At 40.6% G+C, this 116,160-nt stretch overlaps 5 protein-coding genes, 1 long non-coding RNA gene and 1 other non-coding gene across 14 annotated transcripts; 4 read left to right on the plus strand and 3 right to left on the minus strand.

Moving 5' to 3' along the window:
* The first annotated feature begins 3,232 nt into the window (after window positions 1-3,232).
* On the plus strand, window positions 3,233-5,473 carry LOC137224892 (uncharacterized). Its single transcript, XR_010943558.1, has 2 exons — window positions 3,233-3,494; window positions 4,508-5,473. It is a non-coding gene; the product is annotated as an uncharacterized lncRNA (long non-coding RNA).
* A 2,143-nt stretch (window positions 5,474-7,616) lies between these two features.
* On the minus strand, window positions 7,617-9,315 carry ACTRT3 (actin related protein T3). The gene is made up of 2 exons (XM_067737228.1): window positions 9,116-9,315; window positions 7,617-8,535 (listed from the first exon to the last, which is right to left on the minus strand). Exons 1-2 carry the CDS (start codon window positions 9,313-9,315, stop codon window positions 7,617-7,619), a joined length of 1,119 nt encoding a protein of 372 aa, XP_067593329.1.
* A 1,497-nt stretch (window positions 9,316-10,812) lies between these two features.
* TRNAV-AAC (transfer RNA valine (anticodon AAC)) lies at window positions 10,813-10,885 on the plus strand. The gene has a single exon. It is a non-coding gene; the product is annotated as a tRNA-Val (tRNA).
* Window positions 10,886-13,436: 2,551 nt separating this feature from the next.
* Window positions 13,437-31,543, plus strand: MYNN (myoneurin). Of its 5 annotated transcripts, XR_010943559.1 has the most exons (10): window positions 13,479-13,582; window positions 13,974-14,142; window positions 15,034-15,330; window positions 20,354-21,144; window positions 21,869-22,028; window positions 23,861-24,039; window positions 24,928-25,011; window positions 26,074-26,160; window positions 27,929-28,249; window positions 29,883-31,543. XR_010943559.1 is itself a non-coding variant. In XM_067737986.1 (9 exons), the coding sequence occupies exons 3-9, from the start codon at window positions 15,065-15,067 to the stop codon at window positions 28,189-28,191; spliced, it is 1,830 nt and encodes a 609-aa protein (XP_067594087.1). In that variant the 5' UTR covers window positions 13,455-13,582; window positions 13,922-14,142; window positions 15,034-15,064; the 3' UTR covers window positions 28,192-28,290. The 5 variants fall into 5 exon arrangements, 4 of the variants coding, with proteins under 4 accessions (XP_067594086.1, XP_067594087.1, XP_067594084.1 ...); XM_067737986.1 differs by lacking the exon at window positions 29,883-31,543 and having other exon boundaries at window positions 13,455-13,582; window positions 13,922-14,142; window positions 27,929-28,290; XM_067737983.1 differs by lacking the exon at window positions 29,883-31,543 and having other exon boundaries at window positions 27,929-28,290.
* A 4,746-nt stretch (window positions 31,544-36,289) lies between these two features.
* LRRC34 (leucine rich repeat containing 34) lies at window positions 36,290-55,831 on the minus strand. Of its 3 annotated transcripts, none has more exons than XM_067737989.1 (11): window positions 55,572-55,830; window positions 51,354-51,477; window positions 50,532-50,650; window positions 50,369-50,433; window positions 49,276-49,359; window positions 45,311-45,436; window positions 42,978-43,073; window positions 39,715-39,869; window positions 39,174-39,329; window positions 38,421-38,547; window positions 36,290-36,631 (listed from the first exon to the last, which is right to left on the minus strand). In XM_067737989.1, exons 1-11 carry the CDS (start codon window positions 55,669-55,671, stop codon window positions 36,428-36,430), a joined length of 1,356 nt encoding a protein of 451 aa, XP_067594090.1. In that variant the 5' UTR covers window positions 55,672-55,830; the 3' UTR covers window positions 36,290-36,427. The 3 variants fall into 3 exon arrangements, with proteins under 3 accessions (XP_067594090.1, XP_067594088.1, XP_067594091.1); XM_067737987.1 differs by having other exon boundaries at window positions 45,311-45,439; window positions 55,572-55,826; XM_067737990.1 differs by lacking the exon at window positions 39,174-39,329 and having other exon boundaries at window positions 45,311-45,439; window positions 55,572-55,831.
* Window positions 55,832-58,898: 3,067 nt separating this feature from the next.
* On the plus strand, window positions 58,899-72,834 carry LRRIQ4 (leucine rich repeats and IQ motif containing 4). The gene is made up of 5 exons (XM_067737144.1): window positions 58,899-59,918; window positions 64,526-64,699; window positions 66,151-66,289; window positions 68,828-69,024; window positions 72,682-72,834. Exons 1-5 carry the CDS (start codon window positions 58,899-58,901, stop codon window positions 72,832-72,834), a joined length of 1,683 nt encoding a protein of 560 aa, XP_067593245.1.
* A 2,013-nt stretch (window positions 72,835-74,847) lies between these two features.
* On the minus strand, window positions 74,848-100,761 carry LRRC31 (leucine rich repeat containing 31). 2 transcript variants are annotated; one of them, XM_067737229.1, is made up of 10 exons: window positions 100,578-100,761; window positions 94,509-94,609; window positions 92,591-92,762; window positions 89,747-89,911; window positions 89,360-89,527; window positions 88,412-88,576; window positions 87,795-87,800; window positions 85,365-85,526; window positions 80,255-80,422; window positions 74,848-75,256 (listed from the first exon to the last, which is right to left on the minus strand). In XM_067737229.1, the coding sequence occupies exons 1-10, from the start codon at window positions 100,759-100,761 to the stop codon at window positions 74,901-74,903; spliced, it is 1,647 nt and encodes a 548-aa protein (XP_067593330.1). In that variant the 3' UTR covers window positions 74,848-74,900. The 2 variants fall into 2 exon arrangements, with proteins under 2 accessions (XP_067593330.1, XP_067593331.1); XM_067737230.1 differs by lacking the exon at window positions 92,591-92,762 and having other exon boundaries at window positions 94,505-94,609.
* Between the last annotated feature and the right edge of the window lie 15,399 nt (window positions 100,762-116,160).

The raw sequence follows: 116,160 nt of genomic DNA on the forward strand, positions 1-116,160 counted from the left end.
CTTAAAAGAATAAATGGGGAAGGAATGACAATTACCTTTTGTCATTTCATTCTCACCTTAGTTTAATTTAAAACTACTTTTCCTCTACACTTTGTGTGAGTGAGGGTGCAGGTGTCTTCTATTTGTCTCTTATGTCTTGAGCCAGGCCAACATGGAATTTTTGACCGCAGAACCAGGACAAACTAAATTAAAACTCACATCATCCTCAGAATCAAAAACTACAGCCAACCCAGGACCTTGGAAAAGAAGCCTCTCTTTCTAAAGACAAAACAAAACCCATGTTTCTCAATATTTTTAAAGCTGTAATTTCCTTCACAAGCATTAAATTCTCCCATTCTCCTTTATTATTTGAAATTCATCATAAGTAACTAAAAATAAATAAATGAGACAAATAGTTATTTTCAAATTTCATTTACCCCTTCCCCCATTAAAACCCTTTGCAAATCACTGTTTAAATAATCTTAAAGGCATGAAATAAGCCCCAAGTACTTCAGGGGCCATGTGGATACATGCAGTCTCTCTCAGGTACAGGGGTTGCACAGACCTTGAAGTATAGGCAATCCTCAATATTTGCAGATTCCATATTTGTAAATCCACCTACTAAAATTTATTTGTAACCCCAAAATCAATAGCTAAAGCGTTTTTACAGTCATTCATGGACACATGCTGAGCAGTGAAAAATTTGAGTCACTTGACACAAAGTTTCCCTACTGAGGTCCAACAAGGTGACACGCTGCCTACTTATTCCAAAAAGAACACTGTAAACAAGTGCCCTTTTTATGATCTATTTAGTGGAACTTTTTTTTTTTTCATTTTTGTGCTTATTGATGATTTTGCTGTTTAAAATGACCCCAGGTATAGTGCTGAAGTGCTGTCTGGTGTTCCTAAGTGAAAGAAGGCTGTGATATGCCTACAGAAAATATATGTGTAGATAAGCTCATATACAGGCAAGAGCTATATATAGAGTCGTTGAATATGAGTTCAATGATAATGAATCAATAGTATATATTAAATAAGGTGTCTTTAAATAGAAACACACATAAAACAAGATTATTCATTGATCAGTTGATGAAAATGATGTGACTAGAGGCTCTCAGGAACCTAATCTTGTATTTCCCCTAGGAGAAATGGTTTCGTATTCACTAATTCAGTGTTACGGTGACTTTATAGAACGAACTACCACAAATAACAAGAATAAACTGTACTTGTAAACTAGTGAAACACACAATGGACTTTCCAGCACAAAATCCTATCAAAGAAGGTTGTGGAGGGAAGAGAGCAGGGGATGAAAACTAAGCTCACAGGCAAGTAACCTTTAAAGATGTTATTTTATTTTAAACCAGAAAATGGTGGTGGAGCTAACACTAATCATCTTTCCCAGACAAGCCAATGCAGCATTAAGGTGCCACATAGTAAATAGAACACTGGACTTTAAAGTTCAGGGGGCTAATTGCTGGTTCCAACTCCGCAAAAAATTAACTTAGCCAAGGGAGTTTCTTCATCTGGTAGAGGGACTCAAATCTTGTAGCAATAAGAAGTCACATTTGCCATAATTATTATCTCCAAAATGTTATCATGTAAATTATCTCATTGGTTGAACTCTATGGCCCCTTCTTGCTCCAAAATTATATAATTTAAGGAAGAGAATCATTCTGCCAAAACAGAAAAAAATATATCAGATGTTCATAATACTGAGAATTTTCCTTTGGAATGTTTATAAGACATTTGTCAAGGAGAGGATTTCAAGTATAAGAACTAGAAAACGGCTGTGGTCTTTTAAATTGTATTTATTAAATCACTACTTTCTTTTTTAAAAATGAGAGAGAGAGGGACTTCCCCGGCAGTCCAGTGGTTAAGACTCTGGGCTTCCACTGCAGGGGGCATGTGTTTGGGAAACCCTGCAGGCCTCAGGAGGCCGAAAGAAAAAAAGAAAAAAAAAAAAAGAGCCTTGTCCCCAGTAGGTGGCCATCCTTGCCTCAGGGCAGACTCCATCACAAATTTTGTACATGTGGAGAAGCAAAAGTACCACTAGATGGAGCAGGAACAAAAGACATCTATTTATTTCTAGTTCAAGGAACCCTGGCAGTCTTCAAAAGCGATCTTAAAAGGTCACTTTCTGAGTAAATGGAAGCTTAGTGAAGCTAGCTGAGTTACCTGAAAAACCAAGAAAAATCTTTGGCAAAATCAGAACGAGAACGTCATTCACTAACTTACCCCATGTTCTTTCCACAAAACCATGCTGATGGGAAAACTTTTTCCTTCTTAGAGAACATTACCAGAAACAGTGCAGTCCAGGTTTTTCACATTTCTTAACTGAAAGCTAAGAATTGTATTAGACGACACTGAGGGACCTACTTCAGGCAACAGGATGAAATGCTAGACATGTTCATGTAGATACTGACATGGTCCTGATTTTTCTTTTCCATTGTCGGGTCCAGCTCCAGGCTGGATATCACACTGATAATTTGCCTTTACAATTCAGGCTGCAGGGTACTCTCTGTCCCAGCAATTGCCGCCAGAAGAGCTGTCTCAAGGAAGTGAAGGCACTGACTTCAATTCCCACATAAACCTGGAAGTTAGATTTCGGAGACGAATGGGCAGAATGACCTGTTGATTGTTTCCTAATGGGCCTTTTTCTTCCCCCCACCCCTTGGCAAAGAAACCTCACCCAATTCTTGGGGTGGGGGTGGGGGTGGGATATGTATTTCTTCGTACACTTTTCCGTCACCACTTAATACTTTGCACCCAAAGACGGAGACAAAGATGAAAAGCAACGACCATTAAGGAACAGAATTTCCACTGTTTTAAGAACAGACTAGCTCTTCCAGTTAACAAATATTAAGTGTTTAATAATCTCACAAAAAAACACTTCTCTTCCATACCCGATTGTCGGGACTGATCGGGATATACTTTGGAAGAGGCAAAAACCTCGACAAAATCCGCAGAGCAGGAACTGCGTTGTGATACTATGATAAAGGGCAACAAAACCAGAGGAGAGGGAGGACAAAAAAGCCCTACACAGGAACGGCCAGCTGGCTATTCGTCTCACTGCCCATTCACTGGGACCAATTTTGGAGGTGCCTCCACGTGTCCTTCTGACAGTTGATTTGCACGCACTGTGGTCCAATCTCCAAGTTTGGAGGCCCACAGGCCCACCACTGACGGCGAGGGAAGACGGACGCGCACCAACGGAGTCCCTCCCAGGGAGAAAACAGACTGCCCGCGCCCCACCCCCGCAGCTCCTCCGGCTGCAAGTGTCTGAGCCGAGTCCCGGGTGCACGTCCCACAGCTCAGGGAAGCGCACCGCGCGCGGGGACCGGCTCCGTTCCTTTCCCTGCGGTAAGAGCCTCGCCTCGGCCCCCCAAGCGACCCGCGGCTGACAGAGCCCAACTCTTCGCGGCGGCAGTGGGCGCCTCCGGAGAAGCCCCGGCCGACCGCGGCCTCAGGCGGGGCGCGGGGCCTTGGCGGGCGAGCCACGCAGGTTCCCGGGAGAGGTGAGCGAGCCAGCGGCTGACATTTTTTGTTTGCTTCGGTCTGGATTGTGGATAGCGGTAGGCCGAGGCTTTTCCGCCCGCTGAAAGTCAGCGAGAAAAACAGCGCGCGGGGAGCAAAAGCGCAGCGCCTACGCCAGTCTCAGTTAGGGTTAGACACGAAATGGCAGCCACCACTCCCGGGCCCACCCTCCGCAACCCACAGCGCCTCCTCCAGCGTCTCCTTATAAAGGGAGTGGCCGCCGCCTGCGCGGATTGGCTGGGGCCAGCCCGCCGCGGCTCTCGCGAGAACCGGTCTCACAAATTTTTTTTTTTTTCAAAAGTTCTGTTTCCCGCCATGAGGACAATCGCCGCCCCACCCACATGTTCCTTACGGGAAGATTGGATCTTTTCTTCAGACGTATTAACTTGTAATTTGAAAACTAACTTGAATGCTTTTTAGCGCTGTTTTCCATCTCTTACAGACCAGGCGAGGTGCACGTTACTATCTTAAAGAAATGGAGTTCATACAAAAATTGTAGGGCCAAATTCTCAGTTCGGATCATCACGTTTGTTAGAGAACTTTACCAAAATAGATTCCCGAACAGAATCTTGGCTTGGCTCATTGGGCTGCCTCCGCGATCCTGACCTGTTCCCTTCCTGAGCAGAGGTTGTTTTATTACGTATAACTACTCTCTTCTCGATCTCAACATTGAGGACTGAATCTCCCTTTTATTAGGAAATAAAGGCTTTTCAGTCATTGACTTTGCTTTAATGTTGTGTCGTGATAGTGTTAAAAAAGAACAATGCACCATAAATTGTAGCAGGTTTTTATATTGGCCGGTACATGCTGTTTTTCATATAACTGGCTAATCTTAAAAGTTGAACTCTTCAATTGGGTGAACTTCATGGAGTTGTCGCTAGCGGCACCGCGATCTGAAAGAAAAGTAAAATGTTAAGGGGATTGGTTCGATATGGTTTAAGATAGGGGAAAATATAACTAAACGCAAATTTCACATTTTATTTCCTTTCCCTAGATTACCTGAAAAGGATCATCCATGACCCCAATGAAGAGGCTAGAGTCTGTACAGAATATTCCAGGCTAGTTGTTGGGTTAACTGCCTAAGAAACCACAGTTAAGGACCATGCCCCTGCCTAATCTAGCAAGCTACTTTGGAGAACACTTTAAATTTACATCTCTTACCCTCTTTACATCTCAACTTCTTAATTTGTAAATGGAAATACTATTTGTCTTGCCCATCTCTCTGGGATGTTGAAGTTTAAATTAGATAAATGTATCTAAACAGGTTAGCCGAAACTTCTTTTAGGAAAAAAGCACTTTAAGAATTCTAAAGTGAGGGGGTTGGGATCATTCTGTTAGGGGAACCACTGACTGAAACCGCCTGCCCTGGCCAGGTACCATAGTAACCACTTGCAAGAGCTATCTTAAGCAGGAGGTCCTGGTAAGGAATGCGGAACTAATAAGCTACCACCAACCGGAAGAATTTGGGGAAGATCAAAAGGAGAGAGGAGGGCTTCCTTGGTGGCGCAGTGGCTGAGAGTCCGCCTGCCGATGCAGGGGACGCGGGTTCGTGTCCCGGTCCGCGAAGATCCAACATGCCGCGGAGCGACTGGGCCCGTGAGCTATGGCCGCTGAGCCTGCGCGTCCGGAGCCTGTGCTCCGCAACGGGAGAGGCCACAACAGTGAGAGGCCCGCGAACCACCCGCCCCCCCAAAAAAAGGAGAGAGGAGACTCCAGTCCATGTGTTGTACCAACTTCCCAGAATCCTTCTCGCTAGAATCCATCTTGGCTGAGTGATGCATGTGCCACCAGGAAGGATCCTGAGTCAGAGTGAGTGGCCAGAGACAACACAGAAATCAACCCAATTACCATAAAACCCGAGACTGCGAGCCACGTGGCAGCGCAGTTCTCCTGTGTTCCCTTACCCTGCTGCTCTCTGCCCCGCCGCCCCTTCCCAATAAAGCCTCTTGCTTTGTCAGCATGTGTGTCTCCTCGGACTATTCATTTCCGAGTGTTAGACAAGAGCCCACTCTCGGGCCCTGGAAGAAGGGGTCCCCCTTCCTGCAACAATTCTCTCTACAGTGCTTGTGACTCTAGTGAGTACGGCATCGACTATTCAAACTGCTCTCAGATAATCATTTTCTACACCTTATCCAATCTAGTAGTTTTGCTTACAATCACTAAAATGATAAACACATGTCAAAAAATGAAATGCACCTCTTCACAAATGCTTCAGGCCAAACTGAATTACTTCCTGCTGCTTGTACATGCCCATGATTTTTACACCTTGGAGGCTTTGCCCTCATGTTCCCTCTGCCATCAGTGTGCTTCTGGTCAATTCTATATAACTGCATATCTACTGGGAGTGCACCACAGAAGTCATCAGGGAAGGGGACAGAGATGAAAAGAGAAAGCCCACAATCCCTGTCCTCTAAGAACATATCTAGTAAGGGAGAAAGACAAGCAAACCAAAAGATAAGGCTGCATAAATTAAATGGTCAATAAAAGTACAAGTAATATAATGTGCTGAAGGATACAAATAATCGATTTTGACTATGGAGGAAGTAGCATGAGCTGGACCTATAAATAGTCTAATTCTATAAGCAAAAAATAACATTGTGAAAGTTCCCATAGAGACATTATCTCATTTGTATTTCATAAGGACCCTGTGAGACAGATAGGGATTAGGATTAGCAACCCCACTTATCAGGTCTCTCCCATTGCGAAGCACGGGCTCCGCGGCCATGGCTCACAGGCCCAGCCGCTCCGCGGCATGTGGGATTCTCCTGGACCGGGTCAACGAACCCATGTCCCCTGCATCGGCAGGCGGACTCTCAACCACTGCGCCACCAGGGAAGTCCTGTAAGGACCATTTTATATTTCTCTTAGAACACTAAATCACTTTCCACCTTATATTATTGCAATTAAAGTATGAATTTCACCTCTCACACTGGACTGCTGGCTTCTTAAGGACACAGTCTGACTCCTGATTTAGCACTTACTGCACTTAGCACAGTGCTTTCCATAGAGCAGATACTACATACTTTGAGTTATGTCAACATTGCCATCATTCTCTCAGCTACCTTCGTCATTTCAGACCCTTCTTTCCCCTTCATAACTAATTAGGCACCAAGACTTGTCAGTTTTTCATAATTTCTTCTTTTTAATTCCTATTGCTTATAATCTTGAGTATAAGACTTGACTACTTTATATCTACACTAACAACTTTCTAATTGATCACTGAATCTCCAGGGCCTTTCCCAGTCCAATTTAGCCTCCAAACTACTACCACATTCATCTTAATTTCCTTATGTCTCCTCTTTTCAAATCTTTAAAGGCTCCTTTTTGCCTATAGGACATTTAAAACAAAGCCTTCCAGTCTCTGGCCTTAATTTACCTTCCTAGTCATTGCTCTTAGTCTGCTCGATATGAGCTCTTCATTTTTAACAAAACCAGTGTATTAAACATGCCTTGAGTATGCTTTGTTCATCCTATCTAGCTTCTTGCTCATTTCCACTATGCTCTTCTGAATATCTGCCCTCTTTTATTATGCTCCCACACCCATCCTAATACCACCCTATTCATGATGGCATACCTCTGCTATGAAATCTTCCCTTATAGCAAACTTGCTTCCATAAACTTCAACAACCTTCAATCTGTATCACTCATTTGGCACATATCATGTTGTACCACAAATTGCTCTCTCCCTCCAAAGGAAGTGTAAGATCTCCAAGGTAAAGAATAACATCTTCTCAGGACTTCTCTGGTGGTGCAGTTGTTAAGACTCCATGCTCCCATGTTAGGTGGCCCGGCTTCCATCCCTGGTCAGGGAGCTAGATCCCAGATGCATGCTGCAACTAAGGAGCCCACCTGCTACAACTAAGACCCGGCACAGCCAAAGAAATAAAATTAAAAGAGTAATGTCTCCTCTAGCATTTAATTTGGTTCTACTCAATAAATATGTTATTTGACTGCTTCATCATTATTTTCCCCCATTATAGAAATGCAACAGAGACATGGACCTTCCAATAACTGAAATATTTTGTTCTCCCAGAAACATATAATATCCAAAGTTTTCTGTCACATGTACTCAAAACATTTTCTTCTAACCATTTTATCTGTATTCAGAAGCATCTTTGGTGTACTATGTTGGGTCCGACTTCTTTAAATTCTGCAGCGGTGATCCACATGTGCTGGAAGGCAGAGAGGGATGCAAGAATAGAGCCTCCCACCCACACTGATATTTTCCTTTCTGGGGGAGCAATAACCTGCACAGGGGTGTTGGCAGGCACCACCTTTGCTATATCTTTAACTAGCCGCTTATCTAAACCAGGGAAAGAGGTTGATCCCCCAGCAAGGATAATATTGGAGAAAAAGGAATTCCTCAGATCTGTATCACATTTCATTATGCTGCTGAAGCACATCTTATCAATGCCAGGGGTCTCAAGATGCAGGAGACTTGGAGAGAAGAGGGCCTCTGGACAATGAAAGAGCTGGTCATGGAGTTTGATTGTCTTCCCATCAGGTAGTTGGTAAACCTTCTCTATACAATCAGCTTTCTTGGCCTTTTCCTCTTCAAAGTTCATTGCCACATAACAATAGGTTTCCTTAATGTCTGTGACAATCTTCCTGTCTGAAGCACTAAGCAGCATGATGCCGTGCTCCTTCAACAGCATCATGAGGTAGTTGGTAAGGTCAAGACCTGCCAGATCTAGCTGCTGGACACTATGAGGCAGACAGTAACCCTCAAAGATGGGTACACACTGGGTAACCCCAGCACCTGAATTCAGCACAAAGCCAGTTGTGAGGCCAGTAGCAAAGAGAGCTAGCACCCCCTGGATGGACATATAGAAGGCAGGAACCTCCAGATGCTCAAAAAACACTTCAGTGACCCGTTGCCGGTTGGCCAGTGAGTTCAGTGCTGACTCTGTAATCAAGACTGGGCCATCACAGGGCTTTAGCTTCAGGTTATCGTCGTAGATATGCTTCCACATGATCTCCATGTCCCCCCAGCAAGTAATGAGACCACGCTCCACTGGGTAGCTGTAGGAAAAGCAATAAGATAAATGGCAGCTTTAAATTTTTCCAGTGTCTACTCTCTTCAAACATGGGTTAATCCCCGTATTTATTACCAGTAGCACTTTATGGGCAGTGCCCGCCAGAGCCTCTCAGAGATGGTAACTGCCAGCAAAAGATAGCCCAGCTACCTTCCTCTGCAATTTTTGTTGCTTTCCATCTTCCCTGCCTCTTTGGAATACCCCTTTTGACTTTAAATATATATACAGGGAAATCTTCACAGTTTTAATATCAGTTAGTTGAAAACAAATAGCCCGGAAGACAAAGGTACCTTGAATTAACATTCCTAAATGAACTTGTATTTTATGAACGATAACTGTGTTTGTACGTTTGAATACATTTGAATAGATACAGCGAGCAAGCAATGTTCACTCTTCAGGTATGTGGTACCCTCAGAGATTTGCGGCTCGAGCGTTTGCAATAATGATAGCTGGCAGAGACTTTCCTGTTCCTCACTTCTTATCCTTTCTCTCAGTGTTGGGCCTCTCCTCTGGGATCCCCCTACTTTGCCTCCACGCGGGTCCTGCCCGCCGGGAGAAGGCGGTACCTGATGGAAAGTGCGCTTCTCCGCTGCTGCGCTTGGTCTCCCACGCACACTTCCTGCGCGCCCTCTGCCCCCCAGGTCTGGCCTTTGGCGCGGCCTATAAAGTTCGGGTAGACAAACTGGGGCTCCCGGGACCCAGCCAGGCCCGCCTTGATCACTCCTGAGCCGTTGTCGATCACCACCGGTAGCTGGTAGTAGCTCATGACGCCGCCGCCTCCTGTCGCCCGGCCGCTCGGGCTGCCCTGGCTGCGGGCTAGGCGGGGAGCGCGGAAAGTGATGTGCCGGTCAGACGACCTGGAACGCCGCGTCATAGAGACCCCGGCACGGCCCCGCGGGGCCTGAGCCGGGCTGGAGGGAGCCGGGGGCTGGCGGGGAGGCGGGGGGGGAGTCCCAGGCCGGGGACTCGATGGATGCAAGGTGCACTCTAAAGTGCCACCCACGATTGCGTCTCACCCGGGTTGGGCCACTCCTCACCCCCTTGGAATCCGGGAATACCAATATCAGGAAAACCTGACTTTCTTCCCAGAAAACTAGATACAAATCTAACCCTTCACAAGAGGCTTTCTCTAATACCTCGATGAGCCATAAAAACAGTTTTATTTCTCAACGTCATTACATTCTGGTTAGTAGATGTCTGTCCAAGGGCCTGCGGGAAGCTCTGAAATGCGCCCTCGAAACTGGAAAAAGGTGGAGAGATTTGACAGGGTAAAGTGTCGTAGCGGGGGAGGTACGGTTCATGCTTCTGAACTTCTAAAAAGAGAATTTCGTCAACTTGTAAAAAGAGAAAGGGAAAAAGTGCTAGGACTTAAAGTGGGTTTTAAATACTTTTATTATTATTTCTATATATTCTGGGCAGTACTTTGTTGTGTTTCTTTCCCCGTGTTTTCTAAGCAAAATGTACTCAAAACCAAAAAAGTATAATCTCACTTTTAAATTTTTTAAGCAATCCCATCAGGTTACCCACCCCACGCCCCTGCCCCCGGTGTAATATGGAAGCTCATTCTCATTCCCTAAAAATTCTTGATTTTTAGGCATAAGGATGTGTCTGTCTCTTTGCAGGAAAAACGATATTCCTTAGGTCATATGAAGCTCAGGCTTAGAAAAATTTATTCATGTTGCGTGCCAAAAAGGTGCATCTCGATGTCTGATTTTCTTTTTTAACCTCTTCAATTTTGCACACCCTGTAGAAGATTTTAAAACAAGTGCCGTCTAAAACAAGTACAGAGCAGAGGAAATTCAAAAGTCCCTCCACCAGAGGCTGAAAGGATCGCTTTCTCGCTAGCTAAGTAACAGCTAGGGAGTTTGGTGCTGCACGGAGCTGCGCCCCGCTGCGGGAGCCGGGACTCCGGGATTCGCGTGCGGCCAGCCCTTCCTAGCCCGCCAAAGCCCTGAAACTCATCCGGTACTCTCAACAGAGTAACGCAAAATATAACACTTCTTTTCCGTAGAAGAAAGTAAACCGCAAAAAAGTGCAACCAACGGGTGCCCGATTTCTAACTAGGGGCTTTGCAAAAAGTGTATGCAAATTCCAACTTTTGAAATGGTAATACTGTTCAACTGGACATACGGTTATTTTTCCTTTTTTTTTGGTTTCATTTTTCTTTCTATTAAAAGTTACGCTAACCCTACCTTTAAGCGCTCGTGAATTGCACGTTATAACAGCGATATCAAGGACTTTCTCAGCCACTGCTGACAGGCGGGTTTCCGTAGTGTAGTGGTTATCACGTTCGCCTAACACGCGAAAGGTCCCCGGTTCGAAACCGGGCGGAAACAGTGTTCTTATTTTTCCCCTGTTTACGTCCACTTACTTAACAGAGTCTTATGATGCTCCTTATGTTTGCCCACTTACTTAACAGGGTCTTGTGATGATCCTTACGTTTGCTTTTTATTTTATTTGATCCTTACGTTTGCTTTTTATTTTATTTTTGTTTACTCCTTTTCCCCCTGTTCACGTCCACTTAAACAGGGTCTTGTGGTATTCCTTATGTTTGCTTTTTATTTTTTTTAACATCTTTATTGGAGTATAGTTGCTTCACAATGTTGTGTTAGTTTCTGCTGTGTAACAAAGTGAATTGGCTATATGTATACATATATCCCCATATCCCCTCCCTCTTGCGTCTCCCTCCCACCCTCCCTATCCCACCCCTCTAGGTGGTCACAAAGCACTGAGCTGATCTCCCTGTGCTATGCAGCTGCTTCCCACTTGCTATCTACTTTACTTTTGGGAGTGTGTATATGTCATATGTATATGTCTCTCAATTCGTCCCAGCTTACCCTTCCCCCATCCCGTGTCCTCAAGTCCATTCTCTATGTCTGCGTGTTTATTTCTGTGCTGCCCCTAGGTTCATCAGACCTTTTTTTTTTTTTTTAGATTCCATATATGTGTTAGCATACGGTATTTGTTTTTCTTTCTGACTTACTTCACTCTGTATGACAGACTCTAGGTCCATCCACGTCACTGCAAACAACTCAATTTTGTTTCTTTTTATGGCCGAATAATATTCCATTGTATATATGTGCCACATCTTCTTTATCCATTCATCTGTCAATGAACACCTAGGTTGCTTCCATGTCCTGGCTATTGTAAGTAGTGCTGCAATGAACATTGTGGTACATGACTCTTTTTGAATTACGGTTTTCTCAGGGTATATGCCCAGTAGTGGGATTGCTCGGTCATATGGTAGTTCTATTTTTAGTTTTTTAAGGAACCTCCATATTGTTCTCTATAGTGGCTGTATCAATTTACATTCCCACCAACAGTGAAAGAGGGTTCCCTTTTGTCCATACCCTCTACAGCATTTGTAGATTTTTTGATGATGGCCATTCTGACTTGTGTGAGGTGATACCTAATTGTAGTTTTGATTTGCATTTCTCTAATGATTAGTGATGTTGATGAGCATCCTTTCATGTGTTTGTTGGCAATCTGTATATCTTCTTTGGAGAAATGTCTGTTTAGGTCTTCTGCCCATTTTTGGATTGGGTTATGTTGGCTTTTTAAAAAACATAATCCTGATAGTAATTTGCACTACCTTGGGAATTTGAACTTTCAACTTGGATGTTATTTTGCTTGTTCACCAAATTTTTTTTATTAACGGCTTGCACATGGAAGAAGTGTTTCAGACTTTAAAAAAGTTTTTAAAACTCACAACCTGATACTGAAAAAATAATATAATGTACATCCTAATAAGAGTAATCAAACACCGCGTAAAAAATAAGCTCTGTTGCCCCCAGCACTCTTTGTATTACAAGTCATTTGGTTTTCCATTAGTTTTCCCCCTGAGATTGCTGATTTCTCTAAACGCCAGAGACCATGTTTTATGCTTTTTCCATATTCTTAGTATCTGACACCTAGTAGAGACAAATATTTCTGAATTAATAAATTACTGAAAAGGATTCTGACAAAAATAAAGTGGAATCAGAAAAAAATTATATTCATAAAAATGAAATCAAGAAAGAACCAGCCTCATTTTTTTTTTCTTATAAACCTAACGGTTGTGGGTTTTTTCACAAACATGATTCTTACCGGGAAGAAAGAATTTACAAAGAGAGCAAACAGAATCTAGTTGTAAAAAATCTCAAGAGAGAAGAAAAGAATAAATTCAAGTTGAGACTGTCCTTTAATATAAAATCACGAGTAAATTTCCTGTGGTCCTGACACAACTTTTTTTTTTAGTTGGAGTATAGTTGCTTTACAATGCTTTGTTAGTTTCTGCAGTACAGCGAAGTGAATCAGCTACATGAATCAGGATATATACATATATTCCCCCCTCCCTTGGACCTCCCTCCCACCCCACCCCCCAATCCCACCCATCTAGGTCATCACAGAGCACCAAGCTGAGCTCCCTGTGCTACAACTTTTTTTTTTTTACATCTTTATTGGAGTATAATTGCTTTACAATGGTGTGTTAGTTTCCGCTCCATAACAAAGTGAATCAGCTATACACATACACACGTTCCCACATCTCCTTCCTCTTGCGTCTCCCTCCCTCCCACCCTCCCTATCCCACCCCCCCAGGCGGTCACAAAGCACCGAGCTGATGTCCCTGTGCCATGCAGCTGCCTCCCACCAGCTATCTATTTTGTGCTAAAACTTTTAACAAGAAAAAATGTTGACGTTTTGGTTTTCTTAGATTATGTTGTCCGCCGGTAGTACGAAAGAATTCACCCTAACATATCAGCACGACTTATCTTACCGTTTCTGCGTCTTTTTATATTACGCAGATAACTGGCACCCCTTTCCCTCACTGTACAAAATCTGTAAATAATTGTATTAAAAATTTTCTAGTCCAGACGCAAAAGAACGCTTTCCGGTACAAAGCCCACCTTTCCCCATGCGCATGCCCAGTGTACCCTACTGCTTTGCTCCGCTTTCATGCAGCTCAGACTTCAATCACCACGTAAGGGTATCCTGGAAACTGGGCTCCAGTTGGCTGATGCAAACAAGACTCGTGGGTTCCCAAGAGCTTTCGGGTACGTAAACTAAAAAGGGGTGATCAGTTTCAGCTCAAAAATTCCCATGGCCCAGAGCCCGAGTACACGCAGCAGCTGTTCCTACTCGTGGGGCCACAAGGAAGGGGAGGATGATGGGAGAAGACGAGCAACTAACTACAAGCCCCAGCATGCAATGCGCTATTTGGCTCCTGGAAAGAGGCCCGCGGTGCAGCGCGGTTCAGCCTCGGCCCAGAACGCGGGCGGAGCGCAAGATGCCGACTGTCCTCCAACCAGAATGCTCAGAATGAGGAAGACAGGTGTGGCGCTGTGAGCGAGCCCTTAGATCTCGTATCCAAGACTCTCCCTGTTTCTCCCTAGCTCCTGGCATGCTAGGTAGCGGTGTCTCTGTACGCCAGACTATTCCCCACAGGCCGGCATCGGCCCTCCGATGTTGCGTACGGTGTTGCCACGGAACGCCCGGAGCCGGATGTGACGTCGCCGTGGAGGAAGAAGGGAGAGGTGGAGCGTGGCGCGGTGACGTCCTTCCAACATGGCGGAGAGAGAGTGAAGAAACTGTGTTCCCCTTTGGGTTACTATAGGTGAGTTCTGTCTTCGCCCTCAGCCTGCTGTCCCCGCTCTCTCCAGACCCAGGGGCACTGGAGGGCAGGCTCCTTGGAGTTCGCGCTCAGGTCGGAGTGAAGGTGTTAGTGTGGAAAGCTTGGGCGAAGCAGCCCCCGTGTTGGCCTTGGCCACAACCTCTGCTGTGGGAATTCGCGGGAGTGGGAGCTCGGCGAAGGGCAGGGAGGCGGAAGCCAGGAGAGACCGGCTTTCGCAGTCACTCTCCGATGCCACCTCGAGTGGAGGCGGGGTAGGGAGGGGTGTGGCCTCCTGGGGCGAGTGACCTAACCTTTGACAACTCTTGGCCCTGCTGGTTCTCCGCCCCCTGGGCGCCCACCTTGCGTTTGAAGCCACTATGCTCCGAGGAAGCTAACAGGTTTCAGTGATTTGAGAGTTTTACATTTGATTTTAGCCAAAAGGCCGAGAAGCGATTGAGAGCAATTTTAAAGAACTCATACCGTGTCCTTTCCCCCTTTGTCCCAAGAAATCATTTCTTAGTGGTTTATTAATTTTTTCGTAATATACGTGTGCCTGCTGATCTTGAAAGTCTGAAGGTTCAACTGATGCAAAAGCGTGAAATTTTGCGGTGCTTTTTTTTTTCCCACTTTGTGGAAAATGTTTTCGCACATCGCCATTTATTGACGTGTCCAAAGGATTGTGTTAGTTTACCAAGCTGAAATAAAAGCTAGAAAGGCATTTATCCCTTCGGCAGTTTTATCCATATCTGTTTGATAAGAATTTTCTGGGGATATAAAATGAGAACAGACTTTATTCTAGTTCATGTTCTGTGTCTCTTCACTCACCAATTGCTTGGGTGAAAAGTTTGATGAAAACTTAGGGTTACTGATTTACTATTTCTTTTTGTTTTTTAGAGCAAGGGTAAAATTCGATTCTGATATCAAAATGCAGTATTCGCACCACTGTGAGCACCTTTTAGAGAGACTGAACAAACAACGGGAAGCAGGTTTTCTTTGTGACTGCACCATAGTAATTGGGGAATTCCAGTTTAAAGCTCATAGGAATGTGCTTGCCTCGTTTAGTGAGTATTTTGGTGCGATCTACAGAAGCACTTCAGAGAACAATGTCTTTCTTGATCAGAGTCAGGTGAAGGCTGATGGATTTCAGAAACTGTTGGAATTTATATACACAGGAACTTTAAATCTTGACAGGTAAGGTACACATTTTATTTCCACTTATAAAAGCTGGTCAATAGTCTTTAGAGCTAAAGCAGATTAGTTTTTTTCCATTTAGTCCCTGAACTCTGAGTCTTCAAACATTGATGTGCACAGTATTGTTTTTAATAAAGAAGTCAGTGTCTCTGATTTGAGATAAACAGACCACATTTCATAAGCACAAAAAGTATAGATGTTAATACGATTAAAGTATGGTTTTTGATACATTTGATTTATCTACTGAAACAAAGCTTGTGATTTCAGTTATGTAAAGTTAAAGATCAAAATATGATGAATTTTAATTGAATTCCAATTTCCCCTTGCTTTTTGGTCTTTATGTTCCTCTGGTCTTCTCTCTCACTCTCTATCCCCTACCTCTTAAGGTGTTAGGGTTGGGGAGGTATAGGTGGAGAAAGAAGGAAGAATCTCTGTTCATTTAATAGTGCTCCCATTTCCAGCTGTAAATAGCAACCTGCAGGACCTCTTCCTGATCTTGATTTAGGAAAATAACTTCATTGGTGTGTTAATGGCCATGACTCCTGTTGCCTGGTAGAGCTATCAGTGCTAATGCTTAAGTCTGGTCTAAGATGCTAGGATGCTTCTCTGAGATGCTTAATGCTGTCACTGCACTGACAAGAAGTAGGTTCTGAGGAATCTGATAATGCAGGCATTTTGTGTCTTTCATACGTGATGAACTGTATAATTAGATTAATACTAATATGTTTACTCGTTGTTGAGGGAAAGGTGGTGGGGATAAAAGGAAAGAGAAACCAATCAACTTACTCCTGTCTTCTTTTCTCCATCTTTTATGAAAGTGTAAACATGAATAGATCATCATCTGACATAGAAAGATTATGGGCTTTAGAATTAGATCTTGCCTGTCAAGTCACCATGTCTCTGAGCAAGCTATAGCCTCTCTGGGCCTCAGTTTCTCCATTTGTAAAAATGAGATGATAACTACATTGGTTGTTACTGTGAAGATTTAGGATTTACTACCTCCCAATGAACATTACTTTCCTTCCTTTATTTCCTCTTCTCTATCCTACTCTACAAGCCCATTAATTCTGCATTTATTGGAGAAAAATTAGGGAAAAAACAAAAAAGGAAACACCTGAAATTCTGCCACCCACTGATAACCACTCTTAACACTTCGGTAAATATTCTTTCCTTGTTTTCCAGATGATCTCTATAGATATATGCATGTACACATTAAGCAAAGTTCTTCCCTCTCTTTACACTGCAGCTGATCGTGGAAATATACTTATTGAAAAGCTGGAATTAGGATGTTCCTTAATCCTATTGAAAAGGAACCATTCATGCTGTTTGGAATTGCTTTTAAATTTTGATGTAATGAAATTTTTGAGTCAGTTCCGTGTAAGTTGATTAAAGGAATAAAGCAGTGTCATAGATAAATGTCATATGATGTTATTTAAATTTACTGAATATTTGGCTATACAAGTGCCTCTGATCTAAAAATTTAGAATACATAATATAAAATAATCACAAAACCAGTGAATTTTGGTTGATCTTCAATTTAGTGGTTTCCCTTTTTCAAATAACTTTACCAAAAATCTTTTTTTTTTTTTTTTTGCGGTACGTGGGCCTCTCACTGCTGTGGTCTCTCCCGTTGCGGAGCACAAGGCTCCGGACGCACAGGCTCAGCGGCCATGGCTCACGGGCCCAGCCGCTCTGCGGCATGTGGGATGTGGGATCTTCCCAGACCGGGGCACGAACCCGTGTCCCCTGCATCGGCAGGCGGACTCTCAACCACTGCGCCACCAGGGAAGCCCCAAAAATCTTGAACTAATTGGAACACAATGAAGAGCGCCTTACTTTAACCCTTCATGCAAAAAACCAATGTGAAGAAGAGCCAGATGTTTGGCTCAATCTTCTTTTTTTTGATGTGGACCATTTTTAATGTCTTTATTGAATTTGTTACAACATTGCTTCTTTTTATGTTTTGTTTTTTTGGCCCCAAGGCATGTGGGATCTTAGCTCCCTGACCAGGAAATAAACCCGCACACCCTGCATGAGAAGGTGAAGTCTTAACCACTGGACTGCCAGGGAAGTCCCTGGCTCAGTCTTTTTTTGATACATGTCTTTCCTGGGGAGCTGGGGAGCTAATTGTTTGAGCTCAGACACAAATGCAAGAGAAGACATATACCAAAAATAGAAAGTCTGTACAATTTAGTGATTAAGAAAACAGTAATAAAAAAAAAAAAAGAAAACAGTAATAAAGAATTAAGTGGACTCAGGAGCTAGATTACCTTGGTCAAATCTTAGTTCTAACACTCTGTGATCTTGGACAAGTTACTTAACTTCTTTGGACCTCTGATCCTTCATTTGTATGTAAAATGGGGATTATAATTGCTCATATAAAGCAGTTAGCCATATACCTGGCAATATGTAATTAAATGACTTTCAGTGACTATTCAAAAAGTGAAAGCAAGTTTGCAGGCACTTTAACTTCATGCTTATAAACAAAAGCAGATCAGTTATTGACATAAACAAATGCTGATTCTCTTAACTGTAACTGAGATTATAGGCTATCTGTGAAATAGATAAATAATTTGTATGAATTACTGTTTCAGTACTGAACAGTTAGTGTGTAACTCAATACTAGTTTGTATTGGTCTTAAAGGCTATCTCACCTTGTTGGTGATTCATTTTATGAAGCACTAAGCACAATTATAATTTGAGACCTAAGTATAATAAGTGATGGAGTAAATTTGGTTTTCATTCTAATAGTTTCTCTCATTTATTTTAACTTAATAATAGACTGTGTAACAGAATCAATAAAAATGCTTAAGAAACGTAATGTTTTTAGAGAGTGACAGTGCTATATACATGCAAAAAACATTTTGTATGGAAGATGAATAAGATTGTATTTATGTTTGGGGCATTCATGCTATATCTTTGCAAACAGGGAGTTAACTTGATTACAAAGATCATTCGTTATTTGCTCCAGAATTATAGCCAAAGGCCATAAGAAAAGACTATTGTAAGTAATGTTTTCTTAGCTAAGGGAGTCAGTTTACAAACAGATTGTTTTCCAAAAGTTTATTTGTAGTATGTTTAGGAACTTGGGATGGATTTTCCCAGAGAATAAAATGTTCACTAAAAGTGGTGATTAGGTTTCCAAACTAGCCTATAAATCTACTTAATTTTTCTGAAGAATTAAATAATATCTGGGGAAAATGACAAGTAGGAAGGTTACTTGAGGGTGTGTGTGTGTGTATATATGTGTATGTTTATGTATGTATCCATTGTCAGATAATTAAAAGGGCATATTTTTAGTGTTAATACCAACTCAGCTCTCTGACTTTACAGCTAAGAAAATTGAAGCACCCAAAGATGCTGATTTATTCTAATTAATTCAGCTAGTGATCCAGAGCCATTGCTAGTGTAACTGAACAGCCAGCCTTTCACTACATTGTAAACTTCTGGAGGGCAGAGACTATTTGATATTTCTTAATTTCGCTCTCAGTACCACACATGGTAAATGCTCAGTAAATTTTTTTTTCTTTTTCTTTTCTTTTTTTTTCATATTTTATTCAATACATATAAAAATACATATTAAAAGATTTAACAGTAAGGAGATTTTTAATTTTTTGCTTTTATAAATTGCTTTTCTTTTTAAAAAATTTTTTTAAAAAGTAAGCTGCAGGCTTTGGCTTTGGCTTGGAAAATACCAGGGGAGTGGGGGGCATAAACCTGAGGCTGCTGCCCCTTATCTGCCTTCACAGTACTGTCCCCTTCTCCCAGCTCCTCCCTGACTGTGTGAGCCAGGCCTCAGACCTTCCAGCTAACCACTTCCCATGAGCCACTACTCTGATGTCAGCCTATAGCCAAAGGAGCTGGGTGTCTGGGCCTGGTGACCAACGCTTTGCCACCCACTCAGTCAGGGTGCTCCCCACCTGCAGGCAGGCGGCAACACCCTATCTGCTACCATCAGCCCCTTCCACAGCCCACTGCCCCACCCCTCCCTGTCTAGCCCAGCCACATGTAGCTCTGCCCCATCCAGGGATGCTCTCCTCAGAGATGGGCCAGCAGGGCCGCCACAGCCCCTCTGGTAGGCAAAGACTCTGGAAACTTCTGGGGTCCTGTGTTCGGCCATGTGATCCCAGGGGTGCACATGGGCCCCTTGGGTATCTGAACAGAAGGGCAGGGGAAGGAGGGCCGCACCCCTGCAGTCCTGCTCTGCTGGTCTAATGGGCAGCTGCCCACCCTACCCCACCCCGCACTGCAGGCTCCTGAGTTGGCAGATTAAGCATTTTATAAAGTGAAATGCTCAGTAAATATTGATTCGAATGTTGAACATTAATTTTTTCTATATAACTCTAATATGACAAACTCTCTAGCTAATTTGGATTGGGGATCATACACAAAAAAAGCTGGGAAGGTTGCTAGAGAGAGCTTAATGCATTCTAAAACCTTGTTCTTCCAAACGTGATCCATGGACCAGCAGCATTGGCATCACCAGGGCGTATGTTAGAAATGCAGATGCTCAGGCCCAAAGCAGACCTGCTGAATCAGAATCTACATTTAACAAATCCCTGGGTGACTCACATGCACAGGAAAGTTTGAGAAGTGCAGTTGAAGTTCTTCACAGGGGAGCAGAGGAAGATAATAATTTCTTTAGACTCTTCTTGTTGCCAGTCCAGAAAAGTTGGTTGGTATCTGAAGAGGCCTCAGGAGAAATGGGAGGAGGCAGTAAATTGCTAACAGCCACTTTCGTGTTCCAGCTGTTTTCTTAACAAGTAGAAATTTTAACATTTTGTTTTTCCATGGTTGTACATATGAATAATCCATTACTTTTCATCTTTTCAAGTTCTGTAAAACTGGAGATTTTTGCCTAAACATTCTGAGTGAATAAATTTTTTATAAATTTGTTCTCTTAGGCCTTTTGTATCATTCTACTTCATTAGGTCTTTAAAAGACAGAAATATTTGTGTAGCTCTGTTTCAAAAACGTTTTTTCTTTGATCAGAACATTGTCATTTAGCCTTGTTTCCTTACAGTTGGAATGTTAAAGAAATCCATCAGGCTGCTGACTATCTCAAAGTGGAAGAGGTGGTCACTAAATGTAAAATAAAGATGGAAGATTTTGCTTTTATTGCTAATCCCTCTTCTACAGAGATATCTAGTATTACCGGAAACATTGAATTGAATCAACAGACTTGTCTCCTTACTCTACGAGATTATAACAGTCGGGAGAAATCAGAAGGGTCTACAGATTTAGTTCAGGCAAATCCTAAACAAGGGGCTTTAGCAAAGAAGTCATCTCAAAGTAAAAAGAAGAAGAAGGCCTTCAACTCCCAGAAAACAGGGCAGAATAAAACAGTGCAATATCCCAGTGACATTTTAGAGAATGCATCAGTTGAAGTATATCTAGATGCAAATAAATTGTCCACACCTGTAATAGAACAAGTTGCACAAAGAAATAATTCAGAACTTGAGTTGACATCAGTTGTGGAAAATACTTTTCCAGCACAAGATATTGTGCAAACTGTCACAGTGAAACGGAAACGTGGAAAATCACAGCCAAACTGTGCTCTGAAAGAGCACTCTATGTCTAATATAGCCAGTGTCAAGAACTCTTACGAGCTGGAGAGCTCCGGGGAAGAGCTGGATCAGAGGTATTCCAAGGCCAAACCAATGTGTAACACGTGTGGGAAAGTGTTTTCAGAAGCCAGCAGCTTGCGAAGGCACATGAGAATACATAAAGGAGTCAAACCTTATGTCTGCCACTTGTGTGGAAAGGCATTTACCCAATGTAACCAGCTGAAAACGCATGTAAGAACTCATACAGGTAAGACTGGTTTGTGGAAAGTATAATTGTTTTTATATTGTGACCGAAATAATATTTTTATAAACATATTAACATACAGTGTTGACTGTGATCAAAATTTGGTATATACTTGTATTCATAAAAGTATTGAGCATGTTAGACTTGAAAATGTCTTTGTAATTGTGACCAAGTATTTAATGGCTATTTGTTTTGTTGTAACTGATACTCTGAAGTCCCAGTGTGTGAATTCTTTAAACCATTTTCCCTCACAATTAAAATAAGCATAAATTTAGTTCTACCTTGCTAAATATTTAACAGACAATATATTAAAACTGATAAAAAGTAATTACAACTCAGGCTGATTCTCAGATTTTACCAACACATCTCACCACCTGTTTCTTTGTCGAACTTCTGAACATAAATTATATATACATTCCTTCCTCAGCCTCTATATTTACCTTTATTGGTACACTTAGATTTGTGCTTTTTAAGATGCATTATGTATTTCTCTGATTGATAACTTTTCACTATTATGGACTAAGAAACACTAATTTCTTTTAACTCTACTGGTGGTTTCAGTAATCAATCTGGAAAAATATCCTATTTGCTTTTTTACTTCTAGAGTTAATATTTTCTGAATACTGAAACTAGTACTGGTTGATGAACTCTTTTGAAAGCTTGTATGGCTTAAGCAACTAAAACAATATTTCCTTCTAAATATAAATTTTATTTACTTTTCTTTTAGGTGAGAAGCCATACAAATGTGAATTGTGTGATAAAGGATTTGCTCAGAAATGCCAGCTAGTCTTCCATAGTCGCATGCATCATGGTGAGGAAAAACCCTATAAATGTGATGTGTGCAATTTACAATTTGCAACTTCTAGCAATCTCAAGATTCATGCAAGGTAAAAATAAAAACAAAAAAACAGATGTTTGATCTTTGAGTCTGTCATTCACTATAGCCTTAAATAGACTATTGTATGAGAATTCAGGACAGTAGAGTTCTAATTGTGGTACCACCACACAGTATTCTTAGTACAGTGAAGGAACCGCAAGGGAGCCATGGTGCCTGGAGGGGAATAGTGAGGGAGGGAAATAAGATCAGAATGGTGTTAGGGTGTCCAGATGGTGAAGGTTTTGTAGGTCATTATAAAGCTTTTACTCTTGAGAATGAGAAGTAAGTGATGTAATCTTGCTTGCATTGTAAGAGGATCACTATGGATGCTATGTTAAGCAAAAGATTGTAGGATTGCAAGAGTGAAAGCAAAGTTACCAGTTAGGAAGCTATAGATAAAACCCAAGTGAGAGTGACAGTGGTTCAGGTCCGAGAGATAGCAGTGGAAGAGATAAGTGGTAGTCAGATTCTGGATGTATTTTAAAGGTACAACAAACAGAATTTGCTGCACATTGGATGTGGGGTATGAAAGAAAAAAAGAAGAGTAGAATTAAAAATGATTCTCAGGTTTTGAGCCTGAGCATCTGAAAAGATAGAATTACCATTAACTGAAGTGGAGATTTGTGGACAAAGCAGTTGAAGTAGGAGTGCAGGAGTTGAGTAGAGTTCTGATCATGTTAAATTTGAGATGACTATTAGACATCTGAATGGAAACGTGCATTAGATAGTTGGTTATCTAAGTCTGGAAGTCGGGACTGGTTTGAGTAGATAGTATTTAAAGTCATAACATTAGATGAGGTCACCAAGAGAATGAAGATGGATAAAAAAGAGATCAAAGGATGGAGTCATAAGGCACACTAACTAAGAGTTCTGGGAGATGGGCAAGTCACTATAAGTGACTAGGAAGGACCAACCAATATAGGGGCAAACCAGAAGATTGGGCTGTCTTGGAATCCAGGTGGAGGAAATGATTTCAGAGGGAGTAATCATTGTGTCAAATTCTGATAGGGAGATTAAGAGTGAGAAGTGACTATTGGATTTGGCAAAGTGAGAGGTTAGCAGTGGTTTTGACAAAAGCAGTGTTAGCAGAGGCTAGTAGAGAAGAAATGAAAGTAGAACCATTGGAGACTCAAGATTTTACTAAAGGGGAACAGAAAATAGAGGAGCAGGTAAGGTCAGGGGTCTTTTTTTTTTTTTAAGATGGGAGATATTTCAGTATATTTGTATGCTACGATCCAAAGGGGAGGTGAAACTAGATGATATAGGATGGAGGAAATTGCAAGAGTGATCACTGAGTAGGCAAGGAGGATAGTATCTTAAGTATATAAACTGGAGTACTTGGATTCAGAAGAACTGTCATTCTCATATTAGAGTTAAGAAAAGCAAACCCTATAGATACAGATGCCTATAGGTGGAGATTTGTGTGGTAGAAATTTACTTCTGATTCCTTAAATTTTTCTCAGTGAAACAGGAAGCAAGGACATCAGCTGAGAGTGAGGATGGGTGAGGAGGTGCTGAAGGTTTGAGGAAAGAGTTTTGAAGATTGAGTGAATGGACAGACAAAAATAATTGCCTGCAGTATTATGGGCACACTTGACTACCACATAAGGCTGATGGCAAAACTTTGAACTAGTCTCAGAACTAATGTTTTGAAAACCAAAACATTTATTCTTGACAGTATACATTGAAAACTGTTGATTTTAAATACATATTGTTGATCTGTTAAGATGAAATGAAATAAGATACTGCATGAAGAATTTGTATGAAAAATGTTTGCTGTGTGGCATGATCCTTAGATTGTTTTACTTGCCAGCATGTATCTTTATATTTATTTACTAACAGGAAGCATAGTGGAGAGAAGCCATATGTATGTGATAGGTGTGGACAGCGATTTGCCCAAGCCAGCACGTTGACCTATCATGTTCGAAGGCATACGGGAGAAAAGCCTTATGTGTGTGACACCTGTGGGAAGGCATTTGCTGTCTCTAGTTCTCTTATTACTCATTCTCGAAAACATACCGGTAAGGATTTGACACAGAGGTGGCTTAAAACAAGGAAAGTTGTAAATAAAAGAAAAAGGGAAATTGAGCCTTTACAAAAAGTAGGTTATAGGCTTTGTAGTTATATCTGTTGTGTCTGTGCTTCTTGAAGCTTTTTGTGTTTCTGATTTTCACATAAATATTAGATATAAAAGCAGACTTATTTTCTAGAATAATACACAGTGGGTGAAATTTTTTATCATGTAACTTATATACATTAAAATCAGATAATTTTGACAATATATAAACTTGAGTTAATAAGACATTTTTTATGACCTTAGAAGAACTCCTTAGGGTCTTGAAGCTTCATTTCCCTTGGATAAAACTGTAAAGTTAAGGGGTTGGGGTGAATTTGGGTAGAACGTTGATTTAATAACTTCTTAGGACTTTTTCTACAGACATTGTAAGATTTGCAAATTAAATAGATACTTCAAACCCAAAGTATCAATTTTGAAGCAAAACCTGTTGTCCAAAAATTTTCATTTTTTTGTAGGGTAATTTTTTAATAGATCTTTCCTAAATGATTTTATTCCCCTTTAATAATCTTATAGATAGCAAAAATTGAAATATGGATTGATGAATTTTCATGTTTTTAATTATATAAAAATCAGACTTTTTGCCCACCTCTAGTCTACTAGAAGGATATTTGGAGAAAGGTTTATTATATGAAAAGCATCAGGTTACATGCACAGTGTAAAGTAATTACTAATGTTCATTTAAGTTGGATCACATTGAAAATACCTCTGAAATACAATACAAAGAGGTTTTAATTTAAATAATATTTTAGAACAGCTTACTTTAGATTATTGTAATTGATAAATATTATATTGGTATAGTACACCACTTCGCTATCTTTTATTTTCCATCTAGGTGAAAAACCATACATATGTGGTATTTGTGGGAAAAGTTTTATTTCCTCAGGAGAGCTCAACAAACACTTTCGATCCCATACAGGTCTGTGTTTAGGGAGAACGTATTATTTTTTGTTCTCTCTAATTTCTTTTTATGTAAACCTTGACTTTAAACCATTATGGACTAGATGGTATCTAATCATACTCTAACTGTAGCTATATTTTAATGTATGAATATCAACTTTTTATTTGTTTATTTTTGTTTTTTTAGTTGTTTGGATTATGGATTAAATTTGGTCAAGAATTGTGTAGATTTTCTAAGAACTGTGCCAGATAATCAATGGTTTTTAAATGATTTGGATAAAATTACACAGATAATACCAAAAAATGAAAAGGAATAGATAATACCAAGATAATATCAGATTTTCTTATTAAACAATGTTCAGTATGCACGTTTTAGGAATATATTTTAATATTGACATGGTTATTGTAAAAGGTAGTATATAAGTAGTATGAAGAAAATATGAAATACACACAAAAATTTTTAAAACAAAGGAGAACACCACTTTGAAAATGTACTGTACTTTTTCTTTCTAAAAGTTATTTCTTGTAATCCCTATCTAGTATTGTGTGAGCACCTAGTAGTAAACAGTTAATAAGTTTACTGGCAACTTCTATATCCTCAGTTCCTTACTTTGCATTATAAAGCAATGAACAGTTCTCATTTCAAAAGAATTATAATTTTGTAGTATTTTTATTCTGTGAGTATTTTTAAAGGATTTTCTAATTTATACGCTACCTGAGAGCAGAAACCATAATTACGCATTTTTCCTCCAGCTACATCTCTTAGCCAGAGTCTGGCATATAATTGGCACTCACTAAATGTCTGATAGAAATAAAAAAGTAAGTTTTTTTTAGTTTGAAGGTTCTGTTAGTGAAAATGCTCGATTTTTCCTTGAAATAGGTACACTTTGTATTATAAAGGAATGGAGTGCCTATGCGTATAGAAGTTTTCATTTCACTATATTAGAACCAAGAGATTAAAATGGTAACTTGAAACTAAATTTAAACAATATAATGTTTGCATTGTGTTCGTGAACATTGATATTTTTGCCTTAGTAGCTTCTGAAATACTGAGATTTTAATTTTTTAACTTGTTTTTCAGGAGAAAGACCATTTATCTGTGAATTATGTGGAAATTCTTACACAGATATTAAAAATTTAAAGAAGCACAAAACAAAAGTCCATTCTGGTAAATGCTTCTGTTTTTTAAAAATTTGGTGCTCTCATATTTGTACTATTCCTTAAAATGTTGAGATACACATTGTAACAGTTTATATTAGATATATATTTTTAAAAACTAGGTGCACACGTATGAGGAAGGTAGCTTTATAATGTGCAGATGAGTTCACTCTGAATTTCTTTCCATATTGACCTTGTAATAAACATTGCTTGAAATACTTCCTCCTTTAAAAACCTGATATATATATATATATATATATAAAGCAATTAAACTCCAATAAAGATGTTAATAAATAAATAACCTGATATATGAACGATTGCAAGAATGAGAGAATACATAAACAACTATATATCACTCTTTCCCATACTAGAATCTAGGTTAACTGGGGTTTACTGTAGTTATGCGAAGAAAGGAGCATCATGAACGCTAGTCCAAAAATGTATAAGAGGAAATAGGGAAACAGGTATCCCCAAATTGTTATGATGCATGAAATGGAAAGCCAGACTACACAATTTTTAGTCTGTTATTTAAAATGAATCCTTGAGAAAGTTTCACTGTGCTTACCATTCTGTCATGATTAGAAACAAAACACTAGTCGTCTTCACTGTGTAGAGATGATAGTCTTTGATAGTAAATATAAACATCGTAAGGATTGAGGTAGTGATGTCTGAAAACTTCAGTGAGTCATTAATTCAACAGGCATTTATTAAATACCTCTAAAGTACACATAACTATGCAGGGTACATGAAGTTGAGCAAGGCATAGTCCTAGTCCTCAGAGAGCTTACCATCTGGTGTGGGAGACCAGAAATCTACATAAATAACTGATTACAACACAAAATACAGGATATAATAGAGATGCAAGAATACTGAAGAAGAGATTAAGTCCTTCTGAGGTGAGTATTGGAAAGGCTTAATTCTAGGGAAACTGAAAGGTGGAGAAGAGTTCAAAGGGTGGAGATGGGAAAGGGAATGTTCATCCCAGGCAGAGAGAATATTGTGAAGAGAGTCATCGCAACAAGAGAGCGCAGGTTGTATTCTTGGCTGGCTGAACTGAAGAATAGTCTGGCAAAAACAGAATCATAACTTTAAAAAAGCAAATATGCAGTTTTGTCTAACAAGGTTAGTGAGATTGAAATCACGTCAGTACTTGGAAGTGAGAAGAGCGTGCGTGGTAAAGCTAGTGGAAAATTTGAAGGGAAAAATGTATCTTTAGTCAGTGGGGTAATTACTCCCTTGAGTAACACAGAATTTCTTCTGAAAATAAATGAAAGTGCCATACCTCTGAACTTGAACTCACAGAATAATATGAACTATTCATTAATACATTCACTGAATAAACTGGGTACTTACTATGTGTGTAGCACTATAAGGTACTTTGCAGGAATCAGAGAAGTATAATTAGACATTTACTTTGAAGGAATTTATAGTCTGTTGAGCATTCAAGGCACACCTAAGTAGAATGTTACATACCAGTAAGATAGACAGATGTCACAAGGTGGTATATGAAAAACTGACGAGTGATAAAGTAGATTGGAAACAGCTTACCCTGGTCTAGCACAGTTAAGTCCATTTTTATAATGGTGCTTAAACCTAATCTTGAGGCCCCGTAATGGATTTGTATAGATAATGCTAAGGGCAAATCAGCAAAAAGGAAACAGTGTGACTAAAGGTGTGGGGCTGAAATGCAAGTTCTGGGGGTGGTAAATAGATTGAGTCTTCCTCATGGTTTTTGTTTTGTTTTTAAAGATGGTGAATTTTTTTATCTTCCATTTCAGGTACAGATAAAATTCTAGATTCCAGTATAGAGGATCATCCCTTGAGTGAACAAGATTCCATACAAAAAAGTCCTTTATCAGAAACTTTGGATGTGAAGCCTTCTGATATGACTTTACCACTAACTCTTCCACTTGGGACTGAGGACCACCACATGCTTCTGCCTGTTACAGATAATCAGTCTCCTACATCAGATACATTGTTGAGGTCAACTGTGAACGGGTATTCAGAACCACAATTGATTTTTTTACAACAATTATACTGACTTTGTGAGGAATATGGAATTGCTAAATCGTCTCTGGTAGTAAACATAAACATCTCTGGTAAGGTGCATATATTCATATTAAATTAACCCTTCATTTGAGTTGTGGCCATTATTTTTCATTCACTGAAGTAAAAGCACCTGATGCTGCATCATAACTGTGCAATGCTTATTTTGATATTTGGCTTTTATGTCTACATTATACACACAGCTTTTAAAGGAATGAATTATACTACAGTAGCACTATTTGGGGTGGATAAGTTTTACTATCTTTTAGAGCTGCCTTAATTCCATATTTATTTTCATTTTAGAATTGCCTTTCATTTACTCAAGTGGAATCTATCAGTTTATGATTCACTTATGACCTGTGGGATGTGTTTATTTTCTTCCCCTCAAAATTTAAACAAAATCCATAATAGTATCAGCCCAAGAGTGGTGCTGTTACTAAGCGCCACAGACCAGTACATAAACTATGGGGAAAAAAAATTCGTATCTCTGCCTAAGAAAATTTAGGTACTGAGTAAGAATTGTGCTATTTCTCTATTAATATAGTCCATTGGAGGTAACTTTTCTAATGAAACAAAAAGTGCTTCTCTTAAAAAGTAGAAAACTATGTATAAATTTTGTTCATTTAGAACTCAGTATTCTGGATAAAACCAATGGTCAGTACTTTTGATTTGAATTATCTGAGACTACATTTTCAAAGTGAATTTTAAATAGATATTTGGTGTTTTTATCTTATTAAAGACAGTTTCAGATTTGATGCAGATTGTTTTAATAGGTTTCTAGATTACTGGAGATGAGGAAAATATACTGAGTTTTGATAATTTTTGATAAGCCTCTCATATTCTTATGCACTTTTTAAAATATAAAATCCTAAAAAGAATTTTCTAAATAGAAACTTAATGCATAGTATAAAACACTTGTCTTCTGAATTTGTAATTATATTCATAAATAGTTAAGAAATCAACTTCAGTTATAAGTGAACATTTGAGTTATCAGAAAGCCAGTTTATTAAACATTTTATACTTGAGTTTTCTGTAAGTTTCGAGTTTTACATTTTTATAGATTAAACCACAACAGTTCATGGTGGTCGTAGTTTCACAGTAGTCCTTTTCCTTCCTAATGAACTTAGAAAATTCAGATTTATTCTGATATTTACTACCACTCTTCCCCCTCCCATTTTTCCCACATATTGATTTATTTCACTGCCTAATCTTTGGACAGTAAATTATCAGTTCCTCAAAGTCAGTTCCTATACTGCTGATCAGACACCATGGTGACATTATTTCTTATTTCTGCCGTGCATCATTTGTTTTCTGCTTTTAAACTATACCTGTAACAAAATTAATGTATTTTCTATTGGTATTGATTTCTTTAGTTGTATTTTCTCTGGGGTTCCTAGTCATAGGAACCAAGTAGAAGACTTAGTAAAAGTAAATTCTTCTAAACTGTAGAGATCATCACCATTTTACAGCACATGCAGCATTTTTACAATAAATTGCCACCAGTGGGATTGACTTAATTAAATAGAGTTTGAAATACTGCCTTTGTATAACAGACATCAAACTTAGTATTTAATTTATCTAAGAAATCTAATTATGCATATGTATTAATTTAATATACTGGGTTTAAATACAATTTATAAAGTTATAAAAATGTTCAACTAATCTATTCTGGCTTAAATTCAATAGGAATTTATTGGAATGTGAAGAAATTAAAGAAAATTAAGACTCAGCCTTTTTAAGAAGTCTGCTGAAATGGAGAGGCTATATTTAATTCACATCTTCATTAATCCAAGCATCTAATGAACAAAATTTCTTTTTAAAAGCTGCTGTAGTGATGTCATAATTCTGTAAGGGTAGTAGTTACCAAATTTCCTCTAACATGATGATAATTAGCATTTGCCTTTACATAAATTAGTCTTTAAATTTATTATATTTAGGATTATTGGAGTGACTGAAGTTGATCTATTCTCTTCATCACATTATCTGCTTCTTAGCTAAAATAATTTTATTTTAAATTGACATGGCTTGATGCTCTTCCAGAATGACATGTAAAGAAAGCTTGAAGACTGAGTATCTTTGTCTTGTCATTCTTCTCATAATGCTGTATTATTCTTTATCATAATATGCATGTATTTTAGTTGTATCTGCTATCATTGTAACACTCACAATTATCAGTTAAGTTCATCTTTAAATATATTTGCTACAATGCAGTGTTTTGGGAAGGTTCTATTCTTAATTATGTAAGTATTACTAAGTTTTTTGAAAGTCTTTTTAGGATGCTGAACATCTTATTGAGAAATTATTTTCTAAGTTAATTTTGTTTTGTATTTGTATTAGATTATTCTTTCTGTATCGTTAGGTTTTAGGCTTTTTAAAAAACCATAGATTATATATAAATGATTTTTTGCTGGTATTTGTTTTATGTTTAATTTCATAGAATGATTTTGATAGATAGATTTTAGAAAATTGTTTTATTTTTTTCAAAAGAAAAGGTTCTGTCATTTCTCTTGCAACAATAGTGTGTCACTTTTCTGTATGTTTCATTTCTACAGCAATTGTACAAATGAGAGTAGTTGAAATGTGCTTATATAAAGACAATCTACATGTACTCATTTTTTTAAATATCCTAGAAGAGTAACTGACATTTGATGCATATGAGAAACATAGCTTAAAAATAGTGGTGTCCAAGCCCCACCCCACCTTAGGTTCTCTGAATCAGACGATCTCCAGAACATGCTGAAAAGCTCCATAGGTAATCTTAATGCATACCAAACACTGAGAACTATTATCCTAAACATTTCTTGGTGTTCTTCCTTTGGGCTCTTGATATGTGATATGTAGGCTCTATTTTTTTTTTCTTTTGGCCGCGCCACGTGGCTTGCAGGGATCTTAGTTCCCCGACCAGGGATTGAACCCGGGCCCTCGGCAGTGAAAGTGCAGAGTCCTAACCACTGCACTGCCAGGGAAGTCTCTCTGTGGGCTCTTGATAAATGAAGCTCTTGATATAACTTTTCACTTTTTACTCAGAGATTTTGAGTCTTTAGAACTTGGCTAGAAATACCACCAAATAAAAAGAAATTGTACTTTAATGCAATTTCTGTAAATTCTGCATTTTTACTCATTATGTATGAACAATACCGATATTTAGTTATTGGAGCATTTCTTGAGACAGTGATATGGTCTACTCGCCTGTCCTCTACAACCCCTGCCCCCCCTTCACTGAACAGAGATTTGGTGTATTTGCTTAAGGAATTTAGATAATTATCATGTAAACACAGTAATCATTCAGAAATAGGGTATTTAATTTTAAGAATATACTGAAATAAACACCATGGATGTGAATCAGATATTTGGATTAAAATACCTGGCCATTATTTCAAATGCTGGAAAATTATTGAAATCAGAATACATACAGCTGTAAAGATGAATAAAATGATCTCCTCTTTTAAGTTTACAGTCAAGTGGGAAAGACAAGCCTGAATGCCAAGTGTTATAGTGGAGGAAGGAAAGAAAGGAAATGCTGAGCAGTCAATGGAAGTTGAGTGGACAGAGAAAGGGCTGTTACTCCCCTGGATAGGCAAACAAGAGGAGATTGCTAATGGGAGGAATTTGTACACAGCTGACTGAGGTAGGGAGAATGGAGAGAAAGTCTGAAAGGTGGTGGCAGAGATAGGAATCAAAGACACATCTAGCACTATCTATACCACCTTGAAATAGTCCTCTACCTTTAGCCTGTGCTGAAAGAGTGGGATTAGATAGCCATGTTTATAATCCAGGATCTCACACACTCAACTACAGTTGACTGCTGAAGGGCAGGGATTAGACAGCCACACTTGTAACATATGATTCTATACTTGTGACCACAGCTGACGAACAGCTTACCAGGGAGAAACAATTCTTAGGCCAAATGGAGCGACTTTCTTAAGAATTTGAGCTATGAAATTCAGAGACTTCCTAGGTATTGGTGTACATGGAAAAGATCATTTAGATCTGGTCCAGAGTCACTGAAGCAAGCCAAAGTCTAAAAGAAATAGTGAAGAAGCAGAGAAAGCTGACCTGTAGAGCGAAGCAAGGGGATGAAGTAGGTTTGCAGAACCAAGCGACTGAGGCCCTGTGAGAGAAGTGGCTTGGTTTCTGGCTTTGCAGACCTTTCTTGAGGTCACACAGCTATGCTTCATTTCCTTGTTCTGCATGCCAGTGATTTTTGCCTATTAAATTCTTACAGTAAAGCCCCCTTTCCTTTTTCTTCTCTTTTTTTTTTTTTTTTTTTGCCGTGCCGCGCGGCCTGCAGCATCTTACTTCCCCAGCCAGGGACTGAACCCACAAATTCCCTAAATCCACCTTTTCTTAAGCAGGCTTGAGTCAGTTTCTGTTGCATGTAGTTAGGCAGTTTCAATTTAGAATCCTAAGTTCTGATCCTCAGCGATTGAGTATATGGAGGTGCCATTAACTGCTAGGCAAGATAAGGGGGAGGTTTATGGAAGAGAAGACTTTATTTTGTATGTGCTGAATTTGATCAGTGGTGAGATACCTATGTGAAAATGTCTAGCAGTAGTTGGAAATGGGGACTGAAACCCAGCAGAGTTTAAAGCTAGAGAAACAGATCTTGCAGCATAAGGCTAATAATTATTGTGATAGAAATGATTTAGGCAACCCTGGGAGATGGTAAAGAAGAACAAAAGATGAGGACAAAATCTTGGGGGAAATGTATTGTAAGAATGAGCAAAAGACAGAAAAGGAGATGGAAAGTGATAATAGGAAGAAAACCAGGGTGATGCAAGTTTCACGAAGACAAAAGTGGCTTTGTACTGATCACGTGGTACAGAGAAATTAGATAGGATGCAAATCAAAGACAACATTGGGTTGAGTAATTGGGTTGGGTAATTGGAGCATGATGATCCCCTGAGAAAGGCAGCTGCAGTAATAATAGTGGGAGTAGAACCCAGGTTGATATGGTTTGAGTAGTAGATAAGACATAATGAATACTACCATTTAGTTTGAAAAGCAGAGTGCGTACAGCAAACAAGATCATTTTATCAAATATCTAAAAGGTACAAACCACTTTATTTCTTGCTTTTTTGCTTCAAACTTGAAACTTTGTTAAATGATGAGCATAATAGAGTCTGTAACACTGTAATTTGAGCTGGATCTTAAAGGATGATTGCTAAGAGGAAAGTGGAAGGAAATGTATAACATGTATATGATTGCAGATTTGCTCGTTACAATTCAGATGTGCAGAAGAAGGGGAATTTTCCTACAGAACTCTTGCACCCAGTGGGAAGTCTAGAAAAAAATTAACTTTTAGTCCTAGGCACTTTAAAACCTAATCTGATACAAAACAGCTAGAATTTATAATATCTTAAGGTAGTGCTTGAACATTTTGAAAATTGCTGTCTTATTTCTACCCTTTGTCTTCTCTCTAAAATGCTGTCCACATATATGGGGAGGAGAGGAGGCTTGCATGACAAAATGGCATCAGGGAAGACACTGTCTTCACTCTATTCTCTGAGCATCCTGCTGGCCTCTCATGCAATAGGCAACAGCTTGTAAAATATGTCATCAGGTTTTCCTTAGCCTGGTCAGAGCCCAGTAATTCTTGGCTGACCTGGCTTCACCTTAGTTCTCTTGGATGTGGAGAAGAGAGCTCTGAGACTTCTGCAAAGATGTCTCAAGCAGTCCCGTGTAAGTCAGGTTGCAGGTTTAGCACATGCCACTCCACTGCAGGCTCCAGATAAGCCTACTTCCCATTTACCTATTTGCTTCCCACTCAGCTACCTTGTCAGTCTCCCCTTGGGAGAATAGAGGAACTTGTGGGTCCCCTCTGTAGTACAGAGGAACAGAGAGTAGCTTGGGAAAGCAAACTGCATTAGGAAGGTTTACTTTGATATGGCTGTGTCCTAGCCTGGGAGTATCTCTTCCAGAATCCTGTGGACTCCTCTACTACCCAGCATATTATGGAATACTTCAAAACAATGAAAGCTGAATAGACACTGCTACATTAAACAACATGAACGACTTGTACTAATATAATGTACAAAGTCTGACACAAAGCGTATATATACTGTATGATTCCATTTATATAAAATTCCAAAACATGCAGAACTACTCTGTGATGTTAGACATCATGATAGTGGTTGTCTATTGGAAGATGGTTGGAGGTGGTTCTGGGGAAGCTTATGGCATTTACTATCTTTATCTGGGTCCTGGTTAACACAGATGGGTTAGCTTTGTGATAATTCATCTCGCTATTCACTTAGATACTTCCATTTAAAAGAAGTATGTATTAAAGAAACTAATTTGAAGAAAGAAAACCAGAGCATTGGTTTTCAAACTTCAGTGAGATTAAAGATGACCTGGATTGAAAAACTGCGGATTCCCCAGACTGTCCTCAGAAATTCTGATTCAGTAGCTCTCACTCTAAGAATCTGTATTTTTAACATTTGCCCCAGGTGATTCTGATGCTCCATACTTTAAAAAATGCTGATTTAGTATCTTCAGTTTGAACTGTCTTTACTCTTTGGACAGATGTTCAAGTGTCTGTGACAGAAGTCTGTCATAGTGTTTCTCAAGTCTGAGTTTATTGGCTATCTAATTGCTAGGAGTAGCATTTCCTCACCAGCTTAATGTTTTCCAAATGTAATGACAGTTGTTAGAAATGTTTGTATTTTTTCCTACACCATGGTTTTCTTGCACTCATTGAATTCTGCAGTTTTTCAAATTTGATCAAAAGACAAAATTTTTTTAAATTTCCTATTGCATTTTTAACACTATAGACATGACTTTCCTCGGACACACAACTTTTTTTTAGATACAGTTAATTATTTCTAGCTATATTCAGCATGTAATAATGTAAAAGAACTTGGTAAAAAACAGCTAGTCTCTATATCTGCAGAGGAGAGATCTTAAAGTGGAAAGAAAGTAAGATCTGAAACATGTAGAGAACACTGGAAACTAAAGTTTGATAAAAGCTAATAACTAAGTAAAATAAGATTCATCTCTCTGAAAGCATGAGAATGGATTTGGTAAGGCATTTAGGTCTTTTCTGGCTCAGTAGCTCTAGAACATTAAATGTAAATCATGGCTCATATAATTTATTCAGATGTTCTTCCCATTTCATAACCACCACCACCATCTGTGCCACCCCTTCATCACCACCACCCCAGTTTCCCCAGGGAGTATGGAAGTGTGGTATGAGGTGCTGAATATAAGGAAAAACCTGTTAAACTTTAAGAATCATTAAGTAGTGAGTAGGGCATATTTAATTCTTTAATCTATTAAAGGAATGGACAATGACAGATGTGGGGGTTTTCTGTAATGTTAAATTTTTTGAATAAATACAGCTGTGATTTGAGGAATTCCCAGTACTTTAAGTGAAGGCCAATACTTTGACAACTGTAAAGCTATCACCTTTATTCCTCTCAACATTTAGAGACAGATGGTTTTTCCATTTAGACTGCAGAACTTCAAGTAACCTCTTTAAATTGTTCACATAAAATTTTTTTTCTCACACTTTGCCAGCTTTAGCAGTAATAAATCATTCAGATTAAACAGTTAAGTGGTATGTATGAATTAATTTGTGAACATGGGTGTGTAATCAAAGGATCGTGGTGTCTGTTGCCTCTTCATAGAAATTTTAATTTGAAAACAGGATTGACCACAGGCAACAGTAATTGTTTGCCATCAAATCATGAAAATGTTATTGGCATCCTCCAAAAGAGAGAATTATCTTTTTTAAAAGTTCACTGGCAGCACTGACTTGTTTGGAAAGTATACATTTATATGTATTTGTATATGTATATATATATTTGCCTGTATTTGTGAAATTGTATCAATACCCATTTGTAAAATACCTAAAATACTTTTTCAACCTCTAAACCCCTTGACAGTCCCTGGAATCTGCCACCTGAAACCTTTTTACCACTTCATGACAACTTTCAGTTAGGATACCTATAATGACCTTTCCTTGTATGCTACTTTACTCTTTGGGTATATTTTCTTTATAAAAAGAAATTAGTTCCTTGATTTCCTTCTCCAGGTGTTCAAATTTTAGTCCCTCTTTTGCTAAATTTCTTTGAAAAAATTACACTACTCAGTTTTTCACAATGGACAGTTACTCACAGTTTAGTATCTCTTTTCATTGTTCTAATTTATGAAAGAAAATTTAATAGACAATAAAATGTAATCTCCGTGAAGAGTAATAAGACAAATATATGAAAATTAAAGCTTGTTTTTCATAGATATTGACCTACTGGTACAAGAGTAAGACCTGCATTAGATGATAGGCTGCAAGCTTCTCCATAACCTGGTGTCCAGTAATAATGCCTTTTAAGGCCATTGGAGACTTCTGCAAGGTACACGTGTCCATCCACCACATATGGCTCCACATCTGTATTGTCTGATTTTAGACGGCCCATGTGAATTAAATCTGAATATGCCTAGGATTTTTAAGAAAAACTGTATCATTAAGAAAACAGTTTATTCATTTTACAGTGCTTAAACAAATATCAACATTCAAATTAAATGTGATAATTTATAGTTTAAAATACTCTGTATAACACTGCTGAATTTTATTTTCCAGGCATTGTAGTTTTTATTAATTCCACACAATGTAATTACAATCTTGCAAAACTTATTTCTACATTTTAACGTTATTAGGCATGTTTTGTTGTTTCATGACTCCCCGAGATAACAATTCTATGTATTACCAATTTTGTGGACCAGAGGTCTCATGGTCAAAATTTTCAAGTCCTAAGGTGACTGACTCATAAGTAAGGATGGAGGGCTGTTGTATATGCCCTTGAAGATCCGATGACAGCCAGGGATCCATTTTTCAGCAAAATAAACAATCACAGATTTTGGCATACAACTGTATGGAGTTCATGGACCCTCTGAAGATAATCTATAGATTTAGGCTTAGACTAGAGACCATAACCATAGTATGAGATGCTGGCCTGGCTGGCCACTAATTATTTCTTCATTGTAGAATTTTCTTTGTATATCTCTTATGGATCATTTGATATATCTACATAAAAGTGTCGTACAAACATGTTAAACTAGTTTGTCAGTAAGGTTGCGATTATAGAGAAAGGCAGAAATTAGACAGTAAAAGATTCAAAAGTCTAGTTGCTTTCTGCTGTAGCTTGTCATTAGTAGTTCCAACTCAGCTCAGCCTCTAGTGTATAGAATGTGGATATGATGTTTTTCTGAAATCAAGGGGTTTTTTTTTCTTTTTTTTCTTTTTTTTTTGCAGTACACAGGCCTCTCACTGTTGTGGCCTCTCCCGTTGCGGAGCACAGGCTCTGGATGCACAGGCTCAGTGGCCATGGCTCACGGGCCCAGCTGCTCCGCGGCCTGTGGGGTCTTCCCGGACCGGGGCACGAACCCGTGTCCCCTGCATTGGCAGGTGGACTCTCAACCACTGTGCCACCAGGGAAGCCCAAGGATTTTTTTTTTTAATAGTGTACATTTTATTAGCCTTTTTAGTGATAGAATTCTGGTTAGTCTTTTGGCAATTTTTGAGAATTCGAACATATATATATATATTTTTTTGTCTGTCTTGGGTCTTTGTTGCTGCGCGTGGGCTCAGTAGTTGTGGCTCACCGGCTCTAGAGCGCACGGGCTCAGTATCTGTGGCACACGGGCTTAGCTACTCCGCGACATGTGGGATCTTCCCAGACCAGGGCTTGAACCCATGTCCTCTGCAGTGGCAGGTGGACCCTTAACCACTGTGCCACCAGGGAAGTCCCCTAACATCTTGTTTTTCTTTCTCTTCTTTCCAAATGAAAAGTATTTGTTACTATGCTTTTTGTGTGTGTTGAAAGCAGTATCAAGGGTTCTCTGTATTTACATAAGCAACACACCAAATATTTTGACAGCTTTTACTATATCTCTCTAAATTCTGTGTCTTGGTTTAATTATTGGGTAGCAGATTGGAGATTGTGCCACAGCAAATTTAAAATAAATCAACAATTGTGATTTAAAAAAACTTTGGAGAAATTGGGACTGTGTAATTCAGTGACCTTTATACTAATATGTAGTATTAGATATCTTTTCCTATTTCAACCACAAAACTTTCCAATAGCTAATTTTTAGGACTTAACATTAAAATTTATCAAAACTGCAGTGTCTCATTATACTTTGTAATCACGTCTAAGGCATCTGTATATAACATCTGATGTTATAGGGAAAACCCCAGAAAAAGCCTCAGTGAAGAAAAAAACTTACCACACATGTAGCTTCATCAAATTTGTTTCCCCACAGGTAGATATTAGAGAGTGTGGGATTTGTTTTCATTGATTGTGAAAGTGCAACAAGTCCTTCTCCCTTTATGTTGTTGCTTACCACTGACAACCTTTGGAAAACCAAAAAGTAATAACCCTGGAAACCAACAGTTCCACAAAGAGAATGCGTAAGCTAGCAACAGCATTTATTACACACGTTTTTGTGTTAAGTCTTAGCATTAAATACATTTAATGTATAATCAAAATATTGGCCTAATAATTCCTAAAATCCAAGAAACTTAGTTTTCTAATTGGATACTTCATGTACCTAAGTAGAGCTACCTACATTTTGGAAATAAACAGCCTATTGTTTTCTATTTATTATTCAGTAAAGGTTTGGGGTGGATTACAGATATATTTTTCAAGATAAAGTCATCCAAGTAATATTTCCTTTGATTCATTCTTATTTTAGAGTCTTGATCATATTGAATGATTATAATTTTTCTGTTAGAATTCAGGATAAAATAAGAGTTTTCTCATTAATTTTAAGCAGTCATAACTAGAATCAATCTAATTTTTAAGATTACTTTTGAAAAATAGAAGAAATTGAAATGTTTCCTGTAACTTAATATGTCAATTTAGAAACTGAGTTTTCATATTTCACCATGAATCTTAAGAGGTAAGAGGTTTAAGGTTAATATTCTAAAAAATTTAAGGTTTTCTTTGTTATTTTGGTTAAGTATAAAACCATACTAACGCTTTAAGAGTCCTGTTGTGTGAAGCAAGAGTGTCACTGAGATAGTTTGCTCCTGCATTTTCTATTCTGTTAAAAGAAAGATCTATTACTTCCAGGGTAGTATTCTTTTTCAGTACATCGGCCAAACACACCATTCCATCCTGAGTTATTTTATTGCTGGGAAAGGAAAAATATGTAGTTATATTTGGAAATATGAAGTATTCTTTTATTCATAGAGATAGCATGCTTGAAAACTTATATAGTAATAAGTACTTTCTATTTTAGTTAAGATTTATTTTAATCACTCAATTTCCAAAAAGTTAATAAAAAGTTGCCATAAAATGTTGCTTCTATTCTGGTTTACATATTTAAATTGCTCTCAAGTTATTATATCGGTATAAGCCGAATAAATACTAAGGCTCAAGATAAAAAGTTGACAACAATGGCTGCATTTTCTAATTTCTGGAATTAGTGTCTAACAAAGAATCTTATCTACAGTGAATATTTACAGAGATTATTCCCATGATTTAACTCCTGAATTAATATATAAGTTATCACTTACCAGCTTACATCAAGGTAGCGCAGGCTTCTGTTCAGACACAGTGCATCACATAACTGTTTCATACCACAGTTTTTTATGTCATGCTTACACAGGTGTAGTTCAACAAGGCACTGATTTTCTTTCAACATGTGGCCTAGATGAACTGTGGACTCTTCCTAAAAATAGATAGTCTTTTTTCTAGAATATAATTTTGAAGCAGTACATGTTTATTCCAAACATGCAAAGTTATTTAAATTAGCTTTTTAAAAAGATTTTATCAGTTAAGACTATTATTAGTCTACGATTTGCAATTTGTTTGGCATGGCTTTTTAAAAAAATCATTTTGCCACAAATATCTTTACTGTCTTAGAAACAGGCAGCAGGCACTAGTAAAGTGCAGTGACCAAGTGATTTAAGAGATGCTGGTTAAAAAAAATCATTACTAAAAAAGCAACAATCATCTCAGCAGGAAAAATAAATCAAAATAATTGGTCCCATGATTGAGCATGAGGGAATTCCCTGGTGGTCCAGTGGTTAGGACTTGGAGCTTTCACTGCTGGAACTCAGGTTCAATCCCTGGTCAGGGAACTGAGATCCCACAAGCTGCACGGTGTGGCCAAAAAAAAAAAAAAAATTGAGCATGAAAGCTCCTTTACTGCTGTCCTCTCAAGACAAGGTGTTCTTGCCCCTTACAGATGTTTCTAAACTTTGCTCTTGATCTCCACTCTTTGTAGTTTTTAGACTCCCTCCCTCCCTCCCTCCCTTCCTTCTTCCCTTCCTCTGCTGCTTCCAGGCAAAAGGTATATAACCTCAGTGAGAATCTGAACACCAAGCACTTTAAATTTTTAACAGAATCAGAGCATGTCTTAAAATGAATGGGCCAAAGTATTTTATGATAAGAAGTCCTGATGCATTATTGCTGTTTTTATAAGTTTTATAGTCACTGGAAATGCTGATCATGGATAGCCATATATGCTCGAATTATCTAAAAGTACTTTGAGAAAAAATAAAAGTTAAATAAAATCATATAGCAATAGCAGATTGTATATGAGCTTTAAAATAAAACTGTCCAAATGCTAGCTTTACCTTGTACTAACTTTATCACTTTGGGCTAATTATTTCATCTAGCTGAGTCCCAGTTCCCTTTTCTATATAAAATAGGTAAAATTTTACTTCCCTCACAGAAGTAAATAAATTAACAGACGTACCTGGCACAAAATTGGTGTTCTATAGAAAACCACAAAGCATTTATTATTGTTCAATATTCTATAATACGGTATCTGATTTAAGTTATTGCTTTGACACTGAAAATACATATGCAGAGGGAAGCTGTAGTCTGAAATCTTAAATGAAAACTGACCACTTACGAGGTCCAGTATTGCTCTGCATAGTGCTGGAGCAGAGGATATACTCAATACAGATATGATGTATGTCTCGACTGCATTTTTAGGTCAAGAAATTTGAAAGAGGGACCATCCTTATTAAGAAAGGGAACTAGTATCACAAATAGTAAAGGGTTTTTGTTTTTTGGTGTTTTTTTTTTAGCTCCACTCAGTTTGTGGCTTAGTTTGGCCTAGGGTGGCACCTAGCATCAGCGTTTTTCTAAGCTCCCCGGATAATGAACAGTAAAACCCTTAAATGAAATAGGTTTGCTGGCTTGTATTTGGGAACAGCAGGTATGAGGAAGCACAAGAGGATTCTACTCCACAACCATTTAAGAGAATAGTACTGTCAGGGATAGAAGATGGTGGTTGCCTTGGAGAGGAATAGAAAGCAGGCTAGTTTATCTGACTGCCCAGAAGCACCAGGCTAAGAGCAAGGTCTGGGGCCTGAGAAAGAGCCCTGGGCTTTTTAAATTTTTATTTAATAATTTATTTCGGGCTGTGTTGGGTCTTTGTTGCTGCGCACGGGCTTTCTCTAGTGGTGGGGTGGGGGGGTGGGCCCTGGGCTTTCAATAACTATTCTCAGATGGATTTAGGAGTAATGACACTGCTCAACATTTAAAAGAGGGATTGTGCTTCTAATATAATTTCATATAGTTTAACATACTTCCTCAGGGCTTTAATCCGGGAAAGTTTGACTCAGCCTTCATATCTCTTAACATGTCCTCAATCTGAGAAGCTTCCCTGCCACCTCTCATCCCCCTGCATTGATTTCTATGTCTTTTCTCCTGCTCCCAAGGCACCCTGAGCATATCACTCTCCAGACTTGTGGATCTCCCTCCATGTGGACTGAAAAAAAGCTCTTTGAAAATGAGGGCTATGTGCTTTGAGATTATCCCTGGCACCAGCATTGTTTCTTGTTTAGGGTTGCATTCAAATATTTACTGAGTGAAGAATGAGAAATGAAGCAATTTACTGAATGCTTACTTTGAGCCAGGTATTTTGCTGGTCTTTAAAGTAGGTTCTTCTATTTGAGGATTCTGGTTGTCTTTTTGAGATTAAATTTGTAAACATGAAGCAATTAACATGATGTAAAATTCCAAAATTTTTTGTACAGGAAAGTACAGAGATAATTCAAAGGGAGAGATCTATGTAGACAACGAATGCAAAATATACTTACAAATATGAAAAATATTTTAAAAATATGGTTAATTCTCAGTTACTCATACTAATGGGGAACAGTGAAGTAGCTGATTTAAAGACCAAAGTCCTTGAACTTTTTCTTTTAGTAGATATTCTGTTTTTGTTTAGACCAATAGTAAAACGAGTTCTTATTCCCTAGCATTTTGCTGATAAGAGAGGAGAGCCACCTAAGAGTGTTAAGGGGCAAGGAGAAGCCTTGAGAGTTGGAACCATGTTTTTACCGTCTTTCTGTCTCTAGCCTGCAGCTTACCTGAAGCACCAAGTCCAGACCTCCCAGACTGCTATTCATATGCAATTTGCCATTATAGCTCAGGATTTCAAATGTAATGGTTCATCACATCAGTGTAACAAGAACAAACAAATCACAAAACAGTTCACACTGGGCTCTTATAATCCTCCAGCCTTTAAAACTTTCATCATTTATGCTTTCATTTTAAGCCCTCTGCCCCTCACAGGTTTACTCACTGAGAATGAGTTTATAAGAAAAATAGACATGTTTTCTGTTTAAATAAGCAACATCTAAAACCATATTTATAAAACTTTTACCAAGATTTTAAAATTTTCAAGTTTTTCTTTGTAAACAGTACTTTACGGTTCTAAAAATACAATGCATTCATGAATCTTGACATAACCTTCAGTAAGTAGTACCTTCATTTTATTCACATGTAGCCTTATTAACTGCTCACTTTGAATACATACCTGTTCACCATAAAGTACAGGTCGGTTTAGGTTTAATCCCTTAATTGTTTGGTTTTGAGTTAGGACTGTAGCGAATGCTATCACACTCTGCATTCCCTAAAAACAGGTAAATTCATTAAGCAAACTGACAAAGTATATAAATTAACCCCTAATATTTCAAGATCACTAATCTGGATTCTGACAAATCAAAATCATGTTTTTAAAAAGTTTAAGTAATTTCCTGATCCTTCAATTGTAGGTTGATCAAATTCAGAAATGAATTGTTACTGTGTTATTTTCTCTCTGCCCTGAAATCTGTAACATACATGGGGAGTTTCTTAAGGTTTCAGTATCCATTTCCTCCGGTGTTTACCTCTAGGTTTGCTCCTAACCCCTCAAGGTTCTATATGATGCACAGAAATACGGACATACAAGTGGATCCCAGCTAGGGCTCTATACTACTTATAGTGTATATCCTTAATGCAAGCTTTCTTTTACATTCATACTAGTACTTTAGGTGTGTGTTTGTGGCAGGAAAGGGTTACTAATCACATTTTTCACTGCTGCCACAGGCGTCGCTCTACCTTATTGGAAGGGCCTAGTCCTCCGCCATCTCTGTGATGCACACACATCTAGTTGTTATGCCAGAAAACCTGGGCTTTCTTCCACTTCACCAGTCAGTCCTCTTACTCTCCTATCAGCTGATCAGCAAGTCTTACAGATTCTGCCTCCAAAAGATGTTTCAAATTAGTCCATCTCTGTAGCTACCACCCCAACGCCAGTCCTCATCACCCACCTGAATTACTGCAGAAACTGCCTAAGTGGTCACTGGGCTTCCTCTCACCACCCTCTAATTCCCCACAGAGAGACAAGAGTGATCTTTTACAAGCACCAATCATATCATGTCACCCCTCAACTTAAAGCCTTTCCATAATTTGCATTTAACTCCCTTTGTGTAGCTACTCTGGCTTTTTAGTTCTCAGACTCAGTATTTCATCATTCATGTACTCCCCTCATGATTTTTGCCATATCTGAGTATCAGTTTTACTCTTTACCTAATACTTTTCCATTAAATCAACTCACTTTTCACTTATATTTATTTTAAAACTGTTTCACTACCATAAATGGAAAGCCACAATCCCTTGAAATAAATAGAAAGCATTTGTAAAAATAAATATGTATTAAAATTACCTCAAATTATGTCAGTCAGTATGCTACCCATACCACACTTGGGGAAGCACTAACCTAGAGTCTGTGGGTTCTGGACCCCCTGCCTGGAATGTTCTGCCATGGACCCTCTTCAAGGGAGCTCTTTCTCATCCTTCACGACTCCTAAGTATGACCTCCTCAGGTCTTCAGGGAACCATCCTATCATGCATATTACCTTCTGCCCATTAACAGAGTACTTCGCCAACTTTGTAGCACTTTTCTCTAATTTACTGATGTTTTCCTAACTAAAATATAACCTTTATAAGGGCAGAGATCATATATGATGCACTCCTGTATCCTTAGAATCTAGAATTGTGACTGGTATGTGTAGACAATACACAGTTGACCCTTAAAGGGTCAAGGATCAACTGTGTACCGTGGTAGCCATGGATTCAAACAACCTTGAATCCTGTAGCAACTGTAGTATTTACTATTGAAAAAAATCTGCATATAACTGGACCCCAGCAGTTCAACCCGTGTTATCAAGAGTCAACTGTGTATTAAATTAATGCTTTCCCAAGACCATACTGGCTGCATCTACCCGCTTCTTAAGCTTTAGAGCCTGTTACCCCAAAGAGCCTCCTTGGCCCATCTTACTGTTTTCCTGTCCCAGTAATTTTGCATTAACCTATTAAAAATAGGTTCCTAACAGTAGGCCTGAAGGTTTGAAGGCATGTTTGAGAAAATGAAGCCTAGAATTTGAAGACGTGCAAAACAGACAAACTTCTCATTATCAGTCCAGATGAAGGCTCAGAGCAGCTCTTAGCATCATCTTAGGTTTTATGCTATAACATAACTACTCACTGCAAAATGTTTCCATAAGTAAAAAATTTATATTATACAAATGAAGTAGTATTTGTTTAATTAAAAGGAACATAATCATCTTCTTTAGAAAATCCCATACAAGTTAAGAAGGGTAACAGATGGAAGTTTAGGAAGATTTTTATTACACTGGATATTCTTCCATAATATTATTATAATCTGATTCTTATTTAAAAAAATATTTTCTCTGATATTAGACCTTAGAGACAAGCTTAATCATTCATAAGACTGTCATTTAGCTGGTCTCTGACACTTCTCTATGCTAGTTTCCAGGGAGAATGATCCAATATCTGAGTGACTATCTCATACCCAATTTTACTCACCAGATCACAGTCACCCAGATCTAATTTCTCTAAGGATGAATTAATTTGTAGCATTGCAGCAAAAAACATTCCACCCTTATTTTCAATCTTGTTTCCAGTCATTCTTAGGTGTTTCAGAGTTGTATTCTTCTGAAAAGGAAAAGAGGCAAAACTTGGTTAAAATTTTAACCCATCGAATTCTCTTTAGATTACATGAGTTAGGAGACTATATTACTATTTGCAGACTCATCAGTTTTTCATGGAGATAGAACAGGATATATTCCTTAAAGGTAACATTCAATTTCCCATAACAGATAAAAATCTAGTTTAATAGTTTAGTAGAAAGAATGCCCAGGAAATAGATACCAAAAATAATGACCAGTGAATGAAGCAGATTTTAATAACTTTCCTTTCATTAGAAAATCTATAAATTTATCTTCTAAGAAAATTATACCACCTTTTAAAATTGAGATGAAATTCACATAACACAAAATTAACCATTTTGAAATGTACAATTTGGGACTTCCCTGGCGGTCCAGTGGTTAGGACTCCATTGCTCTCGCTGCTGAGGGTCTGGGATCAATCCCTGGTTGGGGAGCTAAGATCCCGCAAGCAGCACGGTGCAGAAAAAAAAAATAAGCAAGAAAATGTACAATTCACTGGATTTTACTGCATTCGCAGTGCTGTGTAGCCATCACCTCTAGCTAATTCCAAAACATTTTTATCACCCCTAAAGGAGACCCTGTACCCATTAAGCAATCACTTCACATTCCCCTGTATCATTTTGAAAGTGATACAATTTCTCAGACATTTGCAAAGTTTAATTCCTTCTCTTATTTCATTTCTTTTGATAAATCTTTCACAAAATTACAGACATTTCATTGTCCTAGTGAATAAATATCTGGACATACAAGTGTAAATAATTAACTTTAAAATTAAGTCAAACCCCTTTAAGAGTGGGAAGAAGGCAAGGATGTCCACTCTCACCACTTCTATTTGACATTGTACTGGAGGGTCTAGATAGGACAATTAGGCAAGAAAAAGAAACAAAAAAGGCATCCAGGTTGGAAAAGAAGTAAAACTCTTGTTTGCATATGACATGATCTTATATGTGGAAAATTCTAAGGAATCCACCAAAAAAACCCAAAACAAAACAAAAGCTGTTAGAACTAATAAATGGGGAATTCCTTGGCAGTCCAGTGGTTAGGGCTCTGTGTTCTCACTGCTGAGGGCCCAGGTTCAATCCCTGGTCAGGGAACTAAAATCCCACAAGCCGGCCAAAAAAAAAAAAAAGAAGAACTAATAAATGAGTTCAGCAAGACTGCAGGACACAAGATCAATATACAGAAATAACTGTATTTCCATACACTAGCAATGAACAATTCAAAAATGAAATTAAGAAAATTCCATTTATAATAACAGCAAAAAGAATAAAACATTAGGAATAAATTTAACAAAAGGGCAAGACTTGCACATTGAAAACTACGAAGCATCAAAGCATGGTTGAAAGAAATTAAAAACAAGTAAACAGGGACTTCCCTGGCAGTCCAGTGGTTAAGACTCCGAACTTCCACTGCAAGATGCATGGGTTCAATCCCTGGTCGGGGAACTAAGATCCCACATGTAGTGCAATGTGGCCAAAAATAAATAAATATTAAAAAAGTAAAAAACTAAAATAAAAACAACCTAAGTAAATGGAAACACATCCCATGTTCCTGGACTGGAAGACTTAATATTAAGATGGCAATATTCCCCAAATTGATCTAAATATTTAAAGCAATGCCTCTCAAAATCCCAGTTGCATTTTTTGCAGAAATTGATAAACTGATCTTAAAATTCATGTGGAAATGCAAGGGACCCAGAAGAACCAACACAATCTTGAATAAAACAAAGAGGACTCACTTCTTGACTTTAAAACTTACTACAAAACTACAGTAGTCGAGATATTGTGAGACTGGCCTAAGGATAGACATATAGATTAAAAGAATAGAATGGAGAGTACAGAAATAAACCCTCACATTTATAATCAACTGACTTTCAACAAGGATGTCAAAATTAATGGGGAAACAACAGTCTTAACAAAAGGTGTTGGGTCAAATGGATATCCACATGAAAAAGAATGAAATTAGACTCCTACTTCACATCATATATAAAAATTAACTCAAAATGTATCAGAGAACTAAAAGAGCCAAATCAAAAAGCTGTTAAAAGAAAACGTAAGTGTAAATCTTCATGACTTTGGATTAGGCAAAGTCATGAAGTTGTAGCCTTCTTAGGTACATCACCAAAAGCCCAAACAACAAAAGAAAAAATAGATCAAATGAATTTTGTCAAAATTAAAAAATTTTGTGCTTCAAAAGACACCACTAAGGAAGTTAAAGGCAACCTACAGAATGTGCGAAAATATTTGCAAATCACGTATCTAATAAGGGGCTCCAGAAAGGGCAAAAGATTTGAACAGATAGTTCTCCAAAGAAGATATACAAATGACTAATTAGCATATAAAAAGATACTCAACATCTTTATTCATTAGGGAAATGCAAATCAAAACCACAAAACCTCTTCATACCCACTAGGATAGCTCAAATCAAAGAGACAATACGGCTTCCCTGGTGGCGCAGTGGTTGGGAGTCCGCCTGCTGATTCAGGGGACACGGGTTCGTGCCCCGGTCCGAGAGGATCCCATACGCCGCGGACCCGCTGGGCCCGTGAGCCTTGGCCGCTGAGCCTGCACGTCCGGAGCCTGTGCTCCGCAACGGGAGAGGCCACAACAGTGAGAGGCCCGTGTACCGCAAAAAAAAAAAAAGACAATAACAAGTACTGGTGAGGATATGGAGAAATCAGAACACCCATACATTGTTGGTGGAATTGTAAAAAGGGACAGCCACTTTGGAAAACAGTTTGGCAGTCACTCAAAATGTTAAACAGAGTTTCCAAATGAACCATTTCACTCCTAGGTATGTACCCTAGAAAACTGAAAACATACATGCACAGAAAAATGTGTGCAAAAGTGGAAACCCAAATGTCCATTAACTAATGGATGAACAAATGTGATATTTCCAAACAATGGAATATTATTTGGCAATAAAAAGAAATGAAGCATGTTACAACATGGATAAAATCTGAAAGCATTAGGCCAGTCACTAAAGGCCACAAACTGTACGATTCCATTTATAAGTGGCCAGAATCGGCAATCTACAGGTAGAAAGTAGATGTGACTGCCAGGTGCTGGAGAGTGAGAGAGAGAAGCACAGAGAGGGATTACTAACAGGTACAGGGCTTCTTTTTTGGGGGAAAATGCTCTAAAAACAGTGATGGTGCTGATGGTCACATAACTGTGAATATAACTGACTGTTGAACAACACAGGGGTTAGGGGCGACGACCCTCTGTGCAGTTGAAAATGAGTTTAACATTACATTTGGCCCTCTGTATCCGAGGTCCTGCATCCTCAGATTCAACTGACAGTAGATTGTGTGGTACTGCAGCATGTATTTAGTGAAAGAAATCTACATGTGAGTGGACCCATACAGTTCAAACCTGTGCTGTTCAAGGGTCCACTGTATTCAATATACTTAAAAAACACTGAATTGAACACTTACAAAGGGTAAATTTTGTATATGTGAATTATATCTTAATAAAGCTCTTTATGTTTTTATTCTCTATTTTTTTAACTGAAGTATAGTTGATTTACAATGTTGTGCTAATTTCTGCTGTACAGCAAAGTGACTCAGTTATACACATATATACATTCTTTTTTTATATTTTCCATTATGGTTTATCCATAAAGCTGTTTATTTTTAAAAATGAGTTCAAAAGTGCTCATGTAATGTCCAGATTTTAATAAACTGAAGTGAAATAAAAAATATACATTCGCACAATATTAAAATAAGTTGACATTAACATTTGTTTCTGTTGGTTCCAAGCTAAAACTAAAGAAGTTAAAATTCCCAAATAAAATGTTAGTTTGAGGTATACGAATGCTTACATGTAGTGCTTTAGCAATCAGTTCTCCACCTTCAGGCCCGATGTCATTAAACATAAGGTTTAAGTAAATGAGATTATGTTGTTTCTAAAATAAGGAGAGAAAAGAAGCTATTACATATATATTATTAGAAATCAATAATATGTAAGAGCTGCTTTTTAAGTAAAAGTGTTTACCTCCAAAAAAAATCTTTATAACCAGGAAATTTCAAGGTCCAGCAAAAGAAAGGACCATTAAGGGAAAAAATCAACATGATCATTTAAACAAATATAATGGCAATATAAAGAAAAGAACTATATTCATTTTTGATCAATGATTCAAAGTATGGATGTGCTTTATGTACTTAACCATAGTGTATGAGTTTGCAAAAGATGACTGAGGAGGCTCTAGGTACCAGCTCTACTGAGACCAAATACACAAATGGGTTTTTAGTATATTTCAAGTGTTATAAATATGGCACAGAGTCAGGACACTTGACATTTTGCAAAACTAGTGTTTTGTGTGTGTGTCATTAGACTAGGTGATTTCACCGTAAACAGAACTAAGAATATTTTGATGACGATGCTTTTGCAGCATTTTTATTTGTGGTTGATGAAAATAACTTGGTTACTTCACTTTTTTTTTTTTTTAATCCTCACTCTGTCCATACATTGTGTGCCATTTCATGGACATGAGAATTTTAAGTTCATTTTAAGCTCATTAGAAGCACTTGTAGCAGATGAGAAAGGAACAAATAGGAAATTAAAAGGCCAATTTAAGGGAAGGATAAAAAATGATATATGCTGCTTTAAACATTTTATTTTAACTGAAAATACAGACATACATACGTATGTGCCAATCTTCTGAGGTTGAAACAAAGCCTTTTCTTTAACAACACCTATTCTGATTGGGGGGCCACACTGTCTTTCGTAAATAAAATGCAACCATAAAACAGCATTTCAGCTTGGGTATCTCCAAAGTGAAGTCTGCAGTAAAGGGTTAGCTTAGCAGGCTAGGGGTGCTGAAACCCTGCACGTTCCAAAGAAAGGGCTGGTTCTTAACTGGGTCCTGGGAGGAAAAAAAAATTAACCAAGAACATTTTGTAGTAAAATAATACCTGAAGCAGTTCTGCAGCATAGGATGCACCAACATCACTTATGAGGTTATATCTAACATCCAAACCTGAAGAACACAGATGAATAGAAGCTGATATTCCTTCTAGTGAACACTTAAAATCAGGAAAATGAAAGCTGGAAGGAATGATTCTTAAGGAGACATACCATTAATATATGGATTATTCTTTAAAATTCTGCAAAGAATCCAAAAATCTTCACCTGTTACTCTTTCTACTGGCATTAAGCGACAGTTACCAGCAACATTTAATGTGATTCCTGCCAATCTGTTAAAATATAAAAAAGAAATCCAGTAAAGAAATAAAAGTATTTTTCCTTCATGTTTAGTAACATCATGGATAGAATTTACTGGAACCAAGTATGTACCACAGTACAAATTTATATCAAGTAACTTAAAACTACTGAATATGCTACAGCTTTTGCAAAGCACCTTAATATATGCATAGTTTAGGGCTTCCCTGGTGGCGCAGTGGTTGACAGTCCGCCTGCCGATGGAGGGGACGCGGGTTCGTGCCCCGGTCCGGGAAGATCCCACATGCCGTGGAGCTGCTGGGCCCGTAAGCCATGGCCGCTGAGCCTGCATATATATATATATATATATATATATATATATATATATATATATATATATACATGTGTGTGTGTATATATATATATATATATATGCATAGTTTAATTTCTCAACCACAAGAAAACCAAAGTATTCCCACTTGACAGATAATGACATTGAAGACTTCAATGATTTGCATAAGTAAACCCAGCTCACAGGAGTTAAGGACAAATCTGGAACTCAGTAAACTCCACTACCTCCAAGACCTAACTATGTCAATCATCTGTGCTGAATCAAAAAGTATGTCCACTTTATCAAGCATTTGCAAATGGCTTTCAAATCACTCAGTGTTCCAGTATTTTCACACAGATGAATATCAGTGAATGTTACTGATGTGATCAAGTATTTGTCTTCCTTACCCCTTTTCAATTTCTTCATCCACTTTTTGGAGTATATGCAATATAAAAGGTTTAATTTCCTGGGACTTTTCCACACATAGCTCATAATAATATTCCTGTAGACCGCCAATAGGTTCTGCAGCTTCTGAAAAATAAATGCGTTACCCTTCATCACATATACATTATCCCAGGAGCTTCCCCCCCCGCCAAAAGAAAATCAAACTTCTTTCAAAGATACAAATGTGTGCGTATAGAGTTGAGGGCAGGGTGAAGAATAGGAGATGACGTTAAGAATACAGAAAGGGAAGAAAAATAAGAAGGAATGGGAGAGAAGAAAAATGCTGTTTGGAGAACTAGGGCCATAAAAGTACCCACTGAGGGTGGGCAGACACTAACTTCGAAGTGACACAAAGGGAGAACTAACCTCTGTTATGTAACAGGCCTGGCAGCTGAGGAAAATGATGTCCAGAGAAATTACGTATTTTGCCTAAAATCATACAGATAAATAAGGGCAGAGTACAGAATCATACTGACTCCAAAGTCTCTTCCTACTCTGCTATAATGGGTTAGGGTGACTCAAGGTTGCTTATCATGGCTTCAAACAAAGACAATTTTATCACAGAGTCTAAACTCAAAAGGGATCCGAAAAATCACCAAGTCCAACAGGCTTCTTGGAGACCCTCTATACAATGCACGTTGATGGCATTTGAATACAGCTCTGTCTGTGCTTCCCAACACCAAGTTGAGGCCTAGCTCACAGAAGCACTTCACCTACCCAGGCCTTCCATTTCCTCTTTCTAAAGGTGATTTTCCCTGTCCAGTCCTTAGTAAGGAAGACAGAAACAAAACAGGAGTTAAGAACTTGTTCCTCTGTTATACCTGCACTTTTCCTTAATGGTCTTATTATTTTCGATATTACTTTTTAAAAAATTTTTATTGGAGTATAGTTGATTTACAATGTTGTGTTGGTTTCAGGTGTACAGCATAGTGAATCAGTTATACATATACATATATCCACTCTTTTTAAGATTCTTTTCCCATATAGGTCATTACAGAGTATTGAGTAGAGTTCCCTGTGCTATACAGTAGGTCCTTATTAGTTATCCATTTTATATACAGTAATGTGTTTATATCAATCCCAGTCTTCCAATTTATCCCTCCCCCCTCCCCTTCGCTATTACTTTAAAAGCATCCTTTTTGAGGCCCAGGCCTTCTTGGGTAGAAGGTATGCTGACACTTTTCTTAGAAGCACACACCACTGTCTGTATTTTCTGTCCTACCTTTTGGGTATGTCTCTTTAAGAGTCCATGCTCAGATATCACTACTCAATCAGCCTGAGGTCTTTAGGATCCAGCTTCTCTAAGTCTCTACATCTCAAAGATCTTATTTGCTGAGTGGATTTCTGCACTATATGAACTAAAGAGTTTGCTAAACAAATATGCAAAACAAGATTTAAGATGAGGAACATCATATTACAAGTGCAAGCAAATAAACTTTTCTTATAGTTTTTTAAAATAAACTTTTAAAAAGTAAATTTAGGGGACTTCCCTGGTGGTCCAGTAGTTAGGACTCTGTGCTTTCACTGCACTGCAATGCAGCCCAAATAAATAAATTTAACCCACACTATTTCAGATAACTTGGAAATTTCAATATCAAAAAGAAAAAAGAAAAGAAAAGAAACATTCATCAGCAATCCCACTACCAAAGAACCACCACAACTGAGGTCTGGGGCTATTTCTTCCCTATTATTTTTCTTTATCCTTTTTTTCTTAAGTTAACATTGTGAGCAGCTTTCCCATATCATTAGATATTCTCTGAAAATTTTTAATATCAGCATAATTTCTGTCTTGTGGATAGATGTACATAAGAAATCTTTCACTTACCAGATATAAAATAGATAAACAACAAGGATCTACTATATAGCACAGGGAACTATATTCAGTATCTTGTAATAGCCTATAATGGAGAAGAATGTGAAGAAGAATATACTTATATATACATATGTATAACTGAATCACTGTGCTATACACCTGAAACTAACACAACATTGTAAATCACCTACAATTTAAAAAAATTTTTTTAAAGAAATCTTTCACTTACTTTAGGAAATTTTCATGTATTTAAATAATACTTTAGCACAATATTTCCCAAATTGTGTTTTGTGGAATACTAATCTACAAGATGCTCCAAATAGAATAGGTTTTACTGTCAAATAAGTTTGGGAAATGATGAATTGAACAATGCTAAAGAGATTCCTATCTACAACACTTCTCAGGACATTTAAAACTCTCAGGTGCTCAAAGATTCCTCAGATTGTTGAGCCTGGCGGGGAGGGAGGTTAAAAATGCTCCCAGACTTAGGACTTTCGTGACCATGGTTAACATGGAATGCAATCCAAAAAATGCTAGTTTAGCGTCCTCAACAGAAAACAAAGCAAGTAGATCTCAAACGGATTTACTTCCTGGAGCTGGGCTCTCACCGGGTTTCTTTCCTCTCTTCTGGCTACTACTTTCCTCGGTATTAAAAATGTTAAACAAAATTTCAGAAATAGAGACCTGATTGAAATAAAGACGTGTTTATTTGGGGTTTGTTAGGACTGCAACACAGGAGACACAGATCCAAGAAGCACTTGAACTGTGTTCCACCAGACTACAAAATGGTGGGGGCTTATAAAGGCAAAAACCCCACAAGGTTACATAAATTGTTTGTCAAGAATTAGGATTGGAGCTGGCAAGAAGTAAGGGTGCTTGGTAAGCAAGGACTGGTTAGGAGTCTGAAACAATTACAAAATTGCAAAGGTGTGGGTAATTTGAAACTACAAGGTTGCAACTAGCAGCTGCTAGCAGATTCTGTTTTGAAAACAGCTGGTAGTGTCCTTGAGTCTGATACAGTTTAGAGAAAATTCAAGTTCTCAGTGATGAAGGAATGCATCTGAAATCATATCCACAATGGCCACTTGGCTCCATGTTGCATGCCTGTACCACAGTTACTCCATTTTGATTTTTAAACGATCTTAAGTATGTCATCAAAGAAGAGAGGATTGCCCTGAGAATTTCTCTGACGTTCATTCTGCCTGCCCTCAGCTGGCACGACCGTATCCAGGACATGCAGACAGACAGACTTACAGGTCATGTTTTTGTGAAGACATGAAGGAATCTTAGATTACAAGCTAAATATAGCTAAAGAAATTTACAAGAATATTTGTATTTAATTACCTGGCCATGGATGTCGATTATTTTAAAGCTTCAGCTATATCTTTCTGCTACTCTCTCTTTTATTTAAAATTCACTTAAGTATTGTATGTCAGGATTCTACGACACCAATAATTTATTTTCTATAGTGTATTCATATTAGGAGAAAATAATAAACCAGTCTGCAAAGTGTAAAGCAAAACCTAGGAATAACCAATTACACAAGAAAATGTCAAGACTCTAACCTAGATTTCATTTTTAATCCACACCGGAGTCTTGAATTCCAAATAATTTTTACTTAACAGCCTGTTTAAAAAATTCTAGTTAAGGGCTCATTTTGGAGGTGGTTCCCAATGCCCTCCTATACTGGAACAGCCAAGTACTGGGAAATCGAAGGGTTGAGGGTGTCATACTTGGGTGCCTATCCAGAACGTCTGTGTGACGCTGAACAAGTTACTTAAATTCTTCGATCTTAAATTTCCTCTTATGCTAAAAGCAGAGTATATCAATGCTCATCTCATGGTGCTTTGAGGAATACGAAGGCTTCTGGCACAATTCCATATCTACAACAAGTGTCCAAAATGGAAATGGTGGAGGGAGAGGGCGTTCACACTATACCTAACTTGCTACCGGATAATTCATGGGTGCAGAAATACTTAAAACCGAGCTGGCGTCGAGGTGCAAAGAGCGGTTTCCAGACCCTCTCGCCCACCTGGGCCCTGCTCTCTGGAGACTGCACAAAAAGGGGCCCAAGAAGTATATCCAGACAACCTTCTCAAAGACCGTAAGAGCAAAGCGACACACACACTTTAGTACTTCAGGACAACCCACCGCGCGAACAGCGTACCCGCTGCGGGAACTTGGGGCTCCGCTCCCGCCTGCGTTTGGGGGCGCCCCGAAGTTCCGGCCACAGCTGGGGTTCCCAGGGGCACCCTCCCGCCGGACCACCTCTGGCCCGAAGTCTGCTCGAAGGAATGGGCCTGGCCCCGACGGCCCTCGCGCGTTTTGTCCGGGCCAGGCCGGCGCCAAAGGACCCTCTATTTCTTACCGCTACCGTCGGCCGCCGCCCACGCCGGAGTAGGGGTCGTAGATGGGGCGGAAGGTGGGGTCCGGGACTCAGGCCTGGCCTCCTGCGGGCTACGCTGCATGCTCTCTGCATCCCGCGGGCCGCAGCAGCGGCGTTGTCATGACGACCGCGCGCGTGCGCCAGCCGCCCCAGGCAGCCAACGATCTGCGCCGGGAGCGGATCCACCGCGCGACCCTGAGCGCCGGAACCAGCCGGCTGTGGCGACCTTCGCCATTACTCCCTTGGTCCCTGAGGCCTGATTGGGCGGGCAGTGACCGCCGATGCTATGGAGGCTCCTAGGTCACCCCGTCTGGGTCCAGGTCACCTGCCCTGGGTTAAAGACACTGAGGGAGGGCACCCTGGCTCCTTTGCAGGGAGAAGTTCTCGAGGTTTAGGGGGCCCAGCTGATGGGCTAGGGCCCGGGGATACAAAGACGATTATGACACAGTCCTTTCCCCAAAGTGTGCACGTACCTGCGGAGGCCAGGCGCAAAAGCACAGAGTGGCACTAGCACAGATAGGGCGCGAAGGTAAGGGAGCATAAAGAGGCTTGTCGATCAGTCTTGCGGAGGGGTGGGGGCATCAGGGAGGGCTTCTTGGAAGAGGTATCATTCTGACTGGCCGGGGTGAACCTGTCAGAGGGCAAAACTGCTTTGTGCGTTTCTGGAGATGTGCAGGTTCTTGGGGCTGCCCAGATGAGCCCAGACTGTGTATTGGGGGCGAAGGGGGAGCTGTGTGGCAAGCGAGGCCAGATCCACGTGGAGTCCTGTGCATCCTCTGAGAAGCAGAGCTGTTATGGGGCAGGGCGCTGGGAGCTCTCAAATGGGGAACAGCTGATGGAGGATGGATTTGACACGACCTAGGGGAGATGCAGTATGAAGCAGCTCAGGAGAGATCATAAAGCATCAGCTAAGACTGGACTTTGGGGAATGAGAAGGAGACAGAACCCAGCGATAGTTACAGGGTAACATGTTCAGGATTTGGTACTTGGGCCTGGGGGAGAGAAAAAAAGGAAGGAGGGAAGGAAGGCCCTCTATTTGGGGTTACCATAGATCGAAGAGAAGTGGAAGGCCCCTGTAGAGCAGCGGTCCCCAACCTTTTTGGCACCAGGGACCGGTTTCGTGGAAGACAATTTTTCCACAGATGGGGGTTGGGGGGGAGGTATGGGGGGGTGAAAGGGGCGGGGGATGGTTCAGGCGGTAACGTGAGCGATGGGGAGGGCAGATGAAGCTTCGCTCACTCACCGCCACTCATCTCCTGCTGTGCGGCCCGGTTCCTAACAGGCTGCGGACCGGTACCAGTCCATGGCCCCGGGGGTTGGGGACCCCTGCTGTAGAGGACTCTGGAACCAGTCAGAGACTCCTTGGCCTGAGCAAAGGTGTAAGGAAGATCCTCAAGGTAAAAACAGGCCAGTTAGGAAGACAGTTCAAAGGTGAAAAACAAAATGTCTGAGTCCTCTCTCCTTCCCACTACCCCACCAGCCAATTCCAGACCACCGCTCCACTGCCAAGAAATTGTGCCAGGCAAGGCAGAGGTCTCTTGAAACCCTGTGCCTCAAGAGATTTTTAAGCATCACCCACAGATGTTAAGCATCACTTGTATTTCTTCAGATTACACATGATGATGATAGAAAAGACAATTATATTTTCATTTATCCCACGTGCTACCAACAAAGTTGAGAGGTAGCCTGAAATACTCAAGTGTGAGTGTAGGTGCAATTCAGCACCCGCCCTTCCCTATTCCTCCCTTAAAGTATTTTGAGTTAAGAAAATAGGGGAAAGAGAGGTTGAGGATTAATTAATTGCTGCTCCAGGGGAAGGGAAGCATACTCTTCCAAAGGAGCAAGAAGGGCAGAATTAGACTTTTGTTCTAGAGAGTGACTAACAAACAGGGTCAGAACAGAATAAACAGGAAAGAGCTGCTTTAACCAGGCAAACGGCACTACAGCACTGTTCTCCCCGTCTGCCTTAGCAAAACAAAACAGTATTTACACAGAACGACAGCCTGCAATGTCAAAATGCATATCAAATAGGATGGTCAAAAAGACACCACATGTACAGCTCATTTCCACTAGTACCTTTCTCATCACCCCTAGTGATTTCCAGGTATGGAGGAGGGATGTAGTTTGGGAAAAAAACCCTCCCTGATTGGGGGGTAGGGGAGCAGGGGAGAGGGATGCTGAGTGGATTCACTGGGTGCTTATGTGTCAAGAACTCGGAGTAGAGGTCTAACTCGAATCTGAGATTTCTAGAAGTCAGAACCAAAGAAAGTATGTGAGGATGTCATTGTTCCTTGTCGTCCCTCGGTGTCCTAAGGGATTAGTTCCAGGACCCACTCGGATCCCAATATCCGTGGATGCTCAAGGCCCTTATATAAAACAACATAGTATTTGCATATAACCAAGGCACGTCCTCCTTGCATCCTTTAAATCACCCCTAGACCACGTATAATACCTAATACAATGTAAATGCTATATAAACAGCTGTAAATACCATGTAAAAGCTATGAAATAGTTGCCAGGGCACGGAAAATTCAAGTTTTGCTTTGTGAAACTTTCTGGATTTTTTTTGGGGGGGTGGTACGCGGGCCTCTCACTGTCGTGGCTTCTCCCGTTGCGGAGCACAGGCTCCGGACGCGCAGGCTCAGCGGCCATGGCTCACGGACCCAGCTGCTCCGCGGCATGTGGGATCTTCCTGGACCGGGGCACGAACCCGTGTTCCCTGCATCGGCAGGTGGACTGTCAACCACTGCACCACCAGGGAAGCCCTCTACTGGCCTTCTTTACATCCACAACTCTCTGGGGGATTTAAGGAAAAATGCAATTTTTGTTTCGTTTTTTGGCCACGCAGCTTGCGGGATCTCAGTTCCCTGACCAGGGACTGAACCCAGGTCATGGCAGTAAAAGCCCAGAATACTAACCACTAAGCCACCAGGGAACTCCCCAAAATGCAGTATTTTAAAGTACTATTTTTTTCCTAATGTTTTCTCGGTGTTTATGGTAAGATCAATGATCTTTTGCAACCTTCCACATCCAACCTGAAAATAGAATCAAAAGAGGCATTTCTAAAAATTGAAATTAGACAATCCTTCTTTTAAAATATAAGTCAACCTGTTAGGAGAAAGAGGGGTATTCTCCCAACATGAAACACAAAAGCCTACATTTTATGTTGTGTCGTAGTGAGCACTCAATTTAATCAACTAAACTTTATTTCTCTTAAGGATACCAAATCTGGTGGCAAGTAAACTGATATTTTTTTGTTTCTTTTCACAATATTTCAGATTTTGAATATTTGAACTTTCCATCAGAATAATGTCAAATGACAGCACAAAATCAGAACATTCATCTAGAATTCATCAGAAAAATGATCCACAACAGGTCTCTGATAGAACATTTTTCATTGACGCTTCTAATCAGAGCTTGCTTACCATTCCAGCGGAGATTTTAGGCTTACGAGAATTAGAGGAAGTGCATCTGGAAAACAACCAGATTGCAGAAATCCCCAAGGATATTCAGCATTTAAGGGATGTCAGGATCCTCTACCTGAACAAGAACAAGCTGAAGAATCTGTGCCCCGAGCTGGGGAAGCTGAGCAACCTGGAGGGCCTGGACCTGAGCGACAACCCGCTCCTGGCCTCGTCCCTTCGGGTCCTCGGCGGCATCCGCAAGTTGCGTGAGCTCCGCCTCTACCGCACGGACCTGGCGGAGATCCCCACCCTCGTCTGTAAACGCCTTCACCACCTCGAGCTGCTCGGACTGGCGGGAAACCACCTGAAATCTCTGCCCAAGGAAATAGTGAACCAGACCAAATTGAGGGAGATCCACCTGAAGCAAAACCAATTTGAAGTTTTCCCTCTGGAGCTGTGTGGTCTCTTCAACCTGGAGATCATCGACCTGGATGAGAACAAGCTAAGTGCCATCCCAGAAGAGATTGGGAACCTGACGAAGCTGAAGAAGCTCTACGTGGCCTACAACAGCCTGCCTGCTCTCCCGGAGTCGCTGTGCCAGTGCTCCAAGCTGTCGGTGCTGGATTTATCCCACAATCGCCTCCACTCCGTCCCGCACACCCTGGCCGAGCTCTCGCAGGTGACGGAGATTGGGCTGAGCGGGAACCACCTAGAGAAGGTGCCGCACGTCCTTTGCAGGTGGACCTCGCTGCACCTGCTCTACCTGCACAACACCGGCCTGCGGGTGCTGCGCCGCCCCTTCCGACGCCTGGTTAACCTGCGCTTCCTCGATCTCAGCCAGAACTATCTGGAACGCTGTCCATTGCAGATCTGTGAGCTGCATAACCTGGAAATCCTGGCGCTGGATGATAATAAAATATGCCAGGTACCGATCCCCTTCCTGGCTGTCGCTATGCTCCCACCAAGGGCCCTTCCGGCCCTAAGCTGGTGTAGTTCTGTGTCTAAACATCAGGAAATTCGAACTGAGTTTACGAGTGAAAATCCGGGGTTAACAGATATATCCAACAGGGTCACCATTTATGTTACTTTTCCCGCTCTGAATAGCAATAGTGATCATAAATGGTAGCTGATGTTTACTTACAATATGTACGTGCCGGTCACTGGGCTAAATGTTTTACATGTATTGATATTATCCCATTTAATCCTCACAATAACTTTTCGACGTGGGTGATATTATCCTCAATGATCTATGAGGAACATGAGGCATGGGGAGCTTAACTAACTTGTCAAGGCCACACACCTGTACATGAGAGAGTCAGGATGCCAACCCACAGCACTGGGTTGCAGGGTTCATGTTCTTAACAAGACTACCTCCTAACGGGGTTTCCTGAAACAGCAGAGTTCTCCGACACATACAGCCTTAGGCTTTAATGTTCCATTCACGGGAAACTGCAAAATCAGTTTGTCCCTAGAGAAACTCTCCCACATGTGTGCAGGGTGGTGTGTTCAAAAACGTTCATGGTAACATTGTTGATAATCATGACGTACGGGAGATAATCTAAATGTCAGTTGGTAGAGGAATTCGCAAGTAAATTGCGGTATATTTGTAAAATGGAATACTACACAATAATTTAAGTGAACTGGAGTTATACGTGCCAATGTGGGTAGATCTCAAAAGTGTGATGTTTATTAAAAAGTAAAACACCTAATGGCAGAATATTATATCACATATAAATCTTTAATCACACAAAACTACATACACACAACACACAACACATTTTATGGATATTTTTATATGTAATAAAAGTATAAAAATATGTACTGGAAAAAAAACTCACAAAATTCCTAATAATGGCTGCCTCTTGGAAGAGGGAGGAAGTCAAGGAAATGAGGATGGGATCATAACTCAATTTGTTTTTTTTTTTTTTTTGCGGTACGCGGGCCTCTCACTGTTGTGGCCTCTCCCATTGTGGAGCACAGGCTCTGGACGCGCAGGCTCAGCGGCCATGGCTCACGGGCCCAGCCACTCCACGGCATGTGGGATCTTCCCGGACCGGGGCATGAACCCGTGTCCCCTGCATCGGCAGGTGGACTCTCAACCACTGCGCCACCAGGGAAGCCCCAAGAACTCAATTTTAATTGCAGTAGTTCATTTTGTTCATTAACGAAAGGTTTGGACGGCGGGTACAGATGCTTTTTTTAATTTTATATTTTTATTGAAATATAGTTGATTTACAATGTTGTGTTAGTTTCAGGTGTACAGCAAAGTGATTCAGTTGTGTATATATGTTTCTTTTTCAGATTCTTTTCCATTATAGGTTATTACAAGATATTGAATATATCTTTTTTTTTTCATATTTGAAAATTTAAAAGAACAGAGTTCTGTTAAAAGCAAAAGACAACTGTAGAGAGAGAGAAAGGGAGGTTTGGAAATCAACAACAGTAACCAAATATTAGGTCTGTTTTTCCTAGCCGTGAACACCACTCTCATGTACTTCATACATTATAAAAGACCTAGCCTTAAAGTTGTTTTTTGTTCTTTTTTAATCTTTTACTTGACTTTCAATTTCTAGAACTTTGGGTTTTTTTTTGTTTTTTTTTTTGGTTTTCCTCATTGCTAGAGAGTTTCAAAACTGCCTTTCAGGAAGTAAATATTTTGATGATGACTTTAAGATTTAGGAAAAGAATCTAGGACTCAATTTCTACTTAGGTAGCAGCCCACCTTGGAGGATTTTAGAGGTTCTATGAGAAGTCCTCTGCCCGGCTCCCAATTCTTCTGCAGCTCATGTAAGAAATTCCTTTTATAGTGAACAAAGTCTGTCATTCCACAGTTGGGAGTGAAAGGCTCAAAATATAAAGCACCCTTGGGAAGTTCACTTAAATCCTATTGAGTCACGAGTGATACCTAACCCTTCCCTGTGAGACATTTCAAGAAATCAGGGTGGAGGAGGGAATCACACACAGATGGCTCCTTAACAAAGATTAGCCTCACCCAACACCAAGTTTTACTGCAAGTCAAACTGCACCTAAATGTGAACACGTTCAATGTTATTATGTTGAACATGAAAATCTCCACGTACCAGTGCTTATTATTCTTCAGTTCTTATGATGGTATTTCTGCGGCTTTTGTCTTCCTTTTTCAATTTCCTGTTATGCCTCCAGCAACCTCCCAATGCATTTCTCTCCATAATGACACGTTGCCTTTAAGCCAACGCCTTATCACACCCCAAAATTTGCCTCATGGCCTTCTGGCGCTAGAAGCCTGGCCAGTTGCTTTTTCTTTCCTAGATGGAGGCAAAAATAGCTAACTTTCAGTGTGTATCTAGATGGATTTTATTTGTATGGTACATTTCTATTGTTGACTGAAAAAAGACAGACAACCTAAAAGTTGAGAACTATGTTTTATTTGGTGGACAAAACTGAGGACTTAAGCGGGGGATGCAGCCTCTCAGATAGCTCAGAGGGTCTGCTCCACAGAGGGAAGGGAGGAGCCGGAATATATAGGACTTTTTGCAACAAAGACCAGGTAGTCGGAACTTCAAAAGATTACTGTTAATTAAAGAAAACCAAATTCTCAAGTTAAGGAATTTAGCGCATTTCTGTGTATGGGAAGGTGCAAGAGTCTGGGCTCACTGAAATCATTCCTTTGATATGCACCTCAGCTATCTAGGGCCATCCTGAGTCTCCTCAGGGTGCACCGTGGAGGGTGACTGCAGTGGCTGAGGACTTGGGAGTGGGCAGCCCATTTGTCTCCATCCTGAGTTCCCTCAGGGCTCACTGTCAGGTGGCTGCAACATCTTTTGTTTTACTGATTTGGCTGGTAAGATTTTTCATTCACACTATTAAGGGGGAAAATTCAACCTCAGAATGGCTACAGCTCAATTATAGTGTCAGCAATAATTGTTCTCATTTGACGCTCGGCAGGTTTTCTGTACATCCAAGTTTACTTACACTATACTTTGATATGACTATGATGGGATTAATTATTAGATCTTAAATATCCTGGGGAAAAAAAATCTTTAAAATTCAGTGGGCTTTTGAAAAAGAAAAGCTAAACCTATGAACGAAGTAAACAGCAATAAGAGTGGAATGACTAGGTTATAATGAAGTGGTTAGATTGAAAACTCTTTCCCCATTATTTTGGACTGCATTGAATGCAGATGCTTCCCACTGAAGGGATCTAAGGGCCTGATGAAGAATTTTGAAATAGCCAAGAAGGAAAGCTTAAACATCAGTTTCTCTGGAGGTTGACTTGTTCTGAGTTTTCTTTTTTTAATGTTAATAAATAAGTAAAACTGTAAGCAGTTTATAACTTTTTAAGAAAATGAACCCTCACACTACACAATAAAGAGAAAAATGGCTTATGGCAGATTCCAAGTGTATGAGACTTTGGCCTGTAGGTCAAAAGAAAGCCCACTATAGAGATAATCTATTCACTAATTATTTACCTATTCCACCCATCTAGAGAGAGATTGGGTTGAGCCAAACCCTATCAACCATTGTCATGAAAAGTAGAGTGGCAGATTAGGGAATGGGTGGGAGGAAAGCCCAAAGGCTGAAGCAGGGACCCGTGAGGAAGGATTTGCCAGGGAACTATATTTCAAAATGAGTTAAGAAGCTATTAAGACACAGAGTTGGGCCTTTTTTCCTACAAGAAAATAGGTATTTCTGTAACATAATCAATAGGGTGATTGTGTCACATATTTTAAGAGTGAGATTTTTCCATGTGGTTCCAGAGGGCCAGAAAGAGGCCAATAGGTGGATGTATTAGTGACACAGATTTTTGGCTTGACAGGAGAAGGAAATTTGGTAAGTAGTGGTCTTCAGCCAATGAGCTTTTCATCCCAGGAGGTGGTGTTTAAATATGGGCTGGATGGCTAGCGATGGAACATATTCCACCACCATATTAGAGGGTTAGAATAGAGAGACCCTTTTAAGGCCTTCCAACGCTGAAAGTCTGGGAGTGGGAGTCTGTGAAATGCCTGCCTAATACCAGGACAGATAGCCTTGGGATTCACTGGAGGGCAGAAGATATAATTGTAATTCATTGTTTCCTTCCAACTGAGATTTTAACTGAAGTTTCAGAATTGCTGAGCTAAAGCCTTTAAGGGTGAGAGGTCATGTCACTAAATGGATCAGTTCCAATAACAGAATTAATTATGAATATTATAGTTGCAATATTACACTAATAAGCTTAGTACTTTTTCTTTCAGTAGTGTCAAGCATTTGATACACTACAGCTTAAAAATTTGCAATGAAGTAGGTTAAAAATTGCTCTAATTTTATCCAGTGCGTAAAAGTAAAGAGCAGAGAGGCTGGGGGAAAGGTAGAACTCCAGACTTTATATATCTATGAGTATAAATACTATATATGCAAACGTATGGGCTAACTTTTCATCAGTAGGAGATGCTAAATTGCTCTACTTATTTTTTAAACATTCTGCCTCAAAACTAAAAGCCCAATTTATTTTCTTACTGTTAAAAATACTCTTGACCTGAATAATCTTGACTTATCATTTTGGAATACTTCCAGTTACCGTCAAACTTTGGTTTACTTTCAAAACTGAAGATTCTTGGACTAACCGGAAACCAGTTTCCTTCCTTTCCAGAAGAAATCCTTTCTTTAGAGTCTTTAGAGAAATTATACATTGGCCAAGATCAGGGAGCCAAGCTTACCCATATGCCAGAATGCATTAGGAAACTCCAGGTAAGCCTCCCCAAACGAGCAGGCAAAAAATTATACGCCCTGATTCCTTAAATTGGCTGATACTGAGAAGACTTGGTGTTGTTCTCACAGGTTGCATGTGGAATCATCCATACGAGATTCCTAGCTGCCAGCAAGCAGTCACTGTTACGCTTTGAGGCTTCCACTGTCTTCCTAAACAGCCCCGGGATCCATCCTCCAAGAACATTGTATTGTAATTGCTCTTGGATATGTCAAGCCATACTTGTTTCTACTGTGTGCTTTGGCATGTTTTATTTGCAGAAACTGAGCCATACCACTTTGCAATTAATTTCCACTTTTAAAAAATATTCCCTGAAAATGATACTATTTTGAAGTTAAGGTATCATACAGATGACATGGCTGGGAGTCTGCATTTTGGATGCGACAGTCTGATTTCCCTCCCTGCATGGTGGAAGGCGTATCATGGTGTACTTAACTATTGCACCAGGTTCATGCTGAAGATGGGTCCACAGCACTATGCTAAATCCTAGCAAAGCAACAAGATGACATCATTCAAAGTAGCCATACCAGTGTGTCTTTATGTATGCGTACTTTAAAGATTTTTTTTTTCATGTTCCTGGTGCTACACTTTAATAATGATAAACTAGGTGTAACTTTAATAATGATAAGGTAGGTGTAACTACATAACTCCCAGTCCTGGAACTGAGCAATGGCATGTACAGAACAGGTACATCTCACCTATTCCTAATTCTCTGTTCCTTTGCCCTGTGTTCACAGAACTGCTTTCATCAACTTGCTCCTTGTACATGTAACGCCACACTCTCCAAAATCTTAGGGTGAAATGCAAACATTAAAATCTTGCCCAGTGAATCTGAAAATAGTTAACCTATTCTCTGTACATTGTGGTTACATCCACTTGGGCAATGTTGGATTGATGTCTGTGGCAATTGCAATTCTGTAGCAACTGCCACAGAGAATTAGCTGTTGAAAGGGAGCAAATGATATTTGTAGTTAAATGATCCAAACTGTTTTTCCATAAAGTTCTCGTGAAACAGATAAACACTAGATTCCCATGTTCTCTTTTCCCTGCATACGTGAGAACCGCAACTGATGGCTTAACTCAAAAATAATTGTAGTTTTTGATGATGATTCTTTAAATGTGTGTTTCCCTTTACCCCAATGCATAATATCCCCATTGAAAGAACATGGAGGGAATTCCCTTGTGGTCCAGTGGGTAAGACTCTGCACTCCCAATGCAGGGAGCCCAGGTTTGATCCCTGGCCGGGGAACAAGATCCTGCATGCATGCTGAAACTAGGAGTCCACATGCAGCAACTAAGACCCAGAACAGCCTAAGTAAATAAATATTAAAAGAAAAAAAAGAAAGAACATGGGAACTCACAGGTGATTCTGGTTACCATAATTCTTTTATCAATGTAAGGGTCATTACGGTATACTCTCATGTTATTTCAGAGTCTTAAAGAGCTGTATGTAGAGAACAATCATCTCGAGTACCTGCCTGTATCCTTGGGATCGATGCCCAACTTGGAAATTCTTGATTGCCGCTGCAATCTGATTAAGCAACTTCCAGATGCCATTTGCCAAGCACAAGGTGAGGACTCTTTGTAGATCCACAGCCCAGTGGAGTTTGAGATCAGCGTTGAAGGCTTCCTTGCCCTACTAAAGATCAATCTCAGTGATGAGGGCTTAGACCTACCCCATCATCTCCTTGCAGAGCTTCCTAGTAGTGCGGGGAAGGCCAGGTGCCAAGTTAGCACAGCTAAGAGCCTCACAAAGGCAATTAGATTGTTTATTAAGAATTGAAAAGAAAATAGCAACTGTTAAGAAAGTTAGCACTCATCCATATAGTCATTATGCCATGAACAAGAATTTACTGGGAACAGGATAGAAAGCCCAGAGATAAACCCACGCACATATGGTCACCTTATCTTTGACAAAGGAGGCAGAAATGTACAGTGGAGAAAGGACAGCCTATTCAATAAGTGGTGCTGGGAAAACTGGACAGCTACATGTAAAATTATGAGATTAGATCACTCCCTAACACCATACACAAAAATAAGCTCAAAATGGATTAAAGACCTAAATGTAAGGCCAGAAACTATCAAACTCTTAGAGGAAAACATAGGCAGAACACTCTATGACATAAATCACAGCAAGATCCTTTTTGACCCACCTCCTAGAGAAATGGAAATAAAAACAAAAGTAAACAAATGGGACCTAATGAAACTTAAAAGCTTTTGCGCAGCAAAGGAAACCATAAAGAAGACCAAAAGACAACCCTCAAAATGGGAGAAAATATTTGCAAATGAAGCAAGTGACAAAGGATTAATCTCCAAAATTTATAAGCAGCTCATGCAGCTTAATAACAAAAGAACAAACAACCCAATCCAAAAATGGGCAGAAGACCTAAATAGACATTTCTCCAAAGAAGATATACAGAGTGCCAACAAACACATGAAAGAATGCTCAACATCACTAATCATTAGAGAAATGCAAATCAAAACTACAATGAGATATCATCTCACACCAATCAGAATGGCCATCATCAAAAAATCTAGAAACAATAAATGCTGGAGAGGGTGTGGAGAAAAGGGAACCCTCTTACACTGTTGGTGGGAATGTAAATTGATACAGCCACTGTGGAGAACAGTATGGAGGTTCCTTAAAAAGCTACAAATAGAACTACCATATGACCCAGCAATCCCACTACTGGGCATATACCCTGAGAAAACCATAATTCAAAAAGAGTCATGTACCAAAATGTTCATTGCAGCTCTATTTACAATAGCCCAGAGATGGAAACAACCTAAGTGTCCATCATCGGATGAATGGATAAAGAAGATGTGGCACATATATACAATGGAGTATTACTCAGCCATAAAAAGAGACGAAATTGAGCTATTTGTAATGAGGTGGATAGACCTAGAGTCTGTCATACAGAGTGAAGTAAGTCAGAAAGAGAGAGACAAATACCGTATGCTAACACATATATATGGAATTTAAGAAAAAAAAATGTCATGAAAAACCTAGGGGTGAAACAGGAATAAAGACACAGACTTACTAGAGAATGGACTTGAGGATATGGGGAGGGGGAAGGGTAAACGGTGACAAAGCGATAAAGAGGCATGGACATATATACACTACCAAAAGTAAGGTAGTTAGCTAGTGGGAAGCAGCCGCATAGCACAGGGAGATCAGCTCGGTGCTTTGTGACCGCCTGGAGGGGTGGGATAGGGAGGGTGGGAGGGAGGGTGACGCAAGCGGGAAGAGATATGGGAACATATGTATATATATAACTGATTCATTTTGTTGTGAAGCTGAAACTAACATACCATTGTAAAGCAATTATGCTCCAATAAAGATGTTTAAAAAAAAAAAAAAAAAAAGAATTTACTGAATACCTACTATCTGCCAGAATTTGGAGTTGGGGGTCCCGTATTAAATTTGCTTTAGGTCAATAAGTCACTTGAATAAAAGGAAAAGGATTGACCCAGAGTAATGAAATTAGCAAGGGGGGACTTTTGGAGCTACATGATTGACATGAAAAATCATACATGATTCATATTTGAACATGCAAACATTTTCCACTAGGCTAAACCACTATTTGTAAATCCATCCATTCGCTGAACAGGCTTTTGCTGAGATCCTACAGGAACCAAACAAAAACTTTTTCTTTGCCATGATGTGCTGAATCTTCAGGTTTATAGATGTGTTTTCAAGCTATGACTTATTCTTTAATGAAAGGAGGATGAAGGAATATGAGTGGAAGCTGTTGCCTACCCATACCCATAGGACATAATTCAAAGATTAGCGGCAGGGGCGGGTATGAGGTACTCCTTAGTCATGCTCCAGACCGTGCATTTTTATCCTCTCTTTGATCCCTGGAGGAATGGAACGTTCTCAACATTTTTTAGTATTTACTATTTTCCTGTCTCTAACACTGATTTACACTGGCTCCAACAACCTTGAGTTGTTATGAAAAAGAGAACTTGGTTTGCCTCATTAAATGTGCCGTCTTTTGTTACATGGCATAGGAGGAAACATTTCAAAGTGATTGGACTCAAGAATGCATGCTTTAATTTTGCTTGTTTTTAAGACAAATTCATTATTTAAAAAAAAATCATTTCAGCTTTGAAAGAATTACGGCTCGAGGACAACTTGATCACCCATCTTCCAGAGAATCTGGATAGTCTAGTGAATCTAAAAGTTCTGACACTGATGGGCAATCCCATGGAAGAACCCCCAATGACAGTGTGTGCCGAAGGCGCTGAGGCTGTACGGGCGTACCTTAAAGAAAGAAGAAATATGAAGACAATGGCAACAAAGGTAAAATCAGCAAAAATTTTGTATAACGTATGCACAGTTGCTTGGAGTGGGATTAGTGTTAAACTATAGATATATGAGGCTGCTCTTTACACATCTATACCTTGAGAATAGAGATTCTTATTTACTTTTATATCCCCAGGGCTAAGCGAGAGAGTTTTTAACATCATCCTAGCATTTTTTGTCTTTTCTGTTCCTTTTCTCTGTGTCAGATGAGAAGCAGACAAATAGGCAAAAGAAACCAAAACTTCAAATTCCCAAACTATCTAAAACTGTTGGACTATTCACTGGAGTGAAAAGCTGATGTTAACAAAGTCAGCAAGATGAGACTGAAAAATTAGAAATGAAAGCATTTATGGATCAGAGGTCTAGAGACCAGAGTTCTGCTCTGCCCCTAACTTAGCATCAAAGGGCTAAGAGCCTTGTCACTCTCCTTGCCCACCAAGCCCATGGAAACATAAGGATATCCCAGACAGCCCAGGAACGTGTCCACTTCAGTCAGTATTCAGTATTCTTCATTCAACTGGTCCAAACCCCCATCATCTCAAACCCAGATGACTGCATTAGCCCTCCAACTAGTGTCCCTACTTCCTCACCTGCTTCCCCTGTGATACATCTTCCACTCAGCAGTCAGACCTACGCTGTTAAAACCTAGGTCAGATCTTGCCATGCCTCTGCTGAAGTGGACAGCTCTCCGTGTTACCTGAAATAAGAGTTAGTCTTTGGTCTGTAAGATCCTTTATCGATGGCCCTCAATCATATCAGACCTAACATCCTCCCTTTCCTGGTAAATATTGTGTGATACCTCCTTTACGCTTCTGAAATTAAACTCATAGATAATATAAGCTACCACAAACATAATTTTAATAAATCAAAATAATGCCCGAGCTGCAACATAAAGGAAAAAAGTTTATGTTAAAATATTAATTTTAATATGTATATACTCAGGAATGAAAATAATATTTGGGGGATACTTCTTAAAAGCATTTTGAAAAGCCATGCACCCTCTTGCACATTTTAAAATTGATATTTAACCTTTTTTGTCACTAAGTTTAAATCATTGCAAAGGATTTACTTTCCAGTGAATTTTACATACTGACATCTTAAAATAGAGTTGTTATATCAGTATTTTAAATGTATCCAATGGAATCTAAGTACCATTATGATTTGGTATGTCAGTAAACAAGTTCTTATCTTACATGCAAAAATTTTATGTCATTTCTTTTTCTTCTTGAACGTGTATTTCCATTCCATTTTCCCCTCAGAATTAACCTTAGTGTGTGTGTGTGTGTGTGTGTGTGTGTGTGTGTGTGTGTGTGTGTATGTCATTTACGGATCACCTCATACTTCTAGGCTACAAAAATATTTATATAAATTAAAATTTATATTAAAATTTTTTTCTATGATCACAGTGTTGTAATGTTCTGGATTGAGTCTTAGTGAAATTAGTAGTAGTATAAAATTGACCAAAACAATATAAAATCTATTATAAATTTTGATATTTAATTATTTGACTTACAGGAGTTTTGGAAAGACTTTTTCACATAGTTTATACATCCTTGCATAACTATTAATTATTGCTAGAATGAGATAAAGTTTGGCATCAGTTCCATTCCTATTTTTTATTTTACAGATGAGAAACCTCGTTTAAATTCTTAAGTTGACAAGAATGGAAAAAGGTGTTTTTTTTGCCTATATTGTTTTGTTTTAAGTGACAGGGCCTCACATATCTCTGAACTTCTTCCAGATGTATCCCCAAAAATAGATAGCAGGCTCTAAGCTGACAAATTAACTTCACTTTTCTTGAAGGCAAAGAGCCGGAAACCACCTGACTTATAAAAGGATTGGTTACCCAGTCTTTAGAGCCAACATCAATATTATTATTATTTTAATACATTTATTTATTTTTGGCTGCGTTGGGTCTTCGTTGCTACGTGCAGACTTTTCTCTAGTTGCGGCGAGCAGGGGCTACTCTTCGTCATGGTAGGTGGGCTTCTCATTGCGGTGACTTCTCTTGTTGAGGAGCACAGGCTCTAGGTGCACAGGCTTCAGTAGTTGCAGCACATGGGCTCAGCTGTTGTGGCTCACGGGCTTAGAGCACAGGTTCAGTAGTTGTGGCTCACGAGCCCAGTTGCTCTGCGGCATGTGGGATCCTCCCAGACCAGGGCTCGAACGCGTGTCCCCTGAATTGGCAGGCAGATTCTCAACCACTGCGCCACCAGGGAAGCCCCATAAATTTGTTTTCTAAGTCTGTGAGTCTCTTTCTGTTTTGTAAATAAGTTCATTTGCATCTTTTTTTTTTTTTAGATTTATAAGGGTTTCAATTTAATGAGATGGTCAGGGTAGGCCTCATTGGGAAAATGACTGTCTTAGCTCAGGCAGCCATTACAATGTATCATAGCTTGGGTGGCTTGAACAACAGAAACTTATTTTCTCACAGTTCTGGAGGCTAGAAGTCCGGGATGGTCCATGGTGCCAGCATGGTCAGTTTCTGGTGAGCGCTCCCTTCCTGCCTTGCAGACGGCTGCCTTCTCACCGTGTCCTCACATGACAGAGAAAGAGCAAGCTTTCTGATGTCTCTTCTTATAAGAGCACTGATTCCATCATGAGAGCCTCACCCTCATGACCTTATCTAACCTCATTACCTTCTAAGGCCCAATCTCCAAATACCGCCACATTGGGCATTAAGGCTTTTCAACATACGAATTGTGGGAGCAGGGGACACAATTCAGTCCATAGCAATGACAATTGAGCAAATTCTTGAAGAAGTGGAGGGGTGAACCATCTGAATATTAGGAAGAGTGTTCCAGGCAGAGGAAGCAGTAAAGGCAAAGGCCCTGAGCTGGAGCAGTGCCTGCGTGTGTCTGCATTGCTGGAGCAAGTGAGCAAGGGGGAGACAGTTAAGAGATCAGGTGGGAGGGGCAGATTGGATAGGGCTTTGTAAGCCATTGCAAGGCCCTGAGTTTTGGGGGGTGGTGGTTGTTTGTTTGTTTGTTTTTGTTTAAGACGTGGATTTATTTAGAGAGATACACATTCCATAGACAGAATGCCGTCCATCTCAAGAGGTGAAAATGACCTTGGTAGAAACATACTCCACAGACAGAGTGTGGGCCATCTCAGAAGGTGAGAGGCCAGGACTTGAGTTTTTATTCTGAGAGAAACAGGGAGCCACTGGCAGTTTCGAAGAGTCTACTACAGAAGAGATTTCCTGAACAGGTGTGAAGGAATAGGATCTCAAGAACAGGTAAGGGCCGCCTGTAGGTAGGAGCGCAGGTAGTCCAGGAACAAGAGGAAGGCAGGGTACAGGCATACCCATTCCCCTTGCTGTGCACTGTCACCTCTGCCATCTGGCAAATCATACAGTCATGTGTTTATTGTTTATCGTCTATTCCCCTCACTGGGATGTGAGTTCCACAGAGTCAGTGACATTGGTATTTAGCTGCTGTTTCCCAAATGTCTAGAACAGTGCTTGGCACATAAAGCACCAAATACTTGAAAAATGCTTTGCCTGGATGACTGGCCAAGTGAGAAAGAGAGAAAATAAGGTTCAGAGTTCTAGTGACATTCATTCTCCACATCTTGAAAACTACATACCAGAACAAAGAGCTGTAACCATCCCCAGTCCACTGTGGTACGAGCTGATGCTGTTCTTGTTTTCAGATTCAGGCATGGTGGCGTGGAATAATGGTACGCAAAGGATTTGGGAAATTTGAAGACCTGCTAAAATTGCAAAAGAAGGGGAAGAATTCTCCAAAAGATAAGAAAGGAAAGCAGGATGTAAAAGGAAAATCTGTCAAGAAAAATAAGAAATAATTCTATAAATGTATGAATTGAGGTAATGAACCCTGATGGATTAAGAATCTCTAGGAATTAGATGCCTACCACACAAAAATTATTCACAGAGTTATGGTTATATATAAAAATAAAGGTTCTTTTACTGAAATGTTGATGGATTAAAATGCCTGGGAATTGCTTCAGAATATCAGGGAGAGGTAAATGTGAAGAATACAGCTGAAATAAGATTGGCCAAAAAGAAGCATGTGATAGGTACATGGAGGTTCACTGTACTATCATGTCTACTTTTAAAACTTTCAATTATGAAATAATTCACAGGAGGTTCCAAAGAAATGTACAGGGAAGTCCATGCACCCTTCACCCTCCCTCAGTGTTGACATCCTACATAACTATAGTATAGTAACAAAACCAGAAAATGGACCTCACTACCAGCCACAGAGCTTATTCAGATTCCATCACTTATACATGCACTTTTGTGTGTGTGCATGTGTGTGTCTGTGTGTGTGAGTGTGTGTAGTCCAATGCAATTTTCTTACATGTAGCTTTTGTGAAGCCACCACCACAGTCAAGATACAGAATTGTTCTATCAATCACCACCAATCTCCCTTGTGCTATTGCTTTTAGTCACACCTACCACCTACCCCTCTTCCAATCCCTAACCTGTAATTTTGTTATTTCAAGAAGATCATGTAAATGGAATCACATAGTATGTAACATTTGGGGACTGGCCTTTTTATACTGTATAATTCACTTCCAGTCCATCCAAGTAGTGCAAGTGTCAATAGTTCATTCCTTTCTGGTTGCTGAGTAGTATTGCATAGTTTGTTTCACCATTCACCCTTTGAAGGGTGTTGCTCTGTTTCCAGTTGTTGGCTAGTATGAATAAAGCTGCTATGAACATTTGTTCATAGGGTTTTGCATGAGCACAGGTGTTCATGGAATTCATGGGAATGCTGAAAGAAGTGAAGAATCATTACCTAAAACATCCCCATTTATACCACTCAAGACCTCCTCACCCTTTTTTTTTTTTTTTGGCCACACTGTATGGCTTGTGGGATCTTAGTTTCTTGACCAGGGATTGGACCCAGGCCAACAGCAGTGAAAGCAGCGAGTCCTAACCACTGGACTGCCAAGGAATTCCCATGATGACTTTTTCTTTTAGAGTGGTATTGATTTCAAATTCTACATGTCTTTCAAGCAATGATTGCAGTATGAATTATTAGTGTAGCAAGAAGAAAGCAAAACATAACTTGACTGGAGCATATCAGAATAGAAATGTGTGAACAGACCCCTCTGCCATGCAATGAATTTCATGCTCTAGTAAGAGAAAAATAAAAAATTCCAAAAATCACTTAGAGCAGCACAGAAACTTTAATGAGTTAAGTAGGTTTTATGTGGCAAATTCCATGCCAAAGAAATGCTCAGAGGTAATATGTTAATTTGTTTATTTTAGCAATAAAATCTTTTACTTTATTTTCACAAGGTATTTTTTGATACTGGGTTTTGAATTTTCGACCACTTTTAATGAAGATTTGTATGTCAGTGGCCATTATTAGTGTTCATAGTTTATATCTGAGATAAAAGCCAAGAGAACAAAAAATAATATACCACTGAAAGGAATACTTTCTGATAAAAATGTGAGTGGACCACATTAAGATACATATAATGGTAAAGAATATGAAAATGTTCCACAGTTTGTGCCTTTCACATTAGAATTTCACACACACACGCACATACACATAAACACACACCCTTATATTTAAAATATTTAGGAAAAGAGAGGCAGAAAATTCCAGGGCAAGACAAAGGGAGATGCAGTACCAGAATCTAAGCATTTTTGTCAGGGCTTCTAAACAGCAAGTGAACTAACTATATATCAAAACAAATGAAAATCCATTGAAAAGTATCATTCTTGTTTTATAAAATAGAGAATAAATACATGCTCACATTAGATTATTATAGACAATATATATTCACAAAGCTCGTGTACTGTAAATCCCACCAAACAGCCCAGAAGCTGGTACTCCTTGATTTCACCGGGATTCACTCTTGTTCTTTTCCTCTCCCTTAGGATGGTGTGTAGCTTAGTTGAGCCTTGAGAAGTCAGCTTCCTGAAACCCACCATGGTCAAAGTGAATGCTGCTTTTGTGATCTTGGTCAAAGCCTTCTAGTTCTTCCTCTTGTGAGGCTGGGAGGATCCACCTCTTCATTCCTATCTCGGTGATCTCAGGAAGTTTGGTCACGGCACATAACAAGTGTCTAAACCATTGTCCACGCTCCTGAAAAGCTGATGGCTGAAGGCTAATATCCAGCTTGGTTAACTCTTTGAGGAGCCACAGGTTTTGGCAGAAGATGGTCCATTCTGCATCACAGATGCTGTCATTATAGCTCAGGTCCAGCTTCCGCAGCCTGGCCAGGTGACCTGTCTGGATTACCGATGCTGAAAAACAAAATCACTCTAAATGCTAAAAGCCAAGGATACTTTCTAGTGTGACCATTTCCCACTTCCAAAAACACAACACAGTAGCTCCAGGATTCGTAATGACAAGACTGATACTTAGTAATGAAATGTTATTAGCTAGCAGTATTATTCAGGGCATCTGAAATTACTCTAGTAACAAATTTCCTCTCTGCATTTCATGTACAGCTTGAAAATGGATTTTTCTTTCTCTTTCCAAATCCCATTCCAAAGAGTGTCTTTTTTGTCGAGTTCCTGCTCTCTGCTCCACTGGAGTCCCAACTCTTACTGCAGACTTTCTCTAATTAAAGGGGAAGGGTGATGGCTCACTGGCTTTAACTCAGGACCATTTCTGAATAGTTTTCTTGCTGTTTAATGCTGTTTAACTATTCATTGCTTATTCATTCTTCATTCAACAGTTATTTAATTGAGCACTTTCCATGGGCAAAATATGCTTGGATAATTTCTAATTCATGGGTCAATTAGAGACTTTAATACATGGATCAAGTTTTCCTTTGAATAGCACATATCACAGTACTACCCATAATGGCTCTCAATAAATAACAGTTAATGATGAAGCTAAGAAAAGGAGCTAGGAGAGACAGCCAAAGCAGACAGGACATGCTTCCCTTTTCAGCCAAAACGAGGAATGGATTACAGAGATGAGATGTGTAGAATCTCAGAGTTGGAAGGGACCTTGGAGGGCTCCTCATTCAACCTGATCAATGATCAGAGAGAAATCTCTCTCACAGCTTCTCTACTGGGGACCAGCCCAACAGAGGGCCTGAAGTCCCTCTTCAGGTTGCCCCAACAGAGGGAAGCAACCCTCAGCAGGAGGAAGCCATGCCTCTAGGCCCTATCTGACTTTCCCCACTGCCCACCTCAGCCTGCTGGGAACCTCAGCTCCTTCCTCGTGCCAACCATGCAGTGTTGGACAACAGTCAGGTCCCCTCAAATGTCCCCCCTATAGGCTTCAACACGCCCTGGTCCTTCAGTCATTCCTCACACATCATGGCTTCCACACCAAGTGGGATGCTCCATCCCCATCATTTTCATCATCCCAGTCAGGACACTCAACAGCTGCATTTGGTCCCTAGGTATTCATGTTGATCGTGTCCCTTCCTATCTTTCTGTCTCAGAACATTACTCACCATGTTCTCAAGACCTAGCTAAGTGTTAAAGATAATGTGCATGCTTTTTCCCTTTAGAAAATTTTCTATTACAGACATTTTCAAACATATAAAAAGTAGATGGAATAGGAGTGAGAACTCCCATGTTCCCATCAATCAGCTTCAACGCTATTTTCATTACACTGATCTTGGCTCATCCAGTCCCCTTCCCCTAATTTTTGTTTGTTTGTTTTTTAGTATTTTAAAGCAAATCTCAGACATTGTTTTACCTTTCCTATACTATCTGAATTTTCCAATGATGTGAGTACTCTATTTATTATATTTTAGTATTTTATATGCGTTATATTTTTTAAAATCTGGGTAATAGTATCATAGGTCATGAAAATACTATTTTTGTAGCTTACTATATGAAAAAAACCAATGCTGTTATTTACAAAAGAATAAAACACAAACTACTAGGGATTAACAAATTCTTAAAGTTTCTATTAGAAATAATCAAAACAGTTAAGTGGCAATGCTTAAAGCCACACACAGCAATACTTATCATTGACTAAAACTTGAAAGAACAAAAAATACCCTTGACAAAATGTAAAAGTATAAATTTGACCTGAGGAAGAAAACCTGGTAGTAAAAATTAAGAAACAATATATAATGGCTGGAGCTATGATTAATAAAATATTATGCAGACCAAAAAAATAAAAAATTGAAGAAGCAAATTTTAATAACTTTAAATGAAATAATTTAAATATGTTTAATGGTGTCCAGGTCAGGAAAACAAACCAAACCAAAGGCTTATTCTTTGAGAAGATTGGTAATATTGATAAACCTCTTGTGGTAATCAGAATTCTAAGGTGACCCCAAGATTTCCACCCTAATTCCTAAGACTGTGTATATGATGGGTTCCCATGATTGGGTTATATTACATGGCACACCTGAGTTTAAGAAACGCAGACCCAAGCGAGGTTAACCTACTCACAGTAGCCCTTTAAAAGCAGAGAATTTTCTCCAGCAGGTGGTTGAAGAGGAAGGAGGTCACAGAAGAAGTAGTCAAAATGATTAGGAGACATTAACAGGATTATAAGAAAACAACTTTATTTCCATAAATTCAATCTAAGTAAAATGGGCCAATTCCTTGGAAGACACAAAGTACCAAAACTCAAGAAGAAAAAGATAACCTGAATGGTGCTATATCTATTTTTTAAACTGAATTTGTAATTTAAAACTCCTCACAAAGAAAACTCCAAGTTTAGACAGGTTCAGTGGTCAATTCTATAAAGTTTCAAGTTAATGAAAAAATAATACCAAGTCTACAAAATCTTTCCAGGAAATAGAAGAGGCAGGAACACTTGCCAACTCATTTTCTGAGGTCATTATTACCCTGATACCAAAGCTAGACAAAGATATTACAAAAAAACTAGTAGGCAATTACCTCTCGTGAACATAGCCACAAACATCCTCAACAAAACATCTTCAATTCATTATAAGAAATCTAGCCAGGTTAGGATTCCTTTACCTGATAAAGGGCACATCTACAAAACACAAACAAAAACCTATAGCTAACATTATACTTAATGGGAAAGACTGAGTGCTTTCCCCCCAATATCAAGAACAAGGCAGGGATGTCTGCTCTCACCTCATTCAACACCTACTGGAAATCCTAACCAGTTAAATAACCAAGAAAAAGAAATAAAAGGTATAGAGACTGGACAGGATGAAATAAAGCTGACTCTAATTATAGATGACATGATTGCCTACGTAGAAAATCCTACAGCATCTACCAAAAATCTCATAGAACTAATAGATGAGTTTAACAAGGTCTCAGTATAAAATGTCAATATATGAAAATCAACTGTATTTCTACATACTAGCAATGACCAATTGGGAATCAAAATTTAGAAACCAGTACCATTTATAATAGCACCAAAAAATTAAATACTTAGATATAAATTTAACAAAGTGTATGCAGGATCTGCATGGTAGAAACTACAAAACACCAATGCAATAAATCAAAGAGGACCTAAATAAAAAGAGAGATATACTGTGTTCATGGATAGGAGTACTCAATATAGTTAAATGTCATTTCTCCCTGAATTTACCTATAGATTCAATGCAATCCCAATCAAAATTCCAGAGGGATTTTTTGTAGATATTGACTAGCTGATGCTAAAATTTATATAGAAATGTCAAGAAACTAGAATAACCAAAATGATTTTGAAAAAGAAGAACAAAGTCAGAATGCCCATGCTACCTGATTTCAAGGCTTACTATAAAGCTTTAGTAATCAAGACAGTATGGTATCAGTAAAAGAATAGATGCATAGACCAATGGAACAGAACAGACCAAAAATAGACCCTCACAAACTGGCCAATTGATTTCTGACAAAAATGCAAAGGCAATTCAATGAGTCTTTTCAATTAATGGTGCTTGAATAATTGAGCTGTCGTATGCAAAAATATTTTCAGCCCATATCTCATGCCTTGTACAAGAATACTCAAAATGGATAATAAGTCAAAATGTAAAATATAAATGTAAACCTTTTAGAAGAAGATCTAGGAAAAATCCCTGAGAACTTGGGTTTTGCAAAAAGTTCTAAGATGCAACACAGAAAGCTCTATCCATCAAATTAGCAAATAGATCAATAGATCTTTATCAAAACTGAAAGTCTTGGGACTTCCCTGGTGGTGCAGTGGTTAAGACTGCACTCCCAATGCAGCGGGCCAGGTTTGATCCCTGGTCAGGGAACTAGATCCTGCATGCCACACTAAAAGCTCCCTCACGCTGCAACAAAGGTCCCGCAGGCTGCAACTAAAACCCGGCACAGCCAAATAAATAAATATTAAAAAAAAAAACAAAAACACTGAAAGTCGTGCTGTGCAAAAGATACTGTTAAGGGGTTGAGAAGACAAGTTACAGACTGAGAGAAAATATTTGCAAGCTATAGATCTGATAAAAGACTTGTATCCAGAAAATCTAAAGAACTCTCATTACGAAGAAAACAAACTATCCAGTGTTTTAAATTAGGCAAAAGATTAGAACAGACACTTCACCAAGGCATATATGCAGTTTACAGATAAACACAGATAAACACATAAACACATAAAAATACGCTCACTGTCATTAGGGAAATGCAAAATAAAATCACAATGATTTGTCCACATCTTCTAATTACAGTGTTTGGCCATAACACTTGCTTTGAAAACACATATTTGTTCCAACTAGATTGAAATATCAGAGAACAGTGTGGACATAACACAAATTTCTTGTTTGCTTATGCATAATTTATCCACAGGAAACAGTAGGTGAACACAGAAAACTGCACCCAGCTGAGCCAAGGTGGGTACAGGCGTAAACAAAATCCACACATGCACACACCTCTCAAGGACAAGGAGCCCCACCCATCCACATCCAGTGTTCCAACCTTCTATTCTACATCAGGTAATCCTCCTTCTTCCACCACCATATCTATGTCTATCTTCTTTTTTTCTTCTTCTTCTTCTTCTTTTTTTAATGTTTGGCCGCACCTTATGGCTTGTGGGATTTTAGTTCCCCAACTAGGGGTCGAACCCTCGCCCCCGGGAGTGAAAGCGTGGAGTCCTAACCACGGAACCGCCAGGGAAATTCCTCCATCTCCTTTTATGAAACACTCTCCACTGTCTTTTTGGTTTCAGAATTGCCCTTATCTGTTTCAACAAGCTCTCTCCTAAGCAGATGTCAGGGAGCAGGGAAGATGCGCAGAGGGCTTAGCTCCAGGCCTCGCTGCCTCCTCCACCTCCCTTGTCCTGGACTGCCAGAGCAGGCACGCTGGGCTCTGAGTGCCAGGACTGCTTTGGATGGAACCAGTAGGTAAAACCCAGAAGAGCCACGTCCTCTGTCGCCAGGGAACAGCTGCTCAGCCTCAGCACCTGAAGGGACGTTGAAAGCTTCAGCGTTTCCAGGAGCAGCTTTAGGGTGCTGCCAACACACTTATTCCAAGAAAGGTTGACTATTTCCAGAGCAGGGAGGTGAACGGAGGCTTCAGCTGAAATCGACAGTGATAAGAATAGCAATAATTTAGGTTTCCTTAGAGGCCATAAGCCTTGAATTTGAGGAACCTAGGCTAGGGCAACATATTTCTATCAGTGAGTTTAAGACAGTTGTAGAGACCGTTTCTCCTGCCTGAAATTCATGGCCTCAATTTCTGTTGTCTATTTTTATTGGGGAGAAATGTTGGAAACTTTAGAAAAGTAAAACTTGATTAAATGGGGACTTCCCTGGTGGCGCAGTGGTTAAGAATCTGTCTGCCAATGCAGGGGACATGGGTTCGAGCCCTGGTCAAGGAAGATCCCACATGCCGCAGAGCAACTAAGCCCGTGCGCCACAACTACTGAGCCTGTGCTCCAGAGCCCGTGAGCCACAACTACTGAGCCCCCGTGCCACAACTACTGAAGCCTGTGCGACTAGAGCCCATGTTCTGCAACAAGAGAAACCACCGCAATGAGAAGCCCGCGTACTGCAACTAAGAGTAGCCCCAGCTTACTGCAACTAGAGAAAGCCCACATGCAGCAATGAAGACCCAACGCAGCCAATAAATAAATAAAAATTTAAAAAACTTGATTAAATGGAATTCACTATTGACTGGGATTTCTTTCCTTCACTTCACATTTAAGAGGGAGAAAGAGACGAACAGTTTTCACAGTTAGTCACGATTTCCAGAGTGTGTCCTGGTTTTACATGTCCTGGTTGCTGCTGAAATTCAGAGACAAGGCCAAACCTCCCTAGAGCTCTGAAACACCAAAATGTATTTGTGTTTACTTAACTGCAGTTAACAGAGACAAAGAAGGGAAATAGTGTATATTGGAAAGATTTTTAAAGGAAATTCAAAGATTTTCTGCTTAGTTCTCGGTTTCCCCTAACGTTAAAATTAACCAGAGGGCTTCCCTGGTGGCGCAGTGGTTGAGAGTCCGCCTGCCAATGCAGGGGACACGGGTTCGTGCCCCGATCCGGGAAGATCCCGCGTGCTGCGGAGCAGCCGGGCCCGTGAGCTGTGGCCGTTGAGCCTGTGCGTCCGGAGCCTGTGCTCTGCAATGGGAGAGGCCACAACGGTGAGAGGCCCACGTACCGCAAAAAAAAAATAAAAAAAAATAAAAATTAACCAGAGCAACTTATCCACGAGGTATAGCCACTAATTACATTTTAAACTATTCTTCCTTCTTTCTAAAAAATAATATCCGTTTGAAGGGTAGATATATATTCTTTTTATAATATCTAACAAGAGCACCCTCCCACTCCTATGGTACAGAGATGTATCAATAAGAAATTGAACTTTATTTTCTCAAAGTGATGCAGAGAAATATGTATTTACTTGATTTACTTCTTTTTTTTTATTGTTGATTTACTTCTTAATTCAAATTGAATTAAACAGGTCTCCCTCGACTTATAGTGGGGTTACGTCCCAATAAGTTGAAAATATCTTAAGTAAAAAATGAGTTTAATACACCTAACCTTCTGATCATCATAACTTTGCCTAGCCTACTTAAACATGCTCAGAGCATTTCTATTAGCCCATGGTTGGGCAAAGTCATCTAACACAAAGCCTATTTTATACTAAAATGTTGAATATCTCATGTAATTTATTGAATACCATACTGAAAGTGAAAAACAGAGTGGTTGTCTGGGTACAGAGCGATTGTTAAGTTTACCCTCGTGATGGCATGAGTATTGCACCACGTATATATTACTAGGCCGGGAGAAGATCAAAATTCAAAATTCTAAGTATGGTTTCTACTGGTGTATTGCTTTTACACCACCTTAAAGTCGAAAAGTGTGAAGTCAAACCACTGTAAGTCAGGGACTGTCTAAAGATTTATGTCAGATGATGTAATTTTGTGTAATATCTACTTGATTATGATCCATTGATTGTGTAGCTATAATTGAAAAGAGTTGTGCCTTCTGATGGCAGAAGACACAAAGTTAAAAACAAAATTTTATTTAAAAATATTCAACATTTTCCATCTAGGAAGTATATTTATGAAATCTCATGTTGTCCCCAAATTTATTTTTTGTGGAATTTTCCTAACAACATTAGTCTGAGCAGTGGAATGTGGGGTATGTGTGTGTGTGTGTGTGTGTGTGTTTACCTAGCCATTTTGGGGATTATAGCCCCCTTTGAGAAATTTGTCTGTCTGTCTGTCTATCTATCTACTAACCTGCCTATCTACTTACTGACTGACTTAACTAATACCGAAAACGTGCTTTGAAGGATGCAGTGAAGAATAAACACAATCCCTGCCCTCAAGAGGGTAACAATCTGGAAGAAGTATCAACATCAAAAAACCACACAAGTAAATACATAATTATAAATACTGATAAAGGCTATAAGGAAGATACAGGGACTTCTAATTCAGAGAGAGGCTGTCTTAAAAGGGGACATTTACACTGAGATCTGCAATCAGAGCTCCCCAGGAAAGACTGGGGGGTAGGGAATTCTAGAGGACAGGAAGGTCAAATGCAGGAGAGAGCTCGGTGATATGAAGGAACAGAAAGAAGCCAACTGAGGCTGGGTTCAGGGAGCAAGGGGGAGAGCCGCCAGAGGGCCTGTTAGATCACATGAAGGAATCGGGATTTTACCGGAGGTTCTCCAGGCAACTGCTGGCTTTTACAATAAAATTTACTTTTTTTTTTTTTTTCCCACACCGTGTGGTATGTGGGATCTCAGTTCCCTGACCAGGGATGGAACCTGCACCCCTGCAGTGGAAGTGTGGAGTCTTAAACACTGGACCGCCAGGGAAGTCCCAAAATTTACTTTTTAAGTAAAATTTATAGACTCTCTCCCCATAATAATATTCACAACTGACATATATTGAGCATTTACTATGAGCCAGGCACATTTCCAAGAATTTCACATGTAATAACCTGTTTAATTCTTACAACCCTATGAGATATGATACTATTATTCCATTTACAGACAAGGAAACTGAAGCACAGAGTTGTTAAGTACCTCAGGTCATGAGAGCCAGAGCCAGGATTTGCTTTCAGATGTCTGATCCCAGGTGCTTTGGAGCCAGAAAAATGTACCATACATTCCCCACCGACAAAAGAATTGGAATCAGTTTTAGGGAGTTCACAGCCCCCTGCCCAGGCATAACTATAGACTGACTCTCTTAAGGGAGGAGCCGTGGACCTCAGGTTAAGAGACGTACATATCCTGCTACTTTTCCCCATCCAGACACGTGGCCAATGAGATGAGCAGTGCTGGGGGAGGACTGGGAGCAGTACATGGCAAGGACCAAGACCCTGTGGGTCGAACAGAATACTTGGGATGAAAAGGAGAGCAAGAATACCTTAAATAGAGAGTTCTTAGAATTTGGGATAAATTATATGTACTTATTTTTATTAACAGATATTAATAAATAACTACTTGTTATTTTTTATTAATAGAATGCCTCTTTTTCATTAATAATAGCCCTCTTGGGTCCATAGGACAATTCATTTTTAAGGGAGTGTCAACAAACATAACCCTTGAGGGAAGGCCAGAGAGAAGGGCTCTGTTTTCACTGTTACCCAGGAAGCACCAGAATCCAACCACACTAGTCTTGCGCATGTGTACAAAACAGCGTTAACCTAGCAGGCCTGAGACCACTATCCCTACAAAGTCCTGCTGGCAAGGTTGGCCCTTGGCTGACATCTGGGAACTTGGAAGTGTCGTCACCATTCCCTAACTTATAAGGGTGGTTCGTCGTGCCTACAGTGTTTGTGTACAAATAAGATGATTTATGCTGAACACTAGCTTTCCTTCTGTGAGTCTGGAATGTTGGTCTGTGCTTCGTAGAGGGTGCCTGCATGACCAAGCCCCACTAAAAACCCTGGACTTGAAGGTTCAGGCGAGACTTCCCAGGAAACATTTCAGACCATGACGTCACAACATGCTGCAGGAACGGAGCGCATCCTTGTTACTCTGCTGGGAAAGGAATCTTGCAAGCTTGGGCCTGGTTTCCTCTGGACTCTGCCCCATGCATGTTTCCCTTTGCTGATTTTGCTTTGTATCCCTTTGTTGTAATAAATCTCAGCGGTGAGATCTGTGAGTCCCTCCAGTGAATCACTGAAGCTGGATGTGGTTGAGGAACCCTGGCACCATGTGCTTAAAGTGTTGGATGCCTGGGTGGTACATTTGGGAAAATTGGGCAAAGTCCCTTTGCCTCAAAATGTCTCCCTCTACTCGCTGACAGTGCCCTTGCCCCAGCATAGGCAGAAATGTCAGATTTAGTAAATCCCTGATGTAGGCCAGGCTGTATCCATGGTCTTCAGGCACGCCAAGATTCCTGACAGAGGACAACAAACCCTGTTGGGACTAGGTGCCAGGCAGCCAGCTAGGCTCACACACTAGTAAACGCCTCCCTTTCCAGCAATTCCAAATTATACTGTACAAGTTACCAGGAATGTGAGCCTTCAGAGTTGGTTATACAGCCGTCCCTCCGTATCCACAGGGGCATTGTTTCCAGGACACCCTGCAGACACCAAAATCCATGGAAGCTCAGGTCCCTTATATAAAATGGCACAGTATTTGCGTATAACCTATGCACATCCTCCCATATACTTTAAATCAACTCTAGATTACTTATAATACCTATTACAATGTAAATGCTATCTGTGTAAATTGTTGCCTGAATGAGACAAATTCAAGTTTTGCTTTTTGGAACTTTCCGGAAATTTTTTTCCAACTATTTTTGATTTGCTGTCAGTTGAATCCACGGATTTGGAACCCATGGTTACAAAGGGCCAACTGTGTACACTTTAAATTTACAATGCTAGAAATCATTCATGTGGCTTTGAAAGTCAGTTTCAAGAGAGCATATTTCCTGAAAGAAAGACAAATTAATACTTTACGTTGCCTACAGCTGAGCATTCATTTGTAGGCAAAGAGAGGCCTCCCCTCTCAGATGTTATGGTACCAGTGCCTGCAGGGATTTGGGGAATGCTCTTACCCAGGGCAGTAAAAGTCTCACTTTCCAAAGCACAGTTGTTGATTAACAATGACTTCAGTGCTGGTAAAAATTGGAGCCTGCTAAGTAGGTTTTCAGAAGAGCTGCCCATCTTTCTGTTGGCAGATAAGTCCAATTCTTGAAAACTCGAGAGAAAAGGGATACCTGGGCTACTAAAACATCAACAGTGACATGTTTTAGGCAGCATCTCACAAAGGGTCTTCTGGGTGTTTGGGTCCCACAGTCTTTTTTTTTTTTTTTTTTTGCTGTACGCAGGCCTCTCATTGTTGTGGCCTCTCCCGTTGCAGAGCACAGGCTCCGGACGTGCAGGCTCAGCGGCCATGGCTCACGGGCCCAGCCGCTCCGCGGCATGTGGGATCTTCCCGGACCGGGGCACGAACCTGTGTCCCCTGCATCAGCAGGCGGACTCTCAACCACTGTGCCACCAGGGAAGCCCCCACAGTCTTCTTGATCAGCAAGCACAGCTCTTCCCTCTCTGACCCCTGCCCTGCCTTACGCACAATTACACACCACATACACACCAGCCATTCTTCCCAGTATGCAGCTTGGGCTCTTCTCCAAGCCTCTCTCAAGGCTAGAAGTTAAGAGCAAAGACTTTGGAGACAGAACTGGTGATTCTAATCCTGGACTTGCTACTAAAGAACTGTGTGGTTTCAGACAAGTTACTTAACTTCTCTGAACCTCAGTTTTCTCAATAAGAATAACACTACTACTTCACAGAGGCAATGGGAAGATAAAACGACTTGGTATATGTAAAGTGCCTGGTACGGTGCCTGGCACACACTAACTGCTCAATTAATGTTTGATACGATCATTCTTTTCTCAGAATATAAGTCAGAAGTACTAGAAAGGCAATGAAATCAAGAAATCAGAACAGATATCTGTGGCTAGCAGCACTGGAGTGGGGCCCTGAAGGCCCTTGCTGTGCCAGGTGTTACCCCTGCTTCACTATCTTTCTGCTGCTTTTCCTGCTTCTAGACCTTTGCCATAGTTCTTTCGAATGTGGGAAATGCAGTATCCTGGGATCTCTGTGGGGCTGGCTCACCTCCTCAGAATCTTCCAGGGCCACCAAACCCACAGTAACCCTTTGGTCACCACTACATCTCCCTATTTTCTTTTCCTCCCAGCACCCCTGTTACGTGATTTGTTTGTGTATGTGTTTGTCTTCTGCCCTCCCTCCCAAAAGGTGAGCTCTGTGTGTAGGGGCTGCTTCGTGCCTGGAGTGTGCCTCAGAGCCTGGAAACCAGAGGCACAAATGTTAGTGGAAAGACGAAAGGACAGGAGAAAGGAAGGGAAAGGGAAGGAAAAAAGGGCAGGTACTTGCTGCGGTGGCTTCCTCTTCTACCGTCCCCAGCACCTTGTACTTCACCACGTATTTGGTTTATTGCTGCCCCCACCAGATTGAAGCTTCTGCCTGTGAATTTCCCTCAGCCCACAGAACAGTGCCTCGAACAATTAGATGATCAATCAAACGTTGTTGGCTAAATGACCTGTAATTCCATGCCTTTGGAGCTATCGAGAATGATCAGATAAAAGAATGTTCAATTCTTTAACATCATAAGGTATAAACAGGATGTATTTTCAATTCCATCTTTTCAAACTTAAGCAGGAGAACAATGCAATTCACTACAGTTATTAAATAACCATTACCTTTCTGGGGCCATTTACCCGTGTTGGTGGCAGATCTAGATAAGAGAGGCTAATCCCTCTGTTGTACTAGCGTTAACAATTCAGATCCTCTAGCACTTTAATCCTCCTCTGAGCAATAAGATGAGACAGGACGTTCGTGTTATTCAGTTGTAGCATGGGAAATTCATTATTTGGAATCTGGTGGATTGGTAATTCAGGAGTGTCTCCACGGGTAGGACATTCATAAGAAAAGAGGATGGTGACACTTCACAGTCTCCACCTAGAGCCCAAAAAGGGACTGTTTACTACTTTAAAATCTTCATGAAAGCCTTGAACTCTTCTCATTTTCCCCAATTGAGGGATAAGAGTCTAAGAAATAACTTAGCAGGTCTAAAAATCAATATTAGACCTAAAGACCTATTTTACTGTTTTTCTCCCCCAGTTGTACTAAAAACAACAAAAAATTCTTTTTCTCGTCCTTTATTGATTGATTTATTCAATCAATCACATTCTCAACAAGCATTTACTGGCTGCCAACTATGTGCCAGACCCTGTGCATGAGCAACAGAGAGATACTGAAAAAAAATAAAAATAAAAACCATCCCTACGCAGGAGGAGCCCATAGTACGGAGGGAGAGCAGAGCACGGCTGGTGTGCACGAGCGTCAGCTCACATGCTGTGGCTGGAGTAGCCAATGCGGGGAAGGAAGAGAGAATGCAGTCAGAGTGACAGAGGAGCAGGAAAACCATCTGGACTCTTGTAATAATCTAGGCATGAGGTGACAGCGGGCTGGACCAGGGTAGTAGAGGTCTAGATGGTAAGCCATGGTCAGAGTCTTGATGCGTTCTGAAGGTTTATTTTGGCTGTAGGTGGAATAAAACCCTTAATCTCAAGCGTACGCTCGTTGTTTGTTAGGGGAAACTGCACTTATACATGACAGGTTACAGGACTATGTCTGTGGTAGGAAAGTAAGCGCAGTGACCTAAAGTTGTAACGTACACCCGTTATGCACCGTCCCACCGACTTTCTGTAACTTCATTTGTTTCTAAGTGCCTCGGCTTCACTTGATTAGCGAGAAACACTCAACACCCTCCGTTTTGGCTTTCCTTCTACATCCCTATGTGTAATCCACTTTGTAACAGTAACAGATCCGTTTCTAAACAGCCACATACATTCAAAAATTTTCTCCCTCAAGTGCCACATCCATCCCTACAGATGTGTCTAGGAGGAGTTTAGATTCACCAACAATTACTGGGCACTTAATACTACATTGGGGCATTCACAAAACTTTTATGATGTGGTCCTTCTGGTAACTTCATAAACAGCACATCTCAAATTTGCCAGGTTTGCAAACACATGGCAAGGCTCCAAGCGTCCTCCCTCGGCTCTGCAGTACCTACTCAGCCACATCGTGTCGTCGGCCATCAGCGAGCACTGGTGAAGATCCAGCCCCTCCAGGTGCTCGAGCACGGCCAGCCCCGGGGAGTCTTCAAACCCTCCACTCATCTCCTTGTTGCAGGAAAGGTCTAGCGTCCTCAGCTCACACAAGTATCTAAAAGCAGCATCTACAAAGAAGGTCAGAACCCCATTCTGACATATTACAAGGCGGTCGGCAGGAGAGGGGGCAGGTGTGGAGAAGGGAGACTGAGACAATATGTACACTATGTTGACAAAAGCCCAGACAGTGGGATAACTGTCCACTTTGTACCATCTACCCCTTCGGACCTGACAATGGCTTCAAATACACACTCCCTGTGATCTGCATTGATCCTCAATGGTTTTGATCAAAATCTTTCAACTAATGAATCTTCCCCTGCTATCCTTGAGCATTGGTGCTGTCATAGCATTCTAGACTTATTCAAACTGCCAGGGAGCAGGATTTTACAGGCTCTAGAAGTTGAAGGGATAGATACACATTTCATTTCCTATTCTTTAATGTGGATACTCTACAGCAGAGTCAATTTTAACTACAGATGTCACTGAAGCTGTTCTTTTTATCAATACCAATTCCTTCCTACTACTAAGCATAAAATAATGCTGCCATTTTCAAAAGTAAGAGAAAAATGGACAGCTTTAGTAGCACACTTATTTTGCACAGTGTCTCTCTCAGACCTAAAATATCCTGGCCTTTTCAGAGTCAGCTGTTTTAAAAGATTATTTTTGTAATCATGAAAGTACATGCTCACTGTAAAAGACTTAGAAAATCAATAAAACATGAAGAAGATTTAAATCACCCATAATCTTATTCCCCAACATAACCACTGTTTATGTTTTGTTGTATTTCCTAACAGCTTAAAAATTCCGTATAATATAAAGTTATATACAAACTTTAGCCATTCCTAACTCACCCAGTAGTTTGACACTCTTTTGTGATAACCCACATGAATGTAACTTCAAGACTTTCAGAGTTAAGGTACTTTTTAATCCCTGAGCAATACTGTTGAGACTGCCACCGATGTTTCTGTTAATAGAAAGATCAAGTACTTCAAGGTTTTGCAGCCTAAGTAGCAACTGACCTGGAAGGAAGGAAATCCAAAAGACAACTCAGTAAAGATGCAGGGTGTGAAAGTTGGGGCAGGCAGGAGGGAGGTACATGTTCATGTGACCTGGGATATAGTGAACCACTCTTTCAATTCAGGGTGAGAGAAAACACAGCCAACGTTGATTTCCAAGCTATCCAATCATGGGTGCCTTCACATGTTTTCCTGGGAAGGACTCTTCCAAATTCCACTTACCCACAAACGCCCCATCTTCTGACGTGAGGGCGTAGTCCACAAGCTCAGGCATTTGTATCTTGCTCCCTTCTCGGAATGTCCGGAGGATCAGAGGCAAGTTTCCTCCCACTTTACTGTTCCAGGACAAATTCAACTCAAGTTCAGGCAGCGCTTTAAGTGCTTCTCCTGTTACAAAATGGCCCAAAGATCAGGTTGATCGCTAATCCGCAAAGCAGGGAATTCGTTTCAAAATCAATACAGCCATTGTTTACGGAGTATTGAAGCCGGGCCAGCTACTGGTTAGATGCCAGGGAACAGGGAGGAGAAAAGGACCCAGTTCTTGCCCACTCCCAGCACGGTGAGCTTCTACATACAGGTACAGGCACAGCAAGTCTAGTCCCTCCAGAGTTCTGAAGCCATGCTCGTAAGCAAACGTTGTGTAAAAAAAAAAAAAAAAAATCCACCTGTTAGTAGGGGTGGTTTTACCGAATTGTTTTCATGGTAGTAAATATTTCTACCAATCCATCTACTTTCTCTCATCCACCTTCTCCGGGGATCAGCATTGCTGAGAAGCTCGGCCAGAGGTAGAAGTGTGAAAGACTTAGAAAATAAAACATGAAGAAGATTTAAATCACCCATAATACTATTCCCCAGCATAACCACTGTTTATATTTTGGCCAGAGGAAGATTGGTAGAAGCAAAGCAGGGCACTGGCCACCACAGAGGAAAAGCTCACTTTGACATCAAGAATATCACATACAACTGATCCAACCACTGCAGGGAGGAACCAGTAAGAGAGCATCAGGCACTAGCAGCTCATAACAGTGATGCAACCTTGGGGTGGAGGAGGATACAGTGAGGGGGGTGAAACTTGACATTTCTGATACCATTTCACACAGGAAACATCTGAGGGCTACAGAGTGGAAGCTGGGAGAGAACAGGGGAAGTGTGGGGAGATCAGCCCTTAGGAATAATTTTCACTGCTTTGGGGGCAGAACAGAATGGTGAGCCACACACATGACAAATGTGCTTTCTCAATGTCTGGAGTCAATTTTAGCACCAGTTAAGAGTGTTGGAAGGTCCACTGTGTCCAGAAGCCTCTCTTCCACCGTCCACTACTGGGCTGGAACTTCTGCCACTGGTTATTTATTCCATGGTTTAAGGTTTTTGGAGTCCAGGAGCCTCAGGTTAAAATGCAAATTCTCCAGGAGTTATAATATCATAAGCCAGGGATAAAAAGGTGTCATTTTGTATGCCGTGGCCAGTCAAAGGGGCGTGGATATGTATCGCCCTGAGGCATCCCCCAGGATCAGGGAGAAAGAGTACATGATTGTCTGCAGTGCATATGGTACTGGAGGGCCTAGGCATTTGCAATCTTGCACTAAGCAATTGTAACAGGTGCAATAATGTTGAAATGCCTCTGATTTCTGTTTTCTTATTGGTAAACCATTCATTCTCCTTATACTCCATCTGCCATTAAGGCTAAGCAGAGTATGGATGATAAGATAGCCCCTCCTGGTGGAGAGGATGCAGAAGTCCTTCCAGAGAGGATAAAATCTCGTGGAGAGGGGAAAGGACACAAAACATTAGTGACAAGGGTGCAGACTCTCTCCTGGACCAGATGAGTTTAGAGTGGGTCCCAGGGCAGAAATTCCACTTCCTGGTTTCTTAAGGATGGTGGATCATGAAAAAGATTAGATTAGTCATAGAAAATAATCTATACTTCTTTTCATGCCTCAGTAACAGTATGTTAAATTTGAGACCCTGGTACACAATAACCAGCTGCTAACCAGTGGGGCTAAATTGATCATGAAAAACCACAGAAAGGTAATTTTGGATGAGGGAATAGGGAAAGAAAGAATTATTGAGCGCCTACTATGTGTCAAGCACATAGTAGGTACTTTACAGAAATGATTTAATGCTCACAATAATTTTTTTTGAGGTGGATATCACACCTTTTCAGAGATAATAAAACTGAGGCTCAGAAAGTTAAGTATTTTGTCCATGGTCACAAAGAGAATTCGAAGTGGGACTAGGATTTGAAAGGATCTGGCCAGCTCTGAGATGTATAACGTTTTTCCTTAGCTATAGGAAGGGTGAACCAGGAAACATCAGCTGGCCCCTATTTTCTAGGGAAGGATTAGAGAGAAGACATTGGCATAAATTTTGTTGTTTTTACAGAAATCTTTGCAGAGATTTAAATGATCAAAATACATGATCAAAATAAGAAACTTCAGACAAAAAGAAGACAGAAAAAGTATTCATTGCATCTAAAACCAGCAAGCATTCTAGATAACCCAGCATTCATAACCCAGTAAAGCAGCTGGGTTAATAGCATGACAAATTTTATCTTATGTTCTATGTTATCCAATGTTTGATATACTATAAACTAACTTAATTGAGGTTCTAGTCCTATTTAAATCATTGCTTTTAATTGGAAAATCTTGTTTTGATCGTTTTTTTAAAAATGGGAATGGGAAAATAGAAGAGAGAAATACTATTTTGGAATTGGAAAAGAACTTAATTATTATCTATCCCAACTCTTCTAATTTACAGATGAGGTAACAGACCCAAAGTGAGCAAATTTTACAGTTACTATCTCCACTTAAACTCCATGAGAACAGAGGCTTGGTCAGCCTGTTCCCTTCTCTGTCCCAGGGCTTAGCACGATGCTAGGTGCAGGTTACACAGCTCCTTAGAAGGTATACAAGAGCTCAACACAGCATCACATCATGTACAGGCAGCACTCTCATCCTCGTCCATGGGCACTTGAGGGGGTGGTGACCCAGATAATTCGCCCCTGAGGGTTTGGGTTGCAAAGATCCTTCCAGGGGAGCCATCTCTTAAGGGAAGCATTCATCATACCCAGTGCTCGAACATCATCAGCAGTAAGTCTGCATCTACCCAGCCTCAGGATTTTTAACTTGCTGACAAGATGCATTTGCTGCATGAGTAAATGCAGGGTTCTGCCTATGAAATCATTCCAGGAAATATCCAGTTCTTCCACGTCTGGGAGAGAAGGCAGCAAAGCAAGTAGAAGTGAACACAAGAAAAAACAGATTTGCACGTGTAATTTGTGATTTGTAGTCAATAGGATCCACTGCCTGTTGCTCTGGTAAGCGGATAGAAGGAGGGTGGACTTGCTGACTTTCCACAAAGCAGGGATCTCTCAGCCGCACAACTGGAGACATTGTGACATTTACTTTACCTATTTCTTGGGACGTTTTCTATTTCTGCCAAATAACTGCACTCTGAAAATGCGGTGGGGTTTCCATAAGATTTCATAAGAACTCCTTTATTGTAGTGGAAATTGTAATTCTACTGCTAGGACTGTTACTACCACTGTCACTGTAAAGTGTATACGGGTCCTTTTATTTCGCAAACCCCCCTGACGCCCGTCACCCTGTTGTCCTATTGGACCCTCAGGCTGAAGGTCTGGGGAATACTCCGTTGGCAGGACCGCTGAGACTGAGGGTGCCCGTTACCTTTTCTTTCTTATCTTGATCACCTGGGTGTCACCACTTTATAAAGTTCCTGTTATACCTACATGGACCAACATGTGCAGGTTTAGACACACAAACCCTGACCAGAATCTTCTCTGAGTCTCCTCCATTGCTCACGAAAATTGAAGCTACTCTCTGTGAACAAGATTCTCAAAGGTCATCTTTATCTCCTGCAGCAACAAGACTTAAGAGTGGAAATGCCAAAGTCAGGGGGTGAAAGTGTCTTTGCTTGCTTGCTTTTAAACATCTGTCTTGAATGTTAAAATAGTGTCAGCAGTCAGATGCTGCATGGTGAGCTTCTAGAGTTACAGACATAGCAATTCCTGACCTTCCACAATTCCAAAGAAATTCTAAAAACATGCTTAGGGGGCAAAAAAATATGTTTTCTTTCTACTAGCATTCAAAGCACTTTAACAACTTCATCTTGTTCACCACGATCCTAACTTGATAAAGTATGAAAGACTATTGAACACATTAAGAAGGAAAAAAACAGGATTCCCGGGGCCCACCCTCAAAGATTTCAATTCGGTGGGTTTGGGTTGGACTCAAGTGCCTGCATTTCCACAAGTTCTGCAAGAGATTCTGACATGTACATAGGCATTTGAGAATCACAGGCATGGTGAGAGCTCCCTCGTAAGAGATCTGTCTCAAATATAATGGCATGGATTTTAATTAAAATACTCAAGGACCCCTCACTCAAAACGCAGTTCTTTTGATACCTCTGTTGGTAGACACACCTAATTTGATTCAAGATTTGATTTAAGGTATCTGAAAAAAGAGAGTTTTTAAAAAAGATGGTGACAGTGGTGTTGGGAAGATGGTTCTTCACAACCAAACTCATGCTACAGTGTCACAAACAGTAGTTGCACTTTTGTGTAAAACGGTGTGAGCAATAATTGCTGGTAGTGATAGTTTTCATTCCACAGATAACAACGAGATGCCCCTTTAAATTCCAAGCAGGGCTCAGTTTTATGGATGAGTATACATCCGATGCAGGAACAGGTGTGTTTCAGGGAGCTAGAGGTAATCAATAAGAAGTAAAATTGCTCAGGAAAAACAAACAAACCTCCCTCTTAAACTGGGCTCAAATCTTTGAAGCTTGAGGAAGAATCAATTAACTTGTTTAAAAAAAAAAGATAGCGTTGCATCTGCGCTTCCTGAGTTGTCTGGGCCACCCTGCAGACCTAGCACTACCAAGTGAGGACCGAGCACTTTCCCTGCTCATCCCAGCCCGAAGGCCCTCTGTGCCTCTGCGCAAGGTCAACTCCATACAGACCTGGCTCCCTCACATCCGGTGTTGTTAGTCTACAGTTGTTCAAATCTAGACACTTGTCGACAGGGTTTTTGCCCAACTTCGGCGGGAACGGTTTTTTCCTCCATCCTGGGTCTTAATTCCATTTCTGAAGTGATAGTCTTAGCTGTATTATAAAAATAAAGAAAAATTTGCTGTGAATGACAGAGTGTATTAAAGATGCATAATGATCACCATAAGACAAGTGAGAAGACGGACAACAACCCTGAACTGGTCCCTTGTGAAACCTCACCTCAGTAAGGGGACAAAACCTGACCTCTGTTCCTGCGGTCGGTGCTCAACACTGGCCGCTCCAGTGACCCGTTTCCTACAAAGGAGCCTGAGGAACTCAGTGGCTTTCCTGGCCTGACCTGGGCTTCTTGCATGTAGATGGAGCTTTGCTCCTGGACAGAGGTAAACTTGGGCTTCCCTGGTGGCGCAGTGGTTGAGAGTCCGCCTGCCGATGCAGGGGACACAGGTTCGTGCCCCGGTCCGGGAGGATCCCACATGCCGCGGAGCAGCTGGGCCCGTGAGCCATGGCCGCTGAGCCTGCGCGTCCGGAGCCTGTGCTCCGCAACGGGAGAGGCCACAACAGGGAGAGGCCCGCGTACCGCAAAAAAAAAAAAAAAGAGGTAAACTTGTTATTACAGCGTTTAAGACAGCGCTGCTGGAAGGATGCACAAACATCTTTGGTGAATGTAACGCTGGGGGTATGCCCAGGCACTGGCCTCCTAACCAGACAGGTGAGGAAGGGGAAGCACTGCAGTCACCACTGATGAGCCTCAGATGGCTAAAGAGAGCGAGTGAAACCCTCGCTGCTCATTTCCTAGACCCCTCAATTGACGCATCCGGAGAGAGTAGTCCCTGGGAGAGCTTTTGTATTTTCTCAACTCCTGCCAGAGAATACACTCAGAAAGCCTCATGTGTCCTCGTTATGAGGGACTTTTTAAGTGGCACCCTTACCAAGTTCCACTGTAATACCACACTACATGATATAACTACAACTTTTTTTAAAATAGGATTTACTTTTTTTTTTTTAATAATTAATTAATTAATTAATTAATTTTGGGCTGTGTTGGGTCTTCGTTTCTGTGCGAGGGCTTTCTCTAGTTGTGGCAAGTGGGGGCCACTCTTCATCGCGGTGCGCGCGCCTCTCACTATCGCGGCCTCTCTTGTTGCCGAGCACAGGCTCCAGACGCGCAGGCTCAGTAGTTGTGGCTCACGGGCCTAGTTGCTCCGCGGCATGTGGGATCCTCCCGGACCGGGGCACGAACCCGTGTCCCCTGCATTAGCAGGCAGATTCTCAACCACTGCGCCACCAGGGAAGCCCATCACTACAATTTTTAAAAGTTAAATAAATAAAAATGAAAAGCTATGATTTTATAGAGTGCCTACTATGTACTAGGGCTTTACCTACTGAATGTGTCAACATTTAAGACACATGTGAAACACATCATACTTTTGTAAGGAAAAATGAATAGGCATGTATTGACAGTGACTTTAAAGAGGTTTTGCAAGTGAAAATGCACAGTTAAAAACACATGCAAAGAGTATACTGGAATCCAATAGGAAAGCATAAATTCTGAATGTGCAGTAATACTCTACTACCCCTGACAAAACGTATACAACCACATAGCAAAAAAGAAATATATTAGTACCAGTGGAAATGAAAAGATGATGGCATGACAGTAGTAGTAAATTTAGACTAAAATATTAGCAGGATAATAAAAATTCCCCCTCTCCTCCACAGTGTGTCTGGTGGCTTGCTATTTTTGTTTTGTTTTGTTTTGTTGCTTTGTTTTGTTTTGTTTTCTTGGTGGCTTGCTATTTTTAAGAAAACCACCTACAGGCTGTACATCTTTGTGGGGATAGTTGGTGTTGTCACATTCTACCAGTAGGAGGCAGCATCATCCACCTACCATTTACCTCTTCATTTCGACCTTCAATTTTTATTATGGTACATTGGATACAAGGTATTTTGTTTTGGGTAGGGTTGCCAGATTTAGGAAAAATAAAAATAGCACGTCCGATTAAACTTAAACTTCAGGTAAACAAGGAATCATTGTTTAGTAAAAGTATGTCCCAAATATTGTGTGTATTTTTTCTGGCAACCCTAATTTTGGGGTGAGGAGAGTTGTGGATGGAGGATGTGAGTACAGGGCACTTTGTGTAAACTTAATGCAAAGAGTCACAAGTACACTATTTCATAGATTTGGAAACTGAGACTCAGAGAGACTGTTAAGTAGTAAGCAGCAGAGGCAGAATTTGAACCCAGAGCAATCGACTCCAAAGCCCATTATGTGCAGGTGCTTTTTAAAACTTTTGTTCTTAAAAAAATTTTCTCTGCATTGTATCTTATTGCTCTCTCTTTTGTTTTTTAGCTTTTTGTCTCCATAGGCTCAACCTACTATCATGCTCAAGTTCCAGCCTCACCAAACCTTCTTTTTCTTTGTTTTCTCCTCAAACCACTGTTCTGTCAATCATTTCCTTTACTGTCAAATGTTTGGAAAGAATGGTTTGTATTTGCTGACCCCACTTCTTCACCACAGTTACCAATTAACCCTCTACATTCTGGTTGCCACACTGGCCTAGCCAAATAAATTGTTTCTCAGGGGTCACCACCAATGACCTACGTATGGTCAGGCCATTCAAGATGGCTGTTCTCTTGCTCTCCGTCCATCCCCTGTTCCACCAGGCCCTGCTTCACTCACATGACTCTCCAATCCTCTTAATTATAGGGCTTAATCAGTAACTGCCTGCTGTGCTTGCCCCTGCCCCTGCTGCTGGTTTCCGTGGTAACTGATGAGCCCACCTGACATCAGTCCCCCTATAAATGGTAGCCTCCTTCTCCACCAAGTAGTGGAGGTTGTTGCTATGTCCTGTCTGCTGCCGGCCATCCGTGGAAGGAGTGTTGCTCCAGGACCTTTGTGTAAGATGCCCCTTAACCAACGAGCTTTGATGTCTCTGTTGTTGTCTCCAGGCTTTTCTTTGGTCTCAAGGCTGAGCAGCTACAAGATTTGCAGGCTGGTGGGGTGCGGTCCACCAACCAACCAGTTGACAGATTCAGAAATCGCTTCTCAGACCACAGCCTACTTGGGCGCTCTGTAATATTTATATGATTGGCAAGCCCAAGGCAGCACAACGGGAAAACCTGGTTCAACTCGTGGGTCCATCAGGTAAGCAAGTCACTTAACTTCTCTGAGCCTTGGTTTACTCATCTATAAAATGGAAATTATAATTCCTGCCCGGTTCATTTCTCAGGAGCATAGTGACTTAAAGTTACTGAGGCCTCCCAGGAAGATGGGACTCTGCAATGCCTTTTACATCAGAGGCACTTTGTAAACATTTGTTGAATGAGCAAATAACTGAATGAATGAACGAATATTAGTTTTACAGTTCCTCAATAACCAAAATAAATCAAGATGACAAATCTTTATCAAACCACCTAAGTATAAATATGAGTACCAACTTATGAGGCCCCTGGACCTCTCCTTACAGGCCATATATTTCTTTTTTTTAATCTATAAACCCCTTCCTTCAAAAAATATCTTATGTCATACCTCATTATATAAAACAGACGAGTCAGAGCTGCTACAGGTTGGCTGAGGAGGGAGGGCTGGCACTCCATGGAGGGTGCAAAGTGACCACACGTAAGCAGCTCCATGGAGTGACTCGGGGCCTTTTCTGGCGGCTTTACTGCTGAACCGAGCTCTTGCTTCTCCAGGTGATTCTGTGAGCCAAGCAGTATCTTCTCATTAGGTTCCTTTCCAAGCTAAACCTGTAGGGGCTTGTTTCCGTTGTTTACAACCAAGAATCCCGATGCTTTCATAAAACATTTTTACATGTTTGTAACATGGGTGATGCTGTACAGGGAACCAAGGTAACAAGTTCCTGTTGCCAAGGAGCTACCTGTCTGATGGAGCAGACAAGAAAGCCACAGAGGGTCCAAAGTCCAGTGGGTGCGTCTTGGGAAGCTTCCAGGTGAACGTGGTAGATAAATTGCACCTTAAAGGGTGAGTGAAAGTCAGCCAGGTGGGTGGACATGAGAGAGGAATAAATGGGGGAGGGGTGCAGAGGGAGGATGCCACAAGGGTAGGTCTTTCTAGGCACAGGTACCCATTTCAGGGGAATGTGGCCAGTTCAGGAGAGAGTCAGTCAGAATGTCAGGAGTAGAGGATGAACATAAGATTGGGGGGAAGGCAAAGGTTGTGAAGAGATATTCAACTGATCACAAACACCTTGAAGACCATGCTTGCGAGTATAGACTTTCTCTTCAAGGCAGGCAAGACTCAGTGAAGGATTTTAAACCGGTGAGAGACACCACAGTATCTGTGGTTTAGAAAGAGCACCCGGTAGCAGTGTGGAGGACAGGCTGGCCACAGAGCAAGACCAGGAGCAGAGAAACCAGGGAGAAAGCTGTGGCAGTGGTCCAGGCAAGAGACGATGAAAGCCAGGACAGCAGCGGAGAGAAGGAACGAGGTCCCAGAGCTGTTCGGAGGACAGAATTCACATGACTCCAGGGGCCACTGGACTTGGGGAGAAATGGAAATGGAGAAGCCATGCATGGTGTTGCCCAGCTGGGGTAACCAGCTGACTGGTCTTGTGCAGTTAATTTAATCATGGTTGTGGGTATCCATGAACCATGTTCCTGAAGCTCCAAATCATACTTTAGAACAAATATCAACAACTTTCTGACTGCCCTCTTTTAAAGGTAGACTTCTTAATTTTCTACTTCCAAAAATGCATTCAATCTGCTTACAGGTAAAAGGATATTTTTGGTATTTGGTGCAAATAATCTGACGGACATGAGGGTAAGTTTAAATGAAACAAGATTGGCCATGGATTGGTAATTGTTAGAGGGAGGTGGTCTTGGGGACTCATACTGTTCTCTCTTCTTTTGTATATGTTTGCATAAAAAGTTTAAAGTGTTTTAAAAATACATTTAATCTAATAATATAGTGACGGCATTGTATATGACATAACTTTAGAGAGAGATTTAGCAATATTTTCATAACCCTTGTATTTGTCACCTCTGTTCTGGGAATGTGTGCTAATTAGCTGAAACAGACTAAAGCAGAAAATAGGGGAGAGGGGAAGCCAAAGATATTCACTAAAGGGCAGAAAAGGAACTTAAGTAATTATGGCATAGGCATGTAATGGAATATTATGCCACTGTCAAAATTAGCATATGAACATCACGTAACAATATGAGAACTGAGCAGTATAATATGTCTCAGTAGGATCACAGCTCCGTGTCAGATCAAGCGGGCTTTATAAGCTCTTATAACCGTACAAAGTACGTCCGTTTGGCCCCAGCCACCTCTCTGACTGGTCTACTACTCATCCTCTCTCCATCTCTCATCCTGCTTCAGCATGCCTAACCTCCTGGCTTGCTCTCAAGCACTCCAGGCTCACTCCCATCTTGGGCCTTTGCATTTACGCATCCCTTTGCCTGGAAAACTACTCCCACAAACACCTGTGTAGCTGGCTTCATTCATTCTACGTGGCTGACTTTCAGATCTCAGCTCAAATGCCACCAAATCAGAGACTCCTTCCTTCCAACCACATCTAAAATAGCACCCCCAGCCCATCATTCTCTGTCTCCTCAGCCTACTTTGTCTTCATATGACTTATCACACTGAAATTATATCTGCTTTTGGTTCTTTATGTACGCAAGTGTTCTCTTTTTCATGGCTGTCCTTCTAATAAAAGTGATTGGCACAGATGCTCAGTGTTTGACTTGTTGGTTGACCATAAATGCATGTATAGGAATAAAAGGCTGAAAAGAATCTTGAAGAAATGACCATTTGTATTAGAATGAAAGGAAAGAGGGTATTTTTCTCTAAACCTTTCTGCAACATATTACTTTTAATAATTTAAAAGGAAAGTGAGGGGACTTCCCTGGCGGTCCAGTGGTTAGGACTCCACGCTTCCGCTGCTGGGAGCCTGGGTTCAATTCCTGGTTGGGGTCCCGCAAGCCGTGTGGCATGGCCAAACCTAAAAAGTAAAATGAGCAAATTATTTAAAGCATTTAACAAAATAAATGTTTAGAACAGACTCATCATGTTAGGTTTCGGTGTCTCGTCGCTGGGTCGAAAAGCAGTTGTTTTAAGGTCATTGCTCTCTTTTCTGTTTTCAGCTTTGGGGGACCTGAATTTTGACCCCCTGATGCATTTGTTGACAAATAAAGTCTGGGGTTTAGTTTCTCCATCTGAGGAACTCTTGTTCCCTGTTTGACTCATGGACAAGTTGAAGGGGGTCTTTCTCAATAAGCCATCTTCCTGTGGTTTTCTGTTTTCTAGGATTTCAGAAGAAAACAAGAGTCTGTCAAGCCTGTGTGAAATCCTAACTTCCCTACACCTGTCTTTATTTCCCCCTTACTTTCTGTTTTTCTTGCTGGTAGTGTTTAACGTAAAAATGAGAATGATGCAACCCAGGGTCCTGGAACTAACAGATGATAGCAGATAGAAATCCAAAGCAAATTTGAGTTTTAAACTTTGCCCTATTTTATTGTGAGATACAATTCATTAAACACCACTTTGGCAAGTGCATTAAATGTGTCAATACTTTTAAAATTTCAACAGTCAGTTAAAGTTACCTTCCGGGAGAGAGAGTGTCAGAGCACTTGGCATGCCTCTGAGCTGTCTGGGCGACAGTTTTGCAAAGGGCCAGAGGAGTCTGCTTCCAGGGACCCCAGTCGCATCTCTTGGCTTACCGTTTCTTTTTCTCTTGGCATTCTCACCTTCTCTACTGCAGCCCTTCACTCACACCCCATAAAAACTCATTGGCAGTAAAGAATTAATTCACTCCATAAACAGAACTCACTGTTCTCGATGCTAAGAGATTCAATGATAAACAAGACACAGCTCATGTCACTGAAGTCTTAACCTGGTGGAAAGATGGTTACACTGGAGCAAGGGCTGTCAGGGAGGAGAGACCCACGTCGTCAGGGAACCCACAGTTGGACCAAGCCTGTCTTGGAGCACAGCCTTTGAACAATGAGTGGCATCGCCTGGGTTTTGAAGAACTGAGGTAGCTAAAAAGAGGAGAGAGGGGGAAGTGTCCCAGGAAGAAAAATCAGGCTCAGAAACTTCCAGGTATGAAGATCTAAAGGAGCCTGGGGTTGCCTCTAGGAGTGAATTCTGGTTTGCCTGGAGCAAGAATGGAGGATGGAGGTTAGGGGTAGTTCTGGTATGATTTGAGGCTCAAGATTCAGAAGGGTCAATTTATGAATCCCTCTGGGGATTTGCTTACATTTTAAGGGAGGGTTCAAGACTTAAAGGGATGAAACTATAAATGGAATTTTAGATTCTGTTAATAAAATTTAGATTCTGTCCTTAGGCTAGGGCCTAATAGGTATTCTTAAAGTTACAATGTTCATGGCTTCCTCCCTATAAAATAGGTCTTACAATGTTCCAGAATGGTTCAAGAAACATTTTGCACAAGGGGATCCTCAAAATGACTTTGCAGAGCCCACCTCCCTGCTTGGGGGATGGAATGTTCCATATACCCGGAGTACTATTTTAGAAGTCACAACTGGGCATCCTTTTTTTTTTTTTCTCCAACCTAGAAGCAGGATCCGGCCCACCAGGTTCACGCAGGAACAGACAGCAATGGAACCAGACAGGTGTCCCAGCCACAGCCCCGTAGCTGACGGAGCCTCAGTAGGGTGGGTGGGAAAGAGAGACCTTCAGCTTGTGAATCCAGCCACAACCTGCTGCCCTGACTGCCCCATCCTGATCCCACCGTCACGCCGGGGGGCGCTTTTCCTTTCACTGGTCCCCTGGCTCCCACCCAAGACTTACCTCTATGGTCAGTTTCACTCATTTTCACCTTTGGGAGGTTTATACACTGCTATTCTTTGGAGAGCCATCACAGTAAATGCTTTTACTCCCCCCCCCACCCCCAGTTGCTGTGACTCCATCTCCCACGTCTTAAGAAAACACTGCTGGATGGCGCTCCAGGATGTGGTAATTTCCCCAAGTGAAACCCCACCCGGCTGGTGAGGCCCCGCTGGGTTCTATGTGCAGATGAGTACACCACAGAGCAGGATGGGAAAGAATCAGGGAGCCAGGGAAGGTCAGAAAGTACACAGGACTTGAGTGATCGGGAGAGGAAACAAAATACCACAGGGAACAAGGAAGGCAGAAAGGAGAGGAAGGCAAGAGAAGGAAGCAACTGAGAGCTAACAGGGAATCAGAAAAGGAACAAGTGCGAGAAAGGCAGATTTGTGAGAACAAGGGGGAGAGCACCTGCATGTTTCTTAATATACAGTGGGTTAAGCAGTAGGTTACCATGCGCGTGCTTAGAAAAGAATTTTTTTCAAAATGTATTTCTCTTTATATACAAACTTGTGCAAGTCCTCAGGCTTCCCACACCAACTCGAGCTTTAAGAATGGCTTCCCCCTTGTCTCTGCACTGGGTTTTACTCTGTGAAGGTAAATCCTGGAAACCGAATTTGGGGAAATTTTCAGATCACAACATAACCAGACTACAGCAACTAAAAACTAGGGTTTTGCCTCTCCTCCCAGGATCAGAGGCATTCACTTAAGAGCCCTCTGGGAAAACTAATGGCTGGCATTTAACAGAGTAGTTACCGTATCATATTTACTGTATTATCAGTAGGTAAGGTTACTTGCCATGAAACCCCAAGGATAATACATATTTGGCATGTAATTTCTCTTGCACTGAAGCGATTTTTGTTTTTGTAAAAGTGAGGTATACTTTTTTTTCTTTTCCATCCTTAGGTTTAGGCTTAACGTATATTTTATTTTATTTTAATTTTTTTAACATCTTTATTGGAGTATAATTGCTTTACAATGGTGTGTTAGTTTCTGCTTTATAACAAAGTGAATCAGCTATACATATACATATGTCCCCATATCTCTTCCCTCTTGCGTCTCCCTCCTTCCCACCCTCCCTATCCCACCCCTGTAGGTGGTCACAAAGCACCGAGCTGATCTCCCTGTGCTATGCGGCTGCTTCCCACTAGCTAGCTATTTTACGTTTGGTAGTGTATATATGTCCATGCCACTCTCTCACTTCAGGCTTAATGTATATTTGAAAGCATTTTTGAGGAATGCTTTCAAAGGCCTTAAAATTTTTGATCCAGTGTTTTCAGAGTGAATCATATTTTCAGTGTTGCTTCTTAAACGGAAATGCATTTTCTTTCTCCACAAAACTTACTTTATTAAAAAGCATAACACATGCTACAACATGAATGACACTTGAGGACATAAGAGAAGAAAGCCAGTCATAAAAAAGGCAAATACTGTATGATTCCTCTTACATTCCTCGTACATTCCTCTTACTGTATGATTCCTCTTACATTCCTCTTCAAATTCATAGAAACAGATAGTAGAACGGTGGTTGCCAGGGGCTTGGGGGAGGAGGAAATGGGGAGTTGTCTAATCTGTACAGAGTTTCACTTTTGTAAGATGAAAAAGTTCTGGTGATCTGTTGCACAGCGATATGAATATATTTAACACTACTGAACTGCACACTTTAAAATGGTTAAGATGGTAACTTTTATAGTATGTGGGGCTTTTTTACTACAATTAAACATTTTTTTAAAATATATTTAAAAAACATGATTCAGAAGGCTAGGACTCTAAATGTAAAGAAGTTTTAAGAGTACCTTAATCAATTTCTGCTTTTATTTTTCTTCTTATGTATGTACAAGTACGACATGATTTTTAAAAATCCATACCTGAATGTCTAAATAAGTTTTAATAAGTATAAAGTAAAAATCCTAGGTAATTTTTAAAAACTTACTTCAGTCACTCAGCTCTAAAGCATTCTGGCGGCATGCAATGTCTTGAGTTACATGTCTGATGGGCTTACTTCAGCCCTATGCAGACCTCTTGCCTTGAAAACATATTATTGTAGATATATTTCTAGCATTAGTATTACTATTCTCAATTAATTTAAGCAGAAAAGGGATGTATTAAAAGGATGACAAGGGGCTTCCCTTCCCTGGTGGCGCAGTTGTTGGGAGTTTGCCTGCCAAGGCAGGGTACACGGGTTCGAGCCCTGGTCTGGGAAGATCCCACATGCCGCGGAGCAACTAAGCCCGTGAGCCACAACTACTGAGCTTGCGCGTCTGGAGCCTGTGCTCCGCAACGGGAGAGGCCGCGACAGTGAGAGGCCCGCGCACCGCGATGAAGAGTGGCCCCCGCTCGCCGCAACTGGAGAAAGCCCTCGCACAGAAACGAAGACCCAACACAGCCAAAAATAAATAAATAAATAAAAGGATGACAAAACTTCTATTAAAAAGATGACAAAGGTAAACATGTGTTTACCTCCACTCCTTTTGAACTCCATTTAAACAATTAAGGAATTAAAAAAACACAATCACTTCATGAATCTGTAAGGATAAAGAGAACTGGACAGATTCCAACAAAATTTTGGAATCTAGAGAGCATGAAGAGGGTATGTTTACCTGACTTTACAGTTAATTACCTGCAAAGTTTGGGGTAACAGATTTTTCAAATTTCAGAATCCCCAGAGGTTCAGTAAGTGAACCAGTAATTATACCAGGTAACTCTGAAGGAAGAGGTAGGAATGGGCAGGGCTGAAAACAGGATGATTAGTATAAAAGTATAAGAAGTTAAACTATTAAATTCCATTTCTCACTCCGGGGCAGACAGGAGACCGTCCTCGTCCCCACCCTGGAAAAGATAGAAAGTTTATTTTCAGAAACTGTTGAAACACAGAGGTTCCGGATTCAGAGACACTGGTCATGGTTCAAGTACCGTATTGGATAGGGGGTGAAGTAAAGTCTGTGCATGGAAGCATGAGATCTCTCCCTAAGCCCCCTTTAGTTCCTCTAAGAACACACTGGCAACCAAGCTTAATCACCCTCTTCCCCCCGCCCAATAGAGGCAGGTGCGGGGACACCTACCTGGGAAACTGACCAGCCCAAGAGAAAAAACCTGCAGATATTGACTGTGTAGAGTCCCTCAACTAAATGAATCTGTTGCTGCCCAAGCAATTACAGAGAAGCCCACTGATTGACAAGTCCTACCTATATACACAGAGCCCCTCATTCTACAAGTGCTCGGAGGACCAAAGACCTCAAGATGGTTGAGGAAAGATTCTGATATGAAAATGAAACCGTAAGAAAGAGGGAACTTGGAGAAAATAAGGACAAAGTAAGGAGAAGAAAAAAAAGTTTTAAAATCGCTATTATACTTAGTTCTTGGGCCCATAAACCAAGAATCAGAAGATGTAAAAAGGGGGAAATCTAGGGAATAAAGGAACTTCTAGAAATTAAAAATGTGATCATTTCTGTGCAAGATTAAAGTGGCAATCGTGTAGTTTTGAATCTACCTATTCCACTAACAGTAACCACCACCACAACAAACGCACAACAATTATCTACTATAAAAATAGTAAGGTATCCTGTGAACTTCGAATACAAGGAAAGGGAGGATTAACTGACAGCAGAAAGACCCACAGGGTATCAGCAAGTGGGCAGGAGGACGTCGAAAGCAGGCAAAGGGTCTTCTGGTGGCACTGAACGGCATCAGACTTGTAATCAAACTGCCAAAGGTACTTACCCTAAAATCTAAATGTGCCCACTCAGCATAGAAAGCTAATTGGGTTTTTGGGGAACAGTGCCAGAGCTAGGTTCTAAGGGTGAAGGCAAAGGAAAGATTAGATGGTGTGTGACAGTCTGGGCCCTATTAAATCTCAGAACTAACCGATTGACTCTCCTTTCCAGGACAAAGTCCCTCACGGAGAAGGATCTGCTGGCAGTAGAATCTAAATTGAGCAGCACAGAGATACTATGAGCAAAGGCAAGAGAAGATCCAGATGAAGTGGGAGAAGGGGAGGAAAAGGTAATTCCAAAAAAGCATGAGGCGGGCTTCCCTGGTGGCGCAGTGGTTGAGAATCTGCCTGCCAATGCAGGGGACACAGGTTCGAGCCCTGGTCTGTGGAGGATCCCACATGCCGCGGAGCAACTAGCCCCGTGAGCCACAATTACTGAGCCTGCGAGTCTGGAGCCTGTGCTCCGCAACAAGAGAGGCCGCGATAGTGAGAGGTCGGCGCACCGCGATGAAGAGTGGCCCCCGCTTGCCGCAACGAGAGAAAGCCCTCGCACAGAAACGAAGAACCAACACGGCCATAAATAAATAAAATTTTAAAATAAAAAAGGCAAAATTCCTTAAAAAAAAAAAAAAGCATTGGGCTTCCTTGGTGGCACAGTGGTTGGGAGTCCGCCTGCCGATGCAGGGGACGCGGGTTTGTGCCCCGGTCCGGGAGGATCCCGCGTGCCGCGGAACGGCTGGGTCCGTGGGCCATGGCCGCTGAGCCTGCGTGTCCACAACGGGAGAGGCCTGAGTACCGCAAAAAAAAAAAAAAAAAAAAAAGGAAAAAAGCATAAGGCAATATTGTTTGACTCTTTAGCATAAGAACAGCAAAGCCATCGAGCTAGGAAAGCAGTTCCGGTGTACCCTTCTCTCCTAAGGTACACCATGTGGGCCTCTTCATAGGGCTGCCTGATATATTCTCACAAGCTGGCAGCTGACGTGCCAGAGCACATGATTCGTGGGTAAAAGCAAGGAGGAAGCTGTGATGCCTGTGATGAGCTGGTCACACACCATCCCTCCCACCGTATTCCATTCGTTAGAAGTGAGTCCCTAAGTCCAGCCCATACTCAAGGTGAAGAAAGAGATCCACTCTTTGAAGGAAGGAGTAACAAAGAATGATAGGCATTTAAAAACTGCTCTGAGATACAAAAGGACCAGAGAGAAAGCGAGAGCTGTGAATAGAAGATAGGCAAAGACAAACCAACATTTGTTTGTCAACAGTTTTGAGGAACTGCCAGACTGCCAAAAAGTAAACGCAATCCAAGTGTCCATCAACTGATGAATGGATAAATAAAATGTGATTTCATGCAATGGAATATTATTTGGTCCTAAAAAAAGTAATGAAGTACTGATATATGCTAGAACATTGATGAACCTTGAAAACATTATGTTAGGTAAAAGAAGTCAGACACAAAAGACCACATATAAGATTCCATTTATATTAAATATCTGGAATAAGCAAATATATAGAGACAGAAAGTAGACTAATGATTGCTTAAAGCTGAGAGGGGTAAGGGAAAGTGGGGTAGGGGAAGGTGATAGTTAAAGGGTAAGTGGTTTCTTTTTGATGAGATTAAAATGTCCTAAAATTGTTTGTAGTGAAGGTTGTACAACTCTGTGGATCTACTAAAAACCAGTGAATTGTACACGTTAAATGAGTGAATTATATTTTGTGAATTTTATGTCGATAAAGCTGTTACTAAAAAATGAAGCTATTAGTAACTACAGGAAAAAATGTATATACATTTCTGACATACTTTATGGTTAAGATGTGAACAGTTTTTACATAGCTGTAATAATATAACAGTAAATGTTATATTACAAAACTGGAATAACCATATTGAAGGACTGTGGAAAGGGGAAATTTGTAGAAGTTTACAGAAATAAATTCTCATCTGCCCTACCAGGAAGACAATAGATAGTACCAAAGTTGAAATGACAGTGTAAGTGTATTATTTAGAAATACAGATGTAAATAGTAGACAAAAGAATAAAAGAGTTGGAATATGGTGCCTGAATAAACCCTTATTACATTTAGTTTTTCTCAACTACTTCTTTTTTTGTGTGATCCTGGACATCTGTAACCTCTAAGACTCAATACTGTCTTCTGTAAAATAGAAATTATAAGAACATATAATACAGAGTATTTTGTGATGATTAGATGAGATGATCCATGTCAGATGCTTATTGTAGTGCCTGTGACATCGCAAGAACTCAATAAATAGATTCTGATGTCATCATGATCATAATCATTATCACCACCAGGACTATGAGGTAGCTGGCATTTATTCCAACCATTAGGGCTAATCGGATGCTCATGGGAAGATCTAGAAATAACCACCAGGAAGTAGGAATGATGGTTTGTCTTTGCTGTGAGGCCCTCCACTTGTACCCAAGGCCCCTCTGGGGTCCCAGGATAACAGAGGACAGAGACCAGTCTTGAGTGTAGGATCTTAGGTGCAGCCAGTACCTTCCTGGCCTCTCCACAGCCCCTAATACTTAGTCCCTTATATCATCATCCACCCATGCGTCCCTTATTACGCAGTGAGTTATCATGAAGGATGTAGTGACAAGCCTGCCCATGGGATCTTCTCTCCCGTTTTAGGGCTGTTGGTCATTAGTTGTTTCCTGCAGTGAACCCGTCTCCTTATTGGCAAATTGTGACACAGAAGTCCCCCAACCCCCAGTCCCTGGTACCCCCGGTACCGGTCCACGGCCTGTTAGGAACCGGGCCGCACAGCAGGAGGTGAGCGGCGTGCCAGTGAGTGAAGCTTCATCGGCCGCTCCCCAGCCCTCGCATCACTGCCTCAACTATCTCCTCCCCCATCCCCCGCCAACGTCTGTGGAAAAATTGTCTTCCAGGAAACCAGTCTCTGGTGCCAAAAATGTTGGGGACCGCTGTTGTAGCATAAGGAATGTATCCATTTGAGCTCAAAAAGTCACCAGATGGGTTTAGATGCTCCCAACATTCTCCTTACCTAGATATCACCTTCCCTGTGCCCAGCACCAGGAGAACATCAAGACTCAGAATTCTGAGAATCAAAGTTCTACCTAGACATATCCTGATCATGAAAGCAGCCCAAGATAAAGGAAATGCAAAGAAAATTAGAGAGTTGTAAAAGCACTGTCCAATTAGTCACAGAAAATAATATAGGCCTGGAGAGGTTTGAAGGATCTACCTTCCTCTGGTCCTTAAGCTGGAGGCTCAATGCAGCTCATCCCAACTGCATTACTTATGCTCCCTTTTAAATGTTCTCAAAACAGGAGCAGCTTCCTTACAGAGGAACTTAATGAGACAAATAACATTTGTATAATAAGCATGTATGTGTACCTTATGCAGTGCTGGGTTCTGACAAAGCTCATCTGTGATAAGGAACCTGCCCTCTTACAGCTTCTAATGTTCCTAAAGCAAGGAACAGATGGAGAGAAAGGCACATGCTTTAGCCAAATACAAAAGAAGTGGAGTAATAACACTTTTACAGTGGCTTTATTCTTGATAGGGGAAAAGATAATAGAAAGACAAGGAGAGTGGCACTAGATAAGTATAGGATTTTAAAGAGCTAATGTGAGAATTGGAAGATTTTCAAAAGGGGGATCTCACTTCGATTCTTTCGATATGTGGTGTGATGAACACCATGAATTACATGCTCAAAATCTCTTTCAACCCCGTCCAGCAGGTTTTCCCTACTGCAGAGACTACAAACTTAAAATGCCTTTTCCCAGCCTCCCCCAGAGCTAGGCTCTGGATGTGATTAGGTTCTGCTGATCCGCTGCATTTGTGCAAGCCTTGAATTTGCAGCTGAGGTACATGGGGAGAGGGACGGGTTACGTGACGTCCAATTTCCTGATGTGTGTGGTTTTGGGTCTGCAGCCATAGCAGCTGCTTCCAGTTTCAACAGGCAGTGGCCTCATTGTGACAGGGCAGCAGTTTTCTTGGTGGCCCAGTAATATGGGGTGGCTTTAGGGTCTTCCTGGAAACACAACTCAGAATCCATTTCCCCATGATTCCATAACTGATGTAGTACCTGTAACAAATCCCTCTTTGCCAATCTAATCAGAGCAGGTCCTGGTCTCTTCTGAAGAATGCTGCCCGATACTGGGTGGATGGGATGGTGGGAGCTACAGAGGAGTGGGAGACACCAGTCAGGAACCTCATAGGACAGGAGTACGTGCTCAGTCTCTCAAGTTGCTTAAATCTCTCTCAGCAAGAAGGAACTCCGTGCCATTCCACAAGGGCTTCCAGGGTGGAGAAAAGTATGATAGGAGGGTGATACATGACCATTAATTGTTTCAGGAATACCCAAATAAGTTTTAGAAAAAGAGATTGAAATCTTTAACAAAGCCCACCAGGCCATACAATGTGATTTCTACGTGTTTCATGAAGCTGGTGGACTGTGCCCTCACTTTCTCTTGTCCAGCCATGCTGGCCTTTTCTTCTTCAGATTCACTACTCCCTTCTCTGCCTCAGAACCCCAGCTGCGGATACTCTTTAACTGGTAACACTTACTTGTTGTTAAATGAACTCTCTCATTAGACCTCAGGATGTCCATGTGATGTGCTCTCTTGACACGTTCTACCTCCCTTCATGAGTCCCAGCCAGAGTTAAATGCTGATTTATATAAGTCAAAAATATTAATAGATGTCTGCCCTGCAGACAGGAAAGTCCATGAGAGTAGAGGCTGTCATATCCTCAGTATCTAAAAGTGATTTGCACAGAGCTGGGGCTCAGTAAGTATAGGTTACGTGTACGCACTCCATCTTCCAGCTCCGGTTTTGTTGCAACTCTATCTGAATACCTGCTCCCATGACTGTTGCAGCAAACGAAGATAGATTGGAGACTTGGCCACCGGTTCCTAAATGCTTCTGCGAGGGAATGACATGCATCACCTCCATGAATACTTCGTTGGCCAAAGCAAGTCACAAGGCCACCTAGCTTCAAAAGGGCAATCCAGGAAGGGAAGGAGAGCTATGAATACTGGTCTGCTGCAGCCCCCTACCCTAGAAGCTGACCTAAACATTAAGGTTAGAAGGGGGAAAGTATTGATTATTCTATAACTCGTGACTTGAGTCTTACTTCCTAAAGCAAGCACATCATATTCTTTGTTCTGAGGCATATTTTCCCCATTTCACTTTTATTGTCATGTTCTCTACTGGCTAATGTGCATTCTTATCTAGGCAGTCCTAAGCTCAGGGCTTTACCAGAAATGTCCCTGTGAAAATGAACTTTAGGCCAATAGCAGAATGTGCTTACCCAAGCTGGCTCATCATCTATTCATTGCCTCAATGAGGACAAGCACATTTAGTCCCTTTGTTACACATGACCCCTGGCTGTGCTGCTGTTCTCATTCATTTGCCTTGAAATTAGCTGCTCTGGGAGCTTGGCAGCATGGGGCCAGCATCCACAATCAACCGCGTATGGATTGATCATCTGTTACCCATAGTTCCTTTACCAGGTGTTGATAGGTGCAGAGAAACACAGTTCATGACTCTTGTCCTCAAGGAGCTAACCCTTGAGGAAACGAGATGTAAATCCCCCCACTACTACCTAAATTCATGGCCGTGTATGTTTAAATACAGAATGGGTTGTCGGGCAATGAAAGAATTTCAGAGGCAGGAGAAAGAGGGGGGAAAGGGAGGAAGACGATCAGCTACAGTTGTAGAGGAGAGAGCCCCTGCCGTCAACGGGTGTGGGGGGCATGTTGCTGAAGTGGTGGGGAGAAATCCCGAAGGCCTCCCCTCGGCCCAGTTGTCTCGGTTCTGACTTTGAGTCTTCCCAGGTCATGACTGCACCTGGGATTCCAGAAATTCTACATCTTCTGGGAGTCCAGCATTTGGATTAATCTGAGAATGCTACTCCACATCAGAGATCTTTGTGTCCCGACTGACATCCTCCGAGCCCACAGCTTGCTGCAGGCGTTGCTGGGACAGCCGAGTGTGTGCAGGCCTCACGGGACAGCGCTGCCTTGGCGAACCCAGGAACTCTGCTTCTTGGCCCTGGAGCTTCTCTGCCGCCACCGTGAGGGAGGCTGAAGGGAGCTGCCCAGAGTTCTACTGCAGGTGCAAGCCTGGGAAGTGCCAGGAAGTTCACACCCCCCCTTGGACAAACCTTGGCCAAGGGGAACTTGGGGGCCGTGCAGCAGTTACATGCTTCCCTCTTCTGTCCCTTGAGCTGACAACTGTGAAGGCGTTTTACACATTTTCTCAGGAGTTCCCCAGAGGGGAGTAAACTGTGAAGAGTAACCTCCTGTTTAACACACACTGTACTGACTTTTCTTCCTTCTGTTTCACAACTCCATGTCCCCCAATGAGCAAATCCTATGCCCAAGTTAGGACACCCCCCCCAAAGAAAACTGTTTAAACTTCTTTACTTCTTCAGTAAAGCATTTACCCCTTTGCTTCAGAGTTATTAATTAAAAAATTAAAATTAAAAAAGGCTAATTCTTTGCATCTTGCTCTTATACTTTAATAAACTGTTTGGGAGATCTTTTCATGTTAGGACAAAAGTATCTATCTGATTTTAAAAATAATATTCACTCTATGGAATATCATAATTTATATAATCAGTTCTCTATTCACTCTTCTGATAAATACTTTGATGGACAGCTTTATCTGTGTATATGTCCTCTTTTCCCAAACTGCCCTTTATCTTTGTTTTAATATCATTTCTCCCGACCAAAATACTGGGAGAAATATCCTGGCCTGCGCTCTATTAGGATAGGGCAGGATTGATGGGTTTCAGGCAGCACAGCCGAGCTGGTAGGGATTTTTGCAGGCCATACAGATGTGCCTTTAAACTTGTGAGAGTTTAGCCAACTGAGAAGTGAGAAGAAAACAGTCCACAGGAGAGACCAATCTCACTACTAACACAAGTTGCAAGTTCAGGGGTTCCCAAGACCACTCTTAGGTTTGATAATTTGCTGGAAGAATTCACAGAACTCACTGAAAGCTGTTATGGTTATCCTTTAATACAGCTAAACACTACAGATTAGAATCAGGCAAGGGAAGACGTACACAGGACAGAGTCTAAGAGAGTACGAAATGCTGTTTCTGTTTCCTCTTCCCATGGAGTCATGACACCGTCACTTTCTTGACATTGATGTGTGACAATACGCATTGAATATCATCAAGCAAGAAAGTTTACCCCAGCCTCGGTGTCCAGTCTTTATCCAGTGGGTAACCTCAAGTTCCAGCCCCTCAAGAGGTCCACTGATACCACCTCAAAACACCCATCCTATCTCACTTTGTGACTAATTGCCTGGCCCCCAGGCTATCAAAGACTCTCCTGTCAAGAAGCTGAGGACAGCGTAGGTGGGTTCCCTTCTCTCCACACCCTCTCCAGCATTTATTGTTTGTGGATTTTTTTGTGACAGCCATTCTGACTGGTGCGAGGTGATATCTCATTATGGTTTCGATTTGCATTTCTCTAATAGCGATGTTGAACATCTTTTCACGTGCCTGTTGGCCATCTGTATGCCTTCTTTCGAACCCTCCTACAGTGTTGGTGGGAATGTAAATTAGTGCAACCACTATGGAAAACAGTATGGAGTTTCCTTAAGAAGCTCAAAATAGAGCTACCATATGATCCTACAATCAATCCCACTCCTGGGCAAGTATCTGGAGAAAAACGTGGTCTAAAAGGATACATGCACCCCAATGTTCATTGGAGCACTGTTTACTATAGCCAAGAAATGGAAGCAACCTAAATTTCCATCGACAGAGGAATGGATAAAGAAGATGTGGTATGTGTGTGTGTGTGTGTGTGTATATATATATATATATATATATATATATATATACACACACACACACAATGGAATATTACTCAGCCATTCAAAAGAATAAAATAATGCCATTTGCAGCAACATGGATGGACCTAGAGATTGTCATACTGAGTGAAGTAAGTCAGACAGAGAAATATCGTATGATCACGCTTATATGCGGAATCTAAAAAAGAATGATACAAATGAACTTATTTACAAAACAGAAACAGCCACAGAGACTTTGAGAATGAACTTATGATTACCAGGGGGGACGGGGGGGATAGTCAGGGAGTTTGGGATTGCCAGGTATACACTGCTATATTTAAAATGGATAACCAACAAGGACCTACTGTATAGCACAGGGAACTCTGCTCAATATTATATAACAACCTAAATGAGAAAAGAATTTCAAAAAGAATAGTTACATATGTGTGTATAAGTGAATCACTTGGCTGTACACCTGAAACTAATACAACATTGTTAATCAACTATACTCCAATATAAAATAAAAAATTTTTTAAAAAAAGCAGCAGCTGAGGACAAAGGCCAGACCTCTTTTTGCAGTAACAGATAGACTCTATAGTACACAACACCAAAACAGAATTGATTCCATTAGATTTTTCTAGGGAAATATCTAATTAACAATGTCTAATTTTAGACATTAGACATTTAGACATAACAATAATACAATGTTGCATCTCTGTTCTGATCTAATATTACCTTGAGTGCTTATCTCTACAACCAAAGTGTTATCTCTACTCCAGAGTAGGAGGACACCTCATACCTGTGCATACACTGCACATTGCCCAGCACAGCACCCTTTGATGATACTGAAGACAGAGCATGTAGTGGGGGTCAATAAACATTTGTTGACAATAAAACAATTTATATTTTTGCAAGTTCTTCTGCATATATTTATTTGTTCTAAATTTTAAAAACAAGCTCCTTTCCCCTCCTGTCCTCATTCTTTAGTTACAAAGTACTGTACCACGAGTTCCAGTAAAGCCCTCAAGAATAGTGTTCTATACCTATTTATCACGTATCTTCTGCACTATGCTGAAAAGATGACAGTAAACATGATCGAATGCAAAAAGAAGCAATCTGAGTGTAGGAAAGGAGGGATTTTGCCATTGGAATTTTACTATGGTTTTTAATTTTTTTTTCTTGCTGAGAAAGTAAGCAATTAACCTCAAGAACCACTGCACAACAAAAACCTACTGACTTTTTTGTTCCTTAAACAGGCCTTATGTAATTTATACATTAAATGAAGTTAGACCTTTCCTGGAGGCGCAATTACCACTAGTTCTCAAATTCTGTGGTGAGGAACAGTATCATTAACACACAATACCGGGTTTCTGCACATCACATTAAATTAACCCACTGGTTCAGGCATGACTGACTGGAAGACCACGTTCTGCCCTAAAAGAGCCTTTAATGACTAACTATTGTTGTCTACGAAAACAGTGAAACTCTGTGCCATTCAAGAAAAATAGGGTCAGGGGACTGTTCCCTTGATGGCTTATGCAACTCCAGGCGTTTCATTTAGTGGGCCAGTTTTCAGAGGAATTTGGCCATAATAAAGATTTTTTTAAAATCCAGTTTTAGATACATCTTTAAGGCTCTGAGGACAAGCATTAATCAGATACATAAGCATTCCTTGTAATTTTTGGCCTCATATCCACTTTCCCCTACATTACTGAGGCTCCAGCTGTTTTATCTGGTAAATATTTTGTAAAACTGGGAACATTGTTGACCCTCTTTCAATGGTAACTCTTGTAAAACAGGATAGAGTGTCAGCTGGATGCTGTGACAAGGGTGGTCCTAGTGACATGGGCTCAAGGTCTCTCCCAGAGAAGAGCTTTGGGGCTGGTAAAAACCCTCTCACTGAGCTTCCCTGGTAGCACAGTGGTTAAGAATCCGCCTGTCAGTGCAGGGGACATGGGTTTGAGCCCTGGTCCGGGAAGATCCCACATGCAGTGGAGCAACTAAGCCTGTGTGCCACAACTACTGAGCCTGCGCTCTAGAGCCCGCAAGCCACAACTACTGAGCCCACGCGCCTACAGCACATGCTCTGCAACAAGAGAAGCCACCGCAATAAGAAGCCCACTCGCTGCAACTATAGAAAGACAGCACACAGCAATGAAGACCCAACACAGCCAAAAGTAAATAAATAAAATAAATTAAAAAAAAAACACAAAAAACGAACCCTCTCACTGAGGTCCTTAGAGTGAAAACAATTCTCACTTTAACAATGCTAAGATGTTATTTGCCTTGTTCACTCCTATGCT

This window comes from Pseudorca crassidens, chromosome 5, assembly GCF_039906515.1.
Source record: "Pseudorca crassidens isolate mPseCra1 chromosome 5, mPseCra1.hap1, whole genome shotgun sequence".
Taxonomy (NCBI): domain Eukaryota; kingdom Metazoa; phylum Chordata; class Mammalia; order Artiodactyla; family Delphinidae; genus Pseudorca; species Pseudorca crassidens.

Coding starts and splice junctions, on each gene's coding strand:
- ACTRT3 (XM_067737228.1), bottom strand. CDS start 9,315: ATGAGCTACTACCAGCTACCGGTGGTGATCGACAACGGCTCAGGAGTG. Junction 8,536..9,115: donor AGAAGCGCACTTTCCATCAG/GTACCGCCTTCT, acceptor CTTTTCCTACAG/CTACCCAGTGGAGCGTGGTC.
- MYNN (XM_067737983.1), top strand. CDS start 13,546: ATGCAAACAAGACTCGTGGGTTCCCAAGAGCTTTCGG. Junction 14,143..15,033: donor TCCCCTTTGGGTTACTATAG/GTGAGTTCTGTC, acceptor TTTGTTTTTTAG/AGCAAGGGTAAAATTCGATT. Junction 15,331..20,353: donor GGAACTTTAAATCTTGACAG/GTAAGGTACACA, acceptor GTTTCCTTACAG/TTGGAATGTTAAAGAAATCC.
- LRRC34 (XM_067737987.1), bottom strand. CDS start 55,671: ATGCAGCGTAGCCCGCAGGAGGCCAGGCCTGAGTCCCGGACCCCACCT. Junction 49,360..50,368: donor ATGCTGCAGAACTGCTTCAG/GTATTATTTTAC, acceptor TCCTTATTTTAG/AAACAACATAATCTCATTTA. Junction 45,440..49,275: donor TGATTGCTAAAGCACTACAT/GTAAGCATTCGT, acceptor TTTCCTTTTCAG/AAGAATACAACTCTGAAACA.
- LRRIQ4 (XM_067737144.1), top strand. CDS start 58,899: ATGTCAAATGACAGCACAAAATCAGAACATTCATCTAGAATTCATCAG. Junction 64,700..66,150: donor AATGCATTAGGAAACTCCAG/GTAAGCCTCCCC, acceptor ATGTTATTTCAG/AGTCTTAAAGAGCTGTATGT. Junction 69,025..72,681: donor TGAAGACAATGGCAACAAAG/GTAAAATCAGCA, acceptor TCTTGTTTTCAG/ATTCAGGCATGGTGGCGTGG.
- LRRC31 (XM_067737229.1), bottom strand. CDS start 100,761: ATGAGTCAAACAGGGAACAAGAGTTCCTCAGATGGAGAAACTAAACCC. Junction 94,610..100,577: donor ACCGAAACCTAACATGATGA/GTCTGTTCTAAA, acceptor ATTAAGACCCAG/GATGGAGGAAAAAACCGTTC. Junction 80,423..85,364: donor TGAGACTTTTACTGCCCTGG/GTAAGAGCATTC, acceptor TGTCGATTTCAG/CTGAAGCCTCCGTTCACCTC.